At 41.9% G+C, this 101,695-nt stretch overlaps 2 protein-coding genes across 6 annotated transcripts in view; both read right to left on the bottom strand.

Annotated features, from left to right (window-relative positions):
* The window catches only part of LOC131951627 (uncharacterized), a gene marked incomplete at its 3' end in the record, with an annotated part of 18,953 nt that extends 2,357 nt beyond the window's left edge, over window positions 1-16,596 (bottom strand). The window contains exons 1-6 of the mRNA XM_059313965.1: window positions 16,324-16,596; window positions 12,429-12,586; window positions 10,698-11,153; window positions 8,012-8,115; window positions 1,947-2,108; window positions 451-512 (exon numbers count right to left, since the gene is read on the bottom strand). Coding sequence (XP_059169948.1) covers window positions 451-512; window positions 1,947-2,108; window positions 8,012-8,115; window positions 10,698-11,153; window positions 12,429-12,586; window positions 16,324-16,568 — 1,187 coding nt within the window. The remainder of the gene's footprint in view (window positions 1-450; window positions 513-1,946; window positions 2,109-8,011; window positions 8,116-10,697; window positions 11,154-12,428; window positions 12,587-16,323) is intronic.
* A 2,425-nt stretch (window positions 16,597-19,021) lies between these two features.
* Window positions 19,022-88,609, bottom strand: LOC131951624 (serine-rich adhesin for platelets). 5 transcript variants are annotated; one of them, XR_009388428.1, is made up of 24 exons: window positions 88,237-88,609; window positions 65,336-65,409; window positions 64,247-64,316; window positions 58,187-58,296; window positions 56,451-56,493; window positions 45,891-46,104; window positions 45,442-45,769; window positions 40,452-40,629; window positions 39,635-39,753; window positions 38,403-38,496; window positions 36,002-36,946; window positions 35,304-35,424; window positions 34,006-34,167; window positions 33,753-33,841; window positions 33,186-33,273; window positions 32,266-32,496; window positions 31,178-31,233; window positions 29,537-29,611; window positions 28,318-29,128; window positions 27,933-28,099; window positions 26,434-27,589; window positions 24,091-24,255; window positions 19,664-22,047; window positions 19,022-19,604 (listed from the first exon to the last, which is right to left on the bottom strand). XR_009388428.1 is itself a non-coding variant. In XM_059313957.1 (24 exons), the coding sequence occupies exons 1-24, from the start codon at window positions 88,345-88,347 to the stop codon at window positions 22,022-22,024; spliced, it is 5,373 nt and encodes a 1,790-aa protein (XP_059169940.1). In that variant the 5' UTR covers window positions 88,348-88,609; the 3' UTR covers window positions 19,022-22,021. The 5 variants fall into 5 exon arrangements, 4 of the variants coding, with proteins under 4 accessions (XP_059169940.1, XP_059169939.1, XP_059169941.1 ...); XM_059313957.1 differs by having other exon boundaries at window positions 19,022-22,047; window positions 45,442-45,571; window positions 45,632-45,769; XM_059313956.1 differs by having other exon boundaries at window positions 19,022-22,047.
* Window positions 88,610-101,695: the final 13,086 nt, after the last annotated feature.

The following is a 101,695-nucleotide window of genomic DNA, read 5'->3' as shown; positions in this document are numbered from 1 at the left end:
TGTGAGATGGTGTGGGGTAGTGTGGGTTAGTGTGGGATGGTTTGGGGTGGTGTGGGTTAGTATGGGATGGTGTGGGATGGTTTGGGGTAGTGTGGGTTATTATGGGATGGTGTTGAATAGTGTGGGATAGTGTGGGGTAGTGTGGGATGGTGTGGGGTAGTGTGGGATGGTGTGGGGTAGTTTGGTTTAATATGGGATGGTGTGGGATGGTGTGGGATGGTGTAGGATGATGTGGGATGGTGTGGGATGGTGTAGGATGGTGTAGGATGATGTGGGATGGTGTGGGATGGTGTGGGATGGTGTAGGATTATGTGGGATGGTGTGGGATGGTGTAGGATGGTGTAGGATGATGTGGGATGGTGTGGGATGGTGTGGGATGGTGTAGGATTATGTGGGATGGTGTGGGATGGTGTGGGATGGTGTAGGATGGTGTGGCTGAGTGTAACTTACGTTTGACTGGAACGGATCAGCGTGGATGTTGCTGTTCTATTTGGCAACTCTGATGGCGCTAGCTAATTAGAAAAACAACGAATTAATCATACACATATCATACACATTCAAAGACCTGGACAGGCCCTTCTCTACACAAGATACACATTCAAAGCATATTTTTGAAAACTTCTCTCGAAACCTTATCCCCTAACCTGCTACTAATGTAAACAGGTTAGAGTTATAGTGTTGCCAATGGATATGTTACTTTGTATTAGAATTGTATGTGATCAAATAACATTTGCTCACCTGACAAAGAAGGCTGCTCAAATGTAATTTACTAATTGATCGTGTTTTATAAGCGAGATCAATCATAAACACGTTTATTTCAATACAGCAACACACTGTTCATTCATTTAGGTAGAGTTCACCTCAAATAAAATTAGTCTGACATGAAGCGATGACGGATGCTGTTTGTAATGTAGAGCTGGCGAGTTTATGCCAGACAAACGGACAATAATATTTTCATTGGGAAAAAAACCTCACTTATTTTTGTGGTAGTAACTTTAGAACAAAATATAAGCTGATTATTTGAACATTAAAACATAAGTTTAGAATGTAAAAATTAACGTATCAAATAACATAAGTTTAGAATGTAAAAATTAACGTATCAGATAACATAAGTTTAGAATGTAAAAATTAACGTATCAAATAACATAAGTTTAGAATGTAAAAATTAACGTATCAAATAACATAAGTTTAGAATGTAAAAATTAACGTATCAAATAACATAAGTTTAGAATGTAAAAATTAACGTATCAAATAACATAAGTTTAGAATGTAAAAATAACGTATCAAATAACATAAGTTTAGAATGTAAAAATTAACGTATCAAATAACATAAGTTTAGAATGTAAAAATTAACGTATCAAATTACATAAGTTTAGAATGTAAAAATTAACGTATCAAATAACATAAGTTTAGAATGTAAAAATTAACGTATCAAATAACATAAGTTTAGAATGTAAAAATTAACGTTTCAAATAACATAAGTTTAGAATGTAAAAACTAAACGTATCAATAAAAAGTAAAGTTCCCTTTCAAGCCTGACGGACTATATGCCAAGTGAAGTAATGTTACTTGTTTATGTGACCTCGGCATATGAAGAGATAGTGTGGTCAGAACTATCCCCAAACGTATTGATGTGTCAATTATTTTTGCTATTGTTGAGAAGTGAAAATTCGGGGCCTATAAAATTAGGGGGCCTACTATTCAGCTCCTCCCTCACTCTCCTTCATTCATCAGTCTTACAATTTCACTTTCTAACACTCTTTAGATAAATCACACCATGTCCTTGTTGCTCTCTGTAAGTTTGGTTTTAATTCTTGTTAATTTGATACATAAAATCAACGCTTTTACTTCAAATACATGATCTTAAATGACATTACATGACACAATATAACACCAAATGACACCAAACGACATTACACAATACAACATGACATATTTTCTCTCACTTTTTTCACGGCTTGCTCTTGCATGTGTTGGATCTCTGAGGATGAGATGACGTCATGATAGAGAATGAGTGCTGGGCGGACGTTCAAGAGCTCCGCTTTAAACCTGTAGTACGGCCAAACAAATCTCCAGTGGCAGGTCAAGAGCTTTCTGCTCTGTTCATCCTAACAATAACGTTCGACTTATTCATTTACTTCATTAATTAAAATAAAAGGTTAGGAAAATGTTTTGAATTTTTTTAAAATTCGTTAATAAAAATATTAAATAAAAAGATTGAAATAAAGAAAAAGGATAAACATAACACACAACACTCACAAAACAATCAAACAATGAAAAACGCAACAAAAACAAAGAAACAAACTAACAAACAGACACAATAACAAAAAAAAAAGAGACACAAGGACAAACAAACAGACACAAGGACAAACAAAAAGAAAGATGGACAAACTAAAACCGAAAAAAAAAAGAAACAAACAAATCGATAGAAGTAAAAGAAGAAAAATCAATCCATCAATACAAATTTTAAAAATTAACTATTAAGTCAATAGATGAATTTATTAATTTAATACATAAAAATTAAATGAACTTTTCTACTACAATCTAAATTGATGTCTTAAACAAATCCAGATGGTTTTGTAAAATAAAAAAATATTTTCTAATTTAATCATTTTATTTGACGTAATGTGCAATGAAGAAATTCTAATTAATGTATCACCCTTTAAAAAAACTACAATTGTGTCTTTAAAAAGTGTAAGAATGACTTTCCTTAGTACCAGTTACCTTCCTTGATATATGAGAAAAACATTACATCGGGGGAAAAAACTTTTTATTTGTTTGTTTTGATGTTTGAAAAAAAATATTTTTAAATGAACATGGTTTTATGAAGTGCAATATGGTAGGTAAAACACAGGTATTTTTAAAAAAATATCTTTTATTTATTTTACACATTGAATGTACTGTTTACTAATTATCATTTTTATCAATAATAGTTTAGAAGCCGTTCCTAAATGTCGTGAATGTTTACTTTTATCTTTCCGTTTGCGGATATTTGATGGAGTAAGCTTCAGCCGTTCACTAAATTGAATCAGGCGCGTCTGCTAGCGCCCCAGTAGGGGGCGATTTGGTGTCCAGGCTATACTGTTAGCACTATGCGTTTATGTATGAGTTTAAGTTTGTGTTTGTGTTTGCGTCCATGTATGTATTATTTTCTTCGTTATTGTTTATGTCTGTGTTTGAGTTTTCTGTTTGCGTTTTTATTTGTGTTTACGTTAGTGTTGTGTTTATTTTTTGTGCTTGCATTTGGTTTACGTTTGTGTTTGCGTTACATTTGAGTTTTTTGAGTGTTTGTGTTACTGTTTTGGTTGGTTGTGGTTATAATTAAGTTTAGAAAGACAGTTAAGTTTAGGGTTATGTGTTATTTCCTCAAACGTCCATGTTGGCATAAAGACATTTGATTTGATGTAAGCCCTGCTAGGGGGGAATACCTTAAAATCTATCTAACTGTCCGGGTCAGTGCAACCGTGGTGAAACCCACGGTGGTATATCTTATCTTTAGTCTAAATAAAAAAAACTACTAAAAATAAAACAAAAACTTTAACAATTAATAAAATTTATTTATAAAAAATATGGAACCAATAAAAAAATCATAGAAAAAGAATAGATAAAAACTGACACAAAACAGACAAAACAAAACCAAACAAAACACCAAATTTCGGACCACCGTCCAGGTCTATGACGAACACAAACACAAAATAAATACGGCTGGATGGTGTGAATTTGTTGTTCTTTACAATCGATGACCAGAGAGTCTTCCTGCTCTCTTCATCGCTGCTTTCCACACACCAAAAGACAGACTCGAACCAGCCGGAAATCGACTTCCACACACCTCACACACTACACGTAAACAAATAGTCCCTAATTCACGGATAACAAACCAAACGCCACGAAACATGCAACAGAATTATATAAAAAGACACTTAACATAAACAATGACAACAATATAAACGAAATATATACAAACTAGCTATAAACAGGGACATAAACATTGAGACAGCGGCGCCATAATACGGGACTACACAACTAAAAACTACGAACAATTTACGACATGAAACGAAACGATACATTCGCCTTCTAAGTTACAAATAATAATAACTAGCCGTCCCGGCCAGGCCCTGCTCTGGCTTCTGTGAAAAACCTTTCTGTTAAAGACCATTACCTGTGTGTTTAGTAATCATCCTAAACCCGGCATTGCCCACCCAAACCACAACCAACCAAAACAACAAAACGCAAACATAACGCTAACACAATTACAAATACAAACGAAAACAAAAACCTAACAACAAACCCAACCACAACCACAAACACCAATACAAACACAAAGAAAAAACAAACTAAAAGCAAACGAAAACAAAAACCTAACAACAAACCCAACCACAAACACCAATACCAACAAAAAAAAAAAAAAAAACGAAAAAGCAAACGAAAACAAACCAAATCCAAACGCAAAACCAACCAAAAACACAAATACAAACCCAAACAAAGAAACACAAACAAAAACGAAAAAAGAAAGAACAAAAACGAACCAAATCAAAACGCAACCACTAACGCAAACCCACCTAAACACAAAGAAAACACTAACGCGAACATAAACGCCCGGGGCGGAATCACCTGTTTTAGCTTAATGAACGACTATAGTACCCCAACTTATTCATAGTCTTTTGCACTCACTTAAACGAACGCGCCTGTTTCAATTTGATGAACAATTTTAATACTCCAAGCTTATCCGTAAAATACCTACAACATTTGCACTTGATCAATCCCCGCTAATTATGTAATTATTTTTTTTTCCCAACACCAAAACAAAGTAATTAAAAAGTAAATACTTTTCCACAAAATACAATGGTTTTATAAAGGGAAGTAATTGTGTTTTTCCTAATTTATCAAAGGGAAGTAAGTGCTATAGGACTAAATAAAGACATAATTAGAATTTTTGTAAAAGATGATATTTTTTTTAAAACTTGTGTTTAATGAACATGCCGACAATTATTACTATAATTTGAAAAATGAAAATTATTTCCCAACACTTTCAATAGTAATTTTTTAGCTCATAAATTTAGACAAATGCGCACGATAATTTTCTAACTTTTAAATTCGTACACTTCCAACGACATACAAATGCATTACATACAGAACTGAGCTTTATATATTAGATATTAGATACACTCCAGCCGCTCACATTGAAAAGTAAAATATTTCCTAAACACGGGCAATGCCGGGTATATATTGCTTAATAAACACACAAGTCTCGGTCATTTACAGGTTTTTCACAAAGGCCAGAGCATGGCCTGACTGGCAGGTCTAATAATTTTATATAATCTAATATCTAAAGTTTGATTCTGTATGTTTATATGTTTGTAAAATGTTTGTAATCGAGGATTACAAAGGAATATAAGAAAAATGAAAAAAAACGATACTTCAATGGATTTAAGTGTTGGGTTTTAAAGTGCTCATGGTCTCAATTTATGTTAAAAACAGTTTTCATTTTATATACTTAGAATAATAATTTTTAATTATGAACATTACATAAAATTTAAAAAAGAAGTGTATCAACGTTTATAAAATTTCTAAAATTGTGTCTGAAATGTATTTGCATTTTGTCCTTTAGTTCTCATAACGTCCCTTGATTTGGAATACACAGTTACTTCCCTTTTTAAAAACCCATTAAATCAGGGGGAGAAAGAATTTACTTTTTATTACTTTGTTTTTGGTGTTAGGAAAAAAAAATAATTACATAATTAGCGGGGATTGATTAAGTGCAATGTCGTTGGTATTTTTAATACTGCCTTTTATTTATTCTATACACTGAACGCACTGTTTACTAATTATTTTAAAAAAATCAAATAACGTTTAATAAGCCAGGTCCTACAAATCCTATATATTTATTTCTTTCCAGTTACGAATAAGCTTGGAGTATTATAATTTTCTTCACTAAATTGAAACAGGTGCGGTTCAATTTGGCGCCCTGTGCTATCATGTGAGCGCTATGGTGCATAATTTCGTTTTAAACAGCGCGATAGACTATGGATAAGAAAGGTTACTATAGTCTTTAAGTGAATCAAATTCGGGCGTCCTCCGGCACCCCGACAGGGTGTTTGTTATTTGGCGCCCCGGGCCTTCCTGTGTTCGCTATGGTACCTACGTTCGCGTAAGTCAGTTCAAAAGACTATGAATAAGTTGGGTACTATAGTGTTTACTAAGTTGAATCAGGCGGTTACGCCGCACGTCGTCATGGTGCGATTTGGCGCCCCGGACTAGGCTGTGGACACTTTGAGTTTATCTTTGCGTTTGTGTTTTCTTTGTGTTTGAGTTTATCTTTGCGTTTGTGGTTGTGTTTGCATTTGCATTTGGGTTTGGGTTTGTTTTCGTTTGCTTTTTCTCTTTGCGTTTGTGTTTTCGTTTGCTTTTATCTTTGTGTTTTCTTTGTGTTTATGGTTGTGTTTGTGTTTGCGTTTGCTTTTTTGTTTTCGTTTGTGTTTGTATTTGTGTTTTTGTTATGTTTGCGTTGTTTTCTTTTGTGTGTTTTGTTTTTGTTTGGTTGTGGTTGGGTTTGTGTTTGCGTTTGGATTTGGATTTGTTTTTGTTTGCGTTAGTGTTTGTGTTTTCTTTGTTTGTGGTTGGGTTTGTCTTTGTCTTTGCGTTTGTTTTTGTGTTTTCGTTTGTGTTTGTTTTGTGTTAGTGTTATGTTTGCGATTTTTGTGTGTTTTGGTTGGTTGTGGTTAGGGCAATGCCGGGTAAATGCTGATTACTAAACACACAAGTTATGGTCCATTACAGATACGTTTTTCAGAAATGCCAGTGCAGGGCCTGGCCTTGACGGCTAGTATATTTATATAAATAAATAAAAAAAATGTGAATATATATATATATATATATATATATATATATATGTATATATATATATATATATATATATATATATATATATATATATATATATATATATATATATCAATACTAATAGTTTCGCTGTCTGTGTATCTATCTATCTATCTGACAAGAACGCTCTAGAGAAAACACAAGCAAATTAAAAACTTTCATAGTCAAATGGAAACGATATATGACGTCACATTGAGAATACAGTAGAAAATAGTATCAAGCCGGAGAGTGCACACAATAATATGACGTCATTGATTCTCGAGTAAACATTGAATTAAAAAGCCAACGTTGTCTAATCCAAGTGGTTTGCGTGTAGAGTTTCATTCATACAATTCTTCGGGTAGGGGCGAAGCCCCACCCTCGCGAAAGAACGTCTAAGCCGTCCCCCCCCCCCCCCCCAACTCAAAAGAAATTTCTTCATCGATACTAAAATTACCGCCTAATTAATGTGTCTAATCTAAAAAGTGGTTTGCTTGCAGTTTCTTTCATGCAATTCTTCGGGTAGTGGCTAAGCGCGACACCAGTGTTTCTTTCAGACTTTTTCCTCCCCGGAGGGGGGAACTTTTTCTAATCTAAAAAGTGTTTAACGTGCACAGTTTTTTTCATGCATCTTCTTTAGTTTGTATGATCTACAAATGCGACCAGTGTTTCTTTCAGACTTTTTCCTCTCCGGAGAGGGGTGGGGGTACTTGAATTTTTTTGGGGGCGGGGGTTGAATTTTCTGGGAGGGGGCGGACACTGAAAAAAGTATATAATAATATTTCGTTGAATGGGACGGTAGACATGTTTTGGTGTGTGTGTGAGGGGGGGGGGGGGTTGGTTTTAGTTTAGAGAAAATAGACAGCACTATCAACCTAGCGCCCGGTGTATCCTTCCTCAACGGGCCATTTTTCTCGTATATATATATATATATATATACGTGTGTGTGTGCGTGTGTAAAGAAGGTTCTAATACCTATTTCGTGTGTGTGTGTGTGTAAAGAAGGTTCAAATACCTGTTCCGTGTGTGTGTGTGTAAAGAAGGTTTAAATACCTGTTCCGTGTGTGTGTATGTGTGTGTGTGTGTGTGTGTGTAAAGAAGGTTCAAATACCTGTTCCGTGTGTGTGTGTGTGTGTAAAAAAGGTTCTAATACCTGTTCCGCAGGATGACTTCCCCTAGTTGACCTTTGACTTCCCCTAGTTGACCTTTGACACAACTTGGTAAATTGAGCCTGCACCTCGTCTTGTCGAAATCCGTCTGATGGGGGTTGGGGGCGGGGGTGGGACAAGTGAACAAATACACTTTTAAGCACATACACCACTGGAAGAATCTGGTGTGGATGTCATATTGGGTGTGGTTGTCAGTGTATGGTAGAGGCGGGTGTGTGGTGTTGTTAGTGTGTGGTAGAGGCGGGTGTTGGGTGTGGTCAGTGTGTGGTAGAGGCGGGTGTATGGTGTGGTAAGTGTGTGGTAGAGGCGGGTGTTGGGTGTGGTCAGTGTGTGGTAGAGGCGGGTGTTGGGTGTGGTCAGTGTGTGGTAGAGGCGGGTGTATGGTGTGGTAAGTGTGTGGTAGAGGTGGGTCTGGTAAGTGTGTGGTAGAGGTGGATGTGTTCAGTGTGTGGTAGAGGTGGGTGTGGTAAGTGTGTGGTAGAGGTGGGTGTGGTAAGTGTGTGGTAGAGGTGGGTGTGGTCAGTGTGTGGTAGAGGTGGGTGTGGTAAGTGTGATGTAGAGGTGGATGTGGTAAGTGTGTGGTAGAGGTGGATGAGGTGGATGAGGTCAGTGTGTGGTAGAGGTGGATGTGGTCAGTGTGTGGTAGAGGTGGGTGTGGTAAGTGTGTGGTAGAGGTGGGTGTGGTCAGTGTGTGGTAGAGGTGGGTGTGGTAAGTGTGATGTAGAGGTGGATGTGTTAAGTGTGTGGTAGAGGTGGATGTGGTCAGTGTGTGGTAGAGGTGGGTGTGGTAAGTGTGTGGTAGAGGTGGGTGTGGTAAGTGTGTGGTAGAGGTGGGTGTGGTCAGTGTGTGGTAGAGGTGGATGTGGTAAGTGTGTGGTAGAGGTGGATGAGGTCAGTGTGTGGTAGAGGTGGGTGTGTTAAGTGTGTGGTAGAGGTGGATGTGGTAAGTGTGTGGTAGAGGTGGGTGTGTTAAGTGTGTGGTAGAGGTGGGTGTGGTCAGTGTGTGGTAGAGGTGGGTGTGGTCAGTGTGTGGTAGAGGTGGGTGTGGTAAGTGTGTGGTAGAGGTGGATGTGGTAAGTGTGTGGTAGAGGTGGGTGTGGTAAGTGTGTGGTAGAGGTGGATGTGGTAAGTGTGTGGTAGAGGTGGATGAGGTCAGTGTGTGGTAGAGGTGGGTGTGTTAAGTGTGTGGTAGAGGTGGGTGTGGTAAGTGTGTGGTAGAGGTGGGTGTGGTAAGTGTGTGGTAGAGGTGGGTGTGGTCAGTGTGTGGTAGAGGTGGATGTGGTAAGTGTGTGGTAGAGGTGGATGTGGTAAGTGTGTGGTAGAGGTGGGTGTGTTAAGTGTGTGGTAGAGGTGGATGTGGTAAGTGTGTGGTAGAGGTGGGTGTGTTAAGTGTGTGGTAGAGGTGGGTGTGGTCAGTGTGTGGTAGAGGTGGGTGTGGTCAGTGTGTGGTAGAGGTGGGTGTGGTAAGTGTGTGGTAGAGGTGGATGTGGTAAGTGTGTGGTAGAGGTGGATGAGGTCAGTGTGTGGTAGAGGTGGGTGTGTTAAGTGTGTGGTAGAGGTGGGTGTGGTAAGTGTGTGGTAGAGGTGGGTGTGGTAAGTGTGTGGTAGAGGTGGGTGTGGTCAGTGTGTGGTAGAGGTGGGTGTGGTAAGTGTGTGGTAGAGGTGGGTGTGGTAAGTGTGTGGTAGAGGTGGGTGTGGTCAGTGTGTGGTAGTGGTGGGTGTGGTAAGTGTGTGGTAGAGGAGGATGTGGTAAGTGTGTGGTAGAGGTGGGTGTGGTAAGTGTGTGGTAAAGGTGGGTGTGGTAAGTGTGTGGTAGAGGTGGATGTGGTCAGTGTGTGGTAGAGGTGGGTGTGGTAAGTGTGTGGTAGAGGTGGGTGTGGTAAGTGTGTGGTAGAGGTGGGTGTGGTAAGTGTGTGGTAGAGGTGGATGAGGTCAGTGTGTGGTAGAGGTGGGTGTGTTAAGTGTGTGGTAGAGGTGGATGTGGTAAGTGTGTGGTAGAGGTGGGTGTGTTAAGTGTGTGGTAGAGGTGGGTGTGGTAAGTGTGTGGTAGAGGTGGGTGTGGTAAGTGTGTGGTACAGGTGGGTGTGGTAAGTGTGTGGTAGAAGTGGGTGTGGTAAGTGTGTGGTAGAGGTGGATGTGGTAAGTGTGTGGTAGAGGTGGATGTGGTAAGTGTGGTATTTGACTTACCCTGATGTGGTAAGTGTGTGGTATTTGACTTACCCTGATGTGGTCAGTGTGTGGTAGAGGTGGATGTGGTAAGTGTGGTAGAGGTGGATGTGGTAAGTGTGGTATTTGACTTACCCTGATGTGGTAAGCGTGTGGTATTTGACTTACCCTGATGTGGTAAGCGTGTGGTATTTGACTTACCATGATGTGTTAAGTGTGTGGTAGAGGTGGGTGTGGTAAGTGTGTGGTAGAGGTGGGTGTGGTAAGTGTGTGGTACAGGTGGGTGTGGTAAGTGTGTGGTAGAGGTGGGTGTGGTAAGTGTGTGGTAGAGGTGGATGTGGTAAGTGTGTGGTAGAGGTGGATGTGGTAAGTGTGGTATTTGACTTACCCTGATGTGGTAAGTGTGTGGTATTTGACTTACCCTGATGTAGTAAGTGTGTGGTATTTGACTTACCCTGATGTGGTAAGTGTGTGGTAAGTGTGTGGTAAGTGTGTGGTACTTACCCTGATTAGCCAACGACTGTCTGCTCTGTGAACTCAAGCTTTGTCTTAGTGACCTTGACCTTCTGATCACGTGACTGGGTTGACCTGGGCAGACGTTGACCTCAAACCAGTTCAACCAAAGAAACGCTTCCTCGTACAACCCAAATTTGACGGCGGTCTCCATGACAACCAGGTAGTCTATGGCGGCAAACAGTCGGTAGTCATGACGACCGTGGTGCTTGTCAATGATGGGACACATGAGGGGGAGCGTTCCTATGTCCAGTTGGACAAAGTTTTGACAAGCTAAGCACCTCTCGATGGGACGATGTGTTGGTGTAGCGTTGAACCAAGAGGGGGCGGGGATGATGTTGTAGACCTCTGCAATCCTGACCAGACCCAGAGCAGAACCCTCAATGTCTGATTCTGACACCCAGTTCGGCCATTTTGAAATGGCTTCACGTAAGTTTCCTACATTCTCTAGAACAATGCCAGAGGAACATCCTTTAGCCTTTCCAATAACAACAAAAAAAAAAAAAAAGGCAGCTATTTTTACATAAATTAGCTTACGGTAAAACCTAAAATTTAAGAAATTCTTTTCTTTTTGTAAACAAGATTAAGTTTAAAAGTGTTTTATTTTATTCGTTCAGGGCTAAAGACGTAGTGTGGTTCTACTCTAGGGCTAAAGACGTAGTGTGGTCCTACTCTAGGTCTAAAGACGTAGTGTAATCCTACTTTAGGACTAAAGACGTAGTGTGGTCCTACTCTAGGGCTAAAGACGTAGTGTGGTCCTACTCTAAAGACGTAGTGTGGTCCTACTCTAGGGCTAAAGACGTAGAGTTGTCCTACTCTAGGGCTAAAGACGTAGTGTGGTCCTACTCTAAAGACGTAGTGTGCTCCTACTCTAAAGACGTAGTGTGGTCGTACTCTAAAGACGTAGTGTGATCGTACTCTACGGCTAAAGACGTAGTGTGCTCCTACTCTAAAGACGTAGTGTGGTCCTACTCTAAAGACGTAGTGTGCTACTACTCTAAAGACGTAGTGTGGTCCTACTCTAGGGCTAAAGACGTAGTGTGGTCCTACTCTGAAGACGTAGTGTGGTCCTACTCTATGTCTAAAGACGTAGTGTAATCCTACTTTAGGGCTAAAGACGTAGTGATGTCCTACTCTAAAGACGTAGTGTGGTCCTACTCTAGGGCTAAAGACGTAGAGTTGTCCTACTCTAGGGCTAAAGACGTAGTGTGGTCCTACTCTAAAGACGTAGTGTGGTCCTACTCTAGGGCTAAAGACGTAGTGTGGTCGTACTCTAAAGACGCAGTGTGGTCCTACTCTAGGGCTAAAGATGTAGTGTGGTACTTCTCTAAAGACGTAGTGTGGTCCTACTCTAGGGCTAAAGACGTAGTGTGGTCCTACTCTAAAGACGCAGTGTGGTCCTACTCTAGGGCTAAAGACGTAGTGTGGTCGTACTCTAAAGACGTAGTGTGGTCCTACTCTAAAGACGTAGTGTGGTCCTACTCTAGGGCTAAAGACGTAGTGTGGTCCTACTCTAAAGACATAGTGTGGTCCTACTCTAGGGCTAAAGACGTAGTGTGGTCCTACTCTAGGGCTAAAGACGTAGTGTGGTCCTACTCTAAGGCTAAAGACATAGTTTGGTCCTACCCAGCCCTGCAGATTGATCAATAGAGGTAAAAAAATCTTTTTAAAGCAACAGCAAATAAAAAGTTATTGGGTGGACATATAGAGACACGAGCTGACCTTCCAAAAAATCAGGGGCAGTAACCGTGGTTTGAGCAGGTTTTACAATCGTCTGCCAGTCATGGTAGACTTGCCGGATGAGCAGGTGGGCGGAGACTGGACTGTGGCACAAGTTGGCGGGTAGGTGTGCTAGGCGTCTCCTCACTCTCTCTGCTACCCTGAGAAAGAGGTCACTTAGAGAGTTCACTTACAGAGGTAACTTACAGAGGTCACTCACAGAGGTCAGTGGCGTGCAGACCTATATAGATGCCCGGGGCCAATTCAAGAGGAAGATGCCCCCATTAATACTTTATATATATATATATATATATATATATATATATATATATATATATATATATATATATATATATATATATATATATATATATATATATATATATATAAAGTTTAGTCACAAACCGTTAAACACATAGAAAAGCATTTTTTAAAAATTGTACTTATCTTAATTAAGATGAAAACGTTGACTACAGCCAGCTAAATCCAAAAGAAATGAATGGTTGGAACTTGGGGGGGGGGGGGGGGCGGGGGGGGGAAGGGGAGACAATTGCTGGACGTGTCGTGGTGGGGAGGGGGGGGGGGCTGTGATGCACAACAAAAGAGTCTCATCCGGTTTTGTATTACCACCCGGGACCGCAGGGACAAAAACGTTCTCCGTGTCTACAATTAGGGCGTCAGACACGCCTTTATTTATGGGATGTTTCTCTCTTGGCCTCGTTTAGGAATTCCTATAGTGTAACTAATACAGATGAGAGTGTGCATTGAACTAGAGATGTTTCAGATTTTAAAAATTTCTAAACCAATCGGTCAAAAGGTCAATGCTTTAAGGAGATGTTATGCTAGGTACTCTAAAACATCGGTCCGTGTCTAACCATTCACTTAGCAATGTCAGACCCTCCCTACAACTTGGACTTGTTTTCCCAAATTTAACACCCAGGTAACGCCTTCTGTCCAGATCAGGTGGGGGGAAATCCACTAATGTTGACCATGGCCTGAACCCACCCCCACATTTCATTAAATCAATTTGGGCTCAATTACTCTACAGATGGCTCTACTATTAGTTGAAATAAAACTGGGTCAATATTATGTGCCCCTAATTAAGATAATGAGTAGGTGCTTTGGGGTGGGTGAAAGTTGGTGGGGTGAGGTAAAGGATAACGCAGACTGTGCATTTAAATTTATGCTTATCGGATGGAAAAAAATATAGTCTCGACATTCGAGTACAATAGGAGGTTTGTGTCTAAATTGAGGGAGAGAACCAAGTGACAGCCAACTACACCTTATTTATGTGTTTCTCGACGGGACTACTTGGCGGCCGTGAATTCCGGTAATTAAGACGTGTGAGACTTCAGGACAACTTTACAATGAAGTGAACTCAGCCCAGTGTATCAAAACAGTACGCACTTTAAAGTTTGTATTTAATCCCTACAATATTTAAAAAACAAAAATGAATATTATAAAGAACATCATTACAATAAAAAAAACAGGCTATGTGCTTAATCTCTCTACGAATATGGGCATAATTATTGTATGGAAGCCCTACAAACATCATGCAATGAATAGAAACATAATAAAGATGTCCCGATAATATATGAAACGAACATGGGCATATAATTACTGCATATATGCATATATAATGAATATAAGCATAATAAATATCATCCGATAATATATAAAACGAATATGGGCATAATTGCTGTAATTATATAAATACAAACGTGAATACAAGTAAATTACTTTAAAGATGCCCTGACGATATATAAAATGAATGCGGGCATAATTACTGTTTGGATGCCCTTCAAAACTATTATGATGAATATGAGTAAAATTACATTAAAGATGTCCCTACAGTGTATAAATTATAATTATGGGCTTTAATTCTCTATGGATTACCATAAGTGTATAAAATGATCATGGGCATGTTCTCTTAAAGATGCCCCTACCTACACTATACCTAAATAAGTATCAGATACTCTATTGAAAGACTGCATACATTTATTCGGGGAATATCAATGACTACTACACCACTACCCCTCACCGATGCCCCTTTCTCCCTGAAGTGTTAAGACACGGACAGTACGATGACTTTTGTTGATTGTAAATACACATTTCGGTGAATTCGGCAAATTGATAATTCTGCCTAGATAGACAAACCTAAGAAGACTTTTAACTTTCCTAAAAAAAAAAAAAATGTTTTTTACATTTTGTTTTACCTCGTTGGATGCCCCCTATGATGTGGATGCCAGGGGCCTGGGCCCCCCACCGACCCCCCCCCCCCCCCCCACCATCTGCACGCCACTGCTTACAGAGGTAATTTACAGAGGTCAGTTGACAAAGTTAGGCCTATGCTTTTAAAATTATTTAATTTGATGCGAGACATGTCTTACTAAGAGGTGTAGGACATGTCCTGAACAAAATATGACGTCATGCCAGTATTAACGAAGGCGTTTTGTTGATTTTGGTTAAACTGTTCAGATTACCATAAAATGGTTGTGTATTGGTTATTGTTAACTGTTCAGATTACCATAAAATGGTGGCGTATTGATTTTGGTTAAACTGTTATGATTACTACAACCAACGTTTACACGACAATCCCATCAACCGAGGCTTGACATTTATCGATTATCAATACAATCGATCGCTGTTATTGATTAGAATGGATGATTATAATCGCGTGTGCTCATGCGGTTATCGATTTATTTACAAAAGACTTGACGAGTTGGACAAATAGTTGTTTTTAAACAAGACAGACAATTGAAGACAGACAATTGAAGACAGACAATTGAAGACAGACAATGGAAGACAGACAATTGAAGACAGACTATTGAAGACAGACAATTGAAGACAGACTATTGAAGACAGACAATTGAAGACAGACAATTGAAGACAGACAATTGAAGACACAATTGAAGACAGATTATTGAAGACAGACTATTGAAGACAGACAATTTAAGACAGACTATTGAAGACAGACAATTGAAGACAGACAATTGAAGACAGACAATTAAAGACAGACTATTGAAGACAGACTTGAAGACAGACAATTGAAGACAGACAATTGAAGACAGACAATTGAAGACAGACAATTGAAGACAGACAATTAAAGACAGCCAATTGAAGACAGACTACTGAAGACAGACAATTGAAGACAGACTTGAAGACAGACTATTGAAGACAGACAATTAAAGACAGCCAATTGAAGACAGACAATTAAAGACAGACTATTGAAGACAGACTTGAAGACAGACAATTGAAGACAGACAATTAAAGATAGACAATTGAAGACAGACAATTAAAGACAGACTATTGAAGACAGACTTGAAGACAGACAATTGAAGACAGACAATCGAAGACAGACTTGAAGACAGACAATTGAAGACAGACAATTAAAGACAGCCAATTGAAGACAGACTATTGAAGACAGACAATTGAAGACAGACAATTGAAGACAGACAATTGAAGACAGACAATTAAAGACAGCCAATTGAAGACAGACTATTTAAGACAGACAATTGAAGACAGACAATTGAAGACAGACAATTGAAGACAGACAATTGAAGACACAATTGAAGACAGATTATTGAAGACAGACTATTGAAGACAGACTATTGAAGACAGACAATTGAAGACAGACAATTGAAGACAGACTATTGAAGACAGACGATAGAAGACAGACTACAGAACACACATAATAAAAGACAGACTACAGAACAGACTATAGAAATCAGTCAGTAGAAGACAGACAAGACGCAATATAAAAAGAAAATGAAAATACAATGTGGACAATAAATACATCAGACAATGTTAGTCAAAATGTAAAGTCGGTATAAGTCAACAGTTCAATTACCAATGTAGGTCAAAATGTAAAGTCGGTATAAGTCAAGAGTTCAATTACCTCCTTAATTCTTTGAATTTCTTTGTGTTGATATTGGCTTGGCTAGACGCCTCTAAAATATTCTCTAAATATTCCAGAAACTTCTCCTCGGTTTTGACCAGAGCCTTAAGTTTGGCCACAGAGGAAAAAATTTCACAACGGGAACACACTAGACACAGAACACACAGCAAAACACATGTCCCAGCACGGTCCATAGCTGTAGCACACACTGATGGTCTCACTGCTGGTCTCAGTGATGGTCTCATTGTTGGTCCTACTCAGCATGAGAGCGTGGTCCCACTACTGGTTGCACCGTGTCGTTATCAATTATGGATCAATCGTTATTTGATCAGTGACAAGCACGATTCTGTTTGTTCCAGTAATATTTTACTGCGAGATTGTATCACATATTTTTACTGCGAGAGTGTATCACATATTGTACTGCAAGAGTGTATCACATATTTTTACTGCGAGAGTGTATCACATATTGTACTGCAAGAGTGTATCACATATTTTACTGGGATGGTGTATCTCATATTTTACTGAGAGAGTGTATCACATATTTTACTGCAAGAGTGTATCTCATATTTTTACTGCGAGAGTGTATCACATATTTTACTACAAGAGTGTATCACATATTTTACTGGGAGAGTGTATCATATATTTTACTGAGAGAGCGTATCTCATATATTTAACCGAGTGAGTGAAGCTCACAATGAACTTGGGGCGGAAGAAACACTGTTTATGTTTTAAGTTGCGTGTTAGTTTATGCTTGCGTTTTCATTTTTCTCAAACGTTTATATTTACAGACGAGAAAAATGGCCTGTTGAGGAAGGATACAACGGGCGCTAGGCTGATAGTGCTGTCTCTTTTCTCTAAACTAAAACCACCCCAATCACACACCACCCCCCCACCCCCCACCCCCATCACCCCCCCCCCACCCCCACCCCCCAAAAAAATATGTCTACCGTCCCATTCAACGAAATATAATTATATACTTTTTCCAGTGTCCGCCCCCTCCCCGAAAATTCTACCCCCGCCCCCGAAAATTTCAAGTACCCCCACCCCTCTCCGGGGAGAAAAAAGTCTGAAAGAAACACTGGTGTCGCGCTTAGCCACTACCCGAAGAATTGCATTAAAGAAATTGCAAGAAAACCACTTTTTAGATTAGACACATTAATTAGGCGGTAATTTTATTATAGAGTATCGATGAAGAAATTTCTTTTGAGTTGGGGAGGGGGGGGGGGGCTCAGACGTTCTTACGCGGGGGTGGGGCTTCGCCCCTACCCGAAGAATTGTATGAAAGAAACTCTTCACGCAAACCACTTAGATAAGACAAAATTTCCTTTTTATTCAATGTTTGCTCGAGAATCAATGACGTCATATTACTGTGTGCACTCTCCGGTTTGAGATTATTTTCTACTCTGTGCTAAATGTGACGACGTCATACTTCGTTTTTCGTTTCACGGTGAAAGTTTTTAATTTCCTTGTGTTTTCTCTAGAGCGTTCTTGTCAGATAGACAGACAGAGCGTTCTTGTCAGATACATACACAGACAGCGAAACTATTAGTATTATACGAGAAAAATGGCCCGTTGAGGAAGGATACAACGGGCGCTAGGCTGATAGTGCTGTCTCTTTTCTCTAAACTAAAACCACCCCCCCCCCCCCCCCACACACACACCACCCCCCCCCCCCCCCCCAAAAAAAAAACATGTCTACCGTCCCATTCAACGAAATATAATTATATACTTTTTCCAGTGTCCCCGAAAATTCTACCCCCGCCCCCGAAAATTTCAAGTACCCCCACCCTTCTCCGGGGAGGAAAAAGTCTGAAAGAAAGACTGGTGTCGCGCTTAGCCACTACCCGAAGAATTGCATTAAAGAAATTGCAAGAAAACCACTTTTTAGATTAGACACATTAATTAGGCGGTAATTTTATTATAGAGTATCGATGAAGAAATTTCTTTTGAGTTGGGGAGGGGGGGGGGGTGGCTCAGATGATCTTAAGCGGGGATGGTGCTTCGCCCCTACCCGAAGAATTGTGTGCAAGAAACTCTTCACAGCAAACCATTTAGATTAGACAAAATTGCCTTTTTATTCAATGTTTACTCGAGAATCAATGACGTCATATTACTGTGTGCACTCTCCGGCTTGAGATTATTTTCTACTCTATGCTAAATGTGACCGCGTCATACTTCGTTTTTCGAATTACTATGCATGTTTTTAATTTCCTTGTGTTTTCTCTAGAGCGTTCTTGTCAGATACATAGATAGATAGATACACAGATAGATAGATAGATACACAGACAGCGAAACTATTGGTATTAATAATAGAACTTTAAATGAAAATTGTACATATTCCCAAACCCCAAGGGGCGCTAAATGAGAACACAAGTCACGGCTCCTTACAGATACGTTTGTCTTAAATGTCAGTGCAGGGCCCAGATAAAACTCGTCAAAACGCTTTAGTTGGTGTATAAATCATTTATTGCAAGCTATAATGTACAAATATGGTGTCCAAATAAATTAACAGAATCAACAGCAAAGATAGCTTACACCCCCTGGGGCAGAAGAAGATATATGAGTACACGCCAAGTGCTAGATCTAGTAGAAAGAAAGTCTACACACTTTTGTAAATATATTTCCTTATTTTTACCGAGCCCACACAAGGCGGATTTAGTACATGGCTTTGGGTAGCCCACTGTCACAGAGATTTAAAAAAAAAATGTTTAATTCATTTAATTTTCTTATAATAAAAGCTATTCCTTCTAAACCGCGATATGTATTGCTATAGGCGGATTTTATAATGTAGAACTACAGGGAGGGCCCCTGCGACATTCCCAACTATATGTATTAATGCATATGCTATGTATGTGGGCTATATCTACCCCCCCCCCCCCCCCAATTCAACAATGAAGTGAACAGTAATAAAAACATAGATTATTTGAATGGCCTACTTTTAAAAGTCAATCGCACAATATTAAGGATTATTTCTATGCTATGGTTGTAAACTATTTTAACAATAATGATAGCAACTTCTTATTTTTAGAACGGGTCAGCTGCATTGAATTTTACGTCTGAAAACTGAAAACAATGTGATAGGGTCAAATAACCAGCCGAATTAGGCCACTGGTTTTAGGGCCAAATAAGAAGCCAAATTAGGCCACACAACAATAAATTTTGTAAAAGTTTGCCAAAATGTATTAGGGTCCTAAATTAGGCTTCTTTAATGTTTAAAAGTAGACCAGTACGTCAGATTACAAGAGAATAAACCTACTTCTATTTTCTACAACACAATAGACCTACAGCCTACACTTAAACTTGACTTAAACCTACTTCTATTTTCTACAACACAATAGACCTATAGCCTACACTTAAACTTGACTTAAGTTTCATGTTTTTTTTATATGCCTGTAGAGTTTTAATTAGGATTAAGAAAGATCTAGGTGTGCTAGTATACTACTCCAAGTTTGGCTACTCAGTATTAGATCACTGCAGACTAAATAGAAAAAAAATATATCGAAAGATAAAATAAATGCAGACATGCAAATAAACAAATACATTTAATTTTGACTTTTGAACACATGAGGCCTGAGGCCTATCAGGTTTCCAAAACTATTTTAAGTAGGGGAAAGCCTGCTGTTAATTCTAGCTTAGGGAAAGTATGATTTTAATTTAAACCTAGGAAAAGTATGAATTTAATTTAAACCTAGGAAAAGCCTGCTTTTAATTCTATTATTAATTTAAACCTAGGGAAAGTATGATTTTAATTTAAGCCTAGGAAAAGTATGATTTTAATTCTAGCCTTGGGAAAGCATTGTTTCTTCCAGACTATTTACTCCAGGGGGGGGGGGGGGGAAAGCCCTTCAAAAAATTGTTTTGGAGGGGGGTGTGTACATTGTTAAAAATATATCAGTTAAGCCTAATATTTTTAGTTAGCTATGGCCAAAATTATCTTTGCTATTACTAGGCATCTTGTATTATAAAATAATTTGATTAATTAAACTAAACATTGATACTATCCTCCAATTGGAAATACTGAATGTTTATCAACATTTTCTTTGAAAACTTGACTAACGTTGGCTTTGTTCAGAGAATTCCTAAAAAACAATCATTTAAAAATAGCTTGATTTGATTGTATCTCTGTGTCAAATCAGCATGTTTTAAAATGATGCATTACCATCCCACTATCAAGAATAATGAGTTACCTCATTACCATCCCACCATCAAGAATAATGAGTTACCCCATTACCATCCCACCATCAAGAATAATGAGTTACTCCATTACCATCCCACCATCAAGAATAATGAGTTACCCCATTACCATCCCACTATCAAGAATAATGAGTTACCCCATTACCATCCCACTATTAAGAATAATGAGTTACCCCATTACCATCCCACCATCAAGAATAATGAGTTACCCCATTACCATCCCACCATCAAGAATAATGAGTTACCCCATTACCATCCCACCATCAAGAATAATGAGTTAATCCGTTACCATCCCAATGCTTCAATACAAAAGATGGATGAGTGTCCTTTACAGAAGCCAGATTTTGATTAGCTGCTAGGAGTGTAATTGATTAATAACTCCCCCCTCCCACCCCTCCAAATGATGACTCAGCACATATATGATTGAGACACAGATGCAGATAATCTAAGGCGTACAGCAGAAATCAGCTTGTTATATACAATACATGCTTTGATATACAAATAATTTATAATTTGAGAGTCTGACAATTTTCTGCCAATCACATGCTAGTTTGCTAATTGTCAAATTTGTGACCTAATTCTCATCAAGACAGCACAAATTTATTTGCTATTTCAGATAAAGATAATTACAGATAATTACAGAAAGCACATCTTGTAGCTATTTGTAAGAAAGTATGAGCATTAATAATTGTAAAATTTGGTTGATCTTATGTCAGTGAATGTCTCACACTATTGATGGTTACATTATCTTATCAGCCATGTGTACATTCAAAATTTGAGTATAAAAATAGGATTTAAACTAAGGCCACTTGGTATAAAATTATGATCCACCGATTCAAATTTAGGCATCTTAGTATAAAAATATGATCTGATGATTAAAACCTACTAAACAAAAACAATGAGTTTTTACAAGTAAGCCTACAATGTAAAACAAAAATTGGATATTTTATGTAACAAAAGTTGGTCATATAGATTGGAGTCTTTGTGAAAAACAAATCTTGTATATTGGCACATTGGTTCATGCTTATAAAGATATAAAAGCTCAATTAACTTGTGTATATTCTTGTCAAATGATTATTATATGTGATACAAAATTAAAATATATCTTTATGAAAAAGTAAATATATGTGTGTATGTAGCCCAAATAATTTTAAAACATATTTCTCTTCAAGTACATATATGTTCAAAATGAAGTATTACATATTTAAGAGAAAAAGAAAATCAACTTGTAACAATTGTAAAAAGTTGACCTTTGAAACATTAGCTGACTTAATCTGAACATTCCTTACTAAACATTATAACCCTCTGTAAATGAGAGATATGTCATTGCATCCAATTCAAATGACAGTTTAACCCTTTGTCTGTGAATAAGAGATATGTCATGTCAATTTTAAACTTCATGAAAATCCTAAAAATAATGTCAAATGTTTAGCTTGATCTTGAGGCAAGGTTAGATGACAACTTCCAGCTAGTGCTTCAATTAGTCAACTGGAGCATCGCATGGCTAGACCTGGCTGTATTTTAAACCAGCTGAAACATTAAAAAATGACTTGAGATGAAAAAAAGACAATATGTTGGCTACATTAAAATTGAATCAGGACCATTCAAATATTTGTTTTCTATAAAATAATTAAACGTTTTAAATATACACTTCAAACTACATAAAATACTCCCTTAGAAACTTAGAAATAAAAAATTTTATAAACTTTACATATTTTAAAAAGTAACAGTACAGAGTTTTTGTAACAGTATGGAGTTTTTGTAACAGTATGGAGTTTTTGTAACAGTACAGAGTTTTTGTAACAGTATGGAGTTTTTGTAACAGTATGGAGTTTTTGTAACAGTACGGAGTTTTTGTAACAGTATGGTGTTTTTGTAACAGTATGGTGTTTTTGTAACAGTACAGAGTTTTTGTAACAGTAAGGAGTTTTTGGAATAGAAAATAAAAAAATAGAATTAACACTTGGTCAATTAAAAGTTTTTTTTTTATTTACATGTAATATAATCTTACATGTAATATAATCTTACATGTACTATAATCTTACATGTAATATAATCTTACATGTAAAATAATCTTACATGTAATATAATCGTACATGTAATATAATCTTACATGTAATATAATCTTACATGTAATATAATCTTACATGTAATATAATCTTACATGTAATTTAATCTTACATGTAATTTAATCTTACATGTAATATAATCTTACATGTAATATAATCTTACATGTAATATAATCTTACATGTAATATAATCTTACATGTAATATAATCTTACATGTAATATAATCTTACATGTAATATAATCTGACATGTAATATAATCTTACATGTAATATAATCTGACATGTAATATAATCTTACATGTAATATAATTTTACATAAGATTTTACTTAGGTCACGATGTATATCTTTCTGTCTGTCTGTTATTTCATATCCTTCCATTGAAAAATAAAAGTATTTGACATGGTACCATGACAAAGCCTACCCATGTGACCACTGATTGAAGGGGGAAAACACAGGAAAAAATACACAGAAAAAAGTAATAGGAAAAATGTCACAAATGTGTATATTTGTGGAATTTAAAACGTTTATGTATTAAATATTCAGAAAGTGCAAATCAATTTACAATTCAAATGTAATGTAAACCATTTATATACACATGCATAGGTTGTATAGTTATAGTAAATATTTATGGCACACTTTTAAGTATTTAGTATGAAGAATGTAGGTTTTAATTTTGTTATAGAATTAAATAGGATATTTCAATCTTTTAGGTTTTTATGTTTTTTAAATGCTATCTTTAAATAAGCATGAAACGGCATTAAGACATAGTTTATGTGACTTGCTGTCCTCAAATCATCACAACAATAGTTCAACCACCTGTACTGTCCACATTTATCACATAATCAAAGCAGAAAGTCAACACAGTACAAAGGCTGTCATTGACACTAAACATGAACAACACAATATGAATGGATAAGGTTGACTGAGGAGAAGCCGACCTAGGAAAAGCCTACGGCAAAAGACATATGCAGGCAGACAGTGATGTGCCTAAATTTCTTTTAGAATAAATTTTTCTACCGGGTAATCAACTAAATACATAATCAACTAAATACGTAATCAACTAAATAGATAATCAACTAAATACTTAACAAAAGTGGAGACTGCTGTGTCAATTATCTTAGAGTAGTTTTAACTAATTATTGTTACACACCATAATACTTTTAAAGTTTATAAATATCCTACCAAAAAAACAGCACCCACATTAATAAACACCCACAGTTTATCAACAATTAAATCAAAATATTTCTTAGAAGATTTTTGTGACTTTTTTCCTGTGACTTTTTTTCCATTCGCCCTGACCTCTAGCCAATGGCAGTAGTAGTTTGATTGCTAATTAAATAAAAAATGTCATTAAATTGTGCATTCAAATGTTAAACTTGACTTGCTCAGAGATTTAAAAATAAAACAAATAATGCCAGCTTAAAAAAAACAATTTTTAAAAACCTAGTTAGTCAAATAACTAGGTCAAATCACTAGGTAAAATAACTAAGTGTAGGATTCACCTTCATCATTGCTGTAGCAGTTAGGACAATGGAGTTTGTTGGCCTTGACCCTGACATCTGCTCCGTGTGTACCTGAACCAAGTGATGCGTGACACACGCTGCAGCGAAAACATTGGATGTGGTAGTACAGGTTCAGCGCTTCTATGCCCATGGCTGTCCCGTAACCTGCAACATGGGATTTGTTGGTAGAACACATGTCAATAGGCCCTGCAACATGGGATTTGTTGGTACAACACATGTCAATAGGCCCTGCAACATGGGATTTGTTGGTACAACACATGTCAATAGGCCCTGCAACATGGGATTTGTTGGTACAACACATGTCAAAAGGCCCTGCAACATGGGATTTGTTGGTACAACACATGTCAATAGGCCCTGCAACATGGGATTTGTTGGTACAACACATGTCAATAGGCCCTGCAACATGGGATTTGTTGGTACAACACATGTCAAAAGGCCATACAACATGGGATTTGTTGGTACAACACATGTCAATAGGCCCTGCAACATGGGATTTGTTGGTACAACACATGTCAATAGGCCCTGCAACATGGGATTTGTTGGTAAAACACATGTCAAAAGGCCATACAACATGGGATTTGTTGGTACAACACATGTCAATAGGCCCTGCAACATGGGATTTGTTGGTACAACACATGTCAAAAGGCCATAAGGGCATTGCTCTGCAACCTCACAAATAACAGAAAGCGAGGTAATCGAGAAGAATATTTTTTATATGTATAGCTCATACAAGTAGAATTTCAATCGTGGTCACTACATAGGCCCTATATATATATATATATATATATATATATATATATATATATATATATATATATATATATATATATATATATATATATATAGCTGTCTCACCAAATTTTAACTGATTTATTTAAACCACTTCCTAATTTAGTAATTTAACCTATTTCATTACAAAGTATATCCATCTTGAGACAACAAATCACACAAAAATATCTACCTATGCTCCATGTTTTATGGTTCCCCTTGTTTATGTTTTCTTTGCATTTATATTCATGATTTTTAATACATTCCTTTTTATAGCTATGTTATTCTTTAGTATGTCTTATTTTAACAATACTAAAAGAAGAAATTGCTTTTTAGTTTGCTTAGTATAAAACTATTAAAATGAGCTTTTTGGACACCCCTATTAGACTATTTAAAGAGGAGCTAGAAGTCATGGAAGAGGTTTGAAGGTTTGCTTATCTTTCATACAGCTCATCTAGTTGTTTTTTATTTATTTATTTTTTTTTTTTTTGTAAAAGGCAACAGTGCATGTTAGTAAATGTAGAACAATAGGCATAAAAAGCCTATGTAATCATACTCAATTTTTGAAAAAAAATCTTTTTAAGTAAAAAATTATAGTTACATTTGCAAAAATTAAAGCCGTTTGGAAACCATCGATTACACCCATTTTTTATATTTTTGTATCAAATATAATCCGCTTAAAAGCCGTTTAGAATTATTTTATCCATTCAAATATTTTCAAAAACTGCCCTCAACCTCTCCTTGAAGTCAACCGGAATGGCCCGGGAGAGTAGAACAATAAAAGTCAGAAAAATTGTTTTCAATGATAAAAATACACAAAATGTGTAGCCTATAGTGTAGTATTGTATTGATATTAAATAATATAATATCCCCAATCACCACAACACCCTGACTTCTAATCCAAATTAAAAATAAAAGTGTTTGCTTTGACTCTTTCTAGCCATAATAAAACCGGAAGTAGTTTTGTACTTATTACACAAATGTTATAAAATATCCAATTTTGATTGAAAAATAAGCTTTTTGGCAACACAAATTTGGAACCAGCTTTTCAAGATGATTACAGCTGTAGTAGATCTGTTTGTTTTTACACGGGTCTATCAGGTGCAGAAAATACGTTGTTTTGGTCGGACTTTGCCTGGGCCCACCCGTATTGCGGGGTCTGATGGTCTAGCAGTTACGTCCCTGACGTGAGTCAGGTACCCATTAGAGCTGGGTGGACTCAGTTGCATCCTGCATTCTAAAATCCAGACCGAGATTTGAACTCGAAAATGTCGGTCTAGCGGGCAAACAGTATTGAACACATATTGTTAAATCGTAATGGCTAATTAGTGCACATCAAATCAGGCAAATACTCTCATGTTCTGTCATTTTTTTCCTAAAGACATGTTCACCCTTCTCCCCCCCTCCCCCCCCCCCCCCCCCGCCCACAGACAAACACAAACACCGCCACTCAATCCACAAATAAAAAGCGATTAAAACAAAATGTCATCAAGTACATCAAGTAGTCAGTACTTGAATCTACTGGTCAAGTCATAAGTTTGAACTCTGACCTACCTATTTCTTGACTGCAGTGTGAGCAGTGCTGTAGACCACTCACAGCCACACCTCCATCAGCGGGAGGGGGAGGGGGGTGTGCAGGAACTGGCCTCTTGTCTTGCTGAGGGTAAAAGCCTTGCTGCTGCAGCACTTGGTCATACTGCTGCAGATGGTGATGTTGAGTCAGCTGCTGGTGATGTTGTGTCGGCTGCTGGTGATGTTGACTTGGCTGCTGGTGATGTTGTGTCGGCTGCTGGTGATGCGAGGCTTTGTGAAAGTTGTGCTCTGGCTGCGAGTGTGAGGAAGAGTGAGTACCGTGTGAGAGGTCACTGCCCCAAACATTAGCTGAAAGGTCACTTCCGCGCACATTTGCTGTTTTCTCCAGTAAAGTTTGTCGGATGGCCTTAGGCATTGAGCTCTGGGTTGGGGGGTTGTCCCGCCATCTGTTCTCATTGGCTGGTTTGATCGGGCCTGAAAACTGGGGTGATATGGCACGGGAACTTCTGTCAGGTTTTGCTGAATCAGCAAGTCTGCGCCTTTCAGCCTCCTCTATCAGCCAATGGTCTCCTGACATGGAGAACATTTTGCCAGAACTTGCAGCTTTCTTGTCTTTTCGCTGGACAGCTTGGGAAACTCTGGGCACATAAGAACTAGTGGACAAGTTCTGAGAACTAGTGGACAAGTGCTGAGAACTACTCAAGTTGTGAGAACTGCCAGAAATATTGTGGGTGCCACTTGATAGGTTGGCACTGCTGAACCATTGTGCAGAGTCTCGCAACTTGGCTTTGGGCACAGAGTTAAGGGAATGGATCTCCAGCCGCGATGGAGCCTCTCTGATGACTGGGCTGCGCCTCTCCACTGGGCTGCGCCTCTCCACTGGGCTGCCACCATTGTACTCTGTAGGCAAAGTGTGTAATGGAGTGGCTGTTCTGTTCATTGCTAACATTTCATCCCGAGAGAAATGTTGACTTCTTCTGTTAGCACTAGAGTCTGTCTGTGGTGCAGCCTTTGATAGAACCTTTGCCTCTTGCTGTTGATGCTCAACTCTTCCATTGGGTGTGTGATCTCTGCCATCTGGCCGAGGATGTGGCACGGGTTGATGTAGCTGCTGCTGAAGTCTCTTGAACTCTGCTTGTTCTCTAAGGAATATTGCTCTCTCTCTCTCTAGCTTCTCCTGTTACAAGATTAACTTCATGTTATTTGAATGCTGTCTCTTAGAACAAACACCAACTACTTTATGTACCCAGTGTAGGTCACACTTATTAGTTCCTACATCAAATGGCAGACTTGATGAGGATAAGACAAAACCTACATTAAACCTACACTAAAACTTTAAGAGGTTAATACAAAACCTACACTAAAACTTGCCAGGCTACATCAAATGGCAGACATGAAGAGGTTAAGACAAAACCTACACTAAACCTACACAAAACCTAAATAAAAACCTATGCTAAACCTACACAAAACCTACACTAAACCTACACAAAACGTACACTAAAACTTGCCAGGCTACTTACCTTTTCCAATTTGACCTGTTCTTCTCTCTCTCTCAATTCTCTCAGCTTAGCTTCCTCTCTTTCTCTTTGTTCTTTCTCCAGCCTCTTGCGTTCCTCCTCCAATTTTTTCAACTCCTCCTCTCGAATACGTTCTCTCTCAGCCTGAAGGAGGGCCTCTGTACTTGGCTCTGGAAGTCATTTCAAAATTATCTCCCCTCTTCTACATACTTCAATCAAACATCAAGACAGATCATATTTTTACTGTGCGGGGGGGGGGGGGGGGGGGGTGAGGGGGGGGAGAGGGGGGGGGAGGGGTTGTTGGAGACCAGGCCACAAAATAATCTTTTGGATGAAAATGTACTGACGTGTCATATGCTGGGGGTCATTAGGGTGCAGATGTACTCACCTGTCCGCTGAAATTGAACAGGTGCAAAATCCTTGAGAGGTGCTGCATTATTTCCTGTCTCTCCCAGGTAGTTGACAGGCTGGCCCTCTGGTGGCTGGTCACGTGACCTCACAAATGGCCTAGGGCCTTGAGTGTGGGGGCCTGTTGATGTGTGGGGGCCTGGACGTTGTGATGGTGTGTATTTGGTGTCAGTATTTGATGGTGTGTATTTGGTGTCAGTATTTGATGGTGTGTATTTGGTGTCAGTATTTGATGGTGTGTATTTGGTGTCAGTATTTGATGGTGTGTATTTGGTGTCAGTATTTGATGGTGTGTATTTGGTGTCAGTATTTGATGGTGTGTATTTGGTGTCAGTATTTGATGGTGTGTATTTGGTGTCAGTATTTGATGGTGTGTATTTGGTGTCAGTATTTGATGGTGTGTATTTGGTGTCAGTATTTGATGGTGTGTATTTGTTGTCAGTATTTGATGGTGTGTATTTGTTGTCAGAATTTGATGGTGTGTATTTGGTGTCAGTATTTGATGGTGTGTATTTGGTGTCAGTATTTGATGGTGTGTATTTGGTGTCAGTAGTTGATGGTGTGTATTTGGTGTCAGTATTTGATGGTGTGTATTTGGTGTCAGTAGTTGATGGTGTGTATTTGGTGTCAGTATTTGATGGTGTGTATTTGGTGTCAGTATTTGATGGTGTCAAAGCTTTGGATGTCTTCTCCGCCACCATGTCTGCGGCTGACTGCTGGATCCTGGCTCTTCTCTCAGCTCTCCTCTCCTCCAGGAGCCGGGCATTATCAGCTGACCACTGGCTGGCATTCTGGTCAGAAAACAAAAAGAAATATCTTGTGGCTGTAAGACTTGGTGGAAATGGATTCAATTTTAGATTATATTGAAAATTTCTTCAGATAATACTTTATCAGTGTTTCTTCCAGACTTTTTTCTCCGGGTGGGCACTTGAAATTTTCGCGGGGCGGACACTGTTAAAAGTATATATTTTCTATATAAATTGTATAAATTTCATTTCGTTCGGGGGGGGGGGGGGGGCGGTAGAATTTTTTTCGGGGGGCGTTGCCTTCCCTGAAGAGCAGCCTGGAAGAAACTCTGATCTTTATTCTTGGTATAAATGGTTTAGAAGATTTTAGAATATATTGAAAATGCCTTCAGATATTTTCTTTATTCTTTTTATAAATGGTTAAGAAGATTTTAGAATGTAAATCGTTTCAACCTCTTCTTGTCTGCTGTAGATTTCATCCATTGTTAGAATTGTCTGATTAGGTACATCACTGGACTCTGCCACAGACTTAAAAGCAAAATTGATCAACATTTATTCACTTATTTCCTAATTTATTTCATCAAAATAGATTCCAAAACAAACAGTAATAATTATCATAAAAAAGTTAAAAAAAAAAACAACGTTTTCTGATTGAACTAAAAAGTAGCAAATAAATGCTATACATCACAATAATGCAAGCGATCACTCTACTATAAGCGATGAAAAACGTAAGGCGCCGAAGTAAAAGTTTTTTATCGGTCTTTGTTAATATAAGTTGTAAAAGTTATATTACTATTGATTAGGCTAGATAATACTATTGACTTTTATTAGGGAGCTTGTAGAGTCAACAGTATTAGAAACTGTAAGAAAATCACGGCGCCCCACGTTTTTCATCGATTATAGTAGAGTGATCGCTTGCATTATTGTGATGTATAGCATTTATTTTCTACTTTTTAGTTCAATCAGAAAACGTTGGTTTTTAAAAACTTTTTTAATGATAATTATTTTCTACTTTTTATTCTTTGTCTGTTTGTTTGCATTCAAATCTTGCTATCGATTTTATCTTCTCGCATTTACTTTTTTTGTTTGGGTAAACGAATACAACTCGTAAAAAACACGTGCCTTTTCCAATCGACGTTTCTTCTGTGTTGCCATCAACATTCTATTTACTGATCAGTCAGATTTGCATAGGTTTGTACACAAACACCGCGTGACCACTACTCAGCCAATCGCGTGCTCGCTCCTTCAGTAAGCCACAAGAGGGAAAGTACCGAACCTTGTTTTCATCAAATTACAATTACTAGGTTATGTCCCTTTTTTGTACAAATATATAGGGGTCTAAAATGATCAATAAAATTTTTCCATGGATCAATTTAGTAATAATAATAATTGAATATTGTATTGTCATCGGAAACAAAGCTTCCCTGAAAATTTCAGCGCGCTAGCTAACTGGGAAGTGCCCGAAATTTCGATCGCAAGATTTGATTGGAAAAACAGACGCGAAAGCAAGTTAAAGAAAACGTGGGAAAAACAGTTCTTAATTATGAATGTAACCTTACCTTAGCGTTCTCTTCTATGAATGTAACCTTACCTTAGCGTTCTCTTCTATGAATGTAACCTTACCTTAGCGTTCTCTTCTATGAATGTAACCTTACCTTAGCGTTCTCTTCTATGAATCTAACCTTACCTTAGCGTTCTCTTCTAGAATGTAACCTTACCTTAGCGTTCTCTTCTAGAATGTAACATTACCTTAGCGTTCTGTTCTAGAATGTAACCTTACCTTAGCGTTCTTTTCTAGAATGTAACCTTACCTAAGCATTCTCTTCTAGAATGTAACCTTACCTTAGCGTTCTCTTCTAGAATGTAACATTACCTTAGCGTTCTCTTCTATGAATGTAACCTTACCTTAGCGTTCTCTTCTATGAATGTAACCTTACCTTAGCGTTCTCTTCTATGAATGTAACCTTACCTTAGCGTTCTCTTCTATGAATCTAACCTTAACTTAGCATTCTCTTCTAGAATGTAACCTTACCTTAGCGTTCTGTTCTAGAATGTAACCTCACCTTAGCGTTCTGTTCTAGAATGTAACCTTACCTTAGCGTTCTCTTCTATATTAGCGCTGTAGCCCTGGACGTGTTTGTTTGCAAACTCTGTGGAAAAATGCACAACCCTTAGCCACACAGGTCTCAACCCACACAACCCTTTACCCCACACATCTCACCCCCACACAACCCTTTACCCCACACATCTCACCCCCACACAACCCTTTACCCCACACATCTCACCCCCACACAACCCTTTACCCCACACATCTCACCCCCACACAACCCTTTACCCCACACATCTCACCCCCACACAACCCTTAGCCACACATGTCTCACTCCCACACAACCCTTAGCCACACATGTCCCACCCCCACACAACCCTTTGCCACACACGTCTCACCCCCACACAGCCCTTAGCCATACATGTCTCACCCCCACACAACCCTTAGCCACACATGTCTCACTCCCACACAACCCTTAGCCACACATGTCTCACCCCCACACAACCCTTAGCCCCACATGACTTACCCTCACACAACCCTTTACCCCACACATCTCACCCCCACACAACCCTTTACCCCACACATCTCACCCCCACACAACCCTTTACCCCACACATCTCACCCCCACACAACCCTTAGCCACACATGTCTCACCCCCACACAACCCTTAGCCACACACGTCTCACCCCCACACAACCCTTATCCACACACGTCTCACCCCCACACATGTCTCACCCCCACACAACCCTTAACCACACATGTCTCACCCCACACAACCCTTTACCCCACACATCTCACCCCCCACACAACACAGCCACACATGTCTCACCCCCACACAACATAGCCACACATGTCTCACCCCCACACAACCCTTAACCACACATGTCTCACCCCCACACAACCCTTGGCCACACACGTCTCACCCCACACAACACAGCCACACATGTCTCACCCCCACACAACACAGCCACACATGTCTCACCCCACACAACCCTTGGCCACACACGTCTCACCCCACACAACACAGCCACACATGTCTCACCCCCACACAACACAACCACACAAAATGTCTCACCAACACCCAACACAACACACACTAAGCTGCAGAAGTAACATTAGCACAAGTGACCCTGACCTTCATCTCTAGCCTGAAGGTCAAGTTCAAGGTGTGTGAGCGAGGCATTGAGGCTGATCCTTTTAAATGTTTCAGGGTTGGAGTCGTACGTGTCAAATGTGTACTCTTCTTTGTGACGCTGTCGCTGCCATTTGCGCAAGATAGCTGGGGGCCCTGAGCCATCACTGTCATCATCAGCCATTGGGGCAGAGGAGGGAGAAGGCTTAGATGACGATGATGACATTGTTCCATCTTTGAATAAAAATAGCATGTAATGATTACATGACAAATAAAGTGGGAGAGAAGTCCACTAAACTTGTGTACAAAATTAAGGATAGTGAATTGGGCTATAGAAACATCGAAGTTTTTGACTAAACTGCTGGGCTATAGAAATATCGAAGTTTAGTCGGTAAAGCTCATGGTTGCTAAACCGACATGTCTCGAGTTCTAACCCTCGGGCAGATGAGGCTCGTTAGCTGGGGACAGCCACTCTTCTAGGAGAGATAACTCCAAAATCAAACAACTGCTGCCTTGTAGTTTGTTCTTGGTTGGACAAAGGCTATGGAAGCCACTCTTCTAGGAGAGACAACTCCAAAATCAAACAACTGCTGCCTTGTAGTTTGTTCTTGGTAGGACAAAGGCTATGGAAGCCACTCTTCTAGGAGAGACAACTCCAAAATCAAACAACTGCTGCCTTGTAGTTTGTTCTTAGCCGTGGAAGCAAATCCAAAAAGAAAAGCAGGCTGAAATCGTAGTCAATGGCCTTAATGGCGCATAACCAGTTGACACATGTACTTAATTATGTTGGAGGGGATCCCTTCCAACATTAAAATTAAGAACGAAGAAAAAGAAAAAGATATTTGTATTGAAATGAGAATTATTTGTATATAGGCTGTTTTCGTTTCCAATTTTGAAATTTGTGATTTTAGATATGAACTGACCAATAGAATCCAGGCTTCTGTCGACTGTTACACTTAGTCTGGTCTGAGGTTCCATCGGGCTCAACATAGGGGGAGGAACTGGGGGAGCCTGGAAAACATTTACAGGAGCATGAGAATGATGTGGGACAGAATTGAGTTGACTGCAGCTAGCTAAAAGGTTACATCTTTAGAAGCCAGTACAGCTGCTGTCTCTATTTTTATTTTAGTTTATAGTGCTAATTGCATAAATAATTTTAATGCATTATAGGCCTATATCTGACATCATGTCTGACATCATCTGACATCATCACTAAAATGTCTGACATCATCTGACATCATCACTGCCATGTCTGACATCATCTGACATCATCACTACCATAACTGACATCATCTGACATCATCACTGCCATGTCTGACATCATCTGACATCATCACTACCATGTCTGACATCATCTGACATCATCACTAAAATGTCTGACATCATCTGACATCATCACTGCCATGTCTGACATCATCACTAAAATGTCTGACATCATCTGACATCATCACTACCATGACTGACATCATTAAGAAAACTAAAGGGACTACCTGTGCTCTACTGGTCGAAGCAAAAGTTGGGCTATGAGATTCCAGACTTTCATCTTCACTAGAGAACTCATCATCCTCCTCTTCTTCTTCTGTTTAGAAAGAGAACAATTATCTACCTGCGTTAATTACCTGCGTTAATTAATTGTGAAGGAAAATATAAAATTCTGCGGGAAAAAAAATATGCAGGAGAGGGGAAGGGGGGGGGGGGGGAATTATGAGGAAAAAAAGAAATTCTGAGGAAAAAAATTCTGACCAAAATTTTGTTCTCGTCGTATCTTGAGTTGAATGTGTCCCAGTGTGACAGCTTTAGCCACAATGTCACCAACTTGTGTCGCTGACATACATGTGACATCTACATTATTGACTGACAGTATGACATCTTTCAGCCTCAACTCGCTTAAGTCAGCTCCACTGCCTGAATAAAAAAACAGATGAGGCATGACTCAATAGTTAACTTGGCTGACTGTGATAGGTGCCTAATGTGACTTGAATGATTGTGTAGGTAACTCACCTAATGTGACTTTACTGACTGTGATAGGTGCCTAATGTGACTTGAATGATTGTGTAGGTGCCTAATATGACTTGAATGACTGTGATAGGTGCCTAATGTGACTTTACTGACTGTGATAGGTGCCTAATGTGACTTGAATGACTGTGATAGGTGCCTAATGTGACTTGGCTGACTGTGATGGGTGCCTAATGTGACTTGAATGATTGTGATAGGTGCCTAATGTGACTTGAATGACTGTGTAGGTAACTCACCTAATGTGACTTGAATGATTGTGATAGGTGCCTAATGTGACTTGAATGACTGTGTAGGTAACTCACCTAATGTGACTTGAATGACTGTGATAGGTGCCTAATGTGACTTGAATGATTGTGATAGGTGCCTAATGTGACTTGAATGATTGTGATAGGTGCCTAATGTGACTTGAATGACTGTGTAGGTAACTCACCTAATGTGACTTGAATGACTGTGTAGGTAACTCACCTAATGTGACTTGAATGACTGTGTAGGTAACTCACCTAATGTGACTTGAATGACTGTGTAGGTAACTCACCTAATGTGACTTGAATGACTGTGTAGGTAACTCACCTAATGTGACTTGAATGACTGTGTAGGTAACTCACCTAATGTGACTTGAATGACTGTGTAGGTAACTCACCTAATGTGACTTGAATGACTGTGTAGGTAACTCACCTAATGTGACTTGAATGACTGTGTAGGTAACTCACCTAATGTGACTTGAATGATTGTGTAGGTAACTCACCTAATGTGACTTTACTGACTGTGTAGGTAACTCACCTAATGTGACTTGAATGACTGTGTAGGTAACTCACCTAATGTGACTTGAATGACTGTGTAGGTAACTCAACTAATGTGACTTGAATGATTGTGTAGGTAACTCACCTAATGTGACTTGAATGATTGTGTAGGTAACTCACCTAATGTGACTTGAATGACTGTGTAGGTAACTCAACTAATGTGACTTGAATGATTGTGTAGGTAACTCACCTAATGTGACTTGAATGATTGTGTAGGTAACTCACCTAATGTGACTTTACTGACTGTGATAGGTAACCCTAAGTCAGCTCCACCAGTCAGGAAAAATCCAAATCCTCTTTCATTGTTTGCATGCTGACTTATCACAATGGTTTTCTCAATAGCTTTCTGTTGAAGAAGACAATTTCAGTGCTTGACTTCTCTCATATTTTTTGACTTTAATCAAATTTTAATACTTTCAAAATTTAAATCAAGGCAGATATGACTTCAGTCAATTATTATGACTTCAGTACAATTATGACTTCATTTAAAGTGTTTACTTTGTCCACAAGATCTTTGTTTGTAGCTTGTTTGTAGGTTTGCAGAAAATCTTTGAAACTAATTTTAATCTACTGCTAATGAGGCAATTTTGTTAACTGCAATTACATTACTCTCTGATGGTAATACAAGAATATTTAGTTTTTAATCAAATTAGACATTAGATTAGTCATTAAAATGTGTTTAACGATTAGAAAATTACAAACTAAAAGATGAACAGATTAAATCCCATCAGCTAGAAGACGACCTTGAACTTTTCTTGAGTCAAAAATAGACTAAGAAGGGGCAGATAACTGCTTCTTACATATTGTAGATGATAGTGAAATGTGGTGTCGACTTCTTTAAAAAATAATAAAAAACCGAGTAGACAAAATAAAAAGTAAAAACTGTTATGTAATTCATAACAAGCTTTCAACAGTGTACTCACATTAAGTTTGTGACTGTTGCTGTGTGTGGGCTGACTGTTGCTGTGTGTGGGCTGACTGTTGCTGTGTGTGGGCTGACTATTGCTGTGTGTGGGCTGACTATTGCTGTTTGTTGAGAGATTTGATGTCAAAATGGCTGCAGCTAAATCTGGCATCTGATGGTCATGTTTCTCTCTTTGGTCACTTCCATAGCTTTCATTGCCCTCTTCCTCATCGCTTGACTCATGTCTATGAGGCTCCTGTATCTGTAAATCATAGATTGGCTCATGTCTATGAGGCTCCTGTCTCTGTAAGCCCAAGTTTGGATCCTTTCTGTCTGGCTCACTGTATGGCTCACTGCCTGGCTCACTGTCTGGCTCACTGTATGGCTCACTGTATGGCTCACTGTATGGCTCCTGTGTCTCTCTAAGGAATGCGCTCCTTCTGTCACTAAAATCAATTTTCTCATTGTAACCCTGCTTGGGCTGGGCTGTCTTATTTTCTGATTCCGTCAAAGTTTTCATGATGCTGCCAATTTTACTCTGGGTCCTGGAGCCCACATTGCCAGTTGTTGTAATGTGGGTCTCAGAATCTCTTTTATTCCAGGAATCTTGGAACTTGTTTCTTGTACTCGAGCTACTCTCTCTGCTAGCATAATTTTCTCGTATGACTGAAGCTGCCTGAGCCTCCAAGGGTTGACTGCGTGACTTGCTTTTATCTGCAGAACTTTTGCCCAGCTTCTCAGGAAATCTCTGATACTTGTTTAATGAGGAAGTGCTGACTTTGCTAAAACTTGTATCATTGTCATCATCATCAAATGCTTGCAGCTTCTGGCTCAGCCTTGACCTAGAGGAGGGCAGGGTCAAGGCACTGTTATTGTTTTGATCATCTGTTTTGGAACTGCTCTTGTCTCCATCCTCTTTGGCCCAGTCCGCCACTCCATCCCCTACACTATAGGCTGGGCTTGCCTGTACAAGGACCAATCAATCAATTAGTGGTAGAGGCAGGGCAGTTACACGGATATGAAGCCACCACCCCACCCCTTTCCAAGGTATGGAAACTATAAGTTCTCATATAGTTACAATTATTAGGGTAAGGGTTAGTTTTTATCAACAATAAAGAAAAGTCAACAGTTAAGTCATGTTGCTTTCAAAATGTTTAATGACATCAAATTAAAATTTGAACTAGAAAGCAACATAACCCCACTGTTTACAAAAGCTCTATTTAAACCTAACTGGAACAGCTATCATTTTATGATTCTAGAATATTAAGGTGAACTCTCTCCCTCTGTATCTATCAATATATATTTATAAACATGTCAGCTAGTTTACCTCCCCATGTCAGCTAGTTTACCTCCCCTTGTCATCTAGTTTACCTCCCCGTGTCATCTAGTTTACCTCCCCATGTCATCTAGTTTACCTACCCGTGTCATCTAGTTTACCTCCCCATGTCATCTAGTTTACCTCCCCATGTCATCTAGTTTACCTCCCTATGTCATCTAGTTTACCTCCCCTTGTGAGCTAGTTTACCTCTTTATGTCATCTAGTCAGGGACGTAATTTTCTTTCATTTTTGACTTGATAGTTGTTTTGTTAAAAGAATACTGTAGCTGCGGTTGGATTATCTTTATTCTATAGACACCATCCCACGCTCTTGTAAAATTATTCTTTTTCCCTTTGTTTTTAAATTATTGAGAAAGATAGGCAAACGTTTCAACCACTTCCATGACTTATTTCCCTTTTTTAAATAGTCAAATAGGGGTGCTCATAATCTCATTTTAATAGATTAACAATTAAAAAGGAATTACTTCTCTTAATTATTTTTTTAAAAATACATACTAAAGAATGACATAGTGTAAAAAGGGAATGTATTTAAAATTAATAATATAAATATAAAAAGACATAAAAATAAACATAACACGTGAAACAATTACATATACAAAGCTTTGGTATTTCAAATTCTTTTGGCCGACATTATAAAACACATTTTCAAAACAGACTAATGCACTCACACACATGAGATGCTGTTGTAATTTGTTTTTAATTGAAAAAACAACAAAAGACATTTTTCAAAACCTGATCAGGCCAGAAATGAGTATCCTATGTTCATATTTTGCATATGTACAATTTATATATATATATATATATATATATATATATATATATATATATATATATATATATATATATGTATATATGTATATATGTATATATGTATATATGTATATATGTATATATGTATATATGTATATATATATATATATATATATATATATATATATATATATATATATATATATATATATGGGGGCCAAATAATTTTTTTTGCGGGGTGGCCCTTTTTTCTAGTTCCGCCACTGCATCTAGTTTACCTCCCCTTGTGAGCTAGTTTACCTCCCCATGTCAGCTAGTTTACCAAAGCTAACCTTGGTGACAGCACTAGTTAGACTGGGAACAGCTTCGCTTGTGAAGGCATCATCTTCTCCTTCATCAGTGGGGTAAAAACTTTTTCTTTTCTCTCTGCAATCAATCAAATGTCTCATGTCCTCAAGTGCTAAATTATCACATGTCCTCAAGTGCTAAATTATCACATGTTCTCAAGTGCTAAATTATCACATGTCCTCCAGTGCTAAAATATCACATGTCCTCAAGTGCTAAATTATCACATGTTCTCAAGTGCTAAATTGTCACATATCCTCAAGTGCTAAATTATCACATGTTCTCAAGTGCTAAATTATCACATGTCCTCAAGTGCTAAATTATCACATGTTCTCAAGTGCTAAATTGTCACATGTCCTCAAGTGCTAAATTATCACATGTTCTCAAGTGCTAAATTATCACATGTCCTCAAGTGCTAAATTATCACATGTTCTCAAGTGCTAAATTGTCACATGTCCTCAAGTGCTAAATTATCACATGTTCTCAAGTGCTAAATTATCACATGTCCTCAAGTGCTAAATTATCACATGTTCTCAAGTGCTAAATTGTCACATGTCCTCAAGTGCTAAATTATCAAATGTCCTCAAGTGCTAAATTATCACATGTTCTCAAGTGCTAAATTATCACATGTCCTCAAGTGCTAAATTATCACATGTCCTCAAGTGCTAAATTATCACATGTCCTCAAGTGCTAAATTATCACATGTCCTCAAGTGCTAAATTATCACATGTTCTCAAGTGCTAAATTGTCACATGTCCTCAAGTGCTAAATTATCACATGTTCTCAAGTGCTAAATTATCACATGTCCTCAAGTGCTAAATTATCACATGTTCTCAAGTGCTAAATTGTCACATGTCCTCAAGTGCTAAATTATCACATGTTCTCAAGTGCTAAATTATCACATGTCCTCAAGTGCTAAATTATCACATGTTCTCAAGTGCTAAATTGTCACATGTCCTCAAGTGCTAAATTATCAAATGTCCTCAAGTGCTAAATTATCACATGTTCTCAAGTGCTAAATTATCACATGTCCTCAAGTGCTAAATTATCACATGTCCTCAAGTGCTAAATTATCACATGTCCTCAAGTGCTAAATTATCACATGTCCTCAAGTGCTAGGTTGTATTGTATTAATAAAAACCAACAGCCATCCCATAAAAACCCCTCAATTTAAACCACTAACCAAAAAACCACCAGCCACCCAAGAAAAACCACCTACCTGTCCTCCTTCATCTGTGTGTATGTTTTAGGAGCAACATAACTTTCTTCCTGCTCTTGTTGAAGGAGATAGCTTTTCTCTGACTGGCTCTTTCTGCGGTTTTTCCATGTGCTCAAGTTCTGTGCATAATTAATGGTACATTCATTGCAAATGACAAAAGGAATCTATGGAATATCCTACTTGACAAAAGTGATTTAATATCTAAAGGATGGTAACATATCTATTTCTCTAGGTCAATATGACTTAAGACAAGGGTAACATATATATCTTGAACATATTTTATTTTCAATGGCTGATATGATGTATTACCACCATTGAATTGACGTACACATATAATTTGTACAAATAACAGCTATTGAAATGACTTCCAAACTGCCAATAAAATAAGAGAGTAGTAAAATACAGTTTGCCAATAAAATAAGAGAGTAGTAAAATACAAACAGATTGCCAATAAAATAAGAGAGTAGTAAAATACAAACAGATTGCCAATAAAATAAGAGAGTAGTAAAATACAAACAGATTGCCAATAAAATAAGAGAGTAGTAAAATACAAACAGATTGCCAATAAAATAAGAGAGTAGTAAAATACAAACAGATTGCCAATAAAATAAGAGAGTAGTAAAATACAAACAGATTGCCAATAAAATAAGAGAGTAGTAAAATACAAACAGATTGCCAATAAAATAAGAGAGTAGTAAAATACAGATTGCCAATAAAATAAGAGAGTAGTAAAATACAAACAGATTGCCAATAAAATAAGAGAGTAGTAAAATACAAACAGATTGCCAATAAAATAAGAGAGTAGTAAAATACAAACAGATTGCCAATCAGCATCTTCGTCGCTGGCCCGGGTCAACGCTGCACCTTGCTTGCTCTCTGCTGCGATCCTCATCTGCACTTCTGCAGTGTGGGCCAAGTCTTTGGCACCACGCAGCTTGACAAACTGTAAGGGGTCTGTACTGGCTGAAGGCTTACGGCTTGTCTGGGAACTCTTCCTAAAGGCAGCCAGAGGGCACAGGTAAATACAGGTGGGACCACAGGTAAATACAGGAGGGCCATAGGTAAATACAGGAGGGCCACAGGTAAATAGAGATGGGACCACAGGTAAATACAGGTGGGATCACAAGTAAGTACAGGGGGGACCACAGGTAAATACAGGAGGGCCACAGGTAAATACAGGAGGGACCAAAGGTAAGTACAGGTGGGACCACAGGTAAATACAAGTGTGACCACAGGTAAATACAGGTGGGACCACAGGTAAATACAGGTGGTACCGAAGGTAAGTACAGGTGGGCCACAGGTAAATACAGGTGGGACCACAGGTAAGTACAGGTGGGACATGGTAAATACAGGAGGGCCACAGGTAAATACAGGTGGGACCACAGGTAAATACAGGTGGGCCACAGGCAAGTATAGGTGGGACAAAGGGTAAATACAGGTGGGCCACACGTAAGTACAGGTGGGACCACAGGTAAATACAGGTGGGCCACAGGTAAGTACAGGTGGGACCACAGGTAAATACAGGTGGGACCACAGGTAAATACAGGTGGGACCACAGGTAAATACAGGTGGGCCACAGGTAAATACAGGAGGGCCACAGGTAAATACAGGTGGGCCACAGGTAAATACAGGTAGGACCAAAGGTAAGTACAGGTGGGACACTGTATATACAGGAGGGCCACAGGTAAATACAGGTGGGACCACAGATAAATACAGGAGGGCTATAGGTAAGTACAGGTGGGATCACAGGTAAGTACAGGTGGGACCACAGGTAAGTACAAATGGGACCACAGGTAAATACAGGTGAGACCACATGTAAATACAGGTGGGCCACAGGTAAGTACAGGTGGGACCACAGGTAAATACAGGTGGGACCACAGGTAAATACAGGAGGGCGACAGGTAAATACAGGTGGGATCACAGGTAAATACAGGTGGGATCACAGGTAAGTACAGGTGGGACCACAGGTAAATACAGGTGGGACCACAGGTAAATACAGGAGGGCCACAGGTAAGTACAGGTGGGACCACAGGTAAGTACAGGTGGGACCACAGGTAAGTACAGGTGGGACCACAGGTAAATACAGGTGGGACCACAGGTAAGTACAGGTGGGACCACAGGTAAATACAGGTGGGACCACAGGTAAGTACAGGTGGGACCACAGGTAAATACAGGAGGGCCACAGGTAAATACAGGAGGGCCACAGGTAAGTACAGGTGGGACCAAAGGTAAGTACAGGTGGGACCACAGGTAAATACAGGTGGGCCAAGGTAAATACAGGTGGGACCAAAGGTAAGTACAGGTGGGACACCGTATATACAGGAGGGCCACAGGTAAATACAGATGGGACCACAGATAAATACAGGAGGGCTATAGGTAAGTACAGGTGGGATCACAGGTAGGTACAGGTGGGACCACAGGTAAGCACAAGTGGGACCACAGGTAAGTACAGGTGGGACCACTGGTAAATACAGATGGAACCTCAGGTAAGTACAGTTGAGACCACAGGTAAATACAAGTGGGCCACAGGTAAGTACAGGTGGGACCACAGGTAAATACAGGTGGGACCACAGGTAAATACAGGTGGGACCACAGGTAAATACAAGTGTGACCACAGGTAAATACAGGTGGGACCACAGGTAAATACAGGTGGTACCGAAGGTAAGTACAGGTGGGCCACAGGTAAATACAGGTGGGACCACAGGTAAGTACAGGTGGGACATGGTAAATACAGGAGGGCCACAGGTAAATACAGGTGGGACCACAGGTAAATACAGGTGGGCCACAGGCAAGTATAGGTGGGACAAAGGGTAAATACAGGTGGGCCACACGTAAGTACAGGTGGGACCACAGGTAAATACAGGTGGGCCACAGGTAAGTACAGGTGGGACCACAGGTAAATACAGGTGGGACCACAGGTAAATACAGGTGGGACCACAGGTAAATACAGGTGGGCCACAGGTGAATACAGGAGGGCCACAGGTAAATACAGGTGGGCCACAGGTAAATACAGGTAGGACCAAAGGTAAGTACAGGTGGGACACTGTATATACAGGAGGGCCACAGGTAAATACAGGTGGGACCACAGATAAATACAGGAGGGCTATAGGTAAGTACAGGTGGGATCACAGGTAAGTACAGGTGGGACCACAGGTAAGTACAAATGGGACCACAGGTAAATACAGGTGAGACCACATGTAAATACAGGTGGGCCACAGGTAAATACAGGTGGGCCACGGGTAAGTACAGGTGGGACCACAGGTAAATACAGGTGGGACCACAGGTAAATACAGGAGGGCCACAGGTAAATACAGGTGGGATCACAGGTAAATACAGGTGGGATCACAGGTAAGTACAGGTGGGACCACAGGTAAGTACAGGTGGGACCACAGGTAAATACAGGAGGGCCACAGGTAAGTACAGGTGGGACCACAGGTAAGTACAGGTGGGACCACAGGTAAGTACAGGTGGGACCACAGGTAAATACAGGTGGGACCACAGGTAAGTACAGGTGGGACCACAGGTAAATACATGTGGGACCACATGTAAATACAGGTGGGACCACAGGTAAATACCGGTGGGACCACAGGTAAGTACAGGTGGGACCACAGGTAAATACAGGAGGGCCACAGGTAAATACAGGAGGGCCACAGGTAAGTACAGGTGGGACCAAAGGTAAGTACAGGTGGGACCACAGGTAAATACAGGTGGGCCAAGGTAAATACAGGTGGGACCAAAGGTAAGTACAGGTGGGACACCGTATATACAGGAGGGCCACAGGTAAATACAGATGGGACCACAGATAAATACAGGAGGGCTATAGGTAAGTACAGGTGGGATCACAGGTAGGTACAGGTGGGACCACAGGTAAGTACAAGTGGGACCACAGGTAAGTACAGGTGGGACCACTGGTAAATACAGGTGGAACCTCAGGTAAGTACAGGTGAGACCACAGGTAAATACAAGTGGGCCACAGGTAAGTACAGGTGGGACCACAGGTAAATACAGGTGGGACCACAGGTAAATACAGGTGGGACCACAGGTAAATACAGGTGAGCCACAGGTAAATACAGGAGGGCCACAGGTAAATACAGGTGGGCCACAGGTAAATACAGGGGGGACCACAGGTAAATACAGGAGGGCTATAGGTAAGTACAGGTGGGATCACAGGTAAGTACAGGTGGGACCACATGTAAGTACACGTGGGACCACAGGTAAATACAGGAGGGACCACAGGTAAATACAGGTGGGACCACAGGTAAATACAGGTGAGACCACAGGTAAATACAGGTGGGCCACAGGTAAATACAGGTGGGCCAAAGAAAAATACAGGTGGGACTACAGGTAAATACAAGTGGGACCACAGGTAAATACAGGAGGGCCACAGGTAAATACAGGTGGGATCACAGGTAGGTACAGGTGGGACCACAGGTAAGTACAAGTGGGACCACAGGTAAGTACAGGTGGGACCACTGGTAAATACAGGTGGAACCTCAGGTAAGTACAGGTGATACCACAGGTAAATACAAGTGGGCCACAGGTAAGTACAGGTGGGACCACAGGTAAATACAGGTGGGACCACAGGTAAATACAGGTCGGACCACAGGTAAATACAGGTGGGCCACAGGTAAATACAGGAGGGCCACAGGTAAATACAGGTGGGCCACAGGTAAATACAGGGGGGACCACAGGTAAATACAGGAGGGCTATAGGTAAGTACAGGTGGGATCACAGGTAAGTACAGGTGGGACCACATGTAAGTACACGTGGGACCACAGGTAAATACAGGAGGGACCACAGGTAAATACAGGTGGGACCACAGGTAAATACAGGTGAGACCACAGGTAAATACAGGTGGGCCACAGGTAAATACAGGTGGGCCAAACAAAAATACAGGTGGGACCACAGGTAAATACAAGTGGGACCACAGGTAAATACAGGAGGGCCACAGGTAAATACAGGTGGGATCACAGGTAAGTACAGGGGGGACCACAGGTAAATACAGGAGGGCCACAGGTAAATACAGATGGGACCACAGGTAAATACAGGTGGGATCACAGGTAAGTACAGGGGGGACCACAGGTAAATACAGGAGGGCCACAGGTAAATACAGGTGGGCCACAGGTAAATACAGGTGGGACCACCGGTAAGCACAGGTGGGACACGGTAAATACAGGAGGGCCACAGGTAAATACAGGTGGGACCACAGGTAAATACAGGTGGGCCACAGGCAAGTACAGGTGGGACAACAGGTAAATACAGGTGGGCCACAGGTCAATACAGGTGGGACCACAGGTAAATACAGGTGGGCCACAGGTAAGTACAGGTGGGACCACAGGTAAATACAGGTGGGCCACATGTAAATACAGGTGGGACCAAAGGTAAGTACAGGTGGGACCACAGGTAAGTACAGGTGGGACCACTGGTAAATACAGGTGGAACCACAGGTAAGTACAGGTGAGACCACAGGTAAATACAGGTGGACCACAGGTAAGTACAGGTGGGACCACAGGTAAATACAGGTGGGACCACAGGTAAATACAGGTGGGACCACAGGTAAATACAGGTGGGCCACAGGTAAATACAGGAGGGCCACAGGTAAATACAGGTGGGCCACAGGTAAATACAGATGGGACCAAAGGTAAGTACAGGTGGGACACCGTATATACAGGAGAGCCACAGGTAAATACAGGTGGGACATGGTAAGTAGAGGTGAGACCACAGGTAAGTTCAGGTGGGACCACGGGTAAGTTCAGGTGGGACCACAGGTAAGTACAGCCCACTTTCTGCCTGTAAAACCTGCTCACCTGCGAGTGGGGTAGCCGACTTCTTGACTGTCAGAGCTCTGACGTGAGTGAGCCCCTGAGGTGTGGGAGTCATCCAAGCTATCAGTGGACGAGTACCTCCTGTGTGAGCTGCCGGCATGACTTAAGTCAGGTGTGCTCTTGTCGGCATGACTTAAGTCAGGTGTGCTCTTGTCGGCTTGACTTAAGTCAGGTGTGCTCTTGTAGGTGCTGTTGTACCGCTCCTCACTGTAGCTGGAGTTGAAGGCCTGAAGCGACTGGCGGTTAAGTGCACTAGCACTGCTGTATCGTGCCATGGGCATGTCGGGTTCGTCTAAGCTTTCACAAGATTCTGTCCAGCAAAAACATTCACAACTTTATTCATATGCTACCAAAACGATTACAATGATCTTAGGTTAAAATAAGCTAAGAGACTGAATTGAACAGGCTAGACATAGTAGAGAAAAGAGAACCTTTTTCGTAGGAATCAAAAGAACTCTCAGACACATTGAGTGTTCCATGGGGCCAGTCCCATTGTTGGAGCTTGGAGCTATCTGCTGTGGTGGACGACTGGACGCTCTCAGGATTCGTGTGCTTCTGGTGGATGAGGGCAGAGAAGGCACTGAAATCAAGCAGTGGACCTTGTTTGGCCGTCACCTTGCCGAGCCAGTAGATTGTCACTATCACCTGAAAAAATACATTCACCTTAGTTTATAAGTCACATCTTACCGTGTGCTTTGACGTCATATCTTACCGTGTGGTTTGACGTCATATCGTAACGTGTGCTTTGACGTCATATCTTACCGCGTGGTTTGACGTCATCTCGTAACGTGTGGTTGTGTGGGAAGCTACCATTCATACAATAAATCTTACTTGTAAAACGTTTATAGATTCCAATGTGCGTAGTTCAGATCATGTTTACACTCATGTACAAATATTTATGTGCACGATATGCATCTCATGATGTGCATCTCATGATGTGTACTCGTGATGTGTACTCACGATGTGCATCTCATGATGTGTACTCACGATGTGCATCTCATGATGTGTACTCACGATGTGCATCTCATGATGTGCATCTCATGATGTGTACTCACGATGTGCATCTCATGATGTGTACTCACGATGTGCATCTCATGATGTGTACTCACGATGTGCATCTCATGATGTGCATCTCATGATGTGTACTCACGATGTGCATCTCATGATGTGTACTCACGATGTGCATCTCATGATGTGCATCTCATGATGTGCATCTCATGATGTGCATCTCATGATGTGTACTCACGATGTGCATCTCATGATGTGTACTCACGATGTGCATCTCATGATGTGTACTCACGATGTGCATCTCATGATGTGCATCTCATGATGTGCATCTCACGATGTGTATCTCATGATGTGCATCTCACGATGTGCATCTCATGATGTGCATCTCATGATGTGCATCTCACGATGTGCATCTCATGATGTGCATCTCATGATGTGCATCTCATGATGTGCATCTCACGATGTGTATCTCATGATGTGCATCTCACGATGTGCATCTCATGATGTGCATCTCACGATGTGCATCTCATGATGTGCATCTCATGATGTGCATCTCACGATGTGCATCTCACGATGTGCATCTCATGATGTGCATCTCATGATGTGCATCTCATGATGTGCATCTCATGATGTGTACAGCTTTCGTGTGATTACAGATCCGTTAGCGTTCACACATTAGTACACGTCATGTGTACACATACCTCAACGTGTGTACATCACGTCATGTGTACACATACCTATAGTGTGTACATCACGTCATGTGTACACATACCTCTACGTGTGTACGTCATGTGTACACATACCTCTACGTGTGTACATCACGTCATGTGTACATCACGTCATGTGTACACATACCTCTACGTGTGTACATCACGTCATGTGTACACATACCTCTACGTGTGTACATCACGTCATGTGTACACATACCTCTACGTGTGTACATCACGTCATGTGTACACATACCTCTACGTGTGTACGTCATGTGTACACATACCTCAACGTGTGTACATCACGTCATGTGTACATCACGTCATGTGTACACATACCTATAGTGTGTACATCACGTCATGTGTACACATACCTCTACGTGTGTACGTCATGTGTACACATACCTCTACGTGTGTACATCACGTCATGTGTACATCACGTCATGTGTACACATACCTCTACGTGTGTACATCACGTCATGTGTACACATACCTATAGTGTGTACATCACGTCATGTGTACACATACCTCTACGTGTGTACGTCATGTGTACACATACCTCAACGTGTGTACATCACGTCATGTGTACATCACGTCATGTGTACACATACCTATAGTGTGTACATCACGTCATGTGTACACATACCTCTACGTGTGTACGTCATGTGTACACATACCTCTACGTGTGTACATCACGTCATGTGTACATCACGTCATGTGTACACATACCTCTACGTGTGTACATCACGTCATGTGTACACATGCCTCTACGTGTGTACATCACGTCATGTGTACACATACCTCAACGTGTGTACATCACGTCATGTGTACACATACCTATAGTGTGTACATCACGTCATGTGTACACATACCTCTACGTGTGTACGTCATGTGTACACATACCTCAACGTGTGTACATCACGTCATGTGTACATCACGTCATGTGTACACATACCTATAGTGTGTACTTCACGTCATGTGTACACATACCTCTACGTGTGTACGTCATGTGTACACATACCTCTACGTGTGTACATCACGTCATGTGTACATCACGTAATGTGTACACATACCTCTACGTGTGTACATCACGTCATGTGTACACATACCTCTACGTGTGTACATCACGTCATGTGTACACATACCTCTACGTGTGTACGTCATGTGTACACATACCTCTACGTGTGTACATCACGTCATGTGTACACTTACCTATAGTGTGTACATCACGTCATGTGTACACATACCTCTACGTGTGTACATTTGTCGGTCGAGAACGTGACACGCTAAAAACCTGAGAACGCCCACTTGATAGACCCTGTCATAAAAGTCGGAACATTCTAGACATTCCTACCTGTAGCGGTGACTAGCCGCACAAAAGCTTGATGGCAATTCTTGTCAGGCTGGGCGCCATCTTTAAATCTAGCCTCAACTCATCGAACACACTGGCACAATCGATCGCCTCACAGCAAGCAATGTGTTACCACACAATAAATAACACACCAGTAGCACACTAACACTTGTATAACGATCACACAGTAAAGCCAGGCTACCACTCAAAGACCATGGATAACCCATGTTGCTATAAATAGCTTCAATTTAAGGTGTAAGTATTGATTGTTGCAGCGACATTCTTCATGCGATAGTCAGAAGGCTAGTCATCAATTACAATCATCACAACATTCATATATATATATATATATATATATATATATATATATATATATATATATATATATATATATGTATATATTACAAAATATACCGTATGTACACAATACTAAAAATAGAAGTGAAACTGCGTCAGGCTGTCGTATCTGTTCCATATCAATTGTGTCACAAACATTTGCCATTGTGCCACTAATATGTGTCACAAACATTTGCCATTGTGCCACTAATATGTGTCACAAACATTTGCCATTGTGCCACTAATATGTGTCACAAACATTTGCCATTGTGCCGCTAATATGTGTCACAAACATTTGCCATTGTGCCACTAATATGTGTCACAAACATTTGCCATTGTGCCACTAATATGTGTCACAAACATTTGCCATTGTGCCACTAGTATGTGTCAGTCTACTACTAAATATTGCATTTTGCCACTAAAATTTTTCTTTAACATTTACCATTATGCAAATAAGTATCAATGTACCTCTAACAGTTATGACTATTTTGAAAGTCGAGCTAACGAGTTCAATCGTCTGACGGCGCATTAGTTCGATAGTCAAGGCGCAGCAAATAGAAATCGAATGAAATCAATGATTAGAACACACACACACACACATACATCTATAGGTTGTGTGATGATCACTTACCAGACAAACGTTAAGAAGGTGAGGTGAAGAAAATATCCCAGGACAATTCGGGGCGACACGAACGGTCTACACTCCAGTCACTCCGACTTAAATATAGAGGGGGCGGGGCTTAATCTGTCAAATCTCTTTATCGGCTTTAAAGGCACATTACAACTGCTACAGACGACCCAGCTTTACTGGCAGTAAAGTTTATTATTAATGGATGACTAACGATAACCTTACTGGCAGTAAAGTTTATTCTTAATGGATGCCTAACGCTAACCCTAACCCAAATAAAATGGTTTTTCATTTTTACACTTAGAATCACCTGGAAAAATTGAAACGAAAAACACTTAACAGTAAACAAACCAATAGACAGTTTACATTAAACCAGAGGCGTAGCGAGGGCGGGGCGGGGGGTGCGGACCGCACCGGGTGACACCATTTAGGGGGTGACACCAAATGATTAATTAAACTTACAACTTTAATTACAACTATTACAAGAGGGTGGTGGGTGACACCATAACGTAAACCTGCTAACTATAGAGACTGTATTACTAGCACACTATAGATAAACATCGTTACTATTAAGTCTGCGGTGTTTAAAGCTCATACACATATACACAAGCATATACCCGTATGTGGCGTATATTTAAATTGTATATATATATATATATATATATATATATATATATATATATATATATATATATATATATACATATATATATATATATATATATTTACACTTTGTTTCTTCGGGGGGGGGGGGGGCTGACAACACGAAGTGCCGCACCGGGTGATACCCGACTTAGCAACGCCGCTGCATTAAACACGACTATAGAAAGTTTCAACACACCTATAGACGGTTTACATTAAACACCTGCAGACAGTTTATAGTAAACACATCTGTAAAAAGTTTACAGTAAACACACCTGCAGAAAGTTTACAGTAAACAAACCTGCAGACTGTTTACAGTCAACACACCTGCAGAAAGTTTACAGTAAACACACCTGCAGACAGTTTACAGTCAACACACCTGTGGACAGTTTACAGTAAACACACCTGCAGACAGTTTATAGTAAACACATCCGTAAAAAGTTTACAGTAAACACACCTGCAGAAAGTTTACAGTAAACAAACCTGCAGACAGTTTGCAGTAAACACATCTGCAGACAGTTTATAGTAAACACATCTGTAAAAAGTTTACAGTAAACAAACCTGCAGACTGTTTACAGTCAACACACCTGCAGAAAGTTTACAGTCAACACATCTGCAGACAGTTTGCAGTAGACAAACCTGCAGACAGTTTATAGTAAACACACCTGCAGACAGTTTATAGTAAACACACCTGCAGACAGTTTACAGTAAACACACCTGTGGACAGTTTACAGTAGACAAACCTGCAGACAGTTTGCAGTAGACAAACCTGCAGACAGTTTGCAGTAGACAAACCTGCAGACAGTTTGCAGTAGACAAACCTGCAGACAGTTTACAGTCAACACATCTGCAGACAGTTTATAGTAAACACACCTGCAGACAGTTTGCAGTAGACAAACCTGCAGACAGTTTGCAGTAGACAAACCTGCAGACAGTTTACAGTAAACACACCTGCAGACAGTTTGCAGTAGACAAACCTGCAGAAAGTTTACAGTAAACACACATGTGGACATCGTCAAACAAAATCAGAGATGATACGAGGCAGTAGACACATTTTTTGATTGAGTGAATCACGTGCTCCTTTATCTACTCACTCATAAGTCATGTTTTACTCACTCATAAGTCATGTTTTGCTCACTCATAAGTCATGTTTTGCTCACTCATAAGTCATGTTTTACTCACTCATAACTCATGTTTTACTCACTCATAAGTCATGTTTTACTCACTCAAGTCATGTTTTACTCACTCATAAATCATGTTTTACTCACTCATAAGTCATGTTTTACTAACTCATAAGTCATGTTTTACTCACTCAAGTCATGTTTTACTCACTCATAAGTCATGTTTTACTCACTCAAGTCAAGTTTAACTCACTTAAGTCACGTTTTACTCACTCATAAGTCATGTTTTACTCACTCATAAGTAATGTTTTACTCACTCATAAGTCATGTTTTACTCACTCAAGTCATGTTTTACTCACTCATAAATCATGTTTTACTCACTCATAAGTCATGTTTTACTAACTCATAAGTCATGTTTTACTCACTCAAGTCATGTTTAACTCACTCATAAGTCATGTTTTACTCACTCAAGTCAAGTTTTACTCACTTAAGTCACGTTTTACTCACTCATAAGTCATGTTTTACTCACTCATAAGTCATGTTTTACTCACTTATAAGTGATGTTACTTATAAGGTACTAAGGTACTTGAGTGATCGCACAGCTGACAAATGTAATCGACGTGACACACGTGATTGACGTGACACAAGTGATTGACGTGATTGACGTGATTGAACTGATTGACGTGGCACTCAACTAGATGTCTAAAATCAACGTTTACATTACTTCCCCCTGGTTGTATGACGTCAGTACACTCTGTAGCACACGTCTAGACCAGGCAAGTGTTTTCATTGGATCGTGTATGTTGAATTTAGGTTGTGTGTTCAGGGTGTGTGGGATTATAGCGTTGGTGTGTGGTGGGTGGGTGTATGGGTGCTAAAGTTTTTAAATAAATGGGTATCTCAGATGTCAAGTTTAGAGATAGAAAATGTCAGAAGGATGTATATATGAAGGATGTAAATGGGAAAGATGTAAATGGGAAGGATGTAAATCGGAAGGATGTAAATGGGAAGGATGTAAATGGGAAGGATGTAAATGGGAATGATTTAAATGGGAAGGATTTAAATGGGAAAGATGTTCACCGGATTGGTAAGTAGATCAATCGTTTAACTCTTTGTAAATTAATGTAAAGGAACTAATTGTAACAACGCATGCTGTACGATTGTGTAACAAAAAGCCTTTAAAATAAATTAGTGAAAATAATTATCATTAAAAATTTTTAAAAAAACCCACGTTTTCTGATAGAACTAAAAAGTAGAAAATAAATGCTATACATCACAATAATGCAAGCGATCACTCTACGATAAGCGATCGCAAACTGCGTGCGCATTATGACAAAAAATGAAAAACGTGGGGCGCCGAAGTAAAAGTTTTTTATCGGTCATTGTTAATATAAGATGTAAAAGTTATATTACTATTGATTAGATAATACTATTGAGTTTTATTTGGGAGCTTGTAGAGAGTCAACAGTATTAGAAACTGTAAGAAAATCACGGCGTCCCACGTTTTTCATTTTTTGTAATAATAATTGAATATTGTATTGTCATCGGAAACAAAGCTTCCCTGAAAATTTCAGCGCGCTAGCTAACTGGGAAGTGTCCGAAATTTCGATCGCAAGATTTGATGGAAAGACAAACAAACAGACGCGAAAGCAAGTTAAAGAAAACGTGGGAAAAATCAGTAAAATCTGAACCCTTTGGAGGGGGAGGTGGGAGGTGGGTTTTTTGCAAATGAAAATTGGAAAGATGTTCGCTAGGTTGGTGGGTAGATACATTGGTTAACCCTGAAAAAGAATTCAGTTCTATCAAAGTATTATGCACGATTTCTCCAGCTAGTGTTAAAAAATTAATGCTTCAATTTCTTTGTGGTTAAAAGTTATGTTTCTCAATTTTAACGGGCAAGATCAGAGACTTTTAATTGATGGCGTTACATTTTGCCTGGACCCATAGTACTAAACGAAATAAATATCATGGATTATAATGTGGCTATCTGATTAGTAAAATAGTATCGGGTCAGAGCGAGTGGTTTGGGAGGCGATACTATTTGGTCGGAAATTTACCAGATTAAAGTTTGTACTATACAATTAGTAAGATGTACAGATTTGTATCGACCGACCCGTGTCTGCTACACAGTGTTAACCTTTCTCTCCCATCCATACAAGAAACTTCACATTGCTAATTATCATGACAATGAAGTTGAGTTACACATTGGTTTCGGAAAGCTTAAAACATATATCGTTGATGATTCTGAACTGAACGTCTTGGTTGGAATCGCCATCAATACAGTAAAATGTACGTGTTACAGGACATGTAAATAATAAGAGATAATAGGGGAGTCACTGAAGATGTGAAGAGATTATTGGGGAGTCACTGAAGATGTGAAGAGATTATTGGGGAGTCACTGAAGATGTGAAGAGATTATTGGGGAGTCACTGAAGATGTGAAGAGATTATTGGGGAGTCACTAAAGATGTGAAGAGATTATTGGGGAGTCACTGAAGATGTGAAGAGATTATTGGGGAGTCACTAAAAACATAAAGAAAGAAAGCAGAGTAGCAATCAATGAGTGAGGGGGACATCACAGTCTGTATTTAAGGATAGTATAAAATCGCTGGTGGATAGCACGAAATTCTCTGCCCTTTGTGTTGATTAATAGACGCCTTTGATAATTTTACAATCTAGCACCAAGTCGACCTTTAGATATATGTATAATCATATTATACTGTTGGTAAATATATGATCCTGTAACAAAGTTGGTATTTAGATACACTATATTAAACCTACATTCAAACGAATGTAAAAGAAAGCTAATCTTTATTTACATACTATTTATTTACATAATCCTAAAACCTTCTTTAACTTTAAACTTAACACTAACTACAAACCAACCAAAACCTAAACACAAATACAAACGCAAATTAGAACATAAACCCAAACTCAAACTCAAACCTAAACACAAATGCAAACACACAAAAATGCAAACACAAAAGCAAACACAAACTCAAACATAAACGGAAACAATAGCGCAGAACATAAATATAAATTTAAATGCATACATAAAAACATAGTGCTCACAGTATAGCCCGTGGGGCCAAATCGCCTGTTACAACTTAATAAACAACTATAATACCCCATCTTATCCATAGTCTATTGAACTCCCTAAACCGAACGTTTGGGCGCCGGAGGACGCCCGGATTTCATTTAGTTAAGGGCTGTGGTAACCTATCTTTACCATATTTTATTGCACTGTTGAAAACTATTCACCAAATCGATCATAGGACCAAAGGTAACCCTGCCTGGGAGAGGGCGGACTTGCCCGATTCAATTTAGTGAACAATTATAATAACCCCAGTTTGTTCGCAAACCAACAGAGGATATTTAAGAGCAGCTTTTAAACTGTTATTGATTTAAAATAATAATTAGTAAACAGTACGTTCAGTGTATAAAGAAATAAAAGGCAGTATTTTAATATTTTACCTACCTCATTGCACTTTATCACTCCAGGCTAAATATGTAACTATTTTTTTCCAACACCAAAACAAACTGATAAAATGTATTTTTCCCTCAATGTAATATTTCTTAAAAGGGGAGTAAAAAACAAGTTGTGATCTATCAAGGGAAGTAATTGTCAATAAAGGAACAAAGGGAAGTAATTTGTACACTTTTTCAATTTTTGTGAAGGGAGATAATTTTCTTTTACTTTGTTTATTTCTCATGACGTTAATTAAAATTATACGTTTGGAAAATTAAATTTCTTTTACAAAACCGTATATAATAATTTTTTAACAATTAATTTAGATAATAAACACTTCAGGTGTATTAGACTATGGCGATCAAGTCGAGTTTTTACTATATTCCTCTTTTGCCAAGGGACCGTTCTCTGTCACATGTATACAGAGCCTCAGAATCCATTCGAACTTAATATATTAGAAAGGTGAAAAATTGGTAAGACCTATTCTAGTCTTGAACGGTATAAAATTTCGACCGAAATTTTCCAGTTATCCAGTTATCACACGTAATACCCCCGACATAATGGCTCCAGACAAATAAATCGTATGACCACTATTGGCATAGACGTAACCATTTTGTCCAATCCACCGACCACACGCAGTTTGTACCTCCACTAGATTTGCAACCTCTATAACATTGATTCTAAAAATATTACATTTCTAAATTCTTTGCAACTTCTATAACATTGGTTTTAAAAATATTACATTTCTAAATTCTTTGCAGACTAAAGATTTTATTTAGAATTATTTTTACGGTCGCTTTGATTGCAAAATGTATTTTTTTTTAAAAATATATTTTCATTAAATTTGGTCAAATCCATTTGTGGACAGGCTTAATGAAGGGGGTATAATGCCGGCAGGCTTAATGAAGGGGGTATAATGTTGGCAGGCTCAATGAAGGGGGTATAATGCCGGCAGGCTTAATGAAGGGGGCATAATGTTGGCAGGCTTAATGAAGGGGGCATAATGCCGGCAGGCTTAATGAAGGGGGTATAATGTCGGCAGGCTTAATGAAGGGGGCATAATGTTGGCAGGCTTAATGAAGGGGGTATAATGTCGGCAGGCTTAATGAAGGGGGTATAATGTTGGCAGGCTTAATGAAGGGGGTATAATGTCGGCAGGCTTAATGAAGGGGGCATAATGTCGGCAGGCTTAATGAAGGGGGCATAATGTCGACAGGCTTAATGAAGGGGGTATATGGCGGCAGGCTTAATGAAGGGGGCATAATGTCGGCAGGCTTAATGAAGGGGGCATAATGTCGACAGGCTTAATGAAGGGGGTATATGGCGGCAGGCTTAATGAAGGGGGCATAATGTCGGCAGGCTTAATGAAGGGGGCATAATGTTGGCAGGCTTAATGAAGGGGGTATAATGTTGGCAGGCTTAATGAAGGGAGTATAATGTCGGCAGGCTTAATGAAGGGGGCATAATGTTGGCAGGCTTAATGAAGGGAACATAATGTCGACAGGCTTAATGAAGGGGCATAATTCTATGAAACGGGGGGAGGGCTTTTTTAAGAGCTACTGTATTGTAAAATCGTATAATAAAATGTTTTATTGAATCGTATGTTGAAAAGTTCTATGGAATCTTACGTTGAAAAGTTCTATGGAAGTTTCTGCTCATGTGTTAAATATGTGTTTCTAAGTAGTGATTGAACTAACCAAAATTACGAGGAAAATAAAGAACTGACTTACATTTCTCAGTCTCTTGTCATACTCATCTTTCAGCTGTCCACTTCTGTAGTTTAAAAAAAATCAATGTTATAAGATTATGTGTTTAAAACATGTACATAATATAATACGTTTGTAGTGATATAACGTGTGTTATAACGTGTGCGTATATGTGGCGACACCATCGTACATACAGCCGAAAGTAAACTAGCATCGCATACTTTATAACGATCTACTAAGGACAACTCATGCTTAAAGTCAGCTTACATTTTAAAAAATAGTAACCATTAACTTGAGCCCCCCCCCCCCAAATAAAAACCATAGCTTTGACATAACATTATGATTTGATTAATTATGCCTTGCTATGTTCTAGGCTATATAAATAACAAATGCTGAAGGCTTGATCATGTAATATAATAAATAATAATCTAGTATTTAGAAATTCTAGATCTAGAAATTAGAATGTTAGTCATGATTTTATTACATTTTTCTCCCTACATGTTATTTAAGGCATAAACTAAATCAACAATTCAATTACAAATACTAAAAAGAACGCTCAGTAGCTAGATTGTCCACATTATCTATTAGTAAATGTAGATCTAGTCTAGCAAGATCTAGTATTAGATGATACTTGTAAATATAGTAAGTAAACTAGGAAACGGAAACGTATGCCAAAGGGAGATAATCGATTTTCCCTGCCTTTTTTTCAATTCACTTTATTATCTTTCTTTATTATTTTATTTTAAAAAATCGGAATAAACTGAGTCAAAATCGGAATGACGGAACAAATTACTTTTTTAGGTGAAAAAGCGGACAGTTCCGATTATGGCGGGACGGTAGGCATGTTTGATAGTTTTACAATCTTGTCCGTATGTCTGTGTGTGTGTATATGTGTGTCTGTGTGTGTGTGTCTGTAAACACGATAACTTGAGTACCGTTACAGCTAGGTTAATGAAATTTCATATATAAGTATTATATCAAAATAGTAGATCCGTATCAACTTTTGAGCGATTTCCGATAAACGGAAGTGGAACTTTTTCTACTTTCAATTTTTCAAAAGCATATAACTTGAGTACTATTTCAGATTGATAAATGAAATTTCACATATATGTAAAAGATATAATGTTCTGCCTTCTTTTTTAAAAATTTGAGTAATTTCCGTTGACCGGAAATATTAATTTACGCTATTTCCAATTTCTCGAAAAACGCATGTGAATTTATAAAGTACTAATAATATCGCGCACTATTATGCACATTTTGTTTGGAGTTCACTTGGTGTGCATTTCTTTTTTTCTATAATATTCTATTCTATTTTAAAAAGTTTTAGTATTTAAAAATGGATTGAAAATATTGTCTATATCTCCCGAGTTGTCATCCCCCGTTGTGTTATATTAGAATATTCGAGAAAGTTTAGGGGAGATAACTCCCGGTTTAGTTTCTAAATATATATTGCTATTATTGCCTTGCACCCCCTCCCAATGGTGTCACCCGGTGCGTTCCGCAGCCTCCGCCCCTTATGTTAGGGTTAGAGTTAGACAGATCACCTACTGTGTTAGGGTTAGAGTTAGATAGATCACCTACTGTGTTAGGGTTAGAGTTAGATAGATCACCTACTGTGTTAGGGTTAGAGTTAGATAGATCACCTACTGTGTTAGGGTTAGAGCTAGATAGATCACCTACTGTGTTAGGGTTAGATCACCTACTGTATTAGGGTTAGATAGATCACCTGTGTTAGGGTTAGAGTTAGATAGATCACCTACTCAGCTATAGCTCTCTGTGACAGATCCTCCAGGTCAGATGGACTAAAGAGTTGGGTATCGACCAGACCAAACTGGTTCCGACAAGCTTGGAGAAACACGTTCAGATTGTCCTAAAAATATGGAACAGTGCTCAGTGATGTTTGCAACTAAAAAGGGCTCCGGTCAAAAAAAAAAACCTGGACATAAACCACATGGACATAAATAACCCGACGTAAACCCCTTGGACATGAACCCCTTTGACAACCCCCCCCCCCCCCCCGCGAGATGAACACCCTGGATAATGACCCCCCCCCCCCCCCCCGACTAAGGCTTATAAAGGAAATAATGACGATAATGAGAACCAAGAAAAATGAAATTTACAACTGTACACAGTCCATGCATTGGTCAATAAACGAACTGTTCCATGTGTTTATGCCTTACTTCAAAACAAAACACAGGAAACATACACAGCACTCTTATAGCAGCTAACGGTCTTAAACACAAACCTGCAACCAATTTCTGTTATGATTGACTTTGAAATGGCTGTGATAAAAAGTGTTGAAAGGGTATTTCCAGACAGTGAGGTAAAAGGATGCTTTCTTCATCTTAGTGAAAACGTATACAGAAAAATAGAGGACTATGGCCTTCAACAACGTTACCAAGTTGATAGTGGATTTGCTCTCAAGCTCAGAATGCTACATGGGTTGGCCTTTGTGCCCACCGAACACATTAGTTATGCCTTTGATAAATTATGGGAAATTTTCCCACAAGAAGCAATGCCAATCGCAGACTATTTCGAGGACTACTATAATGGCAGACCATAACGTCGAGACCGGAGACAACCTATGTTTACACTAGATATGTGGAACATGCACACACGTGCAGAAGACAATATGCCCAAAACAAACAACTCAGTTGAAGGCTGGCACAGAAGTTTTCAGTCGCATATGGGATGTTGCCACCCAAATATTTGGAAATTTATTGACTTTATTAAAAAGGAACAATCGCTCCAAGAGGTTTATTGTACACTGATTAATTCGGGTCACTGTTTACCAAAACAGAAAAAAAATATATATTGATAGCAGCGCTCGAATTTCAACTGTTGTTAAAATTTGTAATGAGCACATTTGAGAGTATTTGCGAGGCATAGCTCAAATCTCTCTTTTTAAAGTTAAAATAAAACATTATTTTATTCTAATGTTTGTTTTGTTTTTAATTATCACTTTTGGTTCTCATCATCTTTGTTTTTACATTATTTAAACCATCATTGGGGGTTTTTGTCTGGGGGTTTTTGTCTGGGGGTTTTAGTCAAGGGGGTTTATGACCGGACACCACTAAAAAGGACTACAAAAAGATAGGACAACTGGATACAAAAATGTAAGGCAACTGGACACAAACATATAGGACAACAGGTTACAAAAATATAGGGCAACTGGACACAAACATATAGGACAACAGGATACAAAAATATGGGGCAACAGGATACAAAAATATAGGGCAACTGGACACAAAAATATAGGGCAACTGGAAACACTGATACATAGCATTAAAGTTAAAACGTCTGCTGCAAGAAATAAAGCTACAATTCATTAGGCTACCCATCTTGAAGGTTACTGTACATGGGGCTAACCTCAAGTCTACCAATATGTGGCTACCAGATCTCTAGTCTACAAAACAAAATATATGGCTACCAGATCTTTAGTCTACCAAATAAAATATGTGGCTACCATATCTCAAGTCTACCATACATGGGGCTACCATATCTCAAGTCTACCATACATGTGGCTACCAGATCTTTAGTCTACCAAATAAAATATGTGGCTACCATATCTCAAGTCTACTATACATGTGGCTACCAGATCTCAAGTCTACCATACATGTGGCTACCAGATCTTAAGTCTACTATACATGTGGCTACCAGATCTCAAGTCTACATGTGGCTACCAGATCTCAAGTCTACCATACATGTGGCTACCAGATCACAAGTCTACATGTGGCTACCAGATCTCAAGTCTACATGTGGCTACCAGATCTCAAGTCTACATGTGGCTACCAGATTTCAAGTCTACCATACATGTGGCTACCAGATCACAAGTCTACATGTGGCTACCAGATCTCAAGTCTACATGTGGCTACCAGATCTCAAGTCTACATGTGGCTACCAGATTTCAAGTCTACCATACATGTGGCTACCCGATCACAAGTCTACATGTGGCTACCAGATCTCAAGTCTACATGTGGCTACCAGATTTCAAGTCTACTATACATGTGGCTACCAGATCTCAAGTCTACATGTGGCTACCAGATCTCAAGTCTACATGTGGCTACCAGATTTCAAGTCTACCATACATGTGGCTACCAGATCACAAGTCTACATGTGGCTACCAGATCTCAAGTCTACATGTGGCTACCAGATTTCAAGTCTACCATACATGTGGCTACCAGATCTCAAGTCTACATGTGGCTACCAGATCTCAAGTCTACTATACAAGTGGCTACCAGATCTCAAGTCTACATGTGGCTACCAGATCTCAAGTCTAGATGTGGCTACCAGATCTCAAGTCTACTATACATGTGGCTACCAGATCTCAAGTCTAGATGTGGCTACCAGATCTCAAGTCTACCATACATGTGGCTACCAGATCTCTAGTCTACCATACATGTGGCTACCAGATCTCAAGTCTACTATACATGTGGCTACCAGATCTCAAGTCTACCATACGTGTGGCTACCAGATCTCAAGTCTACCATACATGTGGCTACCAGATCTCAAGTCTAGATGTGGCTACCAGATCTCAAATCTACCATACATGTGGCTACCAGATCTCAAGTCTACATGTGGCTACCAGATCTCAAGTCTACATGTGGCTACCAGATCTCAAGTCTACCATACATGTGGCTACCAGATCTTAAGTCTACTATACATGTGGCTACCAGATCTAAAGTCTACATGTGGCTACCAGATCTCAAGTCTACTATACATGTGGCTACCAGATCTCAAGTCTACCATACATGTGGCTACCAGATCTCAAGTCTACCATACATGTGGCTACCAGATCTCAAGTCTACTATACATGTGGCTACCAGATCTCAAGTCTACCATACATGTGGCTACCAGATCTAAAGTCTACAAGTGGCTACCAGATCTCAAGTCTACATGTGGCTACCAGATCTCAAGTCTACTATACATGTGGCTACCAGATCTCAAGTCTAGATGTGGCTACCAGATCTCAAGTCTACATGTGGCTACCAGATCACAAGTCTACTATACATGTGGCTACCAGATCTCAAGCCTACATGTGGCTACCAGATCTCAAGTCTAGATGTGGCTACCAGATCTCAAGTCTACTATACATGTGGCTACCAGATCTCAAGTCTACATGTGGCTACCAGATCTCAAGTCTAGATGTGGCTACAAGATCTCAAGTCTAGATGTGGCTTCCAGATCTCAAGTCTACCATACTTGTGGCTACCAGATGTCAAGTCTACTATACATGTGGCTACCACTTCTCAAGTCTACCATACGTGTGGCTACCAGATCTTAAGTCTACTATACATGTGGCTACCCGATCTCAAGTCTACCATACATGTGGCTACCAGATCTCACGTCTACATGTGGCTACCAGATCTCAAGTCTACCATACATGTGGCTACCACATCTCAAGTCTACCATACATGTGGCTACCAGATCTCAAGTCTAGATGTGGCTACCAGATCTCAAGTCTACCATACATGTGGCTACCAGATCTTAAGTCTACTATACATGTGGCTACCAGATCTCAAGTCTACATGTGGCTACCAGATCTCAAGTCTACCATACATGTGGCTACCAGATCTTAAGTCTACTATACATGTGGCTACCAGATCTCAAGTCTACATGTGGCTACCAGATCTCAAGTCTACTATACATGTGGCTACCAGATCTCAAGTCTACTATACATGTGGCTACCAGATCTCAAGTCTAGATGTTGCTACCAGATCTCAAGTCTAGATGTGGCTACAAGATCTCAAGTCTACTATACATGTGGCTACCAGATCTCAAGTCTACTATACATGTGGCTACCAGATCTCAAGTCTAGATGTGGCTACCAGATCTCAAGTCTAGATGTGGCTACCAGATCTCAAGTCTAGATGTGGCTACCAGATCTCAAGTCTAGATGTGGCTACCAGATCTCAAGTCTAGATGTGGCTACAAGATCTCAAGTCTGCTATACATGTGGCTACCAGATCTTAAGTCTACTATACATGTGGCTACCAGATCTCAAGTCTACTATACATGTGGCTACCAGATCTAAAGTCTACATGTGGCTACCAGATCTCAAGTCTAGATGTGGCTACCAGATCTCAAGTCTACCATACATGTGGCTACCAGATCTCAAGTCTACATGTGGCTACCAGATCTCAAGTCTACTATACATGTGGCTACCAGATCTAAAGTCTACATGTGGCTACCAGATCTCAAGTCTAGATGTTGCTACCAGATCTCAAGTCTAGATGTGGCTACAAGATCTCAAGTCTACCATACATGTGGCTACCAGATCTCAAGTCTACATGTGGCTACCAGATCTCAAGTCTACTATACATGTGGCTACCAGATCTAAAGTCTACATGTGGCTACCAGATCTCAAGTCTAGATGTGGCTACCAGATCTCAAGTCTACCATACATGTGGCTACCAGATCTCAAGTCTACATGTGGCTACCAGATCTCAAGTCTACATGTGGCTACCAGATCTCAAGTCTACTATACATGTGGCTACCAGATCTAAAGTCTACATGTGGCTACCAGATCTCAAGTCTAGATGTGGCTACCAGATCTCAAGTCTACCATACATGTGGCTACCAGATCTAAAGTCTACATGTGGCTACCAGATCTCAAGTCTACCATACATGTGGCTACCAGATCTCAAGTCTAGATGTTGCTACCAGATCTCAAGTCTAGATGTGGCTACAAGATCTCAAGTCTACCATACATGTGGCTACCAGATCTAAAGTCTACATGTGGCTACCAGATCTCAAGTCTACATGTGGCTACCAGATCTCAAGTCTACCATACATGTGGCTACCAGATCTCAAGTCTACATGTGGCTACCAGATCTCAAGTCTAGATGTGGCTACAAGATCTCAAGTCTACTATACATGTGGCTACCAGATCTCAAGTCTACATGTGGCTACCAGATCTCAAGTCTACTATACATGTGGCTACCACATCTCAAGTCTACCATACGTTTGGCTACCAGATCTCAATTCTACATGTGGCTACCAGATGTCAAGTCTACATGTGGCTACCAGATGTCAAGTCTACCATACGTGTGGCTACCAGATCTTAAGTCTACTATACATGTGGCAACCAGATCTCAAGTCTACCATACGTGTGGCTACCAGATCTTAAGTCTACTATACATGTGGCAACCAGATCTCAAGTCTACCATACATGTGGCTACCAGATCTAATGTCTACATGTGGCTACCAGATCTCAAGTATATCATATATGTGGCTACCAGATCTCAAGTCTACCATACATGTGGCTACCAGATCTCACGTCTACATGTGGCTACCAGATCTAATGTCTACATGTTGCTACCAGATCTCAAGTATACCATATATGTGGCTACCAGATCTCTAGTCTACTATAAATGTGGCTACCAGATCTCCAGTGTACAAGATATGCAACATTTGATGTGTAACACATATTGTTACCTGCCTCTAGGGGGATAAATTAGAAGTTATAAAAATATCATTTATTGGGTTGCGGCCCCGTGGGACCGCAACTGTTGATGTCGTTTTTTTTATTGTTTTTCGGTGAGCGATTTTTACCAGGGTTTCATGTCATGTGACCTCTGTGACTCTGGGTAGTTCGTGCCTGTGGCCGTGTAAGTCAGACCCAAGGCTGCTGTGGACACGGATGGTGCCTATGATAAGTTGATCATGTGTTAAACTTTAGGAATTCACTGTGCCAGTCTGTGGGTGGGGCAAATCAAGCCAGCCGGGGGGTGGGGCTACTCAATCAAGTCAGCCCGTGGGTAAGCCAGCCGGGGGGTAGGGTTACTCAATCAGATCAGCCTGTGGGTCGGGCTACTCACCATGCCAGCCAACGGGGTGGAAAGCTTGTTGATTCGCTTGATTGTCCCAGGCCTGAGACAATTCAATAATCTGAGGATGAGATTAAAGGTTAGTGTCGCAGTTCAAGAGGCGTAGCTAGCGGAGGGGGGAGGCCGCCCCGGGCGCCGACAATTGGGGCACCAAAAGATACATTATATTAAAAGCTCATTTTCAGCTGCAGTATTTAATTATACACAGTCAAAGTTTTTAAAAAATTAACGGCTGCAAGCAATTTACATACCATACTGATTGAACGTCTCCTATCTTGATTGTGTAAGATAAATAAATTATAAGAAACAGTGAGGTCGGTACCCGTTACAGGTGAACTATAGGCCTCTATATTTTAATGTTTCAATTGTTTGAGAAAAATATTTGATAGAATAGTTAGTGGTCAAAACGCTATGTGCTTTACTACACGTTGAACGATATTAGTGACAACGCGAAGAAATAACTAAATAGCTAAAAATCCGATACATTTAATCATAAAGAAAAAAAAACGGTTGAGGTGTGGGGTCAATGTTGAAATAAATTTAATTTTTTTTAAATTTTAATATTTTAAACAAATAAAATAGTAATAATAATTTATTTGTAGTTTTACACAGTTTCAAAGACATACATACATATATATATATATATATATATATATATATATATATATATATATATATATATATATATAATATCCTAATATATAAAAACCATGTATGCACTTCTCTCTCTCTCTCTCTCTCTCTCTCTCTCTCTCTCTCTCTCTCTCTCTCTCTCTCTCTCTCTCTCTCTCTCTCTCTCTCTCTCTCTCTCTATATATATATATATATATATATATATATATATATATATATATATATATATATATATATATATATATATATATGCAAGAAGGTCGCCAAACTAAAAGTTTTCCCCCGGGGACAGAATGGATAGCTACGCCTCTGATGCTGATGATTAGATCATATATTGTACTTGTTAATCAGTCGGTATTGTATCATAAGGCGAGACAACAGACTTACACAACAGCAGAATTACTTGCACAACAGTTCAGACGTCATCAAACATCAATACATACTTACTCGCACAATAAGACACCGTTTTCCAATGACTTTCTCATGTCGTCTGGGTAGGGCAGACTTTTCTTGGTAACAGCCTGAAAGAAACAACAGAAACATAGCCTACATCAACCCATAACACTAAGGCTGCCATAAATCATAGCCTACATCAACCCATAACACTAAGGCTGCCATAAATCATAGCCTACATCACCCATAACACTAAGGCTGCCATAAATCAAAGCCTACATCACCCATAACACTAAGGCTGCCATAAATCATAGCCTACATCACCCATAACACTAAGGCTGCCATAAATCATAGCCTACATCACCCATAACACTAAGGCTGCCATAAATCATAGCCTACATCATCCATAACACTAAGGCTGCCATAAATCATAGCCTACATCACCCATAACACTAAGGCTGCCATAAATCATAGCCTACATCAGCCCATAACACTAAGGCTGCCATAAATCATAGCCTACATCACCCATAACACTAAGGCTGCCATAAATCATAGCCTACATCACCCATAACACTAAGGCTGCCATAAATCATAGCCTACATCACGCATAACACTAAGGCTGCCATAAATCATAGCCTACATCACCCATAACACTAAGGCTACCATAAATCATAGCCTACATCATGTACAAACCTAACCTACATCACTCTAGATGTTTACCCGACGGTGTTCTACGATGGCAATGGAAAAATAATACCTGCATAGCCAACCGTTATTTCTACTGACAACTCCGCGTCGAACAGTAAATGATAATGACGGAGCATACTCGACCAGTAAATGATGAGCGTACTAAGATAGTAACTGGAGGTCTCGGGATGTTCAACTACACTATTTTGTTTGGCGCCGATGTTGAAACGAATGTCAGGCGGGGTTGTACTCAATAACTTCTCAAATTTTCATGACGATGGGATGACGATGGGATGACGGTGGGGTGACGATCGGATGAATAGTGTAATGAAGGACAGAAACCATGTTTTTCACATGCTCAACTCTGTGTGACCAGCTCACGCGTCGGAAGACCTTCTGATTTATGATACATGTCGTCACGTTCATTGATGACTCACACTAACCAACATTCTATCCTAAATGACTTAATTTAGTAATAGTTATTGACTACAAAATTCTATCCTAAATGACCTAATTTAGTAATAATTATTGACTACAAATTTCTATCCTAAATGACTTAATTTAGTAATAGTTATTGACTCTAAATAATATTCAATTAATTTATTTACTGGTGAATACATTTTAATAATGCAAAACGTAGTCTTACCTTTCTGTTTTGTGACTATTCAAGTCAATTAATATTTGTAAACTAGTGTCTAGAAGTGGTTAATTTACAGTTATATATTCGCTACTCGTAGGGCGAGGGGGGGGGGGGGGGTGGGTGGGTTATGTCGCGGGGGTATTTGTCCAGGGGGTTTATGTCGCGGGGGGGGTTTTTGCACAGGGGGCTTATGTCGGGGGGTTTATGTCCAGGGGGTTTTTGACCGGGAGCCTAGTTAAATTAACGTTTTGTTTTATGAATAGATTTGGGACGACATTTAGGTCTACTAATTAATTCCACCCACTCCCCTGCCCCCCCCCCCCTCCCCGACACAGAACACGTTCGAGGTCGGGTCGATGTTATGCCAGTGCTACGTGCCTCCCAATTTCGCTGTCAAAGAGAGCAACAAGTCCCAGAAGGCATTCAAGTTTTTTTTTTACAGTTTGTGTTATGGCTTTAAACAAAAATTAATAATAGTAGGCTATGGGCCCCATACCTAGCCTGCCCCGCTACCCCCCCCCCCTGCGACCCCCCCCCCTCCCCAGGCTGTGGCCCCATAGAAAGCCTGCCCTCACCTCCAGGCTGTGGGCCCCATAGATAGCCTGTCCCGCTACCTCCAGGCTGTGGGCCCCATAGATAGCCTGTCCCGCTACCCCCCCCCCCACCCCCAGGCTGTGGGCCCTCCATGCTTCTATACCCGGCTCGTTGAGCCAACATTACTGATGCGTATCATGACACACCAGACCTGTAGCATCACGTCTATCGTGACACACCAGACCTGTAGCATCACGTCTATCATGACCCACCAGACATGTAGCATCACGTCTATCATGACACACCAGACCTGTAGCATCACGTCTATCATGACACACCAGACCTGTAGCATCACGGCTATCATGACACACCAGACCTGTAGCATCACGTCTATCATGACACACCAGACCTGTAGCATCACGTCTATCATGACACACCAGACCTGTAGCATCACGTCTATCATGACACACCAGACCTGTAGCATCACATCACGGCTATCGTGACACACCAGACCTGTAGCATCACGTCTATCATGACACACCAGACCTGTAGCATCACGTCTATCATGACACACCAGACCTGTAGCATCACATCACGGCTATCATGACACACCAGACCTGTAGCATCACATCACGGCTATCATGACACACCAGACCTGTAGCATCACATCACGGCTATCATGACACACCAGACCTGTAGCATCACGTCTATCATGACACACCAGACCTGTAGCATCACGTCTATCATGACACACCAGACCTGTAGCATCACGTCTATCATGACACACCAGACCTGTAGCATCACATCACGGCTATTATGACACACCAGACCTGTAGCATCACATCACGGCTATCATGACACACCAGACCTGTTAACGGACGACAACTCCTTGGTGAACGATTGGTTCATTACAAGCTAAGTGAGGACAGCGGTAATTGGGAGATAATTATTACACTAATTGGGTTGGACATTGCCGTGATCATGCCCGACTGGGACAACAGATTATACAACATCCCAGAGTCAGATAATACAACATCCTACAGTCAGATAATACAATATCCCAGTCAGATAATACAACATCCCAGAGTCAGATAATACAACATCCCAGAGTCAGATAATACAACATCCCAGAGTCAGATAATACAACATCCCAGAGTCAGATAATACAACATCCCAGAGTCAGATAATACAACATCCCAGAGTCAGATAATACAACATCCGAGTCAGATAATACAACATCCTACAGTCAGATAATACAACATCCCAGAGTCAGATAATACAACATCCCAGAGTCAGATAATACAACATCCCAGAGTCAGATAATACAACATCCATACAACAAACTTCACACTTGCTAGTCTGGTACAGTGTTAACCTCTCTCTCCCATCCAATCAACAAACCTCTCTCTCCCATCCATACAACAAACCTCTCTCTACCATCCATACAACAAACCTTTCTCTCCCATCCATACAACAAACTTCACACTTGCTAGTCTGGTACACTGTGTTAACCTCTCTCTCTCCCATCCATACAACAAACTTCACCCTTGCTAGTCTGGTACCCAGTGTTAACCTCTCTCTCCCATCCAATCAACAAACCTCTCTCTCCCATCCATACAACAAACTTCACACTTGCTAGTCTGGTACACTGTGTTAACCTCTCTCTCTCCCATCCATACAACAAACTTCACACTTGCTAGTCTGGTACACTGTGTTAACCTCTCTCTCCCATCCATACAACAAACCTCTCTCTCCCATCCATACAACAAACCTCTCTCTCCCATCCATACAACAAACCTCTCTCTCTCTCCCATCGATACAACAAACTTCACACTTGCTAGTCTGGTACCCAGTGTTAACCTCTCTCTCTACCATCCATACAACAAACCTCTCTCTCTCCCATCCATACAACAAACTTCACACTTGCTAGTCTGGTACCCAGTGTTAACCTCTCTCTCTCCCATCCATACAACAAACTTCACACTTGCTAGTCTGGTACCCAGTGTTAACCTCTCTCTCTACCATCCATACAACAAACCTCTCTCTCTCCCATCCATACAACAAACTTCACACTTGCTAGTCTGGTACCCAGTGTTAACCTCTCTCTCTCCCATCCATACAACAAACTTCACACTTGCTAGTCTGGTACCCAGTGTTAACCTCTCTCTCCCATCCATACAACAAACCTCTCTCTCTCCCATCCGTACAACAAACTTCACACTTGCTAGTCTGGTACACAGTGTTAACCTCTCTCTCCCATCCATACAACAAACCTCTCTCTCCCATACATACAACCAACCTCTCTCTCCCATCCATACAACAAACCTCTCTCTCCCATCCATACAACAAACCTCTCTCTCCCATCCATACAACAAACCTCTCTCTCCCATCCATACAACAAACCTCTCTCTCTCTCCCATCGATACAACAAACTTCACACTTGCTAGTCTGGTACCCAGTGTTAACCTCTCTCTCTACCATCCATACAACAAACCTCTCTCCCATCCATACAACAAACTTCACACTTGCTAGTCTGGTACCCAGTGTTAACCTCTCTCTCTACCATCCATACAACAAACCTCTCTCTCTCTCCCATCCATACAACAAACTTCACACTTGCTAGTCTGGTACCCAGTGTTAACCTCTCTCTCTCCCATCCATACAACAAACTTCACACTTGCTAGTCTGGTACCCAGTGTTAACCTCTCTCTCTACCATCCATACAACAAACCTCTCTCTCTCCCATCCATACAACAAACTTCACACTTGCTAGTCTGGTACCCAGTGTTAACCTCTCTCTCTCCCATCCATACAACAAACTTCACACTTGCTAGTCTGGTACCCAGTGTTAACCTCTCTCTCCCATCCATACAACAAACCTCTCTCTCTCCCATCCGTACAACAAACTTCACACTTGCTAGTCTGGTACACAGTGTTAACCTCTCTCTCCCATCCATACAACAAACCTCTCTCTCCCATACATACAACCAACCTCTCTCTCCCATCCATACAACAAACCTCTCTCTCCCATCCATACAACAAACCTCTCTCTCCCATCCATACAACAAACCTCTCTCTCCCATCCATACAACAAACCTCTCTCTCTCTCCCATCGATACAACAAACTTCACACTTGCTAGTCTGGTACCCAGTGTTAACCTCTCTCTCTACCATCCATACAATAAACCTCTCTCTCTCCCATCCATACAACAAACTTCACACTTGCTAGTCTGGTACCCAGTGTTAACCTCTCTCTCTACCATCCATACAACAAACCTCTCTCTCTCCCATCCATACAACAAACTTCACACTTGCTAGTCTGGTACCCAGTGTTAACCTCTCTCTCTCCCATCCATACAACAAACTTCACACTTGCTAGTCTGGTACCCAGTGTTAACCTCTCTCTCCCATCCATACAACAAACCTCTCTCTCTCCCATCCGTACAACAAACTTCACACTTGCTAGTCTGGTACACAGTGTTAACCTCTCTCTCCCATCCATACAACAAACCTCTCTCTCCCATACATACAACCAACCTCTCTCTCCCATCCATACAACAAACCTCTCTCTCCCATCCATACAACAAACCTCTCTCTCCCATCCATACAACAAACCTCTCTCTCCCATCCATACAACAAACCTCTCTCTCTCTCCCATCGATACAACAAACTTCACACTTGCTAGTCTGGTACCCAGTGTTAACCTCTCTCTCTACCATCCATACAACAAACCTCTCTCTCTCCCATCCATACAACAAACTTCACACTTGCTAGTCTGGTACCCAGTGTTAACCTCTCTCTCTACCATCCATACAACAAACCTCTCTCTCTCCCATCCATACAACAAACTTCACACTTGCTAGTCTGGTACCCAGTGTTAACCTCTCTCTCTCCCATCCATACAACAAACTTCACACTTGCTAGTCCGGTACCCAGTGTTAACCTCTCTCTCTACCATCCATACAACAAACCTCTCTCTCTCCCATCCATACAACAAACTTCACACTTGCTAGTCTGGTACCCAGTGTTAACCTCTCTCTCTCCCATCCATACAACAAACTTCACACTTGCTAGTCTGGTACTCAGTGTTAACCTCTCTCTCCCATCCATACAACAAACCTCTCTCTCTCCCATCCGTACAACAAACTTCACACTTGCTAGTCTGGTACACAGTGTTAACCTCTCTCTCCCATCCATACAACAAACCTCTCTCTCCCATACATACAACCAACCTCTCTCTCCCATCCATACAACAAACCTCTCTCTCCCATCCATACAACAAACCTCTCTCTCCCATCCATACAACAAACCTCTCTCTCCCATCCATACAACAAACCTCTCTCTCTCTCCCATCGATACAACAAACTTCACACTTGCTAGTCTGGTACCCAGTGTTAACCTCTCTCTCTACCATCCATACAACAAACCTCTCTCTCTCCCATCCATACAACAAACTTCACACTTGCTAGTCTGGTACCCATTGTTAACCTCTCTCTCTACCATCCATACAACAAACCTCTCTCTCTCCCATCCATACAACAAACTTCACACTTGCTAGTCTGGTACCCAGTGTTAACCTCTCTCTCTCCCATCCATACAACAAACTTCACACTTGCTAGTCTGGTACCCAGTGTTAACCTCTCTCTCCCATCCATACAACAAACCTCTCTCTCTCCCATCCGTACAACAAACTTCACACTTGCTAGTCTGGTACACAGTGTTAACCTCTCTCTCCCATCCATACAACAAACCTCTCTCTCCCATACATACAACCAACCTCTCTCTCCCATCCATACAACAAACCTCTCTCTCCCATACATACAACCAACCTCTCTCTCCTATCCATACAACAAACCTCTCTCTCCCATCCATACGAAAAACCATTCTCTCCCATCCATACAACAAACTTCACACTTGCTAGTCTGGTACACTGTGTTAACCTCTCTCTCCCATCCATACAACAAACCTCTCTCTCCCATCCATACAACAAACCTCTCTCTCCCATCCATACAACAAACCTCTCTCTCCCATCCATACAACAAACTTCACACTTGCTAGTCTGGTACACTGTGTTAACCTCTCTCTCCCATCCATACAACAAACCTCTCTCTCCCATCCATACAACAAACCTCTCTCTCCCATCCATACAACAAACCTCTCTCTCCCATCCATACAACAAACCTCTCTCTCCCATCCATACAACAAATTTCACATTGCTAATTATCATTACAATGAAGTTGAATTACACATTGTTTTTGGAAAGCTCAAACATATCGTTGATGATTCTAAACTGAACGTCTTGGTTGGAATCACCTTCGATAGATCAGTTATTTTTCCTTCTATTTATATATATATATACATATATATATATATATATATATATATATATATATATATATATATATATATATATATATATATATATATATATATATATGCTTATATAATGGGGCGCTAAATTAAAAAGGCGCCACGGTCGCTGGATTTGGTAGCTACACTTGAGTAAAATGGCCAAATGTTAACCTTTAATGATTGTTACATGCTTCGTTAGTATGAGTCGTCTGAATTGTAAAAAATGAAGTTCAGACTTTGGTTTTAAAACAAGATTTGATGAAAAACCGAAACATTGAATGAAGAAAGCAACCTAGTTTCTTATTTTCAGTGCATTGCTATTAGAAAGGTATATTTTATATTTGATTTATAACTCCAATTTTCCCGACAGCAGGAATGCTTTGAGCTGTACTATGTTCTGAAGTTGTTTGGTAGAAGAAAAACCATTGCTCATTTGTAAGTCGTTGAAAAGGGGGGGGGGGGGGGGTGGAAGAAATTGGAACTCTTGACCTCCGTTTTTGTTGTGGTTCCAAGACTTACATTATGTTACGTGTACTTCAAATAGACACAGTCCTCTAGACACACGAATCTAGACACACGCATCTAGACACACGAATCTAGACACACGCCTTACACATAGACACACGCCTCTCACATAGACACACGCCTCTAGACACACGCCTTTAGACACACGCCTCACACATAGACACACGCCTCTAGACACACGCCTCTAGACACACGCCTCTAGACACACGCCTCTAGACATGCGCCTCTAGACACACGAAACTAGACACACGCATCTAGATACACGAATCTAGACACACGCCTTACACATAGACACACGCCTCACACATAGACACACGCCTCTCACATAGACACACGCCTCTAGACACACGCCTTTAGACACACGCCTCACACATAGACACACGCCTCACACATAGACACACGCCTCTAGACACACGCCTCTAGACACACGCCTTTAGACACACGCCTCACACATAGACACACGCCTCTAGACACACGCCTCTAGACACACGCCTCTAGACACACGCCTCTAGACACACGCCTCTAGACACACGCCTCTATACACACGAAACTAGACACACGAAACTAGACACACGCATCTAGACACACGAATCTAGACACACGCCTTACACATAGACACACGCCTCTCACATAGACACACGCCTCTAGACACACGCCTCACACATAGACACACGCCTCTAGACACACGCCTATGGACACACGCCTCTAGACACACGCCTCTAGACACACGCCTCTAGACACACGAAACTAGACACACGCATCTAGACACACGCCTCTAGACACACGCCTCACACATAGACACACGCCTCACACATAGACACACGCCTCTCACATAGACACACGCCTCTCACATAGACACACGCCTCACACACAGACACACGCCTCACACATAGACACACGCCTCTAGACACACGCCTCTAGACACACGCCTCTCACATAGACACACGCCTCACACATAGACACACGCCTCACACATAGACACACGCCTCACACATAGACACACGCCTCACACATAGACACACGCCTATAGACACACGCCTCACACATAGACACACGCCTCTAGACACACGCCTCTAAACACACGCCTCACACATAGACACACGCCTCACACATAGACACACGCCTCACACATAGACACACGCCTCACACATAGACACACGCCTATAGACACACGCCTCACACATAGACACACGCCTCTAGACACACGCCTCGAAACACACGCCTCACACATAGACACACGCCTCACACATAGACACACGCCTCACACATAGACACACGCCTCACACATAGACAGACGCCTATAGACAAACGCCTCACACATAGACACACGCCTCTAGACACACGCCTCTAGACACACGCCTCTCACATAGACACACGCCTTTAGACACGCGCCTCTAGACACACGCCTCTAGACACACGCCTCTAGACACACGCCTCTAGACACACGACTCTAGACACACGCCTCTAGAAACACGCCTCTAGACACGCGCCTCTAGACACACGCCTCTGACATAGACACACGCCTCACACATAAACACACGCCTCTCACATAGACACACGCCTTTAGACACACGCCTCTAGACACACGCCTCTAGACACACGCCTCTAGACACACGCCTTTAGACACACGCCTCTAGACACACGCCTCACACATAGACACGCCTCACACATAGACACACGCCTTTAGACACACGCCTCTAGATACACGCCTCTAGACACACGCCTCTAGACACACGCCTATAGACACACGCCTCACACATAGACACACGCCTCACACATAGACACACGCCTCTAGACACACGCCTCTAGACACACGCCCTCTAGACACAAGCCTCTAGACATACGCCTTACACATAGACACACGCCTCACACATAGACACACGCCTCTAGACACACGACTCTAGACACACGCCTCTAGACACACGCCTCTAGACACACGCCTCTAGACACACGCCCTCTAGACACACGCCTCTAGACACACGCCTCTAGACACACGCCTCTAGACACACGCCCTCTAGACACACGCCCTCTAGACACACGCCTCTAGACACACGCCTCTAGACACACGCCTCTAGACACACGCCCTCTAGACACACGCCTCTAGACACACGCCTCTAGACACACGCCTCTAGACACACACCTCTACACACACGCCTTACACATAGACACACGCCTTTAGACACACGCCTTACACATAGACAACCGCCTCTAGACACACTCCTCTAGACACACGCCCTCTAGACACAAGCCTCTAGACACACGCCTTACACATAGACACACGCCTCTAGACACACGCCTTTAGACACACGCCTCTAGACACACGCCTTACACATAGACACACGCCTCCAGACACACGCCTTTAGACACACGCCTCTAGACACACGCCCTCTAGACACAAGCCACTAGACATACGCCTTACACATAGACACACGTCTCTCGACACAATCCTTTAGACACACGCCTCTAGACACACGCCTTACACATAGACACACGCCTCTAGACACACGCCTTTAGACACACGCCTCTAGACACACGCCCTCTAGACACAAGCCTCTAGACATACGCCTTACACATAGACACACGCCTCTAGACACACGCCTCACACATAGACACACGCCTCACACATAGACACACGCCTCTCACATAGACACACGCCTCTCACATAGACACACGCCTCACACATAGACACACGCCTCACACATAGACACACGCCTCTAGACACACGCCTCTAGACACACGCCTCTCACATAGACACACGCCTCACACATAGACACACGCCTCACACATAGACACACGCCTCACACATAGACACACGCCTCACACATAGACACACGCCTATAGACACACGCCTCACACATAGACACACGCCTCTAGACACACGCCTCTAAACACACGCCTCACACATAGACACACGCCTCACACATAGACACACGCCTCACACATAGACACACGCCTCTCACATAGACACACGCCTCACACATAGACAGACGCCTATAGACAAACGCCTCACACATAGACACACGCCTCTAGACACACGCCTCTAGACACACGCCTCTCACATAGACACACGCCTTTAGACACGCGCCTCTAGACACACGCCTCTAGACACACGCCTCTAGACACACGCCTCTAGACACACGACTCTAGACACACGCCTCTAGAAACACGCCTCTAGACACGCGCCTCTAGACACACGCCTCTAGACACACGCCTCACACATAGACACACGCCTTTAGACACACGCCTCTAGATACACGCCTCTAGACACACGCCTCTAGACACACGCCTTTAGACACACGCCTATAGACACACGCCTCACACATAGACACACGCCTCACACATAGACACACGCCTCTAGACACACGCCTCTAGACACACGCCCTCTAGACACAAGCCTCTAGACATACGCCTTACACATAGACACACGCCTCTAGACACACGCCTCACACATAGACACACGCCTCTAGACACACGCCTCTAGACACACGCCTCTAGACACACGCCTCTAGACACACGCCTCTAGACACACGCCTCTAGACACACGCCTCTAGACACACGCCCTCTAGACACACGCCTCTAGACACACGCCTCTAGACACACGCCTCTAGACACACGCCCTCTAGACACACGCCCTCTAGACACACGCCTCTAGACACACGCCTCTAGACACACGCCTCTAGACACACGCCCTCTAGACACACGCCTCTAGACACACGCCTCTAGACACACGCCTCTAGACACACACCTCTACACACACGCCTTACACATAGACACACGCCTATAGACACACGCCTCACACATAGACACACGCCTCTAGACACACGCCTCTAAACACACGCCTCACACATAGACACACGCCTCACACATAGACACACGCCTCACACATAGACACACGCCTCTCACATAGACACACGCCTCACACATAGACAGACGCCTATAGACAAACGCCTCACACATAGACACACGCCTCTAGACACACGCCTCTAGACACACGCCTCTCACATAGACACACGCCTTTAGACACGCGCCTCTAGACACACGCCTCTAGACACACGCCTCTAGACACACGCCTCTAGACACACGACTCTAGACACACGCCTCTAGAAACACGCCTCTAGACACGCGCCTCTAGACACACGCCTCTAGACACACGCCTCACACATAGACACACGCCTTTAGACACACGCCTCTAGATACACGCCTCTAGACACACGCCTCTAGACACACGCCTTTAGACACACGCCTATAGACACACGCCTCACACATAGACACACGCCTCACACATAGACACACGCCTCTAGACACACGCCTCTAGACACACGCCCTCTAGACACAAGCCTCTAGACATACGCCTTACACATAGACACACGCCTCTAGACACACGCCTCACACATAGACACACGCCTCTAGACACACGCCTCTAGACACACGCCTCTAGACACACGCCTCTAGACACACGCCTCTAGACACACGCCTCTAGACACACGCCCTCTAGACACACGCCTCTAGACACACGCCTCTAGACACACGCCTCTAGACACACGCCCTCTAGACACACGCCCTCTAGACACACGCCTCTAGACACACGCCTCTAGACACACGCCTCTAGACACACGCCCTCTAGACACACGCCTCAAGACACACGCCTCTAGACACACGCCTCTAGACACACACCTCTACACACACGCCTTACACATAGACACACGCCTTTAGACACACGCCTTACACATAGACAACCGCCTCTAGACACACTCCTCTAGACACACGCCCTCTAGACACAAGCCTCTAGACACACGCCTTACACATAGACACACGCCTCTAGACACACGCCTTTAGACACACGCCTCTAGACACACGCCTTACACATAGACACACGCCTCCAGACACACGCCTTTAGACACACGCCTCTAGACACACGCCCTCTAGACACAAGCCTCTAGACATACGCCTTACACATAGACACACGTCTCTCGACACACGCCTTTAGACACACGCCTCTAGACACACGCCTTACACATAGACACACGCCTCTAGACACACGCCTTTAGACACACGCCTCTAGACACACGCCCTCTAGACACAAGCCTCTAGACATACGCCTTACACATAGACACACGCCTCTAGACACACGCCTCACACATAGACACACGCCTCTAGACACACGCCTCTAGACACACGCCCTCTAGACACAAGCCTCTAGACACACGCCTCTAGACACACGCCTCTAGACACACGCCTCTAGACACACGCCTTACACGTAGACACACTCCTTTAGACACACGCCTTACACATAGACACACGCCTCTAGACACGCGCCTCTAGACACGCGCGTCTAGACACACGCCTTACACATAGACACACGCCTCTAGACACACGCCTCTAGACATACGCCCTCTAGACACACGCCTCTAGACACACGCCTCTAGACACACGCCTCTAGACACACACCTCTACACACACGCCTTACACATAGACACACGCCTTTAGACACACGCCTTACACATAGACACACTCCTCTAGACACACTCCTCTAGACACACGCCCTCTAGACACACGCCTCTAGACACACGCCTCTAGACACACGCCTCTAGACACACGCCTTACACATAGACACACGTCTCTAGACACACGCCTTTAGACACACGCCTCTAGACACACGCCTTACACATAGACACACGCCTCTAGACACACGCCTTTAGACACACGCCTCTAGACACACGCCTTTAGACACACGCCTCTAGACACACGCCTCTAGACACACGCCTCTAGACACACGCCTCTAGACACACGCCTCACACATAGACACACGCCTCTAGATACACGCCTCTCACATAGACACACGCCTCTAGACACACGCCTCTCACATAGACACACGCCTCTAGACACACGCCTCTAGACACTCGCCTCACACATAGACAAACGCCTCTAGACACACGCCCTCTAGACACACGCCTTACACATAGACACACGCCTCTAGACACAAGCCTCTAGACACACGCCTCTAGACACACGCCTCTAGACACACGCCTCTAGACACACGTCTCTAGACACACGCCTCTAGACACACGCCTCTCACATAGACACACGCCTCTAGATACACGCCTCTCACATAGACACACGCCTCTAGACACACGCCTCTAGACACTCGCCTTACACATAGACAAACGCCTCTAGACACACGCCCTCTAGACACACGCCTTACACATAGACACACGCCTCTAGACACACGCCTCTAGACACACGCTTCTAGACACACGAATCTAGACACACGCCTTTAGACACACGCCTCTAGACACACGCCTCTAGACACACGCCTCTAGACACACGCCTCTAGACACACGCCTCTAGACACACGCCTCTAGACACACTCCTCTAGACAAACGCCTTACACATAAACACACGCCTTTAGACACACGCCTCTAGACACACGCCTCTAGACATACGCCTTACACATAGACACACGCCTCTAGACACATGCCTCACACATAGACACACGCCTCTAGACACACGCCTTTAGACACACGCCTCTAGACACACGCCTTACACATAGACACACGCCTCTAGACACACGCCTTTAGACACACGCCTTACACATAGACACACGCCTCTAGACACACGCCTCTAGACACACGCCTCTAGACACACGCCTCTAGACACACGCCTCTAGACACACGCCTCTAGACACACGCCCTCTAGACACACGCCTCTAGACACACGCCTCTAGACACACGCCTCTAGACACACGCCCTCTAGACACACGCCTCTAGACACACGCCTCTAGACACACGCCTCTAGACACACACCTCTACACACACGCCTTACACATAGACACACGCCTTTAGACACACGGCTTACACATAGACAACCGCCTCTAGACACACTCCTCTAGACACACGCCCTCTAGACACAAGCCTCTAGACACACGCCTTACACATAGACACACGCCTCTAGACACACGCCTTTAGACACACGCCTCTACACACGCCTTACACATAGACACACGCCTCCAGACACACGCCTTTAGACACACGCCTCTAGACACACGCCCTCTAGACACAAGCCTCTAGACATACGCCTTACACATAGACACACGTCTCTCGACACACGCCTTTAGACACACGCCTCTAGACACACGCCTTACACATAGACACACGCCTCTAGACACACGCCTTTAGACACACGCCTCTAGACACACGCCCTCTAGACACACGCCCTCTAGACACAAGCCTCTAGACACACGCCTCTAGACACACGCCTCTAGACACACGCCTCTAGACACACGCCTTACACATAGACACACGCCTCTAGACACGCGCCTCTAGACACGCGCGTCTAGACACACGCCTTACACATAGACACACGCCTCTAGACACACGCCTCTAGACATACGCCCTCTAGACACACGCCTCTAGACACACGCCTCTAGACACACGCCTCTAGACACACACCTCTACACACACGCCTTACACATAGACACACGCCTTTAGACACACGCCTTACACATAGACACACGCCTCTAGACACACTCCTCTAGACACACGCCCTCTAGACACACGCCTCTAGACACACGCCTCTAGACACACGCCTCTAGACACACGCCTTACACATAGACACACGTCTCTAGACACACGCCTTTAGACACACGCCTCTAGACACACGCCTTACACATAGACACACGCCTCTAGACACACGCCTTTAGACACACGCCTCTAGACACACGCCTTTAGACACACGCCTCTAGACACACGCCTCTAGACACACGCCTCTAGACACACGCCTCTAGACACACGCCTCACACATAGACACACGCCTCTAGATACACGCCTCTCACATAGACACACGCCTCTAGACACACGCCTCTCACATAGACACACGCCTCTAGACACACGCCTCTAGACACTCGCCTCACACATAGACAAACGCCTCTAGACACACGCCCTCTAGACACACGCCTTACACATAGACACACGCCTCTAGACACACGCCTCTAGACACACGCCTCTAGACACACGCCTCTAGACACACGTCTCTAGACACACGCCTCTAGACACACGCCTCTCACATAGACACACGCCTCTAGACACACGCCTCTAGACACTCGCCTTACACATAGACAAACGCCTCTAGACACACGCCCTCTAGACACACGCCTTACACATAGACACACGCCTCTAGACACACGCCTCTAGACACACGCCTCTAGACACACGCCTCTAGACACACGTCTCTAGACACACGCCTCTAGACACACGCCTCTAGACACACGCCTCTAGACACACGCCTCTCACATAGACACACGCCTCTAGACACACGCCTCTAGACACACGCTTCTAGACACACGAATCTAGACACACGCCTTTAGACACACGCCTCTAGACACACGCCTCTAGACACACGCCTCTAGACACACGCCTCTAGACACACGCCTCTAGACACACGCCTCTAGACACACGCCTCTAGACACACGCCTCTAGACACACGCCTCTAGACACACTCCTCTAGACAAACGCCTTACACATAAACACACGCCTTTAGACACACGCCTCTAGACACACGCCTCTAGACATACGCCTTACACATAGACACACGCCTCTAGACACACGCCTCACACATAGACACACGCCTCTAGACACACGCCTTTAGACAAACGCCTCTAGACACACGCCTTACACATAGACACACGCCTCTAGACAGACGCCTTTAGACACACGCCTTACACATAGACACACGCCTCTAGACACACGCGTTTAGACACACGCCTCTAGACACACGCCTTTAGACACACGCCTCTAGACACACGAATCTAGATACACGCCTATAGACACACGCCTCTAGACACACGCCTCTAGACACACGCCTCTAGACACACGCCTCTAGACACACGCCTCTAGATACACGCCTCTCACATAGACACACGCCTCTAGATACACGCCTCTCACATAGACACACGCCTCTAGACACACGCCTCTAGACACACGCCTCTAGACACACGCCTCTAGACACACGCCTCTAGACACACGAATCTAGACACACGCCTTTAGACACACGCCTCTAGATACACGCCTCTAGACACACGCCTCTAGACACACGCCTCTAGATACATGAATCTAGACACACGCCTTTAGACACACGCCTCTCACATAGACACACGCCTCTAGATACACGCCTCTCACATAGAAACACGCCTCTAGACACACGCCTCTAGACACACGCCCTACACATAGACACACGCCTCTAGACACACGCCTTACACATAGACACACGCCTCTAGACACACGCCTTTAGACACACGCCTTACACATAGACACACGCCTCTAGACACACGCCTTTAGACACACGCCTCTACACACGCCTTACACATAGACACACGCCTCCAGACACACGCCTTTAGACACACGCCTCTAGACACACGCCCTCTAGACACAAGCCTCTAGACATACGCCTTACACATAGACACACGTCTCTCGACACACGCCTTTAGACACACGCCTCTAGACACACGCCTTACACATAGACACACGCCTCTAGACACACGCCTTTAGACACACGCCTCTAGACACACGCCCTCTAGACACACGCCCTCTAGACACAAGCCTCTAGACACACGCCTCTAGACACACGCCTCTAGACACACGCCTCACACATAGACACATGCCTCTAGATACACGCCTCTCACATAGACACACGCCTCTAGACACGCGCCTCTAGACACGCGCGTCTAGACACACGCCTTACACATAGACACACGCCTCTAGACACACGCCTCTAGACATACGCCATCTAGACACACGCCTCTAGACACACGCCTCTAGACACACGCCTCTAGACACACACCTCTACACACACGCCTTACACATAGACACACGCCTTTAGACACACGCCTTACACATAGACACACGCCTCTAGACACACTCCTCTAGACACACGCCCTCTAGACACACGCCTCTAGACACACGCCTCTAGACACACGCCTCTAGACACACGCCTTACACATAGACACACGTCTCTAGACACACGCCTTTAGACACACGCCTCTAGACACACGCCTTACACATAGACACACGCCTCTAGACACACGCCTTTAGACACACGCCTCTAGACACACGCCTTTAGACACACGCCTCTAGACACACGCCTCTAGACACACGCCTCTAGACACACGCCTCTAGACACACGCCTCACACATAGACACATGCCTCTAGATACACGCCTCTCACATAGACACACGCCTCTAGACACACGCCTCTCACATAGACACACGCCTCTAGACACACGCCTCTAGACACTCGCCTCACACATAGACAAACGCCTCTAGACACACGCCCTCTAGACACACGCCTTACACATAGACACACGCCTCTAGACACACGCCTCTAGACACACGCCTCTAGACACACGCCTCTAGACACACGTCTCTAGACACACGCCTCTAGACACACGCCTCTCACATAGACACACGCCTCTAGACACACGCCTCTAGACACTCGCCTTACACATAGACAAACGCCTCTAGACACACGCCCTCTAGACACACGCCTTACACATAGACACACGCCTCTAGACACACGCCTCTAGACACACGCCTCTAGACACACGCCTCTAGACACACGCCTCTAGACACACGTCTCTAGACACACGCCTCTAGACACACGCCTCTAGACACACGCTTCTAGACACACGCCTCTCACATAGACACACGCCTCTAGACACACGCCTCTAGACACACGCTTCTAGACACACGAATCTAGACACACGCCTTTAGACACACGCCTCTAGACACACGCCTCTAGACACACGCCTCTAGACACACGCCTCTAGACACACGCCTCTAGACACACGCCTCTAGACACACGCCTCTAGACACACGCCTCTAGACACACGCCTCTAGACACACTCCTCTAGACAAACGCCTTACACATAAACACACGCCTTTAGACACACGCCTCTAGACACACGCCTCTAGACATACGCCTTACACATAGACACACGCCTCTAGACACACGCCTCACACATAGACACACGCCTCTAGACACACGCCTTTAGACAAACGCCTCTAGACACACGCCTTACACATAGACACACGCCTCTAGACAGACGCCTTTAGACACACGCCTTACACATAGACACACGCCTCTAGACACACGCGTTTAGACACACGCCTCTAGACACACGCCTTTAGACACACGCCTCTAGACACACGAATCTAGATACACGCCTCTAGACACACGCCTCTAGACACACGCCTCTAGACACACGCCTCTAGACACACGCCTCTAGACACACGCCTCTAGATACACGCCTCTCACATAGACACACGCCTCTAGATACACGCCTCTCACATAGACACACGCCTCTAGACACACGCCTCTAGACACACGCCTCTAGACACACGCCTCTAGACACACGCCTCTAGACACACGAATCTAGACACACGCCTTTAGACACACGCCTCTAGATACACGCCTCTAGACACACGCCTCTAGACACACGCCTCTAGATACATGAATCTAGACACACGCCTTTAGACACACGCCTCTCACATAGACACACGCCTCTAGATACACGCCTCTCACATAGAAACACGCCTCTAGACACACGCCTCTAGACACACGCCCTACACATAGACACACGCCTCTAGACACACGCCTTACACATAGACACACGCCTCTAGACACACGCCTTTAGACACACGCCTTACACATAGACACACGCCTCTAGACACACGCGTTTAGACACACGCCTCTAGACACACGCCTTTAGACACACGCCTCTAGACACACGAATCTAGATACACGCCTCTAGACACACGCCTCTAGACACACGCCTCTAGACACACGCCTCTAGACACACGCCTCTAGATACACGCCTCTCACATAGACACACGCCTCTAGATACACGCCTCTCACATAGACACACGCCTCTAGACACACGCCTCTAGACACACGCCTCTAGACACACGCCTCTAGACACACGCCTCTAGACACACACCTCTAGACACACGAATCTAGACACACGCCTTTAGACACACGCCTCTAGACACACGCCTCTAGACACACCCTCTAGATACACGCCTCTAGACACACGCCTCTCACATAGACACACGCCTCTAGACACACGCCTCTAGACACACGCCTCTAGACACACGAATCTAGACACACGCCTTTAGACACACGCCTCTAGACACACGCCTCTAGACACACGCCTCCAGACACACGCCTCTAGATACACGAATCTAGACACACGCCTTTAGACACACGCCTCTCACATAGACACACGCCTGTAGATACACGCCTCTCACATAGACACACGCCTCTAGACACACGCCTCTAGACACACGCCTTACACATAGACACACGCCTCTAGACACACGCCTCTAGACACACGCCTCTAGACACACGCCTCACACATAGACACACGCTTCTAGACACACGCCTCTAGACACACGCCTCTAGACACACGCCTCCAGACACACGCCTCTAGATACACGAATCTAGACACACGCCTTTAGACACACGCCTCTCACATAGACACACGCCTCTAGATACACGCCTCTCACATAGACACACGCCTCTAGACACACGCCTCTAGACACACGCCTCTAGACACACGCCTCTAGACACACGCCTCTAGATACACGAATCTAGACACACGCCTTTAGACACACGCCTCTCACATAGACACACGCCTCTAGATACACGCCTCTCACATAGACACACGCCTCTAGACACACGCCTCTAGACACACGCCTCTAGACACACGCCTCTAGACACACACCTCTAGACACACGAATCTAGACACACGCCTTTAGACACACGCCTCTAGACACACGCCTCTAGACACACCCTCTAGATACACGCCTCTAGACACACGCCTCTCACATAGACACACGCCTCTAGACACACGCCTCTAGACACACGCCTCTAGACACACGAATCTAGACACACGCCTTTAGACACACGCCTCTAGACACACGCCTCTAGACACACGCCTCCAGACACACGCCTCTAGATACACGAATCTAGACACACGCCTTTAGACACACGCCTCTCACATAGACACACGCCTCTAGATACACGCCTCTCACATAGACACACGCCTCTAGACACACGCCTCTAGACACACGCCTTACACATAGACACACGCCTCTAGACACACGCCTCTAGACACACGCCTCTAGACACACGCCTCACACATAGACACACGCTTCTAGACACACGCCTCTAGACACACGCCTCACAGACACACGCCTCTAGACACACGTCTCTAGACACACTCCTCTAGACACACGCCTCTAGATACACGCCTCTCACATAGACACACGCCTCTAGACACACGCCTCTAGACACACGCCTTACACATAGACACACGCCTCTAGACACACGCCTCTAGACACACTCCTCTAGACACACGCCTCACACATAGACAAACGCCTCTAGACACACGTCTCTAGACACACGCCTCTAGACACACGCCTCTAGACACACGCCTCTAGACACACGCCTCTAGACACACGCCTCTAGACACACGCCTCTAGACACACGCCTCACACATAGACACACGCCTCTAGACACGCGCCTCTAGACACACGCCTCTAGACACACGCCTCACACATAGACACACGCCTCTAGACACACGCCTCTAGACACACGCCTCTAGACACACGCCTCTAGACACACGCCTCTAGACACACGCCTCTAGACACACGCCTCTAGACACACGCCTCTAGACACACGACACTAGACACACTCCTCTAGACACACGCCTCACACATAGACAAACGCCTCTAGACACACGCCTCACACATAGACACACGCCTCTAGACACACGCCTCTAGACACACGCCTCACACATAGACACACGCCTCTAGACACACGACTCTAGACACACTCCTCTAGACACACGCCTCACACATAGACAAACGCCTCTAGACACACGCCTCACACATAGACAAACGCCTCTAGACACACGTCTCTAGACACACGCCTCTAGACACACGCCTCTAGACACACGCCTCTAGACACACGCCTCTAGACACACGCCTCTAGACACACGCCTCTAGACACGCGCCTCTAGACACACGCCTCTAGATACACGCCTCACACATAGACACACGCCTCTAGACACACGCCTCTAGACACACGCCTTTAGACACACGCCTCTAGACACACGCCTCTAGACACACGCCTCTAGACACACGCCTCTAGACACACGCCTCTAGACACACGCCTCTAGACACACGCCTCTAGACACACGCCTCACACATAGACACACGCCTCTAGACACGCGCCTCTAGACACACGCCTCTAGACACACGCCTCACACATAGACACACGCCTCTAGACACACGCCTCTAGACACACTCCTCTAGACACACGGCTCACACATAGACACAAGCCTCTAGAATCCCAACTTTAGACACCCATCAGTACATCATTAAACTATGACATCTTTTATCATATTAAATTTAAGCCGAATTTATTCTCTCGTGACCAGGTATGATATTGACTGATATGATTGGACTGTTTCGAGATGATTTGACTAATTTGTTGATAAGATAATTAACAGCATTCCGACATATTTTAGCATCATGACGTTTGTTGGAAGTTACATTTTGTTGTCTGACTCTGGGATGTTGTATTATCTGACTGTAGAATGTTGTATTATCTGACTGTAGAATGTTGTATTATCTGACTTGAAAGAGCTTCTGAAAGTTTTCTACCCATGTTGGCGCCCCTGAGGGTCTTCGCCACTTCGCAGCCCCATAGCTACAACTCTGCCTGTTTAATATACTTATATTGCGTAACCCAACCCTCCCCCACGCCCCCCGGGCTGCCTTGTCTGGAATCCCTGCAAGTGTTCGTCATATGAAACACATGGAAACGAGAAGCGGGACGTTTGAAAAAAAAATCGATTTGGCTAAATACATGAAAGCAAAGTGGTAGATGTATAGACCTGCTGTAGACCTAGAATCTAGAACCTAGGTCTATACTTAACTATACTGGACTGACTAGAACCTAGGTCTATACTTAACTATACTGGACTGAAAGTATAACAACAGCTCTTGATAAACTGTAAACAACCATCACATCTACTAGATCTAGATCTATGTGATATATCAACCCAATTGGCTAAGATAGCAACTAGCGTAACGTAACCAAGCTAACCCTAACTCTACAAACCCTCTACAAACCCTAACCTCTACAATCCCTGTACTAACCTGTATCCATCGCTCTGTCTCATGTAAAGCCAGTTCCATAAAAAATTCCATCTCCTCATCTTCGCGAAACCTGACAACATAATCTTCTTCTACCTCTTCAGACGACATCATTCACTCATTCAATAATCAACACCTAATTTCAACTAGCAAAATTAGGGTGCATATTTCATCTTCATGTAATCCAGAGATTATGTCAAGAGACGGTTTGAGAGAGTGAAGATTTAGTTTGCAAGAAAACAACTGAAACAATTTCACTGCATCCGACACCGCGTTGTTGACACACACACACACACCATCAGTTGGAGAACTAGGTCATGCGAGTTGTCAATTCACAAAGCTGGAGCGGACCTGTGCAATGAATGGCGTGTGTTCTGCTGTTTACTGGGGCCTAGTTTGTTCACCTTACGGGCCCTATCACGTGACCTTTACTGTCACACTTTGCTGTGCTCTGTGCCGGATGAGCATGCGCCGGTGAGAAAGACGATAGAGTGCGGGCTGTGGTGTGTGGTGTGTGGTGAGGTCCAGTGGACGGTGTGTGGTGTGTGGTGAGGTCCTGTGGACGGTGTGTGGTGAGGTCTGGTGGACGGTGTGTGGTGAGGTCTTGTGGGCGGTGTGTGGTGTGTGGTGAGGTCTGGTGGACGGTGTGTGGTGTGTGGTGAGGTCTGTTGGACGGTGTGGTGAGGTCTGGTGTGTGGTGTGTGGTGAGGTCTGGTGGATGGTGTGTGGTGAGGTTCTGTGGATGGTGTGTGGTGAGGTTCTGTGGACGGTGTGTGGTGAGGTCCTGTGGACGGTGTGTGATGAGGTCCTGTGGACGGTGTGTGGTGAGGTTCTGTGGATGGTGTGTGGTGAGGTTCTGTGGATGGTGTGTGTGTGGGTGAGTGATTTGATGTACTTCTACCGGCTTTGTTCCTGTCGTATTACGAAATCTAATGAAGAAATGTATTCATAAATTTAATGAAGAAATGTATTCATAAATCTAATGAAGAAATGTATTCATAAATCTAATGAAGAAATGTATTCATAAATCTAATGAAGAAATGTATTCATAAATCTAATGAAGAAATGTATTCATAAATCTAATGAAGAAATGTATTCATAAATCTAATGAAGAAATGTATTCATAAATCTAATGAAGAAATGTATTCAAACTTGCCTCAACTACATTGTTAGCATTCCCAGCGCACCTTTAGACATGGTATTTTGTAGATGTGTGTGTGTGGGGGGAGGTGAAGGTGGAACTGCAACCTACATACACAGAAATCATATAGCTTAAATTCACATTATTAATACTCTTCGTGGTTCGCTTGACTGAGCGACCTATTTTATTCTCCATAGCGCCCACATGTAGATCTAGATAGCGATACAGTATCAGGGGACGTAATGCTAGCAGTCAAACTGTAACTAAACATTGAAATGGTTGCCACATCAATATCACACATCTGGTGCCAAAAGGTTTTTGAAATATTTCCAATTAGACATGTCACCAGGGTGGAAAGACCGATGCCATAAAAAGTCTACAGAGAGCACTGTGATCAAGACATTCACGATTAAATAGCATACAGAGAGCACTGTGATCAAGACATTCACGATTAAATAGCATACAGAGAGCACTGTGATCAAGACATTCACGATTTAATAGCATACAGAGAGTACTGTGATCAAGACATTCACGATTAAACAACATACAGAGAGCACTGTGATCAAGACATTCGCGATTAAATAGCATACAGAGAGCACTGTGATCAAGACATTCACGATTTAATAGCATACAGAGAGTACTGTGATCAAGACATTCACGATTAAACAACATACAGAGAGCACTGTGATCAAGACATTCGCGATTAAATAGCATACAGAGAGCACTGTGATCAAGACATTCACGATTAAATAGCATACAGAGAGCACTGTGATCAAGACATTCACGATTAAATAGCATACAGAGAGCACTGATATTAACGCATTGTTGGCAGCCGACGTCATTAAATGGCGGTAGATGATGTCGTTCGTCGTCTCGACACAAGGCAAAACTTGTCGTCGTGTCATAACTCTGGCCTGAACAGATCCTAGGAGAGCTCATGATCCAGGGTCTATGAGCCGTTCCCGACCACCCACCTCAGATATGAGCCGTTCCCGACCACCCACCTCAGATATGAGCCGTTCCCGACCACCCACCTCAGATAGACTCACGTTAGGGTTAGTAATGGTGCTAAATACAATATCCTTTCAAATAACGAAGTCAATAAAACAGGTGAACTCTACTTCTACTCTATGTCGACATTAGATAACATCAGTATGACAATTTAGATTACATCTGTATGACGATATAAGATATGTTTATTATCTGTATGTCATGATTAGATAACATCATCTGTATGACGATATAAGATATGTTTATTATCTGTATGTCATGATTAGATAACATCATCTGTATTTAGACCAGAAGCTTGGGGCGAACTTTCAATTTCAATGTATATACTAGCCGTCCCAACCAGGACCTGCACTGGCCTCTGTGAAAAAGCTATCTGTAAAGGATCATCGCTTTTGTGTTTATTACGCAGCATATACCGGGCATTGAGTTTGACAAACGAACACATAACCCTAAACCCAACTCTAACTTTAAACTTAACACTAACATAAACCAATCGAAACCAAAACACTAAAACTAACGCAAGCCTAACACAAACACAAAAGCAAACGCAAAGTCAAACAAAACGCAAATACAAACATAAACGCAAACGCAGATGCAAACACCAAAGGAAACACAAACACTAATATAAACACAAATAAAAACGCAAACACTAACGGAATTACAATTAACACAAACACAAAAGCAAAAACAAACAAAAACACAACACAAATTCAAACATAAAATTAAATGCAAACAAAAACACAAAAATAAACGCAAATACAAACGAAGACGCAAATCTACACGCAAATAATAACGCAGAACATAAACATAGATTTAAGTGCAAACAGAAACGCATAGTGCTCACAGCATAGCACGTGGCAATGAATCGCACCGGAACCGCCTGATTCAATTTAGTGAACGACTGTAACTTCAACAGGCGCAGCCGCCTGCGCCCCCCGTCTATTGCGTGACCCGAAACGCCCCGGGATCCCCTGCGAGCACTATGGCGCCTACTTTTGTTTTAAATAAAGGATATACACTACAAACACAATGGGCAACAATAATCGTTGAGTACAGGGTGCAATTTGGCGCAATGTCGCTTAAGTTCGTAATAAACAGTTTGATAGACAATCGATAAGATAAGCTTTTTAATCAGCGCGAAAGACTATGCATAAGATTGGGTTTTAGAGTCGTTCACTAAACATAATCAAGCGCTTCTTAATTACAAGATTTTATATAAAAAATTCCCCAAAAATTAGAAAATAAATTATACACTACTAATTAAATAACTAAAGAAAAGCGTGGGTCTCTTCCTAAACATTAGTAAAGGTATCCAATAGATACTAAAGTGACCCACACTTTTCTTTATAGTTATTTAAATAGTAGTCCATAATTTATTTTCTACTTTTTAGTGCATTAGTACATAAAAGCTTGTTATTAAAACGTTTTAATGAATTTTTGTTTCAGTACTTTAAATGTTTTAAATTTAGAGTTGCGTGACTAAAAACCATGCGCACCTAATGAACGTGATGACGCGTGTCTAAAAGTGCGGAATAGTTTGATGAGACAGCCTACTAATTAGGACAAATTAAAAATTAATTCATAAAAAATTAATTTGGCAACCAATTAAGTCAAGTTTAATGTCATGTTGCACACTTTTCATGTCTTGACCTACGTGCCAACGTCGAACCGTAAGTAGTATATTAGGTCCCTTTTGGGTCGTTTTTTTGGCGGAGCAGGATGTGGGGAGGAGCAATGACATATAGTAAAATACTCGGGAGCAGGATGTGGGGAGGGCGCAAAGAGATATAGCAAAATACTCCCAGCCTGGCGCATCGGGATGTGGAGGGTGGGTGAGCAGGATGCGCAGAGGGCGCAAAGACATATAGTAAAATACAACGCCAACTGGGGTTGGCGGAGCAGGAGGGTGGGTCACCTTTTGGTGACCTTGTGACGTAATCATTGACCTTGTGACGTAATTAGTGACTTTGTGACGTAATCACTGACCTAGTTACGTAATTTTAATGCGTTTTTTAATTAGATTTAATGAGTTTTTAAAATTTTAATTAATTTTTTATTAACGAGTTACGTAATTTGATTTTAATTTTTTAAATTTTTAAATTTTTAATTTTATTTTATAATTAGTTTAATTTTTATTAACTAGTTACGTAATTTGATTATTTGTTTGATTTAAATTGTTTAATTTGTTTGTTTACTTGTTGTTTGATTTAATTACTTTGTTTATATTGTGTAATTTTTATTAACGAGTTACGTAATTGGATTTTATTTTTTTAAATTTTTAAATTTTTAATTTTGTTTTATAATTAGTTTAATTATTATTAACTAGTTACGTCATTTGATTTTTTAATTTTTTAAATTTTTAAATTTTAAATTGTTTACTTTGTTTGTTTAATTTGTTTAATTTATTTATTTGATATATTTCTTTTCTCTGATGTATGGTATTTTAAAATAAAAGACTAACACTAGTGTGTACTTTGTATAGGGACCATTCTACAACACAACGCTAACGTATACTTTGTGTCATGACTTCCATTTAACCAGCCGTGTAACACCTGTTACGTATCGATTCACCAGCTATCCTTTGTTTTTGACACGCGCTCCCCGTTTTTTTAATGGGAATGTATTGATCGCACCCACTGACCATCAGTATGATGGTCCACCTAATTAAATTTGGTCACGCATCACCGAGTTTTCCCCGCTAGGTTTGACAGGTCATGATGATTTATGTGTTGTTCACGGAAGCGAACACCGTAGGGTCCGGTGTTTAATGAGGTCCATTAAGCGCGTCTCCGCGTTAAGTGTGGTAACAGCTGTACCACTTTAATTGATTTTTCCCCGCTCGGTTACTAGAGTGGGAAGCCATCACGTAACAGCTGGTGCTGTAATTACGCTGAGTAAGGACTTTGGTTGTAACTATTCGCTTATAGCGAGGGTCAGCGAAAACAAAATATATATTTAAGGGTTGGAATTTTCTTTCAACCACCGTTAAATCAGGTTTTGAGACGAAACGAAGTCTCGGTAGGTTCGTGTTTTTTAACGGGCGACAGGGCGACTTGGTGCGTTGGTACGTGAGGTATGCGGGGTAGACATGTTTTTTACAAGTCTGGAAAAGTAATTAAGTTTTTTATGACCGTTCCGATTTTCTTTTGATCTGACCACCATTTGACCACCCTGAGCCAGATAAATTTAACAAATGTTCAATACATAGTCGCTTATAGTAACATGGGTGAGGGGTGTAAGCAGGCGGGTGACGGTGTGAACAGGTGGGTGAAGGGGGAAATATTAACAAATGTTCAATACATACTCGCTTATAGTAACATGGGTGAGGGGTGTAAGCAGACGGGTGACGGTGTGAACAGGTGGGTGAAGGGTGAAAGGTGGGTGAAGGTGGAGAAGGTGGGTGAAGGGGGAACACGAGTAGGAGTAAAGGATATATAGTAAAAGACTCTACCACCTGAGTGAGGTGGGTGAGGAGGCGGATTTTAATTTTAATTTTTTATTTTATTTTTTCATCATCTGTTAACTTTAAGGTTCTATAACTCTATATATTTAAATACATTTTTTGATTCAAACGAGTTTACTTTTCCTAATGTAAGTACAGGTAAAGAGGGATTTCCTATAGATCTGTAATGAAGTAGGCCTTGTTGACTATGACTGGTTGTCCAGGTGTTGACATGATACACTTTTTTGAGATACACGTACACACACACACACACACACACGCGCGCGAAATTCATACTAGGTCGGTAAAGGCGGAGAGAACTTATAGGTATACATTATCATGGCGACAACAAAAGCGACCCTTATTTTATTTACATGAAAGCGTGTTTTCCAAAAAGTGTCACCAGGCCGTTGTCATTTTCGCAGCGGGGTTTATATTTTAAGTGCACCCCGTGCACGCTTGTTTACATTTTAAAAGTTGTGTCGCGTGTCGTCCCCACATGTCTTCCCTAATAGAGAAACGAGAGGAAAGACAACTGTTCTAAAATTAGAACAGACTTGTTTACAGCCACGAGTATCGTCCCTTGTGAAAAAAATTGCGCGTCAGAATCCTTAACTAAACAGTCAATTTCTTTAACAAGTTAAAAATAATTTAGGAAGACAAGGGTTAGCAACATTAGACGCCACCATTTTTGTTTCATGTGACGACAAGGCACAATACACTTTTGTAGTTTATGTTGTCAAGTAGAGGGGTGGGATATTTTTTCTTTGTAAGAGTCTTGTAAACAATGGGTAGAGGAGGCGATTACTAAGTAAGAGGGGAGAGAACGTGACTTGCATCGCGATATTTGAAAACATGGCGATGTTTAACCTCAATCAAAAAAGGCAATGAACCTAGAAGGAAGACGAATATATATCTTAGTCTTGCAGCAGATTACCTTCCCATGTTCGCTTTAGTATTACAGTTTTCATCAAACTTCTTTTTGACTTGAACTTCTTTAATTTTTAAGAAAGTTTACTTATACATAAGACATTACGTCTAATTACAATTTTTTATTTTTACCACTCAATGTATTTTCTTTTTCTATATCTTACATTGTCATCTTAATTTTTTATCACCTTAGTAAAAATTTGCTTAAGATTATAAACTTCAAGTTTTAAAAAACAACAACGTTATAGTACGTCGTGTCAAATGACACACCGTTTAAAATGTCTACATTTAAAGTTCACCAATATAATGACGTAAAAACTAAATATGATATGACGTTAGCATACATATCATACAATCTAATCACTCTAAAGTACAAATCAATAATTTTTATTGATTAAGGGGCTGGGTGAGTTATTTTTATTCGGGTGCCCAGGGAAGGTTTGGAGTTGGCTAGGGGCACCGTTCATACTAGAGTCTGTGACGTTTTCACCGAGGCAGGGTTCGAAGCTAGACCATACATGTTTTGGAATTGTTAAGGGTCGACCCTATAGTAGGGTCGGGGGAGTTTTGTTAACACAGAGGGATGTTTCGAAGTTGGTACATCCATGTTTTAGAATTGATAGGTAGAGAGTTTATACGAGAGTCGTGGGAGTTTTCACCGAGGTTGGTTTTGAACTCGGACCATGGATGTTTAGGAGTTGGATGCGGCAGAGTTTACACTAGGGACGGAGGTGTTTTGGTTACACCGAGGGTGGTTTCGAAGGTCGTACATGCATCCTTGGAATTGTTAGGGGCCGTCTTCATACTAGGGTCGGTGAAGTTTTCACCGAGGTTGGTTTTGAACTCGGAACATGTGTGTTTTGGAATTGTTGGCAGCCGAGTTCATTCTAGGGTCGTGGGAGTTTTGTTAACACCGAGGCAGGTTGCAAAGTTGGTACATGCATGTTTAGGAATTGTTGGTAGCCGAGTTCATACTAGTGTCGGTGAAGGTTGGTTTTGAACTCGGAACATGCATGTTTTGGAATCGGTAGGTGTAGAGTCCATACTAGGGTCGGTGAAGTTTTCACCGAGGCAGGTTACAAAGTTGGGACATGCATGTTTAGGAATTGTTGGCAGTCGAGTTCATACTAGGGTCGGGGAGTTTTGTTAACACTGAGGCAGGTTGCAAAGTTGGTACATGCATGTTTGGGAATTGTTGGTAGCCGAGTTCATACTAGTGTCGGTGAAGGTTGGTTTTGAACTCGGAACATGCATGTTTTGGAATCGGTAGGTGTAGAGTCCATACTAGGGTCGGTGAAGTTTTCACCGAGGCAGGTTACAAAGTTGGGACATGCATGTTTAGGAATTGTTGGCAGTCGAGTTCATACTAGGGTCGGGGAGTTTTGTTAACACTGAGGCAGGTTGCAAAGTTGGTACATGCATGTTTGGGAATTGTTGGTAGCCGAGTTCATACTAGTGTCGGTGAAGGTTGGTTTTGAACTCGGAACATGCATGTTTAGGAATTGTTGGTAGTCGAGTTCATACTAGTGTCGGTGAAGGTTGGTTTTGAACTCGGAACATGCATGTTTTGGAATCGGTAGGTGTAGAGTCCATACTAGGGTGGTTTCAAAGTTAGTACATGCATGTTTTGGAAGTGTTAGGGGCCGAGTCTATACTACGGTGGGATGGTTTTTGTTTTCACCGAGGCCGGTTTCAAAGTTGTTACAGGCATGTTTTGGAATCGATTGGTGTAGAGTTTAAACTAGCGTCGGGGGAGTTTGGGTTTCACCGAGGCGTGTTTCAAAGTTGGTACAGGGATGTTTTTGAAGATATGAGGGAAGAGTTTAAACTAGCGTCGGGGGAGTTTGGGTTTCACCGTGGCGTGTTTCAAATCCATGTTTCGGAGTTGGTTGGGTTAGAGTTTACACTAGAGTGGGACGGTCTTTGTTTTCAACAAGACAGGTTTCAAAGTTGGTGCATGGGTGTTTGGTACAGGACTGTTTTGGAATCGGTGAGGCAAAGTTAAACTAGGGTCAGGGGAGTTTTCAACGAGGCTGGTTTCGAAATTGGGCCATGGATGTTTCAGAGTTGGATGGGAACGTTGTCACTTGTAACATTAGTTGAATACAGATACAAGTTTGTCTGTTACTTTGTCTTTTGTCTGTCCAAGTAATAGTGTGGGTCTGTTTATCTAGCGGGTGTTTAGGGACGGGGGCCTCGGTGTTAACAAAACTCCCACGACCCTAGAATGAACTCGGCTGCCAACAATTCCAAAACACACATGTTCCGAGTTCAAAACCAACCTCGGTGAAAACTTCACCGACCCTAGTATGAAGACGGCCCCTAACAATTCCAAGGATGCATGTACGACCTTCGAAACCACCCTCGGTGTAACCAAAACACCTCCGTCCCTAGTGTAAACTCTGCCGCATCCAACTCCTAAACATCCATGGTCCGAGTTCAAAACCAACCTCGGTGAAAACTCCCACGACTCTCGTATAAACTCTCTACCTATCAATTCTAAAACATGGATGTACCAACTTCGAAACATCCCTCTGTGTTAACAAAACTCCCCCGACCCTACTATAGGGTCGACCCTTAACAATTCCAAAACATGTATGGTCTAGCTTCGAACCCTGCCTCGGTGAAAACGTCACAGACTCTAGTATGAACGGTGCCCCTAGCCAACTCCAAACCTTCCCTGGGCACCCGAATAAAAATAACTCACCCAGCCCCTTAATCAATAAAAATTATTGATTTGTACTTTAGAGTGATTAGATTGTATGATATGTATGCTAACGTCATATCATATTTAGTTTTTACGTCATTATATTGGTGAACTTTAAATGTAGACATTTTAAACGGTGTGTCATTTGACACGACGTACTATAACGTTGTTGTTTTTTAAAACTTGAAGTTTATAATCTTAAGCAAATTTTTACTAAGGTGATAAAAAATTAAGATGACAATGTAAGATATAGAAAAAGAAAATACATTGAGTGGTAAAAATAAAAAATTGTAATTAGACGTAATGTCTTATGTATAAGTAAACTTTCTTAAAAATTAAAGAAGTTCAAGTCAAAAAGAAGTTTGATGAAAACTGTAATACTAAAGCGAACATGGGAAGGTAATCTGCTGCAAGACTAAGATATATATTCGTCTTCCTTCTAGGTTCATTGCCTTTTTTGATTGAGGTTAAACATCGCCATGTTTTCAAATATCGCGATGCAAGTCACGTTCTCTCCCCTCTTACTTAGTAATCGCCTCCTCTACCCATTGTTTACAAGACTCTTACAAAGAAAAAATATCCCACCCCTCTACTTGACAACATAAACTACAAAAGTGTATTGTGCCTTGTCGTCACATGAAACAAAAATGGTGGCGTCTAATGTTGCTAACCCTTGTCTTCCTAAATTATTTTTAACTTGTTAAAGAAATTGACTGTTTAGTTAAGGATTCTGACGCGCAATTTTTTTCACAAGGGACGATACTCGTGGCTGTAAACAAGTCTGTTCTAATTTTAGAACAGTTGTCTTTCCTCTCGTTTCTCTATTAGGGAAGACATGTGGGGACGACACGCGACACAACTTTTAAAATGTAAACAAGCGTGCACGGGGTGCACTTAAAATATAAACCCCGCTGCGAAAATGACAACGGCCTGGTGACACTTTTTGGAAAACACGCTTTCATGTAAATAAAATAAGGGTCGCTTTTGTTGTCGCCATGATAATGTATACCTATAAGTTCTCTCCGCCTTTACCGACCTAGTATGAATTTCGCGCGCGTGTGTGTGTGTGTGTGTGTGTGTGTGTGTACGTGTATCTCAAAAAAGTGTATCATGTCAACACCTGGACAACCAGTCATAGTCAACAAGGCCTACTTCATTACAGATCTATAGGAAATCCCTCTTTACCTGTACTTGCATTAGGAAAAGTAAACTCGTTTGAATCAAAAAATGTATTTAAATATATAGAGTTATAGAACCTTAAAGTTAACAGATGATGAAAAAATAAAATAAAAAATTAAAATTAAAATCCGCCTCCTCACCCACCTCACTCAGGTGGTAGAGTCTTTTACTATATATCCTTTACTCCTACTCGTGTTCCCCCTTCACCCACCTTCTCCACCTTCACCCACCTTTCACCCTTCACCCACCTGTTCACACCGTCACCCGTCTGCTTACACCCCTCACCCATGTTACTATAAGCGAGTATGTATTGAACATTTGTTAATATTTCCCCCTTCACCCACCTGTTCACACCGTCACCCGCCTGCTTACACCCCTCACCCATGTTACTATAAGCGACTATGTATTGAACATTTGTTAAATTTATCTGGCTCAGGGTGGTCAAATGGTGGTCAGATCAAAAGAAAATCGGAACGGTCATAAAAAACTTAATTACTTTTCCAGACTTGTAAAAAACATGTCTACCCCGCATACCTCACGTACCAACGCACCAAGTCGCCCTGTCGCCCGTTAAAAAACACGAACCTACCGAGACTTCGTTTCGTCTCAAAACCTGATTTAACGGTGGTTGAAAGAAAATTCCAACCCTTAAATATATATTTTGTTTTCGCTGACCCTCGCTATAAGCGAATAGTTACAACCAAAGTCCTTACTCAGCGTAATTACAGCACCAGCTGTTACGTGATGGCTTCCCACTCTAGTAACCGAGCGGGGAAAAATCAATTAAAGTGGTACAGCTGTTACCACACTTAACGCGGAGACGCGCTTAATGGACCTCATTAAACACCGGACCCTACGGTGTTCGCTTCCGTGAACAACACATAAATCATCATGACCTGTCAAACCTAGCGGGGAAAACTCGGTGATGCGTGACCAAATTTAATTAGGTGGACCATCATACTGATGGTCAGTGGGTGCGATCAATACATTCCCATTAAAAAAACGGGGAGCGCGTGTCAAAAACAAAGGATAGCTGGTGAATCGATACGTAACAGGTGTTACACGGCTGGTTAAATGGAAGTCATGACACAAAGTATACGTTAGCGTTGTGTTGTAGAATGGTCCCTATACAAAGTACACACTAGTGTTAGTCTTTTATTTTAAAATACCATACATCAGAGAAAAGAAATATATCAAATAAATAAATTAAACAAATTAAACAAACAAAGTAAACAATTTAAAATTTAAAAATTTAAAAAATTAAAAAATCAAATGACGTAACTAGTTAATAATAATTAAACTAATTATAAAACAAAATTAAAAATTTAAAAATTTAAAAAAATAAAATCCAATTACGTAACTCGTTAATAAAAATTACACAATATAAACAAAGTAATTAAATCAAACAACAAGTAAACAAACAAATTAAACAATTTAAATCAAACAAATAATCAAATTACGTAACTAGTTAATAAAAATTAAACTAATTATAAAATAAAATTAAAAATTTAAAAATTTAAAAAATTAAAATCAAATTACGTAACTCGTTAATAAAAAATTAATTAAAATTTTAAAAACTCATTAAATCTAATTAAAAAACGCATTAAAATTACGTAACTAGGTCAGTGATTACGTCACAAAGTCACTAATTACGTCACAAGGTCAATGATTACGTCACAAGGTCACCAAAAGGTGACCCACCCTCCTGCTCCGCCAACCCCAGTTGGCGTTGTATTTTACTATATGTCTTTGCGCCCTCTGCGCATCCTGCTCACCCACCCTCCACATCCCGATGCGCCAGGCTGGGAGTATTTTGCTATATCTCTTTGCGCCCTCCCCACATCCTGCTCCCGAGTATTTTACTATATGTCATTGCTCCTCCCCACATCCTGCTCCGCCAAAAAAACGACCCAAAAGGGACCTAATATACTACTACCGTATCTGTCAGTTAGAAGTGCCCGAATTTTCGCTCGGGCGTTCCGATCTAGACGGAGGACAGACAGTGACTTGGATAAAAGCGTGGAAAAAGACGAAATCAAAAGAGTTAGAGCATTGGTTCTTAACCTGGCCTCGGCTGAAGCCACGACGTTCGGTGAGTCAGTCTCAGGGCTTCGGCGGAGGTCAAGACACACACTCATATGATTCACGATCTGATTTTGTCAGTGTGGACGATGCAAATATTAAGAAGGGTCCTCAAGGCGCATAAGAAACTGGTAGGGTTTGGTACCTTCAAAAAGGTTAAGAACCACTGCTTTAGAGCAGGGTTTCTTCCAGACATTTTTCTCCTAGAGGCACTTGAAATTTTCTGGGGTGGGGGGGGGGGGGGGCGGACTAAAATTTCCGGGGGGGGGGGGGGACACTGTTAAAAGTATATATTTTCTATATAAAATCCATTTCTTTCGGGAGGCGGTAGACTTTCTTGGGGGGGGGGGGGGGGGGGAGGAGGAGGGAGGGGACTAAGCCTTCCCCAAGAGACGCGTGGAAGAAACTCTGCTTCAGAGTGTAGTTTGTAAAAGGTGCAAGCTTATTTGGTCTACTTTTGGTCGTGTCTTTAGAACAATTTCGATAATAGTGTATGCAACACATATGGTCATCAGCCAAGGGGGGATAACAAATAAAGGTTTAATTCATTGAGTTGCGGCCCCTGTGGGGCCGTAGCGCTGTTGATGTAGTTGTGTTGCATGCTCTTGTGAGCGATGTTACCTGTGTCCATGTCATGTGACATGGGACTGTGGGTAGTTTCGTGCCTAGCCGTGTCAGTCACACGCAAGGCTGCTGTCTGTGGACACGGTGACGGTACCAAGATGTAGACCTAATGAAGGTAGTGTGGGGCTACAGTTCTTTGTTACAGTCTTCTCTGTTTTCTTTTTGGTTTTCCTGTTCGTTTGGTATTCATCTGTAACCGTCATACTATTGTGTTATGCATCGCCGTCATGGCTCGATGCTGTGAATAAAGGAGTACTAGACAACAACTGTCGGTGTCAGTGTGTTCTAAATCTCAGGGTCAGCCCGTCTTAACTACAACACCTCAGTGGGTAAAAGCATCCCCACT

This window comes from Physella acuta, unplaced genomic scaffold (assembly GCF_028476545.2).
Source record: "Physella acuta isolate Inbredline_101_S28 unplaced genomic scaffold, ASM2847654v3 ptg000818l, whole genome shotgun sequence".
Classification (NCBI taxonomy): Eukaryota; Metazoa; Mollusca; class Gastropoda; family Physidae; genus Physella; species Physella acuta.
This window is presented reverse-complemented; position numbering and strand designations above follow the sequence as displayed.

Excerpts from the sequence above, each read along its gene's own strand:
- LOC131951624 (XM_059313956.1), bottom strand. The coding sequence starts at position 88,347 with ATGATGTCGTCTGAAGAGGTAGAAGAAGATTATGTTGTCAGGTTTCGC. Across the intron at positions 35,425-36,001 it reads GCAACAGTCACAAACTTAAT|AAAGCTATTGAGAAAACCAT; the intron begins GTGAGTACACTG and ends CTTCTTCAACAG. Across the intron at positions 24,256-26,433 it reads ACACTGCAGTCAAGAAATAG|GTTACGGGACAGCCATGGGC; the intron begins GTAGGTCAGAGT and ends CCCATGTTGCAG.